Genomic DNA, 118554 nt, shown 5'->3' on the forward strand with positions numbered 1-118554 from the left:
TGTGTGTGTGTGTGTGTGTGTGTGTGTGTGTGTGAAGAGCCCAAGGGGTGTGATTATGTGAAATACAAGTCTGTATATTATACCACAGAAGACAAGCTGACTGCTGACAAAAGAGGGCCCAGGCATCCCGGGAGCGGAAAAGGCCAGCCGAGCTCAGTCTGTCAGACAGGGAACAATTAATGCCACACCATCAACTTCACCTCATTGTTTTAATGATGCCACTTTTAGCTGCTGTCAGCATCTGTAAATCAGTAGGCCTGATTATCACAGACTGGATTCTGGTTTTGTTTCTTAGTTTTGTTTCTTAACTTAGTTTGCATGTTTGCACCAGAAATGAACACTCAAGATATGTACATATGTACAGTGAAATTGCATGGGAGGAAAGGTCTGTCCTTGCTGAAATCTGTGATGAAATGTGACTAGTGTGATTTACAACCACATTAAAGGAGACAGGCAGCACTGTCAGGACCCCAGCAGCACAACAGTCACTGCTCATATGAACTTGGTTACTATATGAAAAGGAAAATATGATCCAATGCTCTGGGTATGGAGCGCTGCCGAGGCGTTATGAGGATGTATTTTCTCTTCTGTGTAGGCTTCCTACAGATGCAAGGAGCATGCTGTGTTTTAGGGGCCCCGTGGGTTCCCCAAGTCATGCTTTAGTCCTCCTCCGCCCCGCATTTCAACAGATGTTTGGCTCTCCGATGTAAATCACGCTGAATTTCATCTCCGGGATTGTACCATTTTATGTCATAAGTGCTGCTGCTCATGACTTAAAAGACCCAAATGAGGCATGAGATAGTGACCGGCGCACATTCTTCTTATAAAAGTCGCTGTGAAGCTCGGGCAACGAGCAATAAGGTACAAGAAATGTCAGAGAACCAGATGACGGTGCTGTTAGATGTGGTCGTCAGATGTGTGAAGACACGTGTTTGTGTTTATTCAAAAGTGCGCATAAGAGAAAGAGGCAGCGGCGGCATGTAACCTCTTGCATTTTTACCCAACTATAAAAATGATTCCAAGCGAATCAGTCAAATGAAACAAACATAAAATATGATTTGTAGTGTTTGTGATTTCAGCTGCATGTTTAAAGTAAGTTAATTAGATTGTTAAATATCATGTGATGACAAGCGGTGTCTATTAGGAATTCACTGTGAACAGACACGATGATTTGTGTTGTTGCCCAATAAATTTCATGCCAGAAAGCAATTTCCTAAGCTAAGTAAAACAAAATAAGAATGACTATGTCATTAAAGAGAACAGATATTCCTTTGCAGTGGTACACGGTGCCACTGCTTTGTATTCCAAATTTATTTTGCAAATGAGTTTTCACGTTCATAAGTTTAATAGGTTTTTCTTGGAGATTTCTTTATAGACAAAAGACACTGCAGAAAGACTGAAATGTTATTAACCTCGGAGCTATGAGTAAGTGAAGTTTTGGAGAAGTTTCCCCCTCTTGCTGTGCACCATTTCCACCCTGGCTTGCTGTTTAAAGATTAACAGCAGGGCCTTCCACAAGACCTCCTCCCTACTCACCCCATTCCCATTATCCCTTTCCTCTTATCCTCAATCATCAACTCCCAACCTCCTCATCCTCCACAGGTTCTGTAAGCTCTGTAAGACAGTAACATTTGTCATAATAAATTGGAACATTAAAATTTCTGTAATTAAGTTCGTAACCCAGTAGGTAAATGCCAAAAGTAGCACACAAGAGGTGGTCAAGTCCAAAGTCAACCAGAGTGAGAGCAAGATTTTCACAATTTAATCGCATGGTAAAAAATTCTTCAGCTGCTTTGAGATGATGGCAAAAAATATATTAATGAGCTCAAAGTCAAAATATTTACTGAGCAGAAATGTGTCCAGGAAAAAAAGTACCAAGCCACGCAGCAGTGATTCCCATCAGAACATGACGGTGATTCCCTCGACAGAGACCGACGATGAGGGCAGTCGTCCCTTAAGTGATTTCGAAGCGCCATCCAAACGCTGGTTTTCGGTCCAAGCTCAACTAAGTTTCATGGAGGGACTGCTTTCTCGTGACACATGCTCTGGCATCAGCGCAACCGGGCCTTCTGCCAAAATACCACCCCTGTGAAACCAGAATGAATTACCACCGAGTCTGAATAAGACCGAACGGCTTCAAGGGAACCATTCAAGACGGACAAATCCAGAGAAGTTTTGTTGTCTCTTGTTCTGTGTGTGTGTGTTTCTGTGTGTGTGTGTGTTTTTCCATGCTTCTGTCCCAGTCTGCATGTCAGCACCAAACAATTAGAAGCCTGACCTTGCAGGCCTCACAGGTCTCCTGCCTATGAAAGCATGGGAACCCTCAGAGGAGAAAAAACTGGCAGTTGCTCTACAAGAACATGGCTCAGCTACCTCCAACACACACATAGGCAGACACACACATGCATACACTCACTGGTGGTTAGGGGGTTCACCTCCCCATGACCCAAGCAGCGAAGCATGTTAAACTTTGACCCATCTCATTATCTGGCCAGACGCTGAGGTTTGGGCTGAGGTGATAACCTCTGAACCCTGACTTTTAACCCAGGGCCTGCACAGTGCAAGGAGAGGCGTGTCGTTTTGCATAGGTGTGTTTCTGGAAAGTGGGAGACACAGAAGGAAAGAGAAAGCACAGGGAACTCAGGGAGTGGGGGAATAACATATTTTGGATCTTGCAATGAGGGAATGTCAGAAAAACTAAACTCTCCTATAAGCAGTTATCTCGAGAAAAAAAAGGCTGCCAACTCAGCAAAAGTTCTGCACTGTTTTCCCTTCATGTTGTCAAATTTATCCCCTAGGTGTATAGGTATGTTGTCAGGGCAATGCTTCTATACCACATCCTTCTCTCTGTGGCCCTTTCTAATATTATATATATTTTTTTGCTCTCTTGGCTTGCGGCTCTGTTTGGTGGATGAGTGGCCTGATATTAGATGTGTAGAGCTGGAAATACTCTGAAAATACATGGAATCGAAGCAGTAATTGTTTTGATGATGTTTCATATCGAGGGGAAAATTACAAGGTGGTGCGTTTTCGTGTATGCGTGTGTCAGAGAAGTCTCTGACGTTTTATAAATCCTATTAATTGAATAGCAAGGCCTTATTTGTCCATTTCAGCTATATAAATATAAAAGTATGGGAACATGCAAAAAATACATAAAAAGGATTTTATGCAGGGCTTGTATTTCTTCCCTCATGTGCTCTGTCTCAACTGTGTGGGCAGACAACAACAACAACAATCACAAAGTCCCATATCAAAGTTAGACAGGCCAAACATGCTCTTGAGTAAAGCATGCATGACCGTAAATTTTGAGTTAAAAATAAACTGAACTTGTTGCTTTGGTTTCCCCCTCGCTCTTTCACAATGTGCGGTTGCTGTGTGGCCTAAGTGATGGCTGCGTCTGTGTACTGAATCACTTTTCACCATGTTCAGCAGCTCCCGCCGCACCGTTTACCTTTCTGAACAGCCGAGACCACGCCTGCGCCACCAAAATATACAACGGGCCAGAATAAAAACATTTTCTCCAGTGTAATTGCAGGGCAAACATCAGTCAGCCTACTGGACTCTGCGTTCACTCAGCAGCAAATAGCCTCTGACAAGGGGGGGGGCAGCGGCAAATAAGTGCCTCAGAAGTGCTCAGGGCTTAACGATTTCATACTGACACAACTTTGGTTTTGCTCACTGCACTTGACCTCAACACTGCCGTTAGATATGAGCTAATCTGGTTTTAAAAGCACCAAATGAAACGAGATTGAATACAGGTGACGACAAATTCTTCTTCCTTCTTTTTTTCCCCTCAGTGTCAAAGGTGTGCCCACCGTGTGACAATGAGCTGAAGAAAGACAACATCATGGAGCATTACTGTGCAAGTGACTTTGGTAAGTAGTAAAAAACTGAAAAACATAGTACCTGACTATGGATACAAACGGTCACTAGCATACAGCAGGGTTATGGAAACTTTCTTACCTATCTGCAGTCTGGTAAACTGGAGTTTGCGAGAGACTGACAACACAGCAGAAAAGTGCAATTGCTTTGTGTATAACAGTCAGCCAAGTACAAGAGTGCAAGCAAAACATTTCACCACGGTGTTGATTTGGATTTACAAGTCTGTTTCATGACGTAATAATAAAATCTGTGTTTTAATATTGTGTTGAAAAGTTGTAATAACAAACTAAAAAGTCAAAGCACTGTGTCCTTAAAAACTCCCATCAACATAAATGGAATGGACATAAAGTTATAGCAAAATAGCAAAATCACCTAAAACGAAAGCTTAACTTTGAGCTGTCAGTGGTTACATAATATGAAGATTAACTGGTATTTACGCTATTTTCCTTTGATTATGAATTAAAAAGCACGTGCAACCACACAGAGAATCTCACCTGCACATCCCTGTTTCTCACTTCTGATCCTCCCTTCGATTAAATCTTTATTGCAGCCATTACGCGTTAATTTCGCTGCTAGAATCGGCTTTTTCTTCACATGAGCTGATAAATGACTTCATTTCTTAGCCCCAATTTCAAACTTTCCACTTTCCAACCTTCGTGTTTCACAATAGTAATGACCTTAAGATGATGCCAGAGTATAATTATATAAATATTCTGTTATTTGAGTTCATCACAGCAGCTGAATTGTTTACAGTGTTTACAGTTAATGATAAACTGCTGTCTATTTGCTCTGTTCCAAACACGTTAAGCAGCAAATGAGGAAGGGTGACAAAAAGTTGTGAAATTACAAAAGCATGTGTTTCCAGGATCACTTTTTTCTCTGCATATTTCATGTTTCCCGCAGAGGAGATGCCTGCAGTATAAAACAGTTTTACAAAATAACCACATGTACAAAAGAGCCAGAATATACAGAGCATGACCCATAATAAATGATAAAATCACATCCAACAACAACAAAACGCGTCCGTGCGCACCTTCCTGACTCTCTGAGCCGCAACCAAAACGCAGACACGTCTCCTGTAATTCATCGTGACGTTACCAAATCAGGGATATTTATTTGTCTGATTAATTGCAGGATTATATATCTCAATCTTTTAACATGAGGTTGCTTCAGGGATCATAAAGGAAAACACAGATTCTTTCTGTTCATTAATATGAAACATGATTGCAGATAGCCGCAGAAAGACGTTTTATTGGCTCAGCCTTTATGTGGCTGGAGGACACAAGGGAATGCGTCGAAAAGATAAGTGTGACATATGGATTTGGAGATCAAGGAAGGAACAACTCTACAATGTTATTCTGTAGTGCGAGAGCTTGAGCTCATACCTCATGAATGCTGCTACCTATTCATCTTTGGACACTGTTTTTGCTACGGTCTGCTTTTCATGGACGATCTCATGACGTTTCTTACTGCACTATCCAGCTGCTGTACAAATGACAAGAGTCTTGTTTAGCCGACACCTTGTTGTTAAAGTAGATTGCTTGCTTCAGCTTGAAGAAAACCTGTTTCTCCTCAAAACGACGGCACACTCCTCACTCCCTCTCTTTCCAGCTGCTTCTACCTCTACGCCCTCCTCTGCTCACTTTAAAGAGAGCGACTTTGTATAAAGACGTGGGCACAGCTTGTCACAAAGATGCTGGCCAGGCAGCACAGAGGGCCCCACTGCATCACTTATGACTAAATATGACTGATTACGGGTGGGCATTTAAAGTGAAGCAGAGGGAGATGAATTATCCTCCGTACCTTTACTGAACACACGCCGTACATACACATGAATGCGGTCTTTCACAAAAACACACGCGGCTCAGGCATGTAGGCAGGCAAATACAGCGCATAAACATACTCGCGGCGAAGGAGCTGGATGTGAAACAGGATGTGAACAAGGGGCAACTCAATGCACGCATTCCTTTTTGAACACGCTATCACTTCACATGTACTGTATACCTATCTGAGCGTACCGAGGGATGTTTATGCAACCATAGACAAGCAGGCGAGAAGTGAAATGGCGATCTTCCAGCAGGCCGGGGTACATAGCGATGCTTCATACCAACCCCACACCTTTGCCCGACCCGTGATTAATTTCACCTGTCAAAATTCTCACCCAGAGAATTCCTCTTTTGAATGTTTGGCAGTTCAATTTTAATCTCTCGCATATAAAAATATGAACTTATAAACAGAAGGTGCAATGGGAGATTCAAGTCAGTACTTCATTAGGCTGATAAACTTTGAGTTTGCTGTAACCAGATCCTACATGTAATAAAACTGTGCACAGAGGTTCTCTGTTCTACATATGTTTTGCCTAAAAATACACAGCTGGTCGCAAAATACTGCACTGCAAGTGTGTAAACAATGACACAGGCAGGGCAGAATGACAACAGATGATAATGATTCCATGTAGCAATATTAATCTTATGCTGCAAGCAGTTTTTTTAGACTTATGGATGTTGCCCTGAACCTCGCTATAAATCTGACTTTGTCTGAGATTTGAAAGCAAAATCATTTAAGATGATTTTTGCTCAGGAATAGCCCAACAACAACAAAGAGAAGACTTGTGATTTATATTGCCAAAATATGTACACCAAATTCCAAAAAGATGTTGGACTGTGGAGTTTTTCCCGAGTCAGACATTCACAAGGATGCAGTTTTTGCACACTGCTCAGGAAAGTCTAAATGATGATACTCGGGGGAGGTGTAAAATAGCTACTGCTTTAGAACAGTACAGAGCTCAGTACTAGACTTCCAGAAGTTAAAAAAAAATACCACAGCTGCTTAAATAAGAGTGAAACACTGGGATCAGAGTGACACATTAAGACCTTTAGGGTTTTACTGAATAAAAATAAATTTAAATATCTTCTTCTCTTCTCCTTTAGTCCTAAAGATGAAAATCAAGGAGGTGAAAAAGGAAAAGGGTGACCGGAAGCTGATTGCAGCACAAAAGAAGAAGAAAGTTCTGAAGCAGGGCGTGCTGAGGAAGAAGGACCTGAAGAAGCTGACCTTGTACATTAAGAATGGTGCCAATTGTCCGTGCTCCCAGCTGGACAGCCTGGGCTCCAACTTCCTCATCATGGGCCGCAAAGTGGACCAACAACTGCTTCTCACGTCCATTCACAAGTGGGACAAGAAGAGCAAGGAGCTCAAGGTCGCCATCAAATACACGAAGTCCCATCAGTGCCCCACCTACCACACCGTCTTCCAGTGACCTGCTTCACTGCAGTGTTCGCTGAACTTTCCACAACTTTGCTTTTCAGATTCAACCTTTGTTTCACTTAGATTATAGCAGTTATTTCACTAATGCATCCCTGAGTCATGGATCCTATAAAATCTTTTACCAGCCCCGAAGCTAAACACGAATCAGGTAGTTGTCCTTTTCTCCTTTGATGTTAGAGATCATTATTATTATTATTGGAGAGAGGAAAACTGCTTTTTAAATAAGTCAAGTCCCTCCCTTCCATCAAAAAAAGACAATAAGAATGATTTCATATTGATTCACATCCTGGAATCTAATGTACTCTTCATTAATATGCTTGCCTATTCTGATATTATAGAATCACTTAAATCATATCCTAAAGCAATCTTCTTAGACATCAGCATTAAGAAATGGAAATTTAACTACTGGAAAGAAAACACGCTCGACGCTGTAATGAAATGAAAATTATGGGAAGGTTTGTTTCTGTGCAAAAAGTGCTGAGAGCAATGAGAGAGTGAACGTATGTGGGTTGTGTGATGTACCAGTGCACACGCTGGCACAGTGCTCCAAGGAACAACATCAAAGCACAGAAATATTGATGATCCACTTAACTGCATGTTGTAAAAAGTAGGTAATTCAGACCAATACTAAATGCTTAGAAAACTGGGATTTGTTTTTTTTTTCCTTATCCATGCTGGGAACGAAGACTGATGGAATGAGACAGACTGACTGATGCTTCCACTGACTTTGTACAGAACCATTTCTGTGGCCTGAAAGAGGGAAACTTGAATATTTTTTACTTTTTAATTTTGAAAGAGAATAAAGTTAGGGCAGTGAAGGCATCGTCTGGAAAACAAGTGGAGAATAAAAGAGAAAGAAAGAGAGAGAGACTCTGGACATAACCAACAATGTTGGATTCATAAGTCTCTTGTACTCGCTATTTTTCACTATCAGTCTTCAAATGTTTCTTTTCTTGTACTTTTTTTTTTAAATGCTTCAGTTAAACATCTATGGTATGAAAACAAAAAATCATACACACAGAGCACCTGAATACACTGTTGCTGTAACAATGAGAGATTTTTTTTTCTAACCTATTAACCTGTAAGTAGTTCTGTTACTGAAATAGATCTTTGTTTTACAGAAAAAGTTAATGAATAAAATATATTTTAAATTTTTATAAAGAACACCTGCTTGAAATGTCATGTTTCACATTTATTACCAATAAACCACAAAGTGTATATTCATGCCTAAAAAAATTATTTTCAGACTATCATCTGCATAAAATGTTCGACTGGTTTAAAAAAAAAAAACACGTAAGTAACTAACACACTTGAATGAGGATGCTCAGTATTTTACGACTTCATTTATTTTTTAACATTTTTCATATTAAACACATACTTTTCTCACTGGCCAATTAGATGCAATAAAATGGGACGAATAGAAAAGGAAACTACTCTGATTTACACTTTTTAAATTTTTGAATCTACCACAACAACTGTCAAAGCATAAAATAAAGTTGACAAGTTGAAAATGTCTTGGTCTGATGTTTCTCAATGTTCACTGTAGGCTGTAAATCAAAAACAGGGATTTTTGTTTGTTGGTTTGGCCATCCTATTCTCTTATGATGTGTTTGACATAAAGCACACTGTCTATTTATCATTTAAATTCACATTCCAGCCAGAACCTCCTAGATTTAAAACAGAAGAAGATTTCTCCACAAACAGTGACGTAGCTACTGCAGGATTGTGATTTAACTGCAACATAGCTGTAAAAACACTGCAAATATTCAACAATGTGCCTGAGATTGATTGCAGTCAGTCCCAGATCCAACCACAATTATTTGGAGACAGGTTTCCTTCCACCAGGCGACTCGTAATTACTGTGTGACTGAAAGTGGTCATCCAGAGTTTGTGTTAGGTTTTGGAATTGCTCTCTGAAAGTGAAAACAAAAAACAAAACAGGGCAACCACCAATAGGTTCTCATCCTATTTTTACTATAGTGTGACTTAGTACAACTGATTCACAATCTCAGTTTTACATCATTTAAAGCAAGTGAGTCAAAAATAAGCAAATCTGTTTCGTTTTTGTGAATGGGGGTATTAGCCACTGAGACCCAAACAGTCTCGGTAACAAACTGACAGTTTGTTTAATTGTTTGTTTCCGCTGGTAAGGTGGACATTTAAACATGGAAGCTGATGTGTACTGGCTTGCTTGTGGGGCGAGTGGTCATTTGAGGAACAGGTTGGAGATAATTTTAGGTTACCAAAGGCAGTGTTACACACACCCAATATAAGCTGCAGCTTTTCCAAAAACATCAGGGGATAAGGATTGTGAAAGTGCGCATGGGCTGCCACACACCTTCATTTCTATTTGCAAAAGGAAACAAAGAAGTAAAATCTCATTTTTGCTCTGCTCTATTCCAAAACCTTTCAGATCCACACTGGGCCCTCAGCTCTAAGCAAAGCCTGGGCAACAAAGCCACCAGTATTTATTGACAGAGTGAAGGGGTGATTCAGATAGACAGCAGGCTGCGATGAAACTGACCAACTTTATCAAAACCATACATAGCTTGAACACTCCAGACACATACACTACTAATTTACTACAAAAAAAAAGATTTGGAATCTTTGTTCTCCAAAATGCAAAACGGATCAACTGTGACACTTTACAGAGTTTATTGTCTTCCACCCATATTTCCCGGAATGTGGAGAGTTTTGGAGGCTGTTTCAAGCGTAAATGCCAGTAGAGTGGCGACCTATTTCCAAGTGATTGTTGAGATAGAGCACAGTCTCTAGGCTGTGGAATGACAGAAACAGGAGGGGACAGGCATATTGGGTAGAAATATGCTGGACAAGAGTTCCTTTACTGGAAACTTAATCAAAACCGATTAAAGACTGAGATAAAAGTTTAAATGCCATGAAGCTGAAGTGAGGAAGCCTTTGTTGGAAAGTGTTGACCTCTCCTTTAGAAGTGAATCAGCACACGTGCAGTAGATAAAATGTACCTTCAAAGAAAATGATGAGCAGCTTTCATTAATCAAGACGTAAGTTAAAGCAGGGGAAGGCGCAGAGGGAAGGTGGAAAAAGAGACAAGGGATAGCTTGGCTGAGTCCCAAAGACATCCATCAGCAGCTCCTCAAAGGTCACTTGTGTAGTTAATGAGGGCCTGATGAGGGAGCGACCAGTGACACACGTGGAAAATGCGCACATCCATTCAAAAGACACATATGTTGGGAATATGCAATAAGATGACAAACTTACATTGAAATCCCTTATTCTAATGAGGCCTCCATTCAAATACACTTGATTGGGTCCAGAAAAAAAATTTGTGGAAAAAAATGGATTACCACACACGTGCGTGCCCACACATATACACACCATAGAAGAATGGCCACATTGTGTATTTTTATTGCAGAGTCCTGATAAGCACGACCATTTTTTTCAGTTAAATAGTGGCAGTCTGTTAGGCTGTCAATTGTAGGCACACACGTGCAAGCATATCTTAGATCACGGCCCCTCACACCCTGTCATACAGTGTGCATTGCAAACTGATTTTCCTTTAAAAAAAAAAACAACATGTATATTTTTTAACATTTTCCAGCATCCACCCACTTGTTTTCTTTAGGCTGTTGATTTCCCAAGTTTTCACTAATTTCTTTTGACAAAACCCAGAGAGCTGGGTGTGATTGACTTACAACCACTTTTTCTTTCAACATTTGAAAAAATATTTTGCATATGTGATAACGTTCATTTGGGAAATGAGCTTACGAAGCATGAATGTATGTGAAGTCGGTGGCTGTTAAGCACTGACTCTTTTTTTTTTAAAGTAATCCTAAAACTGTTTATTACTTAAACTTCATCTGATTTCCTTTTGAGTTATGGGCAATTGGGCCATTGATCCAATACTCAGGGTGGGAGAGAGCTACAGGAAAGTTCGGATGGAAATCATCACTCTTCAATTTAACTGACAACAAAAAGACTCACATTAAATGCTCCTGGAGAACTGGGAACTGGCAACAAGAAACATTTTTTCTTAATAAAACAAAAATACCATCAATTTTCTTAACCATTTATTCAATTTAGGGTTACAGGGGGGCTGGAGCCTGTCCCAGTTGTCATTGGGAAAAAGGTGGGTTACACCCACCCTCACATTCATACCTATGGCCAATTTAGAATCACAAATTACCCTAATATAATGTCTTTGGACTGTGAGAAAGCCAGACAGAGAGAACATGCAAGTTCAAACCAGGACCCTTCTTGCTGTAAAGCGAAAGTACTGAAAAATATCATTCACACCTGAAATTGTGTATTTACAAGAATAAGTCTCATACGCTCATATTTATCAGGACAATTATGAATAATCTCAATATTTGTTCAGGTTTTTAAAATTCTTTAAACACAAACATGACGCAGACTCAAATATCCACTCTCAGACCAGTCAGCATATGAATGAACACGCACACGCTCACAGGTTAATCAAATTTGACTAGTCTGCCTGCAAAGAATGAGACCATTATATAACATCCTGGAGAGTCAGAATAATTTCTCTTAGGTGCTGCATGCCTCCCTCTAACCACCACACAAGGTACCATTAAAACAGCATTAGACAGTAAGCCAACATCCTTCTGGTCTGAAGCACTAGACCACCTTTCTGCAGGAAGGGTGGACACACAGACTTGTTCTTTTATTTAGAAGAAGAGAGTGAGAGAGGGAGAGAATGGAAACAGCAGCGCTCTGACAGAAGCACTGCACTGTCTCAGAGCTCCGGCCTGCCTTGTTCAGTAAAATGCAATAAAGACGTAGCATGTTTTTGTTGTGTGCTTGTGCATGTGCATAAATTTACTAAGAACACTTGTTTAAAAAGGCCTAGAGCAAGCCAATGAATCATTTTCTCCCTTTAATAAAGTCAAAGAAACTTTTTACATGTGGTCCTCCCAGTGAGAAGTCTGTTTTCCACAGCATTGTTCTTATTTACATGCATACTCGCTCATGCTAACACACCAGTTCCGTTTGCTGCACGCTTCATCATATATGCGTCATTATTTAAAGGTGTTCACGTGTGTTTACATGTACCGGGTCCCATTTTTCATAAAAAGATAAAACGTGTATTATAACCTTAGATAACTCATCTGACTGCATCTGTTTTGTTTTCCCTGTACGTGTTGCAACTCTTGAAGGTGTGACTGCTAAAAACAATCTGTCAGAAACTTTCTGATCATTTAGTAGTTTCTTTCTTCTTTCGTCCTCCTTAATAGAAATGCCATCTGATGACAATGTATAGGGCTAATGCACATAGAAAATCCATAAAATAAAAGCACGTTCACATATTTTAAACTGGTTAGAATACAAGAAGCCAGCTACTTCTTAGCCATTCAACAGCAGTTCCTCTAAAGTGCTGACTGAATTTACACTTTAAAAAAAAACCTAACCAAAAATGTAGAATGTGAACAAGTGTGAGCTGCTTCTCCTACACTGACTCACCAACACAAAAATACTAATAAAATCACATTCACAACCTATCAGCTAGCCTGCAGCACAGGGACTACATCCACAGATCACACACATACACAACACTGACGTAGGAAAAAGAAAACAGGGGACAGGGACTTGGGAAAAGAATGAGGGGGAAGACATGACTGGATAAGAAAACAACCAAGGTACTCTCAAGGGACTTTGGCAATCGGAAACAATCACATTGGCCTCAATGCCTCCTCTGCAGTGGAAAATGAATAAATTAATAGGTGGAGTAGAAGGCCTCCCATGGGCAGGGCCTTGACGCCATCTGTGAAGGCCATCAGTGTGTCCCAAACCTGCTGTTTCACTACTGAACCAACATGTCAGTCTGGAGATTTACTGCCACATGGAAAGCGCGCACATAAACACACGCCCACACACCGACACCCTCACACATACAAACATCAAAGAGGATCCACCCACAGGTGCAGCCAAACACACATCCATGCGTATTTATACAAACTCTTGCCAGGATGCAATGGCTCAGACAAAACAAATATTGGCATAAACACATCAGCAGAAACTAATGCTCATGCTCTTCGCACGCCCACGTGCGTGCACAAACACTTGGCTGGAGTGGAGATTTACACCCGTTTGGAAAGACAAGCATCGGCTAATAAATAAATCTGTTTCCCTGGCGACCTGTTGACCCTCTGTGGCTCTCTTTTTTTTTCACACGCACAACAGCAGAGGTCAAGGTCAGTCAGAAGGTCGGAGGGAGGTGAAAGTGTGTTGTTGAGTGTGTTTGTGTGTGGGTGGGTTGGAGGCTGACAAAACTGTGTGCAGAGTCAAAGCCCTCATTTGCAGCTGGGGGTTAGGAGCCCCCATGTTTTGGCAGCGAGGTCATGAACTCTGACCCCATCAGACCCTGAGAGACAAGGCAGTTTGGTCAGGTGGGACTGTGGCCACTAAATGACATAATCTCCCATCTCCCACTCGCCAGTCTCTTTTCAAACAGACCAGTGTGTCTCGGGGAGAGTGTCTTTGGGTGGCATACCACTATTGTGCAGTGAAAATAGTCCCTGGGTTATTGTTCACTCTGCTGTCAGGAGCTTTCCTTCTCTTCCTTAACGGACCTGAATCTGAGCAGACTTTTTACTGAATCGCTTGGTTAGAAAAAATCAATATAATCAGAACCAATCGTGAAAATAAATTGCCTAGTAAGATTTGGTTTCCTTAATAACTCTGGAAATGTTGCCGACATGTGTTGTCAGGCCAACTATGGGGAGGCTTGTGCGGTGTGTTGTGGTCCAAGATTTAAAAACTAATTAAAGGGTTTCAAATTGGAAGGCAGAAAATGAGCCATAACAGATGTCACTTTTAAAATGCAAAGAAATGAAAAGAGAAAGAACATGTACAGTGTAGTTTCATTATGATTTATAGGCAGACAAAGATCTTGGCAAATGGATTCCTTCACGTTTGTCTTTCTGTAATCTTATGGAAACAATTGTGCAGTATGCACCATTCTAACAGAAAAGCTGGATTTACTTGCACAAGTGTTCTCATGGTAATCAGCTTTGTTGAGCATTGTTTCTGCTGTTTTAAACCCTACCTAACCCTGTTTTTGCATCTTGTTAGGCTTTCAGTCCTTTGCTATATTTTCACTTCTTCTTATTTTCTTTTGCTTCTCTTTGCCCCAATGACAAGCCATATAATTAATGTTTTACTCACAGTCTTTTTTGTATCACTTTTCTTTCAGTACTCTGAACTTCATAATATATCACAAAGACCTGGAAATCTTTGCCAGAAAATTTACAATAAAGTGTAAAGCGGTAAATATTCACACAAATCTGTTTTAACTGAGGTTCTTAAATGTTTCCCACTGCTATTTGTCCTTGGTGTGAATACAGACTGCAAAGCTTTAATCATCAAAATCTTTAAACTTCTGAATCCTTTCCATGAGCAGATCACTTGCCCAAAGAAAAAAATAGAAATCTGTACTTTCCCCTGCTGCCTAAAACAATAACCCCAGCAAATGTAGCTCGGTTTCAGAGAAATTGCTCTTCAGTGTTTGAAGTGTTTATGGACATTAACGGTCCAACATTTCAAAAGACCAGCACATGTTTGGCATAGTGGAGCACTTGGGTAAGCAGACAGAGCGTGCATCAATGGGAAAATGTTTCATCAGAAGAGCTGTGTTGTTTTATGGTGTGGGATATGAGGGCTGTGTGGTCTAGGTTGTGTGAGTACCCCAGGGATGTCAAAACATCAAGTGTCCAACCACAGAGACATCTAAGACGACCAATGAAAAACAGGTGTTTAAGTAGACGTCAGAGCTTCTTGGACACAAGTACAGGTTTCAGATTTACAGATGTCATGCTCCCCTCTTGTCAGATCTGCTCCTTCATTTGATATATGCTGCTGGGATACAACTCTTCTCTCCTCTGTCATTATCAATCAGTCTGTTAAGCATTTTCTTGACTGATCAGTGGCCTCATAAGTATTTCCCAAAAGCCAAACATGACATCTTCAAACTGCTTTTTTTTTGGTCCATTTTATGTTTTGTCGATTGAAATTATGACATAAAAAACCAACTAATTTTAAATTTATAGCAAAACATTGAGCACCACTGCAAGACAGAATTATCCTGTTTTAATTAGTTAGTTACATGCGTGTCGATTTGACACTTTGGAGAGGCAAAGCGTGAATTTTGCTATTACAAGTTTTTAATGGGATACTGTGTTGGTAAAGTAGCATTTAGCTGACTCAAAACAATCATGATTTTTATTCTGTTGATAGAAAGACTATCAAAAGGAACTTTTTATATTATATTTTATTTTTGCTTCCTTTTCTGTGTCGTCATGAATTTATCAGGGAAAGAAGCCATTATAAGGTCTCACATTAAGTTAGTAGGTTTAGTATCAGCAGCACCCCTACTAACTTGTTTGAAGAGGTAAGACTTTATTTTCTAGTGGACTGTATGCATAGATAATGAAATAGTTAACCCGAAACCTTTTTATATGTTAAAAAACACACATACAGAAAGTATGCAGCCATGAGATTCAAACAGTACAGGCACGCCATTCGGCTCTACCATGGAGGTTTTGTGGTCGTCTAGAGCAGTGGTTCCCAGATGGGGTGTGGCAAGTCCATTTGTACCATGGGAGTTCATTACAATTATTGTATTACTATTGCAATATACAACTGCACAAAAACCCATAAATTGTTAATTTATTTCATAACTTAAAGTATTTATCAGTACTTTGTACACACACCTTTCCCCTGTAAGACCCATTTTTGGAAATGGAAACAAAATATCCTTTATAAGATGCTTGGGATACTTCAAACAGCACTGGATCTGTAACCAAAGCTGACAAGTCAGTAGAGGTAATGTAGTTGTGGCATGCTCGCAAAAAAAAAAAAAAAAAATGTAGGTGTCAAGGTGCTAGGACCTTATACCTAGCATGACAAATCGGCTGTCAAAAATGCATTAGTCTGAAAAGAAAAAGGGATACGATGTCAGATAACGCAGGCTATTTTGCATAGATATGAATAGAGGTGTGCCATGAAATCTTGGCCCATCACTTGTGCAACTTGGTAACACAAAGTTTAAAATCCCTGGTCTAAAAGGACAGATCAAGTGCCACATTCTTTACAAAAATGTTTTACATATAATCATTCATAAATCGCATAAAACCTGCTTTCTCTGCATGACCTACTGGCGACCCCGCTCACATGTGGTAAAAATATGAAACAGCGGAACAGACTGTAAAAATGTCTACACGTTTTATGTGTAGGTACAGTAAAGGCAAGTGCAGCTGAAAGCATTTATGTCAATCATATATAGCCATGAATTCATTCCTCATGGGATTTTTTCAGTAACTTAAATGAGTTGCAAAAACACTGAACTCAACACATGGCATGTTACAATGTTCTTTATAGCAAGTTTAAAAAAAAGAGCCATCAATCTCCTACAAGAAGCAGTGGAACACTTGAATCACCTTGAAGCACTTTAAATAAAGCCATCATATATAGACTGTATATGAAAGATGACTCTGAAAAGTTAGGCTAATGTTGAGCCCGCATTGTTCCTAATGGCTAGCAGGGGGCAACTCCTCTGATTGTCTTTTTACTATAAACACAGGGTAATAATTGCACTGCTGCTGGCATGATCTATGACCTCAGTAACACTTTCCCATATTTATGGTCTCAATCACTAGTTTCAAGTCTTATTTATTAAATGATGAAGTAAATTGCAGGCCTGTAAAATAAGTAGTGTAAAATAGATCATAAAGCACTTTGTGGTTTTCCTGTGATTGTTACTCATTACCAGTGTTACTCAGACCCATGTTTGTCATACATGGGTCCAAGAAACCAAGATGATTGTGTTTGAGGCTTCAGAATGAGACTACACAAACCAATGGGGTATCCTCATTGGTGTTATGTCCATCTTTTAAATACAGTCTAAAGATTTCTCCTGTCGCATTCGCTGAGAGGGAACTACATTAAGGCACGCTGCACCACAAAATGTACAAGATGCTCCTGTTACCTTGGTTACATGTGCTGCAACTGCAGGCGTTGGGCAGAACAAGAATATGTTTATTATTCCTGTTAGTTCCTAGATCCTACATGTACAATGGCTCATCTGCATGATCTACATGCTTATGGCTGCCTCACAGTGAAAACAGTTCAACCGCTACGAGTTTAAAGAAGCAGATACACGGTTATAATCTTGAGGTTGAAATCCTAGTTTATGACTTTCTAAATATTTTAACTTGTCTTGTTCTTGTCTTGTCTAAGTCTTGTTCTTTTTTCCTCCATGTTAAAAGCAACATGTCCTTTTAGAAAGCATTAATAAAAAGCATAGAGATGATTTTGTAGTTGTATTTTCTTATAAGTACTGTAAGGAAGAGCACATTGGTCTGTGTAGTTGATGTGAAACCCTAGAAGGTGGTTTTGACCTTCAGCTATCTGAAAGAGCTTCCCTGGTTCTTTAATCATACTCTAAACAACCTCTGTCTCTGTCTGTCAACACCAGCTTATAAAGATGAAAAGTCATCACAGGACGACAGCACACACAAACATACACTCATTTTTGATTGTCTGCCCCGCCATCATTGGTTTCACTAGCATCTTGTTTTGCAATTAGTATATTTATAGTCTTGTCTCGTCCTGCTTTAGTTGTCAGCTTGTTTGTGTTCCCTGGCTGCCTCTGGTCGTTGCCTGTGTTTTTTGAGTGACTCAAGTTGGTGCCTTTTTTTAGATGTTGTACATTTCGTTATGTTTAGTACCCTGCCTCTGTTCATTCTCTGTGCTTCTCGTTGGCTTTTATTTATTTTTTATTATTGGATTCTGCACCGGCTTGTTTTTATTTCAGAGTGATTTATTTATTTATTTATTTCAGTAAAATTCATCTTCTGAAGCCTGTTTGTGTCCTGCATTGGTATCCTGCCTTTTCTCTCTCAGATATAACAGACTGGCACAATCAAAAGGGAGATTCCTATCCTATGAATGTGTGCTGCCAGTAAAAGAGGGTTATCTGCTTTGGGTGCAGAACAAACACTGCCACCCCACTGCCTTACCCCTTCTTGTTCTGTATTATCCCTTAGACCCCTTTCCTGGAAACACAGCCCTCCACTAATATACATTCATCAAATATTCCCATCCATCCTTACATTCTGACTCTGACCAGCTCTGACAAGCAACTTTCCTTTTATTCACCACTCAAAGGCTTGGATGAGCTGTACTCGCTGGATGTGTCACTGGTGCAACCCAGGGGACCGACCCTTTGCCTGGAAGGCACGGCGTCAGGTTTTATTCCAAGCCAAGACTCACCACTCAAAAATTCATGTGTAGTGACCCTATTCGTGTAAGTTTCACTCACATGAGCAGCTTCTGTCATATGCTTTGTTCTCTGCGTGCTAAGAGTTTGAATAGAATTATAAGGATCAGTTAAATCAACATATACCCAAATGCAATTAACATGTGTTTAATCTCTGTCAAAGTTGTTTAAAATAGATGATGACACATGGATAATGTGTAATGTTATTGCAGTATACTGTTAGCGGTGAAAGCTCTTGTGATAAAAGTGGTGAAAGCATTGTTATACACATACAAGTGTGATCTAAACCACATGAGCTGTTACAATGCCAAAACGTTTGATTAAGTGACGGAAAATGAATTAATTAGAGTCGGATGACTGATGAACTACACGGTGGGTGACATTTGCTGGCACCAGACTGCAATGCGAAGATGTTCACATTGAAACGGGTTTGCACTCTTAGAAACTGCAGCCCTAAATGAATGATTAATGCATACGTTGACTGCTGTCTGGTGTGTGCGTGTATCCTCAGGACACAGTTTACAGGAGACTATGATCCGTTTGATGCCAGTCCCGCACTGTGGTCCAGCCCAGTCTCTGCGTCCCTCAACTTCTCTTCCTCTCTTTCTGCCATTTCACTAGCTGTAGATCAACTGCTGGCAGCTGTGTTGGTGTAGAGGGACAAGTCAACAAACGAGCAGCTTCCTGTGCTGAACTCATCATACAACACTCAAACTGTGCTCCACTGGCTCATCCACACATGGACAGGAGTTTGCACACATACGTATACATACTAGCAGCACAAATAAATACAAATGCCTGTAATTAGTCTCACGGTTACACTTGAAACACACAGAATTGTCATTGATATGTTTTTATCTATATTTACCCTGCACAAACATGACACAGTACCTCACTTCACAGCCAGCAGCTTGGCAGCTGCCTGATTTAATTTTTCAATGGCTTAGAATAGACCTTTACAAGTTTGCCCTATGCCAAAGCAAACACCAACACATTTTCACAACAACAACAAGAGCTCTGAGAGTCATTCACATCAGCCAGAGATTCCAGTAAAAGCCAGAGCTACTGTAACTAAGTCAGCTCCTAGCATGGGGATTCTCAAACACAAAAAACACAGCCATAGCTATGCTTATCATCTGTTCCTCTACTTTCTTTGGTTTCTAAAATGTAGTACAGCCAAAGGAACAGCATATAATATGGCATGTAAATATCTGGTGGATTTAACCAGCAGGCGGTGCGTATACTACCACTGTTCATATTTTATTAGCTAAGCCAAATGTTTGAGAGTTTCAAAGACTTTTTTTCAAGGATTAAAAACACTCACATAAGAAAAGGAACAGCATGCTTGAAGGGATGTGGATGTACCAATAAAAAGCAAGTAATGATAAAGGCTGGTTGCAGGCTTCAAGAATGCAAAGTGGGTCACGTCTTTGTCAAAGGAACTACAGGGGAAGAAGAATGTGTGTATTTAGAAAGAGACGGGGACAGAATGGTTACAATAATTCATCCTGTCGCCCCAGAAAATGATGGCTTTACTGGCCACCTGTCAACAAGAAATGCCTTTGGAGAAGATACCGTATCAGAGCAGGGCAGTTATGCGTCTGTGTGTTGGTGTGTTATGACCGGTCATGGTCAATGGCAAATAGCAATCAATTACGGTGTGTGCTGAGGTTTCTAGGTAAAGGTTCTTCCTCCTAGACAAGGTCAAAAACATCAGATGAAAATTGTCACAAAGTTTCATTTAATAATGTCATTTCCAACAAATAAATGGCTAAATGATGAAAATGTCTTTTATTCACTGAGACATGTGACTCAACTATTATTAAAGACTCCCATGTGGTGAGGCATTAAGACCTAACCTTGAAGAACAGCTCGCAGTGTGTCACCTGTGCATGTGTGTGTGAATGTGTGTGTGTGAGTAACAGCATGGGCCTCTCAGAGCACTAATGGCAGCTGATGATAGGCTGAGAAGAACAGCTCTTTGACTGATGAAAGCTGCTGCGACGCAGAAGCAGAGGAAGGGGTCAGATTGTGGTAGGGTGCACCGCAGCATACGCAAGATAACACTAATGACAGAGCTATTTCACTATTTACTGCTTGGCCAACACACTGACAAAGAAAAATAAAAGCCGCACCAATGACCAAATTAGATTATGGACTTGGAAACCTATTTTCCAAATGTGATAGATAGTGTCCTAAAATTAGAAAAGTTTTGACTAAACAAAAAGTGGCTATCCTAGTATGTTTGTGTTTTTGTCTAAAATATTTTGTGTGCGTTAAATAATTATGTAACATATATATAAACGTAAATGCATTAAGAGTCAGTAATAGACAGGTCTTAACCATAACATTTCAAATTTAAGACGCAAATACCCCCTGGAATCCTTTGGTCACCAAAGAAATGTACTTGGTTGCTGGAGCTTGCTAGTTATCAAATATTCTTGTATGAATGTGTGTGTGAATGGGTGAAGTTATATGAAGCACTTTGAGTGCAAGCACAAAAGCACTATGCAGAGACAAGTCCAATAACCAAAAAGCAAAACATTTGCTTTAAAGTCAAATGGTCTCTGTTTATGGTTTCTGTCACATATTTCACAGTTCGACCACACTTGATAAATTGTTTACAAGTGTTTGCAGACAAGTCAACATCTTTAATGCAACCAGTCGATCTGCAAGAAGATTTTCAGTGCAAGTCCATATACCTCTTTGCAACCTGCATCACTTACTGACCGGTTTTTGCCAAGAGTTGGGTCACTCACTGGTCTCTAGGCCTGAGTGACTGACTCTTAACACACTGTTTATGTCTGTGTTTTATCACAATGTGTGACCAGCAGTTTTGTGGTTGTTTTGTTAGTTTTTTAATAGACGAGTTTATTTAGAATCTGGTCTTTTCGGGTGTCAGTAGTCTTGAGGAAGATTCATGCCACTCTCTCATCATGTGTTTTAGATCCATGCCACCAGGGAGTGATGGCAAGCAGGATGAAACTGGTCAGACCATCAGGTCTTGCTGATCTCAAAAATATGTTAGGAGAATGGAAATAACATGAGGTATGCCATGGTGCACAGGCAAATTTAACCAACTGTTAACAGCAATGAATAAAAAACATTCTTAACTCTTATGGAAAAAATATTGTCATATCCAGATCTAGCATGACAAGAAGATTTGAATCATTTACCTTTGTAACCAGTATTACAATATTACATGATAACCATTGTATCGTGATGGTATGATTCTGCGATAATTGATAAATTGCAAGAAAAGATTATCTATGATACAACAGGATATAATTGAGAAGAAAAAAGAGCCACAATTTTTATTTGCTTGTTGCATTGTCTTTTTGCTGTATTGTATTGTATTGAATTATTTCAATACAGTATTTTTCATTCTTTCAATTAAGTTAATTAGCTCTTTGATGTGGTTTCTCGAATCTTCTATCATTTTTCCCAATGATTTTTTTTTAATTTCTTATTTTAAATGCCAGTTATTAACTCCTGTTCACTTTATCTACACTTGTGATATTTAATGAATGAGAATATGGGGGGGAGCTCATTCATGTTTACTAAAAATATCAATATTTACTAAAAATATCAATATTGCCTATCAAAATTGTTTTCATTTTAGTGTAGCTTTTAAAAATTCTTTTTTGAGAACCTGATTCCAGAAAATACTTAACTTCTTGAAGCATGATGAGGGCGGCTGGAACAACGCTGTGACAAATGATGACTGACCTCATCAGCATCAAAGGCCAGCCAAGTCTCTACTGTATAGCCTAAGGCAGACTACTCAACAGTCTGGAGACAGCACTGAGGTGGTGCTATACATTCAGTCGATAGCATCATACATCAAACAAACCCTGGAAATACAACCCTGCTCTTTGGCTGCAGTAGAAAGTGATCTGGTTTAAGCCCACACAAGGCTTTCCATGGAAAGCATGCATGTGGAATGTTTCAATATACTTCAACAGTTTCTATAACTGTGAACATCCAGCTTCAGCATGCGCTTCACAATCTCGCAGCACAATCAGCACCCTGAGCCTACGTATTGATTTTAAACTCATGCTACAAGGGTACACAGTAAAACAGGATCTGACAGCTGTTTCTTCTTTAAAATCAAAGGTCTAATGTACAACTGCTGCATGCCTGCTAGGAGTATTTTGAACATTCAATACTCCTTCACTCATTCCTTTGGTAAATAGTTGGAGGGTGTGTCAAAAGGGAGTAGGAGTTACACCCAAAATGAGGGAGAACGGGATGGTGGTCATCCCCTTGCTCAATCACACTTGATAAGGGCAAATTTGGATTTTATCTGATGTAAGAAAAATCAGCAACATAAACCTTGATGGTCTGTGGTACTGAAGACATGTACCACACACCACAGACAAACGTGCACACGATAAGTTGTAGATGCAAGAGGCACGGAGATGTTTAGAAATATAGAGCTGTGCACTCTAACCTCACTAATCTCACTTCAAACTCATTAAAAGTGATATACCGACCATCTATTATTGTCCACACAGAGAGAACTGTATACACTAGATGACAGCATACAGACGCTCACTTGAGTACAGTCTACATAGACAGCAGACAAAACTTGTAAGTATTATACAGGACATGGCACCGGGGAGCCCACACAGAGTCTTCTGCCCTCAGGCTGAGAGCAAAAGTAGCTTCCATGGTGAAAAGCTGTAATTGCAGCCTAAGTATGCAACACAAACACAAACAATTTGGTCATATCCTGCACAGATAAAAACAAAGACAGGGGGAGGAAAGACACAAGAACATCTGATGCTGACAAGTCCACATGCTTTTACAGACATTAACGGAAATGTGTTAACATTTTCAGACTGAAGACAAATAGATATCTGATTGGTGACAAGACTGTTAGCAGAGTTATAAAAAGGGCAAGACAGAAGTAACAAGCAGAATGAAAGCAGGCATAAAGTTTGGAGAAGTGAGGGAGAAAGGGGTGCTTGGGGGTGAAAGAGAAATGGGAGGGAGAAGGGCAATGTCTGAGTTTAGGAGACCTAGGAATGTTAATCCTCTTTGTATGTCTCCCAGCAATGATTAAACTTTTCTAATATCAAGCATGACAAGAAAAAACGGGTCAGAAATGGGTCAGCTGTGGGAGAAGAGGAAAAAACAATGGCAAAGCTGGTGGTTATGCTTCGCAGCATTAGAGCTTTTAAAAAAAAAATCACACAATACAAAGCCGCAAGCAAGCTGGACTTATTGCCTCTAGGCGTTTGTGCAGAGCATCAGAACCAAAGCCTGTTGGTAGCATGTTTCAGTTCCACTCGACTGGCTGTAGATCTGTCGTAGAGTGGGCATGCATATTTGCACCATAAGTGAAACCAAGCTACCTTAATTAGTAAGCCATACCAGTTTATCACAATACCTGGGACAACATGACTTTAGAAATAGATCATGCTTGCTGCTACTGTGTGGAAAATGCTTTAGATCTGGCAGGCTTAGCAGAGGAGTCACAGAGAACCACTTAGCAGCTACGCAAGGCTAATCAGAGGTGGGAGGTCACTAAAAAACTGTGTGTGCATAACCCCTGTGCTTCCTGGAAACTGTGCTCTCTGGAGAAGGATGAAGAGACGACGAGCACACATTTTCCACAGTTTGAGAATTCCCTGAGGCTCTGGGGACTGGACGTATTCCTCTCTTTCTTTTCACTTTTTTTCCACTCACAGTCTTTCTTCCCCTCCTCTCACCACTTTCAATGAGCTGCATCATTACCAGCAGATTTAAAGGCAGGGCAGATGAAGAGCAGCACAGGAAAGTGAAAGGCAAGGGGTGGGTTAAGGGGGCATGTATGCGTCTGTTACGCACCGGTGTCAGCAGGGAGACAGATTGAAGAAGTATTTCCTTGCCTTTCAGAGGAAAGGCCCTCTCACAGCAGGGCTCAGACACCGTAAATCCTCCCTGATTTTTTTCCATGCCCTTCTCTCTCTATCTCTCTCCTTCTCTCTGAGCCCAAATTCTAGTTGTAGTGTCAAAAGGAACTGAATCATAATCCCCCCCCTGTGTAGCACAGCATAGCAGGCCTCACTTTCACACGGGCTATTCATCAGTGTCTGTGGTCACACACTTAACCGGCTTTAACTTACAGTACAAGCCTGCCCAGTACCCAGAGCAGCCACACTGGACTCTTTCCTCTGATACGTCATTAAACTCTAACAGTGCTGTTTATCTCTGTGATTCTGCTGTGCATCATGTTAAGTATTACAAGCACTTTATTGCCTTTATTGTGAAATACCATAGACACCCACTTAGTCCCGTTCACACGCTTTCACTTGACTCTATATATATATTCTTCCATCAAAAGCAGAGCAGCCCTGATCATTAACATTCTTACATTCAAGGGGAGTTTTATCACTCCAACCACACAAAGCAGCCCCTTCTTTGAAGTTGAGTTATGGACAGCGTCAGATGAGCAAAAACAGTTGAATCTGGCTATTTGAGAAGGAAAAGGGCCACTGTGTATCTGCTGAGTATGTGACAGAAGGATTTACACCCTCACCACTGGACCGGTTCACTCATCAGGTCATACACGTTCCTCAGATTCTTTGCTCTGCAGGGGAAACCCACTGCATGAACCCCTCCACCCCCACAACAGATAAAATCACACATACGGACACAGAAGACATTTTAGCACGCAAAAAAAAAGCTTTATCTGTAAACATAGCCGGTATTTATTTATCCTGCACATGACTGCCCTCTTCTGGCCTTTTAACCTTGAATTGAATGACTTAAAGTGTTTTCCTTTATTAAATTAAGGGAAGTTTGGAATTATTGATGTCGTTTTTTGCAATAAATTACTATTCATTTCTGTGATTTTTGCACTAAAAATCAAAAGATTTTTAAAATTGTGACAGGTAACTCCATATTTTGTCAGTTCAGTTCATTTCAGTTTTATTTACATGACACCAATTCACAGCTGTTGCCATCCCTTACATTGTACGCTATAGACCCTAAAATATTAAGCAAAAAAAAAATCAAAGTTAAGAAACAATAGTGATTTATCACATACTGGGCCTTGGTGCAGCCCCTCAGTTCCTCTTCCTTCCTTCTCATTAGCTCTTCCTTGCAAACAAAAGACTTGAACATCATGTGAGTTGGGACTGTTATGTTAAGAGCCAAAGCGGTGTGCCTGAGATATTTAAGAATAGCTTCTGTCTTTGACTTCTATCCCTAGCATCCTCTGTAGCGCCAACATTCTGCATGTCCTCCTTCACCACATCCATGAATCTTCTCAGTGGACTTCCTCTTTTCCCTTCCACCTGGCAGCTCGGTCTTCAACATCCGTCTGTACTCTATTCCCTATACTCCTCCATAATTTCAGCCTTGCCTCTCTAACACTGGCTCCAAATCATTCAACCTAGGCTCTCCCTCTGATGTACTCATTTCTAATCCAGTCCATCCTGGTTACTCCAAATGAAAATCTGAGTATCTTTGCCACCTCGAGCTCAACCTCCAAGTTTGTTTGTTTTTTGCGAGGGCCACCATCTTCGAACCACACTTCATAGCAAGTTTCAGTACTGTCTTGTAAACTCTCTCACTCTTTGACAGGAGTTGAAAAACTGAGCAAGTAAAGCAGTCTACAGCCTGAGTTTTTGGCTCCCATGGATTTCTTGCACCTACTCTGACCTCATTATTCGAATCTCTGGCAATATTTAATATGGCCATCCATCACTGTAACAGTATATATATGACAGAATGTAGGAAGTGTATAATAGGTCCACTTAAAGCTCAAGTGGACCTATTATTAAAGCTCAGATAATGTAATAGAAATGTGTGCATTGCAGAAAACTTATTTTTCCCTGTTGCTTGCGAGAGACCCCGTGTGCTCTGCCAAACGGGGCCTTTTCTCCATTTCTAACAAGAAAGGTTTGATTTTAAAAATTTTCCTCTCCTGTCTGCCATCAAGAGGCACGGAGCTAATGTCGTAATAACTCACAAAATATGTTTTATTTCAATAACGCAACTGTGCTCCAGGCTAGGGTGCTTTTGAAAACTCACCTAATATAATTTTCTTCCAGAACCAGTTGTCTTAGTGTGCTTTTTGTCTCGTGCTATGATTTACTCACGAAAATGGAACCTTTTCATACAACATGTCTACTTGATGTTCCTTTTCTTTCTTTAAATGTATTTATCACTTGGGACTACGCAGAGCATGTATGCTTTTGAATGACATGTTCAGTAATGTGTAAAATACCATTCAAGGTGTACATAAAAGGTCATTTACTAAGTCTTCTGTTTGCCTTTTTGTCTTTCTTTTAACTTCCCTCCCCCTCTCAGGAACCCGAAGAAGCAGAGAGGGTCCCATGTATTCTTTCATCTATCCCCAGACTCACATTCCCTGAATAAGCACTCTCCAAAACACTGCTAGTTGCCATGGCAGTGCTAACAGCATAAGTAAATAACAGAGAGGGGAATAATATCCTTAGAGCCCGAGAGTGTTAAATGTGGTGGTGGACATTAAAGTATGTGCATGTGTCTGTTTTTGCCACTGTAGTGCCCCTTGGGAGAGCTGCCTGTTAGCATCACTGTAGTCTGTGCAAACACACACTGACATCCCAACTTGCCACACACAAACCCATGCATGTCTCATCCTTGACTCCACCACAAATGGTCATTTACTTGGTGTCAATGTTAAGCAGATGTGCACCACTGAACCACATGCGCTCATTACTGCAATTGCGTGTTTCCGGATGTCTGTTTACAGAATGGCTACTTGTTATTCTGATATAAACCACATCTACTGTCTCTGACTCTTAATCCTGTTTAGTCTCACACACGCGCATGCAAACAGGCAGGTAAAGCCTGTTTAGTCTGGTTATGGTATTTCCCCTCTAATTTCCTCTAAATGCGACGTCACGTTAAATGAAAGCAGCTCAGATGGTCCAGTTGCACAAAGCACGTTAAGAGTATGAGTCAGGTAGATACTAATTACAAATCACATAAACAACTGCACACACAAGCACGCTTGAAGATTGACGATGATTGTTATCTGACTGACCCCTATTGAAATTTCATCAGATGACACGTTTGTAATAAAATGGTGAAGAAGTGACGTGGTGGATGTTCAGATATGTATTCATACACACAAACACATGCATTTGTTGCTTGTCGGGTCCCTCATTAAAAACGCTGTACTGTAATTCTGGCTGGGATTGGTCTAAAACATCAACACCAACAGACATAAAAAAAAAAAAATCCCACACCCATGTTCTCTGTCTCTCGCTCGCCTTCTTTCTCTTTACCTCTCTATCTGACCCAGCTCCACTGAAGCAGCTAAATGCCAATTAGACACTGATGAAAGACATGAACAGAGGAATTTGCTTACTGAAAGTTTAATCCTTACTTGTCCAATGTTCATTGTGGGTTCCCTGTTGAATGGTCAGTTTCTGATCATGTACACATAGTGCATGCATGCACTTATATCAGTGTATGGTATTTGTGCATGGTACAGTGTTTGCCTCATCACAGGTGCAGACTGTATGTGCACTGGCTTTCTTATATAAAGTGACTGACTAACTGCAGCACTGCAGAGGAAAACAAAAATCGCTCTGGTCTTTTAGGGATTTAACTCATTTGTGATGCAGCGGTGTCAAATACCAGGTTTCATCTGAAATAGTCTCTGATTCAGTTTGGCCTACTTACCATACTTTTTATTTTAGATCCCTTAATCTCGTCAGTTTTCTGAAGTCTCAGTTCTTATGCCAGCCACTCTTAAGTGTACATTAATATAATATATTGTGAGAATGCCAGCTTCATCAAAGCACTGAAAAGACGATACAGAGCACCTTCAAAAGATTTGGGGCTTTTGCTGTGAGACAAATTCCTGAAGAAAAGCTTATGGATCAAAAAGTTTTCTTTATATACAAGAAGTGAATTATCAACTGAAGCTAAATACTGTGCAAACCTTTTCATATTGGGTGTTTTGGACGGCACCTATTTTTTTTTCTTCTGAGCTGCCATGCATGTTTTTCTTTCCATGTTGGATATGAAATGCAACAGAGAGAAAAGGCTTGAAATGAAGTTAACTAGCTCCTTGGTTACTACTTGGTAGCTTAAACACAACCCATAAAACACACCTCAGTGCACTTTACAGACACATAAAGCATGTTTTGTATACAAACTGGACCACATCAATGACAAAACTACCCACTTCCTCCTGAAAAAGAAGTGGCACCGTGGTCTACCTTGATTATACACATACTGTATGTATGATATATAACCCTGCGCAGCACTCACTTCTGACCCTGTAAGAACCCTCGGGCAGGTAAAACTGGCCCTCCATTATGTGCCTAATTATCCGGAATCCACATCTGGAGCTAACTGAGCCCTCCGGGCCTGAGGTGAGCCAAAGTGTAGCCCGTCATGGTCAACACATGCTTCAGGAGAACAGCTAAAGCACCTGGGTTCAGGATACGCGGGCTCAAAGCCTCCAGACAAATGATACAGCACAGAGTGAAGCTTCAGTCTGCACCTTAAATGCTCTTCTCGGATTGGTAACATTTTAATGATCCATCTGCACCTTATAAATCACGTGTAAAATCCATGTCAAACCCTCCCTCTCCCTGTCTGTTCATTTAGAATGTGTTACTGTTTGACAGACAGAAGAATGGCAAGGACATTTTCTCCAAGCGTTTCTGTGTGTGTGGTCGTATGTGACTGTATGCACTGGCCTGCCCTACATATTGAATATGTATGTGTACCTTGGGAACTTCTTGGCTATAAGTGTTTATGATTATTCGTTATCTAAAAAACTGACTGAGCATTACCAACGTGAGTAAGGCTTGTGTCCGCCTCAGCACCTCATAAATCTCCTTCCCCACCCTGTCCCTGCCTGATGACACATTTCTGTGTCTCACTAAGTATCTTGCTCCAAAAGGATACTTGTTCCAAATGCCACGTCATTAAGGGACACATTTATATATACAGCATCCCCACACAGAGACACACACACAGGACATGCCAAGTCATTAGTGCAGAGAGGTGCACAATACAAAAAAAAGTTGTCCCACAGTTACAGGAAAGAGTGAACAGACAAATGGGTCTTTCTGCTACGCTAGTGAGGAAACAAGGAGAACAGCTTCAGAGGAGCAGATGTGAAGCAACAGGATGCAGAGGTGCAACCACAGAGACACGGTGCTGTGATGTGATGGCGTGGCCAGCAGTCTTCTGCGTGATGGATCTCCAGGTGTGATTAAACAAACAGCCTGTTATCAGAAGCTGTAACGGCTGTAAAGTGCAGTCTCAAAGTCTTTTCCCCTGTTTACTTTACATTCACACTCTCCTAAGAGACATCACTGGGGCATTAAAACAGAGAAAAACAACACTACCGATGTCTGCACCATCTGATATTTCCCCCAGAAACTGTGTGTCCATCTGAGAGACATAAATCACTGCCACTAGACCTAGTGAGTGAGCGCCAAACACAAGAGAGCCACCTTGGCACAGCAGTCAATCATGTTTTGGCAAAACACACCAGAAGTGGAGAAGAAAAATGTAGGAAATGATGGATATCGAATTAGTGGAATAACAGTCTTCACACTCACAGACACATACACCACAAAATACACAAATGGTATAGGCCTCACAGGTAATTCTCCTTGATGACTTCGACAAGTCACCACTTCCATTTTTCTTGGACTGTCTGTTTAAACACTTGCAGTGTAATATTAAAGTTTATGTTTGTTCAGGCCAAACTGGAACAAGGTAAGAAGTGTGCACAGCAGATTCCAGTGTGCGCAGCAGACTGGAGTACCCTCGCAGAGTGATATTGTCACATTTATTAATGCGCGAGGAGTGACGGGAGGAAAAAAGACTGAGTATTTTGACTTAAAATCATTTTTAAATACACCTGCCCAGAACAGATTTGGGTTTGCACTCACATCGGTCCAGGGTTCACTTCACAAATTGTTCTGCATGTCTAAGACATTTCTCCATATCAGATTTTCTTCATTTCCCCCCACTTCCTTGGGACAAAAATACTTGACAAGCAAGTTGATCCTGTCATTAACATAGAATAACTGCTTCTGCTTAAAGCTTTAAGCAAATTTTAACCTAAGGTCAATTTGTCTGAGACTGCATTTTCTGTAGAGACAGATGCAAGATTGGCTTGATAATAATATCAGTAAATAAAAGTCTATTATAGACATCTATCATAACTGGCGATGTATGAAATTTTACAGATCATACAAAAAAACAAGTGTGTAATAATTTAGAACTGGTCCCGTCAGACTTCCACTGACTCTCAACGCTGTCTGCAGCACATGAAGCCGACGAGGCATGAGATGGTGGTGCACGGCTGCACGGTGAATTATCAAGTTTGTGCCATATATTGCTCATAAATAAATGCACTTAAAGTTAATCCATTTCCTCTGCTTTCTTTGTCTTTTGTCCTTTTGAAGTCTGATGTAACTCTAAAAAGTATTTGTTCCAGCTGTGCATTGCTTCAAGACGCACAAAGAACCATATTTCACTGAAATAAACATTGCATACTATCCCACATAAACCAGTGTCCAAGCCTTGGAACATTGCCATGTGAAGGTTTAAATCTCTTCTGACTCAGTTAATCTTGAAGCTTTTCAGAAAATACCACATTTGTCCCGAGTTCCTTTGGTCGAAACGTGTCTAACATTTTGAGGTTTGTGAAAAACATGTTTGTTTTGTTTCTTTTTTTTCCCCCTCTCTCTTATATAATTAATCAAATCAAGTCCAGATGCGAAAGGAAGCATCATGTGCGTTCAGCTTATTGACACAGTTTTGAGACTTTAAACTGTTTGGCTGTAATGTCCAAATGAATTTGGCAGCAAACACAAAAACAGGAAACAAGCCCTTATTCTGCAGGGATGAGTGTCCAACAGCTATAATCCGCCTGTGAATAAACTGTATTTGTTGGTATGTTCTTATTGTTGGTTTTAAGTGCAACTGAGGAGAAGGGTCACAGTGTAAAGTTTCACTTTCACCCAGGCTGCTCTGCTCTAAGTCTCCAGTAGACTGTAATCCTATCATCTGCTAGAACGACGAACTGCCTGAGACGAATTGTCAAGGTACAGTTCAAAACCCCAACAAATATGCAGTAACACCGCACACACATGCACACAGTCACCAGCACAAATACATGGATGCGACTACACAGAGACCCCGCGGCATACTTTCTCTGTTAATGTTTTTGTTCAGTTACAACCACGAAACCATGAGTTCAGTCTTGTTAGCTGGAAAGCTGAGTCCCTTTTGTTCAGAAGAAAGAGAATAATGGCTTGTTGGAAAGGGTTACCATGCTTTACTGTCATGCCAGTGGTTGTTACAGATTTCTGGGGATTTAGAATAAAGCCATTTGAGGATCATGTCATTGTTCAGAGTGGCATGGATACACGGGGAATGGAAATTCACAGAGATTAGGTACAACTTGTGGTTAGGCATGTTTGGAAAAGATGATGGTAAGATTAATCTACAAATACATCTGTAGGTGTGTCTATTTACATTCTGAGCCATGCAAACACATGGATTTCAGTGCATGTGAATAAATTGTGCATTGTACAACCTCAGTACAGCTTAAATATCCCAGAGAGATCTAGATAAGACCTGGATGTGCAAAGGGAAACGTTTGGATTGGGAAGTCCAAAGGTAGAAAGTGGGGGCAAAAGGGATTAAAATGTCCCCACTTCCTCAGCAAGAGGGGAACCAGATCATGAGTCACACAGATTGTTGGCAAGGAGCAAAGTACTTTACATGGCTGGGAACGTCAGTGATGCATTGCAAAAACATGCTCTTCAACCGGTATGGCAAAGAAGACACACCACAGTGCACACAGAATGTAAATACCTACATGTACTGTAAGATAATTAAAAATGATCTGGGTATAGACACACAGACGAGCACACACACACACAAACCCAGGCAGAGGGAGATGCACAGCGACTGAACGCAACCGTCTAAATTCCAAGGAGACATGTGTAATGAGGGCTGAGTCATTTGGATGTAATTATAGGCAACCAAGTGGAAAAGATGAAGTAAATCAACTCAAAGTGATTTCAGTATAGAAAAACTCAATTCCGCTGTGTAAACTCAGTTCGCCATAAATTTAATTAATGTTGGTTTAAATGGAAGCGCTCGGCCTATTGTGTGTCATAAAACATTGCTGAGGTTTTGACTTGACTCCCTCTGTCTCTCTTACTCGTGTACTCTAATTTGTCTTTCCTCTAATCTCAGCTCAGCCAGCATGGAGTGAAACTGCAGCTCTCTAACGCCACCTTGTGTTCTCTAATTACCCCTACAACAGTTGAGACTTTTCCTCTGCACTTGTTTTGAATGATTACATTTTTGGGGTTGGGGCACAAGTATAAAAAACTGAATGCAGTTCAATACAACATCTGTGCTACGAATGATAAACTTTCATTTTCTTTTGGTAATCTTAAAATGTGACAATGCTGGTTTACTGTTCCTTACATTTTTTTTATATTTACATGTAATTTTTCTTTAGCTTATTTTTGAAAGTTAATTCAAAAACTTGTCTTCATATTTATCTGTCTCGCTCATGTCTCCGGTAGGCTCACTTAGAATGGGCGGTTAGGACCCTTTCTGGATACAGACACCCCAGGCGGGAATCGAACTTGCGCTCCAAAGGCGTATGGTTTTACCTTACCAGGGAATTTTAAATTTATATATATATATATATATATATATGTATAAATGAACTTGATGTTTTAATTTCTGTGACAAAAGCATCTACAGACGCTTTCACACTTGTCACATGTACTTAGCATGAACGTGCTCCTGGACAAATGCCAATCAAGATCCGTGTTTGCTGGGCTGTGAGCACAGATCCCACTAAAGGATGGTGGGCCCTCGTGGAATCTGATTAAGACAGTTTGAGCAGAAGCATGCACATGAGTAGCCTGCTGGAGGTCATTTTGCAGGACTTTGGGAATGTTCCTCCCAACACGGAGAAGCAGATACCTCTCCTTCTGAGATTAGTGGGACACAAAGCAAGCCTTCTTGCAACAGCATTTATGCATCTGCAGTTTTGGGCAACCTGAATGAGCTGAATAAGTATGACCTCAAGGTACCAGCTGTGACAAACACACGCACAAAGTAAAACTAGAGAAAAATGAGTCTGGAACGATAAGGAGACAGCAATGATCTCTCCCGTTGCTTCTCCAGTGCACTTGTTGTCACCTTCATTTGCACCAAAGTGGGTCGAATTGATTCACGATGGTTTATGCTTCCTAAATCGACAGATTGAGGTCACTGAAGTTTGACTTTGCGTTATACTGTGATGACTGAGTTTTCCCTTAATGTTTTTGAGCATTGCAATTTATATGTATATGTATTTGTATAAGCATTTCCCCCCACAGACACTGGTATAAAAAATAAATCTTACACGCATTTCATACATTTTTACAACAAGTTGAGCCCGAGAGAGTGAAACAAAGAAAGGCAAATGATAAAAAAGAACAAATAACAAAACAATCCGTTTGTCCTTTGTTTTTAAGCAACTCTGCCCACATTATTATGAAGAATTTTCCTCTTGTAAATCATGTGTAATTTGGGATTATGTGTGTACTAAATCTTTACAGAATGTTCCTGTTATTGTTGTTATCGATAACTGTGGTTCTATAAATACTAACCATCTGCTTTACTTGCACGAACTGATATTTGTTTGTTTTATTTTGTCTCTTAGTTATAGTCCAGCTCTTTTCTTTATGATTGAACAAGGAAGTGAATCAAAGACATGTTTCTTTTTCACTTTTCTCTTCTTAGTGTGCGTTTTTGATATTTGGTCAATTTTGTCTTCTTTACAGCTGTCCTACTTGCAATTTGTAGTAACTTGTGAAACAAACAGTGATTTTACATACAATTGAAGATTGAAGATTATATGCAATTCAATTCATAAAAGAGGGTCGCGAATTACCTAAAAATCTTGCAAAAACATTGCACATGTACATTTAGATTTCGGAGTGAATCTACACAGAGTTTTATGGCACATGGAGATTAACCCCTCGAGGGGACAAGTCATACGATAAATGTCAGAAAATTAACAGGATTGTAGGAAAAAAATACACTAAAAATGAAATATATCACATATATGTTCACATATTCATCATAACATTGGGAAGTGAGTGATTATTTTCAGGTGAAAACCACTAATGCAGTGTGAGAGCTTTTAATGTAAGGCATGTGAACCCTCACTGTACTCATTTTTCCTCTAGATGGAGACAGCTACCAACTACACACTAGACTGATAGAAGGACACAGCATTTGCAGCACCACAGGACTTATTAAAAATGTGTGAAGGTCAACAAAAGCCATTGTTCTCTAACTGCAGCACACCAGTCATTATATACTAATCAGCATTCCAGAAGCTGTAACTCCAGATTTGTGCTTGTTATTTCATCAAAGAGCACAAAAACAAGGAAGAAAATGAGGAAATTCACTTAGAGAGCTGTGGGAGGCTATAAAATGAGCAGCGTTGATATTTTATAAAAACAAATATGACAGAAATTGATTCGCAAGAGTCCAGCTAATTTGTTTTTCACACATCAGGTTCATGACAGAATCTCATGCATATTCTAGACCATTAAAAATACAGCTCTTGGCATCTGATGACAAGTATCGGGTCTGTACACTGGGGCTGACATAGATCTGTCTGTCACCTCACAGTAAATCATTTTCACACACTCGGAGGTCACACGTGTTCGGTGATGGGTTTCGAGGAGAAAAGCCGAATATTAAGTGGAGTAAATAAACGGGTAGAGCTGACGGTGAAAACACTTGTAATATTTGCCTTAGAGGCAAAAATGGGGCTTCATCTTTGAATCGCTTTTAACAGGTTTGTTGGTAAAAGGAATAAGACACCAATCACAAAGATAAATCTGTAGTGGAGCCGACTTTGTAGAAATCAATTACTTTTCTGTTCTCACTCCATCTTCCCATCCCAGTGTTCAGGGTGGTGACAAGATCATGTTAATTTTGATTTAGCTTCCTCTGTACGCCCTCAGTGTCAGCTGTCCTCTATATATGGCTTTTTGTAAGCGATCCAAGCTGTAAGTGTACGAGCTGCTGATGCTCCTGAAATTAAATATCTCTCTCTCCCTGGATTTGCTCTCACCTGTTGCCAATAAACACCTTATTGGAGAGAACATCGGACCTTTATTTGCCGGTATCTTCTTAGTTTTACATTCACTTAACTCCTTACACACACAGGCACGCTGCACATTCAAGCTTCTATTGATGCATTTCTGCATCTCTGACCTGTGGTGTACAAACAGCCATATCACTTTTTCAAATTCTTTGGGGACCACAATTCTTGGAGCTGGCCTCACTCCTTTTTTCTTTTTCCAGATATAATGGGCAATCCACCCTGCTCGGCTTGCCACCAACTGGCAGCGCCAGCAGGCTGCCCCCAGACCTTGGAACGGTATCAAGCAGACCGGGCCAGTATCCTAGCAGCCAAAACCCAACAGATGCACCACACGGAAGACAACATCACAAAATCAGGGGACTTACATTTATAATGTTCTCCCTCACACATAAACACACTCATATTCTGAGCTAAATATAAACACTGCCTCAGCAAGGGAGTTAGCAGATGAGTGGAAATAAAATCTGGTGTCTCAGAGTTTAATCTCTGCTGTTTTCTGTTTGTCCTTGCAGGTGCTTCGCTGTTTTATAAAGAAAAAAGAAAAAAAAGCTTCATTTGTTTAGATGAGGGTCTTACTGTACGGTTGAAAAGATCAGAGTTAATAATGATAGTATCACAACTTCGTCTCAGATATTTAATGAAAAAGAAGATACTTGCTTTAAAAGGGCATTGCAGTACACCTGTATTAATCCATGGTACCCTCAGGAACTTCCTCAGGACTGATTTACATGTGTGTGTTATATTTAATTCTCCTCAAGTCACAATGATCCACATCCACCACACCTGTTCTATATGATCAACGATCTGCACAAAATCATTGAAATAAGTGAATTAAGAGTGCAGTTACATCATGCTTGATTTGTGATTGAATTACTTTGTATTTATGTCTCTCTTGTTTCACCTGAAAAGCAAAAACAGAAAGACATTTTCAGAATTCACTTCATCTCAGAGCTGACCAGTGCCACTTAGCAAGCACATCCTTGCACGGCAATATGCCGTGAAATCCCCTTTTGCTTGTCACTTCAACACAAACTCTTCCCAAGCACTGCTTACTGTGTCTGCTTTGCGGCAGTCTAATAGTGGATTCATTTGGGCTTATAAATGCTGTAAAACTCTGACAACAAACATCGATCTTGCAGTTTAATGAGAAATAACATGGGACAGACCCCTCTATCATCGCTCCCTCCCCCTCTTTAGCACCCCGGCTCTTTCTAACAAATTCATGTGCACACTTTCTTTTCTTGGCATTAAAGCACCTGGCAATCAAAAGAACGACAAATTCCCCGCTTCGTGCAGCCGTGTCAGCAGGCATCAGCCGCTGATGCATTTTACCTGAGAAAATTAGCCCAAGGCAAAAATGCACATTATGTTAGGAAAATGATTTTACTGTCAAGGAAAGTCACAGAAAGTTGCACACAAACACAGAAAGAGAGGCACATCCTGTCCTCTTTCTACAGACCAGTGCTGACACTATACGTCCTCGGGCCTGCCTTAGCTGGTGGTTTGATAAATTGGCCCTTTCATCTCGTCGATGTGCATTGTGTCAGTGGGTTTGTGTGTATTTGAAACTGTGAGTGCATGCATTCGTATGTGTGTGTGTGTGTATGCACGTCTGCCTGGGTACATTGTCTGAGCTGTGAAGTGTTTGGCTTCCTCACTGAGGGCTGCTGTCACAGCCTCTGAAAGCGTGTAATAGGCGCCCATTCTGCCGGAATGAATACACATCCATACACTAGTGAGAAAATGTGGCATTTCAAAAAGACTCGGGATAATCGAACAGAAAAATTATAAAAAAGAAAGGATAGGGGGGGCATGGCAATGTCATTCTTTTCAGCTAAGCTCTAAATTTGGTGCATGATTGCTTTGGGAACTGTTTGCAGGCCACAGTGAATTAATGCCATTTCTAATAGATCAAGAGCCGGGGGAGTTTTCTGTTGTTGGCTGTGGTAAACATTCTGGCTTCAGATACTGGGTTCCTGTGAGTTTCACTGGGATTCACGACTGTGTTAAATTGCCTCGGTTTGATTGGGATTCAAAGGCCACGGTTTGTTTATTCAGATTACACTTCAAAATAATTCCTCTTGAAACATTGAGTTCATTTGCAGCAATTTGTTTTTCTTTTTCTTATTTTTTCTGAGATAATCATTTTATGGACTCTGTGGCTGAGGGAAAAAAAAACAAAACAAAAACCTGTTCACAGAAGAAAAGTCACACTGGTTCTATGTTTTGCAGGTCTGCGGGATGTCAACCCACCTAAACAGTTGCATCAGTGGACGGTGAGCAATATAACAAAAGACTGACATCCCTGTTATTTATTTTATTTTATTTTTTTACCTCACGGCATTTAGATTCAGAGGACCATTCTGGGTTGAAGAGAACAAACTTTTTAACATAGAGCGTGCTGCTTCATCTCAAACTCTATTGGTAGATGAGTAGATGCACGTCTCAAAATCTCACCATTGTCGCTGCAAATGTGGCAAACATGCATATAGAAGCCCGGCTGCACAGGTGGTCAGAAGAAAAGTAAAGGTGGAGGAAAGAGATTATTATGCTATGAGTTGTGTGTTTTCTGATTCTTCGCAGGTGTAAGTGTTTGCAGCACACAGTTGCCCTAACAAACCTTTAAAAGTTATCATTCAGATGCATTTCTTGGTAAGTAGTACATTTTGTATACTTTTTTCCTCTTGAAAATGAAAAAAAATCTGGATAACTTTTCTCTCAAACGAGCACAGTGGACATATTCATGACTAGTCTTGTAAGTGTTACATCAACACATTGATTTAGCCTACAAATGGAATTTGCAGTCTGGTGGTTTGTTTGACAGAGAGGCCTGGGATGAAGTCAAATTCCCAGCCTTGATTACGGTTTCGGGGCACCTCTGCACATGAACCCTGTGGTTCTTCTGAGTGCTTGATGAAGACCACACAGCTGGAAACTACACTACATCTTCTCAACAAGACAGTAACAGTGCATGATATGCCTTATAATGAAATGATGGGGATTAAAAAGTGAGTGTGAGCAAAGACGCCTTACTTTGTAAAGGGGGGTCATGGAAACAGAGCATCGATATTACAGTGACTGGAATGACAGGGAATCTGGGTGCTCTCTCGGGTTATGCTCGTGTAATATGACATGCGTGTGGGTGCGAAGACCTACTCACTCGACCAGTGCTCCCACTCACTCACTCTACAAATCGAGCGTTCCGTGTATCACTCACACGCTGCGTGAGCCGAGAGCGCTTTCTGTCTCTCATTCATCCCAGTGAAGGCTGCTCACACTTTTTTCTTCTTCTCTGTCCCCCTCTCGCTTACTTCAAGCTGGGATAGCTCGCTTTGTGTGTGTGTGTGTTTTCTCTCCCTCTATTTGTTTCCTCTCCGCGGTGCCATTCGCGCGGAGTAGTGGTGGATGATATCAACAGAGCTTCGTTCCTTCTTACCTCCGCGATACCGAGGATTGGAGAGGAGTCGCTAGGGGACAAGCGCATCACGACAGACGGCGGCGCGAGGGAGTTTTTCTTGGAGGGGGACATCGCAGCTTAAGACGAGGAACAAATCAAACAGCTACACTGGGAGGACTGGCGCTAAGTTTTGACGGATTTCGCGGTGCAGGTGCGCAGGTGCATCGGGTTCGCGGAGAGGAGTCAGTGCCTCTGCGGAAGGTGAGCGATGGACTCTAAACTCCACCGTCGCTATGTCCCCCCATCAGTTTGTTCATTGGATGACTTGTTGTATTGATTGGCCTTGTTTGATTTTTTGTTGTAGAATACCTAAGTTTTTACACCACTCAGAGCATCACGTGGAATTGCTGGGATACTCATCGTCGGTTTGGGGAAAACCTTTGCAAACTTTGTTTTTGTTCTCTAACTGTAGGCAAACCAGAAACGTGGTATCAGTGTATGTTGACGTACAGCCATGCTGCTGCATGGTGTCACAGGTTTTCATCTAATGCTCATAACATCTTTCTTAGCTGCTTTATTATTTAAAAAAGCAGCACTTTGAGTTATTTATTATTCATTCATCCACTGGGGCCATCTCTGAGTGTGTTGAACATGATAAGTTAAACTGATGTGGAGAAATCTGATTTGGGTCTGCAGCTAAAAATTGTTTTCATTGCCGGTTAATCTAGGTTGTTAATTTATTTGTCTGATCTACAAAATATCAGAAAAGCCGTCAATCACAGCATGCCAGAGTCTAAACATTTGCAATCTAAAGAGTGGAGTGACACAAAGAGAGCAGATGCAACACTAGAAAACATGAAACCAGAGAACAGATGGACTGCTGGTTAAATGACTTTAATGAACAGTGCATTGCTGAAATAGTATTAGATTAATTTTCTTATTGGAATGATTTAAACATCCCTGGTCGAGTTCACTTTTCAGTTAAGTTACAGAAAGTTGAGCTTGAGTTTAAATTGTGTGCAGGAAATTTTCTCATTCTGAAACTGTTCAAAGCATCTGGTCCACATTCAGTGACTTCCTGTGAAACATGAAAATGAGACGCGTCGGATGTAATATGGATTAGTTTTGATGCTGCTTCACTGCTCCATATCCATTCTCATTTAGAGCACTCTTGTTGCTAGCATCTGTCACTTTGGGCGGAATGTCCAGTCAGCTTGATACCGGGTGTCTGTAGCAGAGTGATAAGAGCTTATGGTCTTTTCAGGCATTCACCTACCCGTCAACAGGACAGACACACACATACAGACACACATAAACAGCACAGGCTTTCCTTAAAAATCCCTCACTTAAGCACGATGTGATGAAATATGAATTTGGACAATTACACTTACTAATATCACATGCGGCCATCGTCTCAGTGTCCTTTTCAGTCTTTTGTTTTGTCCCTAAAATGAGCATATATGACTTCCACTGAGTGGCACTGGTTCAGTTTTTCCCACATTTGCCTCAACTGTCCGAACAGCACTGAACCTTCATGCTCTGTTTACATAGAGTTACACTATCGATCACAAGTCATCGCAAGTGATCTTCAGTCCTACACTGTGATCGATTCAGCCAGCACTGACTTTTACTGTACTTTAGGTCAGTGCAGCAGGAAGGCAGGCAGGCGGGCTGGGTCTCTGAGCACTGGAACGGAAAAGAAAAACACCCTCTGAAGGCAACAACTAACTAATCATTCATATCACTGTGAAATTTGTTAAATAATTACAGTAAAAGGTTCCCAGTTCAAAAATATGAGAGCTAAAGCAAATGAATTATTGCAAAGTGCCAGTTTATGGACATAGATTTAAAAAAAAAAAAAGTGTCTGAGAGGATTTAAAGTACATAGAGTGCTAAATCATCTACCACTGCTTTACAACATATTCATTTATTTACAATGGTAAATATGTTTTATGCTTTACATTCTATTGTATTCTTCTCTTTCGGGTTCATGAAGAGTATAATGGCTCATTTAACGTATTGTTATTGACGCGAATAGAATTGTTCCAGCTATTTGTGCCAGTTCCCTCTATGATGAACAACAGAGTTCATAGTCTAATTAAAGTTTTTAAATCACCCTTCAAAAATAAAGCAAATTAACAGGCATGCTCATTATGCCACACATTATGCCGTGCCGTTGTTCTTCCCAATTCTGAGGCGTCTAGAAGTATGGTTGCCTATTTCATTCTCCCCCTTGCTGTGCCTCTGTCTGAGCCTCTCTGGTGAAGAATCTGATTAACCAACTGGCATAATTCACCCTGTCCTAAAGGAACAAATGGAAGAGCAATGTTGTTCTTGAAGAATGGCCCCTTTTTCTTTTCTAAGAATAATAAATAAAACATATGACGGAAAAGACACAAACGCTGACACACACACACACACACACACACAGAGTCCGAGGGCAATAACTGAAGCTGTGATGCTCTTGAAAGACGCTGCAGCTTCATTACTTTCTGTAATAGGACAATGATTGATTGAGCGTGTGCGTATATACATGCATGTATATGTGTGTTTATCTTCCCGGGTGTGCGATTGGTCCATTTTCTTTAGGATTGATAGAGCATCATGTGTAGGTGTGCGTCTTTGTGTGTATGTTTTCCTCTCAGATTGCTCCATAGCAACAGGCAGCATATCTTCTTCAAATATCTTTTTCTCAGTCACTGTGAGCCCTGACCCTACTGCTCACTGTGTGCTGCCTTTGCACGGGTGCATCTGCTTCTGTGTTAATAAGTGTACGTGCAAGAGAGACCATGTACAGTACATCAGTGTGTGGGCCATTTGGCCTCTCATTAATAGCAGCATAGTAAGTAATATGGACCCGCTCGCTCTGACTGTCTACACAATCAAGATACTGAGTCCGTCTCATAGCAGCATCAAATCATTGCCAACTAGAGCTTTTTGTTCTCCTTTTTCTCTCAAACAAAGTAGATATCATCAAAACTATGCAATACTGACATTGATTTGTAATGCTTTGAACAAGTGGCAGTTTATCATTTTTAGCCTTTTTTATGTATCTCTCAAAGGAAACAAGAGCGACATCTCAAATATACATCTTGACACGGTTGTCGTGTTGTGTTAATATCGGGGTTAGACTAATAACTGGTTACGTATTTCATATCCGGGCATAGCAGCTCTTTAGAAATCAATTTTCTTTTGCTCCATCACCGTGTTAGGAAACTGGCCTGCTGCCAGATAGGGAGGGAACATGGGGAGGAGAGGGGAATATTGTGGGTGCATTAGTGAATGAGCAAAGAAAAAAAAATGCTTATCAGATGTAGAATTCATGCTTTTGCTTTTTATTTCTTTTTCAGACTCAGTTCTCAAAAACACACTCACACCAAAAGGAACAGATGCAAGTCGAAGAAGCAAAGACACTTTATACAGGCTATTTATATAGGCTAGGTGCTGCAAGGTCATACCCTATTAACTTCGTGCCAGTGTGTGTCTCTGTGTCTATACATCTGTTTGTGTGATGCACAGCATGTTTTTTACATTCAGTCATATCAGTATCACGTTGCTTTGTGAGGACGTGTGTGTGGCCATCCATGCACACACAGCGTGAACACAGTGCTGCGAGTGTGCTAACTTTGTCGATAGCAGTACAATGTTCATGTGGAGGCTGTACAAACTCATATACCTATAACCTTGCTGCTCTATAAAAGAATCGGTGCTGTACTGTATTGAAAATATTTCTCAAACGCGAAATAAAAACCAGCTTTTCATTTTTAATTGGATTCCCAAACTCACACGAGGTGCAACTGCAAAGTTCCATAACTCTGCTTGATTTAAAGTTATGACCATTCAAGGTCATCTCTTATTGCAGGGCTGCACCGCTCCCAGCTGTTATTCTTTGATCACTGCCTGCAGCCCTGTTCTGATCTGATCACATCTATAAATTTACCATCAAAGTGACACAGAGAGAAAACGACTTCTCTGGTCAAACTTACCTAGCTTTTATATGAAGGATCACCACTGATGTTTAAGCTAGGTCTCTGGCTTTGACCCAAAACCAAAACACTCACTCCAAAAATGCCATGGAAGTGAGTGTTTATTAACGTTTAATGCTTTACCTCCTGAAAACTTGCTCGACCACTGAAGCTCTTTTTTCAACTGAGCTGAGCGGGTTACACTCTGGGCAGGTTGCAACTCTGTTGCAGGGCTAACACAGAGATATACATATGGGCAATTTAGAATCACCAACTCAGCCTAACCTAACCCCACTAACTGCATCCAAGCCAGAATACCTAGATGAAACACATGCAGACACAGGGAGAACAGAAAGCAACAAAGACCTTGTTGTGAGGCAACAGTCCTAACCACTGTGTCATCATGCAGACTTGTGGAGGAAAGCATTATTTTAAAAGTTACAGAATGTTTAAGTTTTAGCTCAACTTAAAATGGCTTAAAGTTTTAGTTGCTTTCTTGTCTGGTTAATTTCAACATGGAGTTTATTCCCTTTGTTTCAGGAGTTGAGCTAGTTGCAGTAATCAATCTCATTAATTGCTTCCCTGATCTTGGAGCCGCAGCTGATGGAAGTACAATTCTCAAACAAACACCCAAGGGCCAAGCAAGCTCTAAAAGTCAAGCCTCTATTTGTACTGAAATTTAAAAAAAAAAAAAATTTTTAAAAAGCACACTGAAAAAAAATCTCTACAGTGCAAAATTTATACAAAATTAATTGTCAAATTTGAAGTTGCAGGCAGCATCCTTTATCACAACTGCAGTTACCAGGCTTGGCTCTGTGCAGCTGAACAGCTCTCTGCGCATACACCAGCAATTAGTGGTGTACAGTATTTGTACGCTTTAATGTTGCATCAGATAATATTGCCTGCTGACATGCAAGAGTAAAATTGTCACGCAAAAGTAACATCAATGGGTTTGTCACTTCAGCTTGCATTCACACACTTTACACAGGCACACATTACACACATATGTAAAACAGAAGCCCTGTGACTGACAGATGATCGTACCATGATGTCTTCGTAACGTCCTCTGAGGATGTAAATAGAAAATCAACTCTCAGCTGTATTGTACTGTATCTACTCACACACCTGCTTCATAGTCAGACATGCGATAGGAAGACATGCAGTTATTTAACTGAATGATGCTGTGGGATAATCTGTATGTATTGATGCCTCTGTGAATTTTGAAGCTAAACAAGCTTGTTTTGGTAATTAAGAAGAGCGATTGGCAATTAGCTTTATGAAATCATGTCAGAGTTATGTGGCTTGTGTCGTTTTAGTTGTTCCACTAAATTTTATGCCCGATTAATTTTTTACTTCTGTGTCTTTCCAGTATGTTCTCGTATTGTGTGCATCTCCCTCCTGCTTGGTCTCAAATGTATATCTTTCGCATTGAGGTGCATGTTGCCTCTTGGGAAATCTGTCTGCTTGCTCACTTCTGCTCTAATCTGCTTGTATGATATGGTTTCTATGTGGAAAAAAGGAACAATATTATTCCTGTATGACTTTTTGTTTGGACTTGGGAAAATATATTCATGAAAATACTGACTTATCTTTAGTGCCTTGATCCCACTTCCATTCACTGCCTGTCAGAACGGGTCTCTGTGTGTATAGCTGCTGCCATAATGTACACTGAGACAACCATTAAAAGCCAAAATCCTTGCAGCATGTTCTTTTGTACAAAGTTCCTCTCCACTTTCGTGCTTATATTGGATCTTCAGACTGTTCTTTGATGTCACATAGTTTTTTTTGGGGGGGGGGGGGTGCCATCCAAATACCAAGTCTGCATTTTGTCAAAAGTTGTTTTACCTTTTTCAAATAGAGATTTTAAAATGAAAACATGTCCAGAAAGTCCCATAACATAGAAAAAGAACATCTGGCCAAAAGGGGGCAAACTATATAAGCATATAAAAGGAAAATCCAATCAGTTGCTAATGAAACTGATAAACCCCAACAGTTTTGTTGCTTTCTAACATGGCATTTCCCATATGTTAAAGTAACTTAACAGCCCCCATTCAAATTTCAGGCTGCCTTCGGTCTCCCACCATTAACTCAGTTTGCCTAGAAGTCTGTTACTGAATACACACACACAGGCAGAGAGACACTACGCGGAAATGTGAGCTGTTAAACTGCAAACCTAACTTTGCCCAGGATAATGGTCTTCTTTCTCCCTCTAATGAGCCCATATTATGGCCTAAAGGGTTAGATCTGTTATTAATACCATTAACAACTAATGGTCCACTGAGAGAGATTTTCAGAGATAAAACTAACAGAGTACCCTCATGAATACAAGGGTCTCATCAAGCCAGAGATGTTATAAAATATAAATGCATTGATAAATAGAGATGACTAATAGACACTTTCACTTATGGAAAATCAGACACACACAAAACACAAAAGCACCACTGAAGCATTTGATCTATTCAATCCACACCAGTACCGATCTGCCTTCAGAACCAGTCTGTCTCTCAGAAGTACAGAGGAGCTGAAAGGAGAGCGTTCAGATAAACTGTCTTCACCAAGCTGACTGACAGCATAATTATTCTTAATGGAAACACTAAAATGAAGCAATAAACAGTGTTGATAGATTTAGTCGTTTCATTGATCGCTTTGTATTGACAGCAAAGCCAGAAAACAGGTGCATAATCAGAGTCTAAACTCTAGTAGTCTGTGTGGATTGGTGCATTTAATAGAAGTAAATATCTATGTACTAGTGTACCTTAAAAAACTGAATATCGTCAGATGCATCTTACCTGTGCTAACTGTGCTTTCGTCTGAAAATGCCTCTTTTCAGATTTAAAAGAATTTTGTATTTCATTTGGAAATCGGGGTCCCAGAAACTGGAGGAAGGATTGAGAGGCACAGAATCCAAAGTGTTTGATGTCCAATGTGAAGTTTCCACAGTCTATGATGATTTGGGCTGCCATGGCATCTGCTGGCGTTGGTGGTGGTTGGCTCACTGTGTTTTTGTCATAGACAGCAGCCCATATTGTGTATTCTGCTAAAAAGACATAACACCAAAACCATAAACATTGTTAAAAGGCTCAGTGATTCTAATGAGCTCAAATCAGCTACAGCTACCTGAGCTGCCAGCCATCTGTCAAAGCTGCCAAACCCCTAATAAGTTACACTGAAAAATTCTTGTGCGTTGCACAATAGACGTAATTGGGTCTGTATGCTAAAGGCTGACTAATCAGGAAAATGTGTTTTTACAATTTTGTTTTGTTTCTGTTAAGCTTATTTTGTTAAGTCACTATTACTGTTATTATTACTATTATAATGATCATCTCCTTGGCTGGGATAAGCTCAGAATTCACATATACATCCATCTCAAATATTACATAAAATACCAGTATATGCCTCTTGGACGAATGTGAGTCTCCAACTTTAAGTTTCACTAAAATTCATTCCAGTAGTAAGGTGCATAATACTGCAGCTTATCTCCTCTTCTCTCCCAAGAGTGGATAAGTCGAGCCTACACCATCTTTCATGAATAATCCCTGCCCTAAAGGGCATATTTCCACCACTGGGAGAGAAAAGAGGCAAATGAGATGAAGATAAGAGACAGTGAGATAAAAAAGCATACTGTGACTGTCTTTGACTAACAGTATCAGAATTAGGGATGAGATTGGTTGTACCATGTGAGTGATTACACACTCGTTGTTTTCCAAAATAAGTGGCCAAAAATGGTGCTGCGATCCGTATTTATGTCATTTAAACTTTTTTAAACAGTTGATGTTATGAAATTTCTTACTTTAACATTGCAGTGGCAGTTGTCAAGCAGTCACGATTGTTGTGCGTTTATATTGTGTGCTCTTTGGTCATGGCTGACAGAGAAGATTGTTTTAAAAGTCTGGTATTTTCTTTAATTAATGAACAAACAATTTAAATGAATTAAAAAAAAGGAAAGAAAAAAATTCAAAGATTATGTGCATGCAAACAGTGTAATACCTACAGGGTCAACATTCAATTCAATTCAAATCAATTTATATATTGCTCATTTACAACAACAGTTGCCTCAGGTAAGATAAAGATAAAGACTTTATATAACACAGAGAAAAACAGAGAAAACCCCAACAATTAGATGACACTTTACGAGCAAGCGAAAACTCCCTTTTATCAGGAAGAAACCTCCAGCAGAACCAGGCTCAGAGGAAGCAGCCGTCTGCCATGACTGGCTGGGGTTGAGGGTAGGAGGATAGGACCTGGAAGACAGCCAGAGATTAATAATAAGTAATGATTAAAATCCTGACATTTTATAAATCTAGAGCAGTCCAGCTTTTTTGACTTATATAGAAAACTGGCTGAAGTACTGACCTCGGTTCAAGGTAACATTCACTCCTCAGTCATTATAGAAGGAAACTCGGACAAGAAGTATAGCATCTCAGAGCTGTCACCAAGGTTATTGTGAGAAGATTTCAGGACTTGACGGTGCAACTGTCACTCAGATTCGCAACGCAAATTGATGTGAACTGTAAAATGTATTAAAAAGCACAAATGCACAGAAAAAATGCAGACATAAATTTAGAAGATCACACAGCCAATTTTGGAATAAAGCATTGTTGATTTTCTTTCTGCATCGCAATCACACACTCTCTTCTTTTACTTCTTGATTGAACTTGTTGAATTTAACTCTGGGGGAACAGACGGGACCTCTGTTTCCATATCTTAAGCTTTTGGCTTTATTTTTTTTTATTTGACAGCAAATCCATTTGCTTGTACCCACGCTGTATTTGAGGTTGTGTACGTATGCAGTTTGCAGTATTTAACAAGAATAGTACAAAGTAAGCTCCTGCAGTGCAAACAGAATGAATGTGTATTTGGATTCAGACTCTGGCTTCAGCTCCTTTGAAGACTTTGTTCCCTCAGTCTATTACCTTTGATTGCTACTGTACAAAGCGGAGGGTTATGAATCTTGGAGCGTGTGTGCATGTGTTTGTGTGTGTTTGTGTGTGTGTAGGGGTTTGACAAAGGGGAGACAGTGTTGGGAAAGATTACATTACCAGGCGTGAAACAAGAAAAAAAACTGTAATGTGGAACATCAATGTGACGCCACAGTGCCTTTGCGATATAGGGTTCCATATTATTAACCTCCAACCCTTGCTCTTGTCATTGCGGCTTGTGACTCATTCGACAGGCCATTGGCTCACAGGCTGATGTCAATATTTCAACGTCCGTATGCATAATTTGACAGTTAAATGAGGGGAGCACTTTATTTTGAATGAGATAGAAGCTGTATGAAAATGTGAGCACAGAAAATGGAAGAGGAGGAGAGACAGTCCAGCTCACAGCAGCTACCCCCTGATGGAGCATAAATGAATAAACTGAGAAATGGGGGAAGGGAAGATAGGATCTTGTAAAAAATGTCTCAGTTTTTTTCTTTTTCACCCTCTAAGTTCATCTTAAGGACACATTTTATGTATCTGTGATAGGAGTAGTGTCTCTAAAGTTCCCCACTGGGCAAATACTTGATGCTATATGTTTGTCTACAGTAGGGTAGGGCTTTATTACACTATCTAGTTGCAAGTACTATTACAACCTAATTAATATTCTAAGCTTATGTGACAAAAACAGCCCCACTAGCTGCATTTATTAGAAAGAACAAAAAGTTCCTTCTATTCCAAGGCCAGCTATTTAATGAAGAGTGGGCCAGAGGCTGAGATTCTAAGGAAGTTTCAAAGTTCACATCGATGTTAAATACTTGATGTGGTCTTAAAAGAGCGTTCCCTTTTGTCTTTATATTCCTTCCGATGAAGACAGAAGGTTTGTGCATGTGCCGGCTAAGACTCATTTACTTTTTATAGTTCTGTCCAATTGAGTTTGGAGGTTTTTTCATTTTTAATTGGAGATGCTGTTTTTGTTTTCTGTCTTCACTTTAACTCTTAAAGACTTTTAACTTTCTTTCACATTTTAATTCTAAGCCTTGTTTTTGCTTTCATACACTATATTGCCAAAAGTATTGCATAGTCTGCCTTCACACACATATGAACTTCAGTGACATCCAATTCTCAACCTATAGTGTTTAATGTGACGGCAGACCATGCTTTGCGCTATAACAGCTTCAACTCTTCCAAGAAGGCTTTCCACAAGGTTTAGGAGTGTGTTTATGGGATATTTTTTTTACCATTCTTAAGAAGCTTATTATTGCGGTCAGGCAATGATGTTGGATGAAAAGGCCTGGCTCACAGTCTCCACTCTAATTCTTCTCAAGGGTGTTCTATATGGTTGAGGTCAGGACCCTGTGCAGGCCAGTCAAGTTCTTCCACTCCAAACTTGCTCATCCATGTCTTTATAGACCTTGCAACAACCCCACACCATAATCCCTATTCACCAAACTTTACACTTGGCACAATGCAGTCAGACAAATACTGTTTCAAACCCAGACTCGTCGATCTGAAGGCCACACTAAGTCTGGAGGTTTGTACTGATTGTTTATATGAGATGTTCATAGAAGCAGTCTACCTAGGTGCTTGATTTTATACATCTGTGGCCATGGAAGTGATTATAACACCTGAATTCAATGATTTGGATGGAGGAGTGAATACTTTTGGCAATATAGTGTACTTTTCTCAAACCTTGTGTGCTACCCCATCAGGTTCCAAGCTCTTCATATCTATTGCCCTACCAGACCCTTCAAACCCCTGTCCACATCTGCATGGGTATTCTGAAACACATCTTTTCTATGTATTTTGGCCTTTGGTCCACACATTCATTGCATTTTAGGTGACTAAAAGCATCCCGTCTGTGCAGATGCTGTGTCAATCAGCAATATTCTTCACTCTCATTGGTAGTTGATACAGTGGCTCGCTTGTTGAGAATGTCACAGAATGTCATTCCCTTTCATGGTTACAGCAAATCACTTCCAGTGTGTATCCAGCTTCATTAGATCATCTGACATCTTCACATCAGAACCTTTTCTCTAGAATGTCACAATGAGATTTCCATTGTGTAGGAGGACCAAGCCTCAAGGGCTGGTGTCCTGCAGTATTTAGATGTGTCCTTGATCCAACAGCTGATTTAAATGGCTAAATCGCCTCCTCAACATGTCTTGACGTTTTCCAGACTGGTAATGAACTAATCATTTGATTCAGGTGTGTTGACCCCGGGTGATATCTAAAACCTGCAGGACACCAGCCCTTGAGACCTGGAGTTCCCCACCCCTGTCTTACACCAAAGCAATAAAAGAGAAATAATACATTTCAAATACATTTCCTGTGTAGTAGCATGACTTTATACTTGGAGGACAGAACAGGTAGATTGTGAATAGGTAGACTTCTAAAAGGACAGTTATTGGTGTTATCAAATGTACAGCCTTATGTTGCTCCCATCCCAATTTTTTTTTAAATGTGTTGCAGCCATTGAATTAAAATTACTTTATCTTTTTCTTATTTCTATATTTTTCAGGGTTCTATTGTAAATACAAACTAGAGTAACCATTGTCATTCTGAAATCATTTTATTTTGTTTTTATTTATATTTTGCAGTCTCCAAACTTTTTTGGAATTAGGGTTATATATTGAATTTTGGTTTAATAAGTAAAATGACTGTGAAACAGGACTGTTGCAGAATTCTCAACACTTTATTTATTTATTTATTGGACAAAGTCACTGCAAGTCTATGAAAAGCCACTAAATGAGTTAAGTTTGCAACAATGAGGTGAACTGAAGCATAATGATTAGTACAACGAGTCCTTTATGAGCCCTAATATACCATTTTGCTGATATGGTGGCATTTAGCTGATGTGATTCTGTCACTAATAACACTTTTTCAGGAGCAAGTCTAAAAAATGACATGTTTCATTTAAGTTATCACTGAAACTGTATGCACTATCAACAACCTTTTGGTGCAAGTGTAAGCCAAATAATTACTTTCTAAATTGCATTTCTGTCTGTTCATGTCAATTCATGGAGAGAAAACTCTAAAATGCAAGCTCTATATGGAAAGTTTTGGCAGTACAACAGTTGCTATCCTTCAGCTACAGCATGCTGGGAATTGTGAGCTGGGCAGACTGTGTGTGCCATTTTTATTAAACATGCACAATTTGTTAACTCTCACCAGAAGTTAAGTCTAGTTCTTAATCAGTCTTCCTATATCAACAGAACACATTACCTCTCTGCTGACTCTGTACAGTGCAGTGCATCAGCCACTTCTCTTTTTACAAAATCTGTCAGAAGAAAATCACAGTGGATGAAATCTTTGAGCTGCCTCTTCTAATCCTTGTCCAGTTTCTTGTGGTAGCCCTTCTGATAGCTACCGATCAGTAGTTCAAGCTTTGGCCCAGGAATTTTGTTTTGCTGTGCTGGTGCTGCCAGAAATTACCATCGCACTTTCCCCTTTGATGCAGAGTTAGTGGCCAATCTAGAATCACCTCCACCCACTCTAGATTGGGCACCAGCACCATATTAGTGTTTGATGGAGCTCTTTTAAACAATATTGATTAAAAACGACAAAATTATAATGTTACTGTGCATTTTTAAGTCAAAATTGAAATAGTTAAAAGTGAATTACGAATTATATTGCAATTGTTATTGCTTTTGTAAGTGTTATTGGCTCATGCACATACAAGTTGAGAACAATTAAGTCCTTAATGACTGTATGAATTAATTGGGTTGCAGCAGTAATTCATACCATTCGTCACACACCAAACTATATGTCATGGATCAGTTCTTTGACGTAAGAGTCTATTAATGAACTTCCCCAAGTTTGCAAGTTTGGCAGGAAATCCATGTGTTCACACTATTTTAGTTACCAAACAGTTTTATTACTAAGAAGTAGCTCATTAAGAAAATAGCTTTTCTGGGCTTGACTATACAACAGCTTCACTCCCACTCCCCTTCTATTTAAAAACTCTCTTTATTTTGTCACAAGTGATCATGTCGTCTGCAATGACTTCTGCATGCATCCAAGTGAAAAAAAAGGTTCTAAATTAAACTAACAAGACAAAATCAAAAGATGAGCTGAAGGTAAACTTTCCACTGATACTAAATATAACACATATATAATACATGCCCTGTGGTTCAAATTGATACTAAAGCAGGAAGAGCGCATCTATTTAACCCTCCTGCTGCCTCCCCAACCTTTTTTTCCCTCTTTCCTTCCATCTTCAATTAGGTATCCCACTATCTGTCTCTCCATCTTTTCGCTTCATTGGGTCTGCCATTCTATTAATCTTGCTAACAGATTGCCTCTATTAATTAGTCTACATCCCCCATCTTGCATGTAATATTCAGAGGTAATTGAGATATTAGGAAGATAAGGATATTTCTGCAGTCACAATCATTTTTAATTAGCCTAAAGATTAAAAGATAGACTCGTTTCCGCCTGGCTGACGTCCAGGCTGGCAGTGCAAGGTCTTTTCCTGTAAATTCTGCTGCAAATTTAATGTGTCAGTTTCCAAGATATATCTGTTCCATCATGCCTCATACTTCACGTTGTGGAGGTAATAATGCATCTAGGCCTCCAGACAAAACAAGTTTACAGCTTGTCATCTGTGGCATATGAGATTGAATATTGTGCCTCTCAAGCATGTATAACTTACTGAACACAAGTAAAGACGATAGTAAATTCTGTTACTGTAAATCAAATGCAGTGCCTTTTCATTTTAACGTGCATTATGTGGGTCTCACTGCAGCTTCAATTAGATAATGAAAGAAATGTCCATACAGCGTGTCTGCGGTTAATTGGAAGGTCCAGGGTGCACTAAACAGACAAGATTAACAGACAGGAGTAATTACTCTGTGTGTGTGTGTGTGTGTGTGTGTGTGTGTGTGTGTGTGTGTGTGTGTGTGTGTGTGTGTGTGTGTGTGTGGAGCGTTGTGCAAACATATTGGCTAAATGGAATTAAACACTAGGTGTGAAACAAAGAAAATTCATTTTCCCTGCTGACACGTGGAGTACATTTTGTCTGATCTCATCACAAATGTTGTAATTCTCAAGATACACAAAAGGCCCTATTCTTTCAAAATTACCAGAGCTGACCTCGACAGGATCCTTGTACTTCGTAGCTGTGAATAACTTTGCCTCTACAAGCCCTCCGACCTGCCACTTCCTTTGCGAAAAGACCTCAGACGGTTTTAATGGCTTTGGTTTGTTCACTATTCCCTACAGACCAGTTACTCACTCTTAACATGTCAGAGCAGTGCCTATAGGGCGCACATAATGAAGAGAATAGAAAATTGAACATAAGACCCCAGAGCAGATCATTAAGCTGTTTCTATTATTGTACTCTGTATATAAGCAAAGCACTGTACTAGGCTTCGAGCCATCACTCCCAGTAGGATGCTCATGTTTCTATGGTTTAAGTGGTTCCCAGCGCTCACCAGGTACAAACACACCTTTTCTCACAGGGAAATGTTACTGGAAACAGGTTCACAGAGATGTTAAACCCTCTCTCTGCCTTACAACATTATTACTTTCCTTCCAATGTTCAAAACTTCCTGGGAGTTTCAGTTGCTTACAGCATTTCCATTACATACACTACTGCTTATTATGGTTGGCACAGCTGAAATTTTTTACCTGGTTCATTTTTACAAGAACACCTCCACAAGTTGCACTTTCTAAATGGCACAAAGCAGACTAAGATGAATATAGTAAAATCTAAGTTTAGCAGTCTAAGATAGCGCGTTAATTTAGTTCATGTCTGTGGCAAAGGCAGTAAAAACACAAGCACGAGAATAAAAAGAAAGCATGGTTCCAAATATCTATCGTAAACCAGTCATTAGAAGCCAAGCTTAATGATTATTACCCTATTATTAAGTACCATAAGTGTTATGTACTTAGGTTGGGTGTCTAATTAAAAGGTAGAAAAACTGTGTACTGTAAGGAATTTTACTGAACCATGCAAACTCTCATTGAGGTTGGTTCACAATATGATCGGGATATTAATAAAAAAAAAAACTTCACCCAGAGTAAAAATTCTGCCCAAATGATTTGGGGTAAATTAATGCGCACATTTTAAGAATACATCTATGATGTCACAAGCTCATTAATGTCTAAAATAAAGTCGTGACTCATTTGTACTTTCCCTGTTCACATTTGTGCAAAGAAGCAGACATTTGTGCTTCATTATTTCTGAAGTCATCACATTCTCATTTGTCTGGCCTGTAATGCTAATAAAAATAAAAGCAGAAGGTAGTCAAAAAGGTTTTTTCTTGTTTTTTTTGGTGGGTTTTTTTTTTTTTTTTTGCATAAATGTCCACTAACTATATGCAAACAAATCCGTACTATGGTGTTTAATTTCTAAAGAAAACAGTGCAGAGTTATAGTTATTGTAATAAAACTAATAACAACACATATGATATCAGAAAATGAACAACAACGCTGTATTTTTATGGTCTGGTATATATGGTTATATTTTGTCTCTAAAATACTGTAAGTAATTTTAAGAGTCCTTTAAAATGCTCACAGTAAATTCTGACATTACATGGAAAACATGTATGAGATTATCGACCTTAAACACTGAGATAACTGTGATAGCTGAGCCAGCATGGTGAGGCTTGGATTTAAAAATTTAAATCTTCTGATCCAGATTTGAAAGAAAAACTTACATTACTGGTTTTATTACCAGGTTTGATTTAGTCAATTAAAATAAAAATATACCTCAAATTAGGAATTTGTTAAGATTAGGGCGAAAATAAATCACTTTTGTAAATCAGATTCTTGTTTTTGAGTATTTGCACTTTTGATATTTAAAAAAGTCAGGAACCAATTCTGTTTTTTCTGCTGTGTCTGTCATCAATAAAACCATATCTAAGTAAGCTTTTGCTCTCAACATCATGTTAGAGCTTACTGAATATTTTTTAAAAAAGTTTATTACTAAGTAAAATGCAGAAAACTCGCGCAAGAGCCTCAGGCCATTGTTTCCAAGTCTAGAGCCAAAATCCATGAGAAGATGTTCTGACAGAGAGGATCAACATATTTTAGGCTGCACTGTCATAATGAATCTGTCATTCTGAAGGAAAAACGATTTCTAAATTGAGATATTTGCATGCTCATGCATCTCAAACACACACAGTAAGGTTCACTGACATTTTATTCCGTCCTGCATTTTAATCATATTCATATTTGCATATGTTTGGGTGTGTATGTGTGTGTGTGTTTTTGTAGTCTCAGATGAAGATGAAGTCTGCGGGCGTTGTGGATGGAGGCTTGTTCACAGAGAGCTATTGTAACATCTGCAATGCCCAGCTCATCTCCGAGTCCCAGCGCACCGCTCACTATGAGGTGAGTCCATCTCCTCTGCTCAGTTTCTGAGGTATTTTCTCATATTATTCCAGAATAAACATGTGTTCAACAACTGAAGAAGACACAAAGGTTCTTATGCATAAAGCAAGCCAAAATGTTGCAACGTTTACTGCATTTTTAGGCAGATTCCTGCGTGGTACATTTTGCAAATGCCTTATTTGTACCAATTTCTGCTTGTGGCGTTCAAAATAGTGCTCATCCATTAAACATAGTATTAATGCAGCACTGTAATGCTAGTTACTTGCACAACAACAAATGTGCACACACAGTTTTTATTTTAATGTAGTATAGCTTTCAGCAGACTCTCTCAGAGTAATTTATTGGATGGCCATTCAGCCCTTGCATTATTTAACTAGAATCTAAATGTGTGTGTTTGTGCATGTGAATGTGTGCTTGCGTGAGTGTACTGCATTAAAGTCATACTTAATTACAAGATACAATTGGGATTAACAAGCAGACTAATGAGGGTGAGGCCCTTATCTAGGCAGACTAAAGCAAGGGCGATGATGGTGTGTACGGTAGGTTCTGCATAGATGTGCACCTACAGTACGTCATTCACTTGTCAGTAATCTATTTCTGTCCCTCCCGAGCCTGACAAAAACACACAGCCTTGAGTAGAGCAGATGAATAGGCAAGCTGAGTCATTGCATTTCATCAGTTCCAAAAGGTCTCTGTAGAGGTTAGCAGATCAAGGAGACAAGGAAACAAATCATTTGCAAGCAGGAATATTTTGAATGTTATATTCTAATCAGATTGAGGGCAAAGATGGGCAAATTTACTAGGAGCACATTTCAAAAACAAAAATAATTTCTCATTTCAGACCAAAGAAAAAAAAATGTCAGAAGTCCCACAGTTGTTCTTCAAACATCCCTAAATGTCTCACTTAAATAATTCATGCATCCTCTTTTGAGTTGAGATAATTTATATGTATTAAATTGTTGAACTTCAGGTAGTTGCTTCAGCTTGGACTAATGAAAATGGACTTAACTAATAAACAAAATCCAGGTCAATATCAGGCTGTCTTTAGCCAATTAGGGGTGTTGCTGTTGGTCAATAGGACCATCAAATGCATTATGTTCCAGCGCTTTATCGAAGGTTAAAACCAAAGGCTGAACAAACCCAGGTGTGTGACCTGTCTGTCAACTATAAGCCCAGCATGTGCCCCTTTGTTTCAGTCACAGTCAGTGGTTCTGTCTGCTGCATCAATAAGTGAATTCCTCACCTTCTTGAGCGTCTATCCTGAGATGCTCATTTCCTTCAGCCCTTCCTTTAATTTATAGCAACTCTATCTTGACACACGTAACACGTCTGTTCTCAGTCTTCACCCTCTGCTGCAATGCCAAAATATCAAACTGCCCTCCACTCTTGTACAGGTACTTCTACTTTATCTTCCCAGGGCCTGTCAGTTCAACAACATAAACATAGCGATTAACACATGACCAGATGACCAGGTCTGGTCTCAGACTAGTAATGTCAGTTTCACTTGGTAAGAATCTGGCACATCAATCAGTATTGACCTGCCTTTACTTAAGTTGCCAGTGTTTGAGTGCTTTAGGTTTTAGCACCTTATATGAAAGGTTTTAACTTTGCTTTGTGTGTTAGGGCATTGAGGGCCATTGCACTAGCTCTTCTTTTATCTTCAGTTTCATTTGTCACACACTTAAGCATTTGATTGTAAAGGTTATAAGAAAGATATATTTAAGCACTTCATTAAGTCCCTTTAAGTAAGCCTCCTTTTCTCAGTTCCCCTTCCACTTTTTTTCACATTGCAGTGTCTTTTGCATGTCTGCCTACTTTTTTTTGACCACATGCTCCTCCATCACCAGCACCAGCCATCATGGTCTTTTTCTTGGTTTCATTCTTTTTCATAGCCTTTTCCCCTCCGCTTTGTGTGTGGCAGAGGGGAAATTTCCATCAGCTGCCACTGACACTGACAAGTATGTCCTTTTTATTGGATTTGAATAGAGACAACTCTAGCATTATCTTGGCACATTTTTATTCTTCCGTAGCATAAGACAGTGTATGTGTGATGGCTTTATTCACTGTTTGATGAGACACTTCTCTAATTGTGAGCCAATCAATACTGCTTTCCATTTTGAGATGTCCTACATGTGATTCAAAACACTTTTCAAAGATTCACAGATTCAAGATTCTTTTGCTTACACAGATACAGTGTTGGGCAATTTACTTTGAAAAAGTAATTAATTATAGTTACTAGTTACTTCTTCAAAAAAGTAACTGAGTTAGTAACTGAGTTACAAGCTTCTAAAAGTAATTAATTACTTGAAAAGTAATTATTGCTTTACTTTAAAAAAAAATGTTTAACCCTCCTGGCTCCAGGGTATAATTGGCCATTTTTAACCATTTTTGATTTTCCCTCCACATTTTACCTCTAAAAACTATTTACTTTACCTTGTTTGGTATCATTCTTTTCAGCACAACCTCACGTTTCTGAATTTACAGTTATGTTTTCATTTTGACATACTGCCTTAACACAATTGATCTGAAATCAGACAAAAAACATAAAATCCGAGTAGTAAAAGTTATAGTTTTTTAACAATCACAAACATGTTTATTGAATCGTATTTCATAACTTTAAATGCAAATGTAAATTTTACAATTTTAAAATCATATGCACAAGTTTTGCAAACAACAAAGTTATTTGCAGCTATTTACCTTTTACCCTCTTTTTTTATAACCATTTCAAACTATTTATTTAACAATCAGGTGTTCTGCATTCAATGTGTACGTACTCACTCTCTCTCTTTTTCTGCTGTCGTTCTCTTTCTCTCTCTCTTTCTCTCTCCCTCTCTCTCGCCATCACTCATAAAACTTCCCCCTCTTCCTAAACAACCAAATGTCATGTTGCCATATCATTTTTTGATTGGTCGACATGGTGCATTTTTCCACCAACACGAAACTAAGTTTTTTTGTTTTGTTTTTTTATTTTTTGCTCATAAGCAGAGAGCGCTTGCTAGCGCTGTCCTTAGATGTTAGACCAGACGAAACTGTTGAGGAAAAACGCTGCATATATACTGTTTATCATCTACACCATGGTTTTACGTGGCCTATCAACACAATTTAAAAAACTGGTATATTTCACCTTGTTGCCTTGTCATCTTGAAGTGGTCATGTGATTGGCTTACCGCGACTACTTTAATCGTCCTCAGTCAAACAGCAGCACTCATGCGATTGTTTTGCCCCCTGAGCTCCAGGTGTTGTGCCAAAAAGTGATCGTGATTACCGTCCGTGGGAGCGCGCACAGCTGCTTAAAGCTGTAGCGCCCAGATTACTTACGTAGACAGCAACTGATATAAGATGCGGTAAGCTGAAGACAGCTTCAACCTTCTGTTTGTTGAAAAAAAGTAACGCGACCGCATTTTCGGCGTTGTAACGCTAGGAATCGTAATTAGTTAGATTACTTGTTACTGAAAAAAGTAACGCCGTTAGTAACGCCGCTACTTGTAACGCCGTAAATTCCATCACTACACATATATAACTGTGCCATGCCTAACATTGCAAGTTCAACCATGGAATGGCCAAAGCATCTCTGACATATCAGGACATGAATATAAGACCTGGGAATGTCCTTTGCTGTCTGGCACTGGCACAGTTAGTTGCAGAATGGGCCTCCATCGATTAGGCTTGTTCAGGCACATCACAAGTGTTCTCAGCCCAGATTAGGATCTGTAGAGTTTGGAAGCTGGATCAACATCTGGGGCTTATCATCTTCCATAAACCATTCCAATTAGTTTTTCCAGAGTGGTAGGAAGGTTTTTAAGTGTTCTGGTGGCACAGTGCTTCTCTGCAACTATGTTTACTTTAGTGGTTTCAACCTTGGGGCTGATTTCTGCCCATGTCACTCCTGGCCATAACACAGCTCTAAATGCCTTTGTGGGAGACATTTTTATGTAGCTGTCTCCAGCCCTGTCTATCTCCTCCAACTTGATTTTACACTCAGAGAAACAGGGGAAGACAACACAGAGAGACATGGATAGTCCATTAGAGAAGGGCGAGCACGGAGGGTCAGTGCAGGGTAACCATGGTGACATGAGGTCCTGCTTTTAGCCCATATCCCAAAGCCATCAACTACATGACCATTTATACACCTATGAACACAAGACACACACACAGGCACTGACAAAATGCATCAACAGTAGCCTGACAAGTGAAGAGACGTGAGTTCGTGGTCGGGTTCTTTTCCTCAGGGCCAAGAATCCAATCAAAGCACTGGAGCATCAACTACAATGCCTTGTCATTTACTTTCATATCATATGGATATGATGTCATATAGAAAGGTTTGGCAGATAAAAGCATTTGACAAATATTTTTTGCTTTGATCTAATCACATTAATCTCTCATTAATCCAAAAATTCCCCATTTTTTGTTCTTGATGCATTTCATTATCACCATCTTTACTTGTGTGCCTGCACTTGGTTGAACAATCTGTGTTTGCTGCATATGGAGTAGTAAAGGTGTAATCTTTCTGATCGTGTCAACACTGAAAAAATAATGGCAGCCCTAGAATTTATAGATAATGATATACGTTATATAGTAGGAAGGAATGAAAGCCAGAGTATGGCAGTAAAATTATGTGTATGGAGGAAGATAGCAGTGTCAACCAAGATAGCATTGTCAAAACACATACACACTCTGTAATCTTTACCCTGCAGTGTTTCGGGGGATTTTCATTGTCCCGCATTAAAGTGACAGTTAGCAGCTTCAAGGACGGCTCGCTGTCCTTTCATGTAAACACCACTCTGGCTTATTATAGCTTATATTGGTTATACCCTTAAGTACAGTAATAAATGCAGACAAAGAAACACAAGCTTAGGTGTAGCGAGAATAACATATTAGTAACCAGAACAAAATAGTCAAGCGCAGCAGTAAAATCTACAGTCAATTAAGAGGTGAGTCTCAGATAATGATGGGGAGCGTGTGTGCTGCATATTCCTGCAAATTTCCACAGCAAAAGCCTTGAAATGAAAGGTTTCTTTCAACTGAAATGGCTTTTACTGTCATTTGAAATGGTTACATGACAAGCATATTTTGAATTATAACCTCCTCGTGGCTGAACATTGGCTAAAATGTCGTACGTATCATGTAATAATTTGTTTTTCTAGGGTTGTTAAATACCTGTTTACAGTTTCTTTGCTCTTGTTGTGTTTATTCGTGTTTATGCTAGTGAAGCTTTGACAGCAGGAGTGCAGTACGTAGCTTGATTGATTACTGTCCTTGTGTTAGCACAGTTGGATTTGTGTAAACTAATTCACTGCTTATTGAAAAAAATACAAGTAAATGAAATAAAAAAGTAAAAGAACCTTCGATGAATAGTGTTTTAGGAGAGAATGATTGCCTCCTACAGTATTTTATATTCAGGTTAACACAATAAAGTAAGAAGAGCAAATTGAATTGTTTTGGAGTGCGCCTTGTTTAGAGCAGAACAGAAGGAAATACAAGAAAATGAACGCTGCAAGCAGCAGTGATCATGTCCTTGCACCATGGTGCATGTTGGGGTTATAGACAATACAGGTGGACATAGGCATTTCAAGATGGTATGTTTGAAGCAGGGATTTCGGAGTGCCCCTTGTGTAGCGCTGGAACCCAGTCACGATGTGTTTCATCCATTTCATAGGCTGGTTTGCCTGCAATAATGCCAAATAATTAGCAACTCTATAAATAGAACGTAGTTCTGCAAAATCACTCATTAGGATGCTTGTTCTAATTTGCTATGACCTCAGAGTGCATCGAAAATAAAACTAATAGGCTATAAAGAGTGATATGAACTTGTTTAGAACTTACCTGAATGAAAACGTCTGGAGCACCAACAGATATTTGGAAATGGAAGAGAACTGGATATCAGCTCGTCTCACAGCTGCTATCCAGACTAGACGCCTTCTTTTGGTAACATCCGATACATGAGCTGCCTCATGTTGCTTCCAGGTGGGGAAAGAATGAAAAGATAAAGCATTTTCAAGCTTATTCCCTCACCAGTCGTGCGATCTAACATTGCAACCGACCGCACAGCAAGTGCGAACACGGGATGTCAACAAACGTCTAGAAACTAACTCCTCACAGCGCTTCGTTACTACGTTATTACCCTGACGTTGCTCGCTGCACTACATAGATAAATGGAAAATGTTTTGCCCGTTTTGTGGCGTTAGCTTCGGCCTCTTCACTCCTTTTTGTGCATCCCGCGTTTAGCTGCTGCTTCTTCAACAAATTTTGGGGGGTGGCCAGTACCCACCACCCACTTAGTAATGCCCCTGGTTGGTCTGTTGGTCAACATGGCCACAACCCTAACTCCATAGGTCAGGTGGATGACATATAAATAAAATTTGCACCACTTAGAGTTTTTAGGATGTTGAATCATGTAGGATCATGTTGCTGTATATCATGTGTTGAATAAACAATGCAAATCTTTACTACATGGTGTCTGTTGCACAAGATTGATTTACCTTTGCCCTGAGAGACTATGACAGTGACTCAGTATCAACATTTAGATATCTCCACACCAGGTCTCTAGACACTGTTAATTTCCTTGTGCTTATGCTTGATATTAACCGTGTCCACAAAACAGAAAAGCTTAGTATCGCCAAGAAGTTTTTAATTACATCTGAGGCTACCAGGTTTCATTTTCCCACCCACTGTGACCCACTTTTCTTTTCTTTTTTTATATCCATCATTAGGGTCTGAAAGTTCTTCTGAACACATTTGTCATGCAAATCGTGTAATGGACATGTCGGCCTACAGTGTCCATTTCATGCGTTGCCTCTCCAAAACATGAAATGTACACACATGCAGAAGTTGCAGTAAGATGTGGTAACAGCAGAGAGAGAGATTTTATTTCAAGCCAAGATGAAAATAATCACGGAAAAGCATTTAAACAGACATTATTAACACATTTACATGTAAATATATATTAGCTGTCTAGCTTAACCGTGTCTGGTGATTAAGGAATGTACTTCATACGTATTTTCCCTCACTATCGCCCTCTGCTGGTCATGCAACTTCTGCATGTGTCAATTTTATGTTTTCAAGAGGCAAAGCGTGAAATGGCCACAGTGGACTGGCTTGTCTAGTATACACGATACTGGGTTGCAATTGAGGTGGATATGGATAGCCTGTCAAAAGGAGTATATCAAAGTATAAAGCTTGTCATTTCATGTTGCCACACGGTGGAGTTGTACCTATCGCTGAATATTAGCATGTGATTTCTCCTCTCCGATATAAAAGTCTTTCCTCACTTCCAACATTTAGCACTTTACAGTGTTCAATGTGTGCAGATCAAGCAAAGAGTCTTCAGTCCTCTACCACTAACACACTTCTCCACATCTTAGTCAGGGATCCACAAAGCTAAGGCAGGCCCAGTCCATTAGTCACCTGGCCAGGAGCAAAATGTTTACTAGCATCATCAGCTGCAAGAAAGCTAAAAGCTTGCAGGGAGTTGCTAAGATAGAGTGACAGTCATTGATTTTTTTCCACTTGGCACAGTTGATTAAAAAAAAAAACTCACTTCCTAGTTGACCCTCTGTTTCTCTCTTTCTCTCTCTGCCAGAGCAAGAAACATGCCAACAAGGTACGTCTGTTCTACATGCTTCATCCTGAAGATGGAGGACCACCTTCCAAAAGACTGAGGCCAGATAATCCAGTATGCTTCCACTCACTGTTTGCATGTGTCTGTGTGTGTGTGTCTACCTCTGTGCAAATATATAAAATATAAACCTAAAATGTATATTATCACTCCAAACTTTTTACATGTATGTAAAAATGTATTAAATATTTACTGATGAACTAAATAAATCGAAATAATTTTCTGCATTGCAGTTAAATGGAAACTCTAGTATGAATAAAGGCATTTATTTTGAATGTCCTTTATCACATGTGTATGACAAGAGCCTAAGTTTTTGATTAGCTTTAGTCTAATCCTTTGCAAGGCTCGTCCACTTTCATCCTTAACCATTGTGTCCAAGCGCTCATGGGAATGTTTGATCTCTTGTATGCAGTTGTGGGCTATAATTCTCCCAAGAGAGGTTATGCCTGCTTCTGGTCACATTTAGTGAAGGCAGACAGCGCCAAGCAGCTCTGTATCTGACTATTGCAGACCATAGCAAAGGAGGTCAGTGCATTACCAATGTTTGTGTGTCTGTCCGTGTGCATGTGCAGTCGGAAAGCCATTGTGTCCCTGTTTCTAGAGCCCCATTCTGTAACTGTGGCAAATGCTGAGATGGCATTTGTACCCTACATTGAATTGTTGGGCTTCAAACATTAAGTATAACTGCTATTTTGGTAATGATTAATTTGTGTGTGTGTGCGTGTGTGTGTGTAATTGACTATTGTGTAAAGGAAGATTTACAATATTACATTGTGTGTCCCAATTATCTGGCTCGTCCCATGTGGCATAAAATATACACTCGAACACTAAAATCACATACCGTGCACACTGTGAGGACACAGCTGGTGGAAAAATAAAGGTTTTAAAACTAACTGACAAATCTAGCAATTCCAGAGAGAGAGAGAGAGAGGGAGAGGTGAAGAGGGTGAAAGTCTCTAAAGTTTTCAGAAAATAAATCCAGCGAGACTAAAACATAAAAACAGACCTGGATTAACAGTTTCAAGCCCTAGAGCTTGAGCAACCAAGTGGTGGTGTTTAAACTATGCTTCTCGACAGACTTACGTTATTTGGTCCATGGACTGGTTTGTTCCCCCACTGTTTACCTTCACATGAGCCATGATCATTTTTCCTTTATCCTTCTATGCAGAGTCTTTCTTTTCCCAATGATTGCATACGTTTAAATTTTAAGAAGCATTCTTTTAGATCAAATGTAGATCAGTAGATCAACAAAAATAAAGGCCAGCTCCTGTTTATTTTTTTTATAAATATTGCCTACTTTCTACACACGTGTCAGAAATAGCTGTATGACAATATTTTGAAAAGGAAAGTGAAATTAAGAAAAACTAACTATGATTTGGTTTGTAATGAAGGATGAAAGACCGAGCAGCGACAGTGACTGAGCAGCGACTCCATGGCAACCACCGGTCTCTAGGGAATGGCAAGTGGTTGCTGGAGATTGCTGACTGTTGTTTAGTAAAATCGGTTTCACAAAGCTTGCTGCACACGCAAAAAAAACCTCCCTGTGATTGCTTTTGTTACTTGTCGATTTGCATTAGTAGACTCCAGCTTGTCTGCAAATACTTGCCAAATACTGGTGCACTAGTGAAACGGAAAAGTAGAAAGCAAACTGGAACCACAAGGAGGTTTTGGGTGCAGCTCCAAATACTTCTTTGTGATCAATTTTACCTAGAGACTGTCAATTTGACTCACAAACCAGTCAGGGATAGTACATTTTCCCCTAGTGGCCTGTGGTTTTAAGAGGGTCATTAGTTAGTCTCTAGGACTGTGTGACCTCGGCCTCGCTCAACCAATGGAACCATAGTTCACAACAAAAGTTGTAAAAGGGTAACGCATAACACTGCAGACACGCATAATATAATATGTCAAAGGCTTATGGGTACACACACACACACAAACACACACACATACTGTGGATGTATTCACACCTGCGTCTCCATCTGTCTCTCTAAAAACCAAATAAGACATGACTCAGCCCACTGTGGATTTCACCTCATATTGGACACTAAACACACATAAATAGGCTGTGTGCACAAAGACACACACATCCCACATCTGCTATACTGTAACCTACTGTGAGTGCCACAGCTAGCACTTTGTTCATAACCTTTCACGCAGAGATGTGACATTGATTATTTGACAAGGCGGGAAAACTGATGTAAGATGAGCAGAGATTAATTTCATTTCCCGAGGTGAAACTGTCAGCATTCAATTCGGAATAAACTTTTCTTCTTTCATCTCTTTCATCTTTCTTTCTCCCAGGGGAAGCGTTGCACGTCTTTTCTCTAGACTTCATCCCAATGTTTTTTCCCTCCTTTTTTGTGCTGATTGACATGGTGCAGTCCAATGGGAACTGCAGAAAATGCTTTCCCCCCCCCTTTTTTTTTTTGCAGAGTGATTGAAATGTCAGTGTAAAATGCCATGCTTTAAGGTTTTTGTGCTTGTGTGTACAGGTGAAAGTTTTTGTCACAGAACAAACAGAGAAAGTAGGTCGTCAAGGTGCTCTCAGATGAAAGAGGAGACATGATCCATTTTTCTGCCCTATTCTCCACCCTGTTCTCTCTCTCCATCTGTGCAGTTTTTCACTTGCGCAAAGGGCAAGACAGACCTTTTATTCTCCTCTACTGCTGTATTTTCACTGTGACTACTTCTAATTTACACTTTCAGAGCATCCTCGAGCTCTAAATGAGAGCTCTGTTTCCCTGAGCTGCTGAGAGTATATTTAGCAATGTTTCCCACAGCGCCCCAACACAGAACAGTGGGGAGAAATGAGGAGGAGCAGAAAAAAGAAAAACAGAAGGAGAGGAAGATAAACACAGCTAATTAGGAATCTATTGTTAGGTGCGTGAGCAGATTGAAGCCACCCAAACAAAAATGAAAAAGAAAAAACAAAATCTGCGATACAGACGTCACTGTCAAGCAGCGGACAAACAGGCATACGTGCGGCATGTGCAAACAAAAAACACACACAACAATTAGGTCGCATCCAAATCGGTCTCAACAGATGCGCGAGGTGCGACAGGTAGAGACAGTGAGGTGTGGAAAACAGAGAGAAACACAGTAATGAGCGATGGCAGAGAGTTAGAAATCAAAAACGAAGAAAGCGAAAAGGTGACGACTTTCTGCACGATGGAGGAAAACAGTGAGTCAGAGATGCTATTTAGTGTTTGAAGTGGTTTGGTAGAGTGGCAGCTGTAATGAGCTGACAATTATTCATATGTCAGTCACCCACACATGCTTCAGATTGTTTAAAACATTCCCCGCACTGTCACTAAATCCCTGGTGTAACATCTTTGATTTTTTCGAGTAGATGCTTCTTTGTGTTTCAGTTCCATCTCTGTCGACTGCTTCACTTACTTTTTAGTGTTTGTTGTGACGGGTTAGACTGCTGCAGACTGCCACAGAGAAACAGCTCAGGCTTTTTGTCCTGAGTCAAAAACTGGAAAAACAAAAGAAAAACCACAAAACACACAAGGATGGGACATTAGCCTATTGCAGTTTATCTTCCTCCTTCTGGTACAACAAGATCTTAGTAGAACAAGAGCTCAACACCACTGCCCAAGGAAGGAAAAGGAAAAGGGAGTATGTGAGGGGGAAGTGGAAAAGCAGAACAATGGGACAAATAGCGAAGGAGATGAGAGGAGGCACAAAAACTGAGAGGCAGTGGGGAAGATATGGTAATGAGGAAGGAGGGGAAATGTAGGCAAGAAGGAAAGATGGAGTAAGAGAAAAAAGTTTCCTAGAGAAGAGAAGAAAAGAGGAGACTTGTCCTTACAGAGTCTCTGTCGCCCCATGCTGCAATCATGAATAAAAAACACTAGATAAATATAGATAAGCTGTTTTTTACTTTACATACAACAAAATCAAAATGACAAATACACATTAGACAGTGCTGCATGTGCTAGTAAAGAAACCAAGATACTAATAAAAATTCCATATCAGTTTCTAGAAAGCTTAAAATTCCATTATTGAAATATCAGCTGTTATTCTTTGCTAACAGTGCTTTCCAATAAGATTTTTAGAGCTTATTTAGCAACTTACTGTTGTCAAATAGTCCACAAGCTTCTTCTGCTCAGCTGCAATGCTTAGTCTGCTCCATGTGGTGCAGATAATGGTTTGAGTCTTAGTCTAACCTGATTTGTTGGAAAAACTGTGTGATGACACTGTTTCTAAAATATGCTCCATTAATTTAAAAAATAAAAAATAAAAAATTGTATAACTAATACCGTTAGTGTGTTCAATACCGTAAATTATACAGAGTTCAATATTGGCGGATGATATTGGCAGAGCAAGATAACAGTGTATCTCTAATGCTAATGGTGATGGAGGGGGGAGGTCTGGGACAGTTCATAGCAAGCCTTTAACATGATCACAGCAGGGAGAGTCAGTGAAGAGGAGAGGAGGCGAGGCGGGAGGAGGGAAGAGGAAGGAGGAGAGGCGGTTGCGCGGGCCTGCCAATACAGATAAATATTTCATCCCACAACACACAGAGTCACTGAGACTGGAGCCCAGAGGGGGAGAGAGGATGGAGGGAGGCAAAGAGATATAGAAAAAAGCTAAGAGTGAAGGCAAGGCAGAGAGACAAAAAAGTAAGAAGAAGGAGCGAGAGAGAGATAGGACAGCTGAGAGACAAAGCTAAGCCTGCAAGGTAAAGGTGTCCTTAACTCTCACATCCAGTGTCCCTGATGCTAACCAGAGCTGACATAAGGCACACATGCAGACACACAAACACACGCACCGCGTGCACCCACATACTCAGATGTGGTGTCTCAGACACATTTCTATTATTGTACTCTCACTGAAAGTGAGGTCTCTCTCTCCTCCAACCCGAATTAACACCTGGACTAAAATGTGCGCTGGTGTGAAAAGAAAAAGAAAGAAAGCCCGAATGAACAGACAGAAGGTGGAGGTTCAATGCGAAGAGTTCAAGGAAGACATAGAAACGTTGCTATAACAGCCTCCAGTCGTGTGGCAAGGGCTATCCGCAAATTCTGGTACCTGGATTTGACTCGTTTGAGATGCTAAAGCATTAGCAGAACTAGAGACTAATGCGTAGACACTGTCTACAGCTGTTTCTTTAAAGTGTCCTTTGTAAAAGTGGACAGCGCTGAATACAAGGGTAAGATAAGACTATGAAGGCACATTAAAAACAGATCACTCAAACCACTTACCGGGGTTGCCTGGGGGGCATCTTTCTAAGTGCATGGGTCCTGATGCTTCCCAGCAAACATGTAACAGAAAGAAATCGATATACAATTCTTGTCTTGTCTTAAAATGTTTTGCTTTCTTTGCACTAACGAATTCTTTGCTCTTGACTGGCAAATAATGAAAGTAGTAATAGTGTGTAGGGACCCTTTGACCTAGTCTAGTTAAAGCTGAATGAAAATGGTTAGTTGGACAGCTTGGATATGAGAGATAAAGAGGTCTCCTCTGCTGCTGCTGACTTGTAATTCAGTCGTGCGAGCTCCATTTTTAGGTTGATTTAAGGCACGGAGCTGATTTTAACAAGTCATTGACATAGTGAAACAAGAAGGTACCTTCTCAGTATTATATTATATATAAAAACACCCAGCACGCCCCTGCGGGCGGTTTATCCTTCAAGCTCGGGTCCTCTACCAGAGGCCTGGGAGCTTGAGGGTCCTGCGCAGTATCTTAGCTGTTCCCAGGACTGCGCTCTTCTGGACAGAGATCTCCGATGTTATTCCCGGGATCTGCTGGAGCCACTCGCCTAGCTTGGGAGTCACCGCACCTAGTGCTCCGATTACCACGGGGACCACCGTTACCTTCACCCTCCACATCCTCTCGAGCTCTTCTCTGAGCCCTTGGTATTTCTCCAGCTTCTCGTGTTCCTTCTTCCTGATATTGCTGTCATTCGGAACCGCTACATCGATCACTACGGCCGTCTTCTTCTGTTTGTCTACCACCACTATGTCCGGTTGGTTAGCCACCACCATTTTGTCCGTCTGTATCTGGAAGTCCCACAGGATCTTAGCTCGGTCATTCTCCACCACCCTTGGGGGCATCTCCCATTTTGACCTCGGGACTTCCAGGTTATACTCGGCACAGATGTTCCTGTACACTATGCCGGCCACTTGGTTATGGCGTTCCATGTATGCCTTGCCTGCTAGCATCTTGCACCCTGCTGTTATGTGCTGGATTGTCTCTGGGGCATCTTTACACAGCCTGCACCTGGGGTCTTGCCTGGTGTGATAGACCCCAGCCTCTATGGATCTTGTACTCAGAGCTTGTTCTTGTGCTGCCATGATTAGTGCCTCTGTGCTGTCTTTCAGTCCAGCTTTGTCCAGCCACTGGTAGGATTTCTGGATATCAGCCACCTCCTCTATCTGCCGGTGGTACATACCGTGCAGGGGCCTGTCCTTCCATGATGGTTCCTCGTCTCCCTCCTCTTTCTTGGGTTTCTGCTGCCTGAGGTATTCACTGAGCACTCGGTCAGTTGGGGCCATACTTCCAATATATATATATATATATATATATATTATATATATAAGATATATATATATATATTATATATATATATATATATAGATATATATATATATATATATATATATAATATTATATAATAAACCATAAAGACTTCTAATGACAGTGTCTCTGTTTCTGGAATATCAGATATTACTCTGACCTGTCCCTGTCCTATGTCCCTGTTAAAATATGTATCGATAGATAGAGATAGATAGTAGAAAGATCAGATAGATAGATAGAAAGAGAGAGAGAGAGAGAGAGTACCACAAAGACTGACATTGACAGTTATTTGCAGCATATGTCATATGTGTGATATGTTGCACATTCTAGTAGGCTTTAAAGTGTTTCTGAGTGTTCAGGACAAGGCTCAAAGTAAAGTACATGCGTGCATGTATTACTCATCCTGTGAGTACATAAATGTATCGTCACAGTCCCTCTGTGTGGATTGGTTTAAGGTTGAGGCTAGGTTAGATTTAGGGCAAGACTGGGGTTAGGCAAATGTTTATTGCCTAACCGCAAATCAGTATACTTCATGATGGATGAAAGAAGAGTTGGTGGTTTGATTGTGTTGGTGGTTGTTGGTGTGTTTTGTGGTTGGTGTGTGAATCAGGTTGTGAATGTGTGTGTGTGTGTGTGTGTGTGTGTTAATGTGTGTGTAGTCTGTGTGTTGTCGATGCTGGTTTGTGTCAATCCAGGGGTGCTATGTGTGTGTTTTGTTTGTTGTGTATGTGGTGTGTGTTGGTGTTGGTGCGTGGTTTGTTTCAGTTTGTGTGTGTGTGTTGTGGTGTGTGTCTGTGTTGTGTGTAGGGTGTGTGTGTCAGTGTGGTTGCATTTTGTGTCAATCAGGCGAGTTGGTTGTCTTTTGTTTGTATTCTCTGTCGTTCCGTAGGGAGAATCTCCCTCATCATTAGTAATGAACCAGCTGCGGTGAAAGCCAAGCCACAATCTCACCCAGAGAGACAGAATGAATATTTGATTAGTCCTCTCTTTGCCTTCATTTGTGCGTGTGTGGTGTTGTGTGTTTCATGTGGTTTGTGGTTGACATGATGTGATGTGTGTGTGGTCATGTGTGGATGAGATTGTTGAATGAATAGTGCCAGTGAGAAGAAAGTGAGAGAGAAAAAGCCCAGTGAGGTCAGTGTAAAGTCTACATCTTTCCATTCCCCCCCGTCTCTCTTCTTTTTCTCACTTTTACCTCTCCCTGCCTTTTTTCACACCATTCCCTTCGTCATCAGCCTACACCTCTCCACTCGCTATACTCTCTTGTACTTTGATTTATTTTTCTCTCTCAACACCTCTCTTCACCCTTCTGACACTTTCTTTTACCATTTCTCTTCCTCTGTTTCTGCTATAGGACTGTGCAGAGACAGAAGTGGACAGGAACAAGTGCTGCACCCTGTGTAACATGTTCTTCACCTCTGCAATTGTGGCACAGTCCCACTACCAGGGCAAAACCCATGCCAAGAGAGTCCGCCTGGTGCTGGGGGAGCCACCCAGTGTACCCACAGCCATAGCCAACCCCACAAACACAGGTATCGCGCACACAATCTAGTTGTTATATTGACCTGTGTTAGACTTTTACATAAAGATTAAACTCAGATATTTAACTTAACGTACTAAAGCTGTGCAGCAGTTTGCAAATGGTGTAGTAAGGCACGCTAGTGTGCCTTTGAGCCAAATCCTGGTGTGTTGTGAGATTTTATGACAGCCATAGTTATAAATGAAGGGAACTCCAGTCTCATTTTGCAGTTGCTGGATGGTGGGATTTATCCGTGTGTGATACATCAAAGGCCCTGAATGACACCAAGGAAGTTAATAAGGGGGAAAAAAACACATCATTTTCTTGTGTTGAGTAACTACCTCACTGCAGAAGACACACAACTTTTAGAAATGAAAAAAGAAAAACTGTCAGCAGATCACAAAAGCTGCATGTCTCTTGGCTACAGAGGTGTCAACACTATTCAAATGCATCACCTGTGAGAAGTTTGCTAATGCTAAGAAAGTGCCAAGCAAGATAAAGAGGCTCTTGGAAACCAAACAACCATTCTGACAGAAACGCAGCCAATTTCAAAAGCTTGCTGGATTTGAACCACACGCAGCAGGGACTTTTGTTGTCTGATAGTTGGAAAGGGGCAAGGCATATGGTAGTGGACAGGCAAGTCTTGCAAAAAAAGAAAATTACATGTCAGAGGTCCAGATGCAGCAAATAGATTGTCAAAAGTGAAATTACTGAGAATAAAATCGAAAAAAGATGTGCCCGACAACAGAAGCTGTTTTGCGTTGAAATATTGGCTTGCCTCAAAAAGTTAAAAAAAACCAGTCACAGTGCTTTGTTTCTGTTACAGCAGTCACAGCAGCAGAAGAAGTCAAGGCAGTGTCCAAATATTCTTTGAGCTTCGGACAGCAAAGTAAAAAGAGCATTAAACTGTTCCTTTAAGGAACAAACAGCAGACACAGCTCTGCTCTTGGTCACAAGTTGTTTTTGGTGGATCTCTGCTCTCTATGCCTCATCCTCCATCTTTCTTTTCTGTTGTTGATGAGAGACAAAGCCCCTTCCAGCAGTCAACAGACTACCAGCTAACAAGCTAGCTAGCTAACATGTCCTAGCTAACATGCTTCTGTCATGTGCTCATTGTTGCTATATTACTGTGCAAAACCCTTGAGCCAGTCCTTATTTCTTTCAAAGTTTTTCTGTGAAACATTGGCTGATTTTTCACTCATTTTCATAATGTTTTTGTTGTTTTCTGTTTTATTTTGTTATTTGATTGTTTAAGCTGACTCATTCAAGCATTAAAAAACTGCTGTGTGCTTAGTAAAAATGAAAGGAAAATAGTCTCTTTAGTCACTGTGGTATTAGCACTCTTTTTCAAAAACCACCAGCAAGATGCTTCCCAAATAGCTATTTTCTGAAAGGTTGGCATATTTTGGCAAAAAAAATCAAAGGAAACTAGACAAGTTGAATAACAAAAGAAGAAGTCTATGAAACCATCTAATGCAGATGAACCATATCTCAAGTCATGTCCATAAGAAACAGGAAAAAATCAAGCAAAAATCTGACAGAGGAACTGAGAGATGTGTTTGGCACTTCAGTTAAACCATCTAATATTCACTGTCAACAAGCATTTATTAGGAAGGAAAACAAGGATAAAATGCTGTGGTATTAAAGTAGGTAGAACTGGACTGAAAATCAGTGTTAAGTTGTCTTTTGTAGTCATAAATCCAAATTTTAAATGGATTAAAATCATGCTGGAGGCTCTGTCATTGTTTGGTGCTGCATTTCACCAGTGGGGTTGGGGTTCTTGTCAAAACTTGGTGGCATTATTAATATAGAAAAAATCTGCCAGGATCTGATCTACTATTACCATCATGAAAATTACAACAATTTTTGAGCTTAGCAATGATCCCAAACCCATCACACAACATTGTTGAAACACTGAGGGATCGTCTTGACAGCAAATAGAATAAAACGCAGCCAAGATCCGAAGAAGATCTTTGGATGTCCTTCAACAATCCTCAAGAACTATTCATGAAGACTACTTAAAGAAATTACAACAAAGTGTGCCTTTAGGCTGTGTTTTAAAATAAAGGTCATCATACCAAATGTTGACTTACAAGCTTGTTAGAATAGTCCAAACTCAGTTTTTGCCTTATTTGCATTTATGTTTGCACATATTTCAATAATACACTGCACCTCTTCCCCATTTTCCTAGGAAAATATAAAGAAGTAAGGGATAGCTCAAGGCTTTTGCACACTGCTGTTGGTTACAAAATCCCTCTTTAAAATATACAATGCTGATATTGATTGATTTGGTAAGAGAAGTGATCCTGATGAGTGCAGAGGTGTTCCAAAAACCCAGCTCTGTGAGCACAGTGCAAAAACATATTCTGTCCTGATGGTGTTTTTTGTGGCAACAACTTTAAATGCTGTCAATGGTGAGCTTCACAGGATGCTGTCTCTCCACGTGGGCTCTTATACATGTCTATGTTTCAAAATCTGACAGTTTGAATCATTAACTTTTGGCTTATATTCTTTTTTACATCATATGATTAGATCCAGGTGATTAGGGCAGCACGGTGGCACGGTGGTTAGCACAGTTGCCACACAGCAAGAAGGTCCTGAGTTCAATTCCACCATCAGGCCGGGCTTATTCTGTGTGGATTTTGCATGTTCTCCCCATGTTTGCGTGGGTTCTTTCCGGGTACTCCGGCTTCCTCCCACTGTCCAAAGACATGCAACTTGTGGGGATAGGTTAATTGGATTATCCAAATTGCCACTAGGTGTGAAAGTGAGTGCGAATGGTTGTCTGTCTCTGTGTGTTGGCCTGGCGACCTGTCCAGGGTGTACCCCACCTCTCGCCCTATGACAGCTGGGATAGGCTCCAGCGCCCCCCGCGACCCTGAAAAGGATAAGCGGATGGATGGATGATTAGAACCTTGAATCAGAAGTGTTAACTTTATATAACACATTTAAAGCTCTTAGACCGCTACACTAGGCATTTTGTCTCTTTAGCATTTAAAAGGTATGTTAAAAATTCCTTTCAATCATGAAATCTCAACCAGACTATTTGATGCACCAGTATAGCATTCATTCTTTCAATCATTCAGCAATACATAACAGACAGAACACAATCTATTATTCTTCCATGCTAAGCTATGCATCTATAAGTTCTCATTCCTGATCTTAACACAAAAAGCCTGTCGTCACTAGAGACCATATCTCAGTTGTCAAATAGACTCTCACCTCTGCTCGTATACATCCCCTCTTTGTGACATGTTTTACTGAACTGAGAACTATTTTTACTTCAAAGGCTTTATTTTTTTTATCTAAAGTGGATTTGGACAGCTTTAGTGATGGTTCAGTCAAAACTACTAGCCTGGGATTCAGGGGGAAATGTGTTTGAAAATGGCAACATGCCAGAGGCCCAAGAAGTAAAACTTAGCAGATGAGGCACACAGAGAGACATTAATTTATAAAAGTCTCCTGATTAATAAAATGTGTTTTTTATCAAATCAAGACATCTGCTGATTGATATTTTTTTTGTTGAAGCACAAGATTGTTCAAGATTAGTGTGTTTTTAAGTGTCTGTGCTGCTAAGTTGACTCCAGGGGAGCTTTACATAATGTGATTCAAATTGGATTCAAAGGGGAAACTCTCACAGCTATAAAGGCACAATCGCTACAAAATGGAGTGTTATAATCAAGCCCCTGAGTGACTTTTGCTAAACTCTGGCCTACTTTTGGGAAAAGTGTCACTTCTGTACAGGCACTGTCGTGCAGTTTGCTTCGTTTTGTGACAGTAGGACCTGAAGGAAAAGAAACAAGAGAACAAGAAGAGAGAAAGAGTGACCTGGGAGAGAAGAAGAGGATTTCAGGAGAGATTAGAGTCAAAAAGCACCCTTCATGATCATTCCGAGATGAGCGCGCCACAGAAGATGCACAGCCAAGCTGACAGGCTTGAGCACACATGGACATAGAAACACACACATGCACGCACAATCATTATTAGAAAAACACAGAGGCAGGATGACTGGCGCAGGCACTCATGGCATTCACTTGCATCTCAGGACACTTGGACACTAACAAACACACTAACGCATATTCCCACAAACATAAAACACAGTGAGGTTAGAAATAGTAGAGTCCGTGTGTGTTGGAGAAGCCTTTGAGCGGTGGAGAGCAGAGATCGTACCTGCGCTCCCTCCCCGATGCGCATCACATCCCCATACACTTCAACCCAACACCTCTTCCTCCAGAACACACACTATCGTGCACACTGCCTATGCCCCACTCTGTGAAAAACACTTATTTCTGCTCCACTGTGCAGAGATCACAGTCAGGAGAGGAGAAGTGGTGGTGCAACAAGGGAAAGAGAGGAGAAAAAACATCACAGGGTCTCTCCCTGTTGCTGCTCATCACATGCAGTTCCGTAGAGCTGTCAGAACCAAGGAGTGTCATTTACGCACTGGCACACGCAAGCACACATGAATGCTACACCGGAGATTTGATGATGGACTTGCCTTTGAGCTTTGAGCAATAAAATAAAATGACAGTAAGAGAGTTGCAGGGTTGAGTTTTGAAAGTGAGACGATGGCAAACACAAGCAAAGGGAATGTGAGTGGGTGTGGTTGGTGAGATGAACAGAGACACAGCCATAGATACAGTAACTATGTGAACAGAGCCTGAAGACACATCAAGGTATGAGGAGCCAATCAGCTCAAAGGGCTGGAGTCAATCCGGCGCAGGCCCCCCACACTAAAAAAGACACATAAATGAACCCACCTCACACCCGTGGTCACTGGTCAAGGATTCATGCGGGCATTTGTTAGCAGTGAGACGACGGTTGTTGTGAAAGAAGTGATATGACTCATCTGAGCTTCAAAGCATGTGTGAGTGGGCTTTTGTTTGTGATATAAAATGTGAACTAAACGTGCAGCATCGGGGCTGTGTACTCACAGTCAGTATAACTCGAGAGTCATTGACACATTGTGGATGGCAAATCGGCACATTTGGACATGCCATCTGGCACTGTAAGCTTTCTCACGCAATTTGGCTGTGGACATAACCCCCTCCCTACCATCCCTTCTCAGGATGATTTGTTTGGTACACATACTGTACCTTACACATGCAAACAGCTTATTCTGGAGCTTCTTTCACACACACACACACACACACATGCACGCGCACACATATACAAGACATCACACGTTTTCTTAAGCGTGGCTGTAAGCGTGTCTGCCACCCAAACACCCACATTCACACACACAGACACACGAGTAGCCACACGCATGTACGCAGTTTTCGCTGTGAGAGCTACAACCCCGTCCTGTGGACATGTCCGTGCCTGTTGGCTATTAATGGGCAATCACCATGGTAACCAGTGCCATGTCATGAGTAGCAGGTCACCTGGAAATCTGCCGTTTCATTTTTTTTTTTTTTTTACTCCCTTGCAGAAGAGAGGAGAGGAAAGATGGTACAGGTTGAAAAAAAAGATAAAACAGGAAGGTTCAGAAGCCAGTCTCTAACACTTGCAGACTGGACCCCGGAGTGCAGATGGCCTCCTTCCAGCCCTCATCTATGCTCCACATATGTGGCTCACAGCAATCCATTTGCTCTTTGCTCTCAGCCTTGATGAGTACAATCTGATTACGGAGTTTTTAAATGTAAATTTGGTTTTTCAAGCATGTATTTGAGAATTCATGTGTCTGCGAAGAGTATGTGCGTGAGAATCTGTGCAAATGCATCAAATTTTCATGTTAACGAGTTTCATGAAAATATTTTCATTTCATGTAATTTTCACATTAGAGCTTGATTTGCATTTGAATTCATGTTAATATCCTCCCTCCCTCACTCTCCCTTTCCTTCTCCTGTTCTCATTTCCTTCTACAGTATCTTACCCTTGACTTGCCTCTAACTCCTATCTTTTCACTTCCGCTTCCAGATTCCTCCCCTTCCACCCCACTGCCCACAGACCCCGCGTCGTGTCCCCCTCCTCCACCTGTCCTACCCTGGCCCATGGCGGTGGTCAGTGGAAATGGTGGGAGAGAGGCTGGGAAATATTGCTGTCTGTGTGGAGCCTGGTTCAACAACCCTCTGATGGCCCAGCAGCATTACGAGGGCAAGAAACACCGCAGGAATGCAGCCAGGGCACGCCTCCTGGAGCAGCTAGCAGGCAGTCTGGATGCCACAGAGAGCACAGGTCAGCCTCTTGGACCCAATCCCAGCAAAAGTGGCAAATGAAAGGCAGCAGGGGTGTTACGACTTTGTCAGAGGAAAGACGATAAGTGGGAGTGCAAGATGCTGCAAGATGTGCAGCAGTGAATGAGGATTCATGAAATGCTGATATGCCTTTCAGTGTGGGGGTACATATCATATGTTAAACTGAGGTAAGGCAAACCAGTTATTCATTGATAAATTTAGCACCATCAGCAGTGTTGAGATCTCAGCTTACATGCATTTGGATAAAAACATGGCTGTGTTTTTGCAAGGATTAGCCAAAGCTTCTTCTTTAAGTCAACTACCTCTACATTCCTACTGCTGGTATCTGTCTCACTGAGGGTCACAACACAACAGTATATGTCAAAAGCTGTATGCGAAGTCTCCTGGCACATTGCGAAAAACATACTTAAGAGATAATGCAGTGCAGAGCAGAGAAGGCTCAACAGGTGAAATCCACCACATTACATGCATGCATATTTATGTGTGTGATGATTCACACAAAATGGCACATGAAATGGTCAAACATTAGTAAATTAAACAAGTAAATGTGGAGATAATGGGGCAATGATTCCAACACTCACACAAATATTTCTAACAGATGGGTACTTTAATTGAATTATGAATAGCATTTGGCACAGAAACCACTTTCCCTTCTCGGGTTCTTAGGAGTGATATCATCCAATATCACCAAACATTATCCTACTTCAGCTGAGTCCAACATGCATTCATGAGTGCCACACGACACCTCTACCGCACACATACAAGTTTGACGCATGCTCGTACCACACAGCACACAGCCTGTGACAAACATAAATCCACTTGTGAAGCCGTAGCAGTGCTATTTGCTGCATGCTCCAGGTGCCATGACACAAATCATCATCTCAAGAAGCCAATCATATTAAAAGCATGAGTCATGTTGCCGCCTACACTGGCTCAGAGGCTTTAAGTGGTGTCATGTTAGATATCATCCCCCATTCACATACTGTGACCCAGATCCCACAGACTCCAAATTTCATAATGTAACCACGGAAAACATTTTTTTAATTTAATTAGGATTTTGTTTATTTTTAAGACAGTCGTCCTCATTGAAGAGCAAGGCTGCACTGCAAAATCTTTTAACTGCCCTTGAACAGGAGACGTTTAACGGGTCGAAGTTTTCTAAGTGAGCTTGCTGTTGCCGTGATTTATTATACGGGCCGTCATTCATGTGTTTGTTCCAAGGCCTTTAGTCTGGAACGCTTTGTTCACTACAGCGCGGCTCCATTGTTTGTACTCGTTTGTTCTTGAGTTAGACGAATTTCCATTGGTCCGAGATTCTCACGTCAGATTGGCTTTTTATCACCACTTAAGGTGTGAAGTCACAGGTGTATCAAGTGTAATCACAGTGGGAGGGTCGAACAGGAGGTGGCAGCTGAACTAAGCAAAATACGCACAGGAGGGGGAGGAGAAAGGAGGAATTTGGCTTCTGCCAAGCACAGATTCATCTATGTCCTTTCGTCCTCATTTTCCCTTTGTGGAATAGTTTTCTCTTTACGTTCGATTTATCTCTTTCCCACCCCCTTCCTTCTGCCATACTCAGTCTTTGTTTTGGTTAGGTTGTGTCTAAATGTGTGTGTTTGTGTAAACCACTGTGGCGTCCAATCTGGCATCATGTCTCATCTGTCATCCTTATTATCTCCCCCACAAGGCACAGGTGAATTATTTGCACGCCAATATGCTCTTACTCTCCAAACTATGGCTACAGAGTCTGCCTACTGTGTTTTCTTGTTGTGTCCTATTGATGATATTGACCTTTACTTGTGTTGTCTCATCCCCCTGTGGCCATGAACGAAACTTATCATAAGACCTCTTGACATTTAAACACATGCAGGTTCTTATTTTTTATATGTATTTCTCTGGTTTAATTGCACAGACGGGACACAAGCAAGAATGTCGTGACTTTCCACAGCTAGGTGCCAGGCGAAATCCTTGGAGATGGATTACAGTGGTGGACAAGGGAGTAGCTACTGACGAGGGATGGGGCCCAGCTGACTCGGCTGTGTCTTTACATAAATCATGACGGGGGAGAAACCCCTTAAGACAGAGCCAGCGCATTGTCTCTGCTCTCTGGAGACTCCGAAGAGAATTAGAAGCAGTGAGATAAGCGTCTAGGAATGGAGAGTGTGTCTGCGTATGTGTGTGTGCAGGACCCAAGAGAGGGTGAAGCACTAAAGCCGAGAGAAAATTGTGTGTAATTGATGACTGTGCCAGAGTTGTGAGACGGAGCTGACCTCCTCTCCCACTTACTGTGACACAGTCACACATCAGAATTACATGCAGAAACACATAACTAAGATGTAGTGTAAGCACCGTAGGTCCGAATACCAGCTCGCTCTGGGAATTAAAAACAGTTTATCTAACAAAGCAATAAATTTACCGAAAACCAATATATACTTTTAGGCTTTTTTAAGTATTCTTTGAGGATATATTTCCTCAGTTATGTTAAAAGTACCCAAAAGGTCTTATTTAGCCCAATAAAATGGGCTCAAATAATAGTGTTATGTGGAAAAGTGACTCATAGTGAAGAACATGGAAAATTATCACTCAGCTCGATTCGGCAGCGTGCAGCATTTTAACATTTTTTCAGCTCCTTGTTGTTGTTTAACAGTGCAACTGGCACATCTTTCTTTAGACTCATCACGCTCGACGGTGTCATTTCTAGCAGCAGCAAGCAGCTGTTCTCACCAGTGATAAACCAACTACCTGTCCAGCAACACATCATGTGAAGTAAGCAGCTCCCTAGTGAATGTAGTGGAGCATTTAGCAGCTAAAGACCTGTGTATTTCCCTCTGGAGTTATTATCGACCAAAAGCTCAGTTAAAGACAGGGAAATAAAGTGAAATGTTGGACTATGAAACACTAGAGATAAGAGAAAGATGCCACTAAATGCATTCCTGTTTCCATTTCGTTTGCCCATTTCTATTGGTAAATCAATTATACCAATAATAATTATTATTGTGTCTTTCAAAAGTTTTACTGAACGACTCTGGCAATAATCCCCAAATCCATGAACTCCATCTTAATAAGCTACCTTTAAGAATTATTAGTTGCTTACAGTGAAGAAACTAGAAAACTAGAAAAATCTAAGAGAATCTGGAAATCCTTTTTTAAAAGCAATAGTTCACAAAGATAGTTTCCTGCGCCTGGTAATTTTTTCTTTGTCTGAAACAGATGGTCTCTCCAATTACTGTCACACTGGCTGCAAAAAAATAATTAGTCTCTCTCTAAGTCCTTCAAAGTTTGCTGGTAAAATTCCACTTGGATTTAATCTGACTCTCACCCAAATCTCAACCCCTCTCTTCTATGGTATTTGCGATATATTCCTTTGAGAGGCTCTGTCAAGTATTTGCTGCAGACTGTTAGTTTTGATTGCATCTCAATGGGCTCTTCTTGGATTCAGTTCATTTTTAATCTTGCAAAGCGCATGGTAAACTAAAGCACAAAGGCTCTGGGGTAGTAATTGCTCCATAAACTAATATCCTACAAGAAGCATGAATAACATTACACATGAATACCCTACAGTGAGTGCAAATTAGAGGAAACTCTACCTTGAATTTATCCATAGGAAACTTGATGTTCAATAGTTGTACAAGACCCATTTCCCTCCCTCTTTGTCTTCAAACAATCCCACCGTTCACCAAAAGTGTGTGCAAAACACTAGATTTCACAACTGCTAGTGCTAACCGCTACCTGAAATTCCTCTGAGCCTCTCACATAAAAAGGAGCTGCAGTCAGAGCTTGGCAAGGCGTGGTATTGGAACGAGCCACAAATATCGTGCTCCAAATGGGTCATTAATGTTGCTTGAGTTGGGACATAGTGAAAAAGCTGAAAGCTAAAATTCATCACACACTGAAACTGCAGCAGGATGTTGAATTTCGCTGCAACAAGACTCTTGAAACAAACATAATTTTCCCAATTTTCTAAGCACAAAATGTAGCTCATTACTTTTTTGACAACCGTTTAGGCATCTCCACACCGGGGGTGCCAGCAATGCCAGAAGGCTCTGTACGTTAAACGACAGCCACAAACAGCTCCACACCCACTGCCTTAGCGCTTCTCACCCCCTCTTTTCTCTCTTCTTGGCATATCTTCTTGTGTAATTAACAAGGCTTAGAACTCCCTCACAAATACTGCTCATGCTCGCAAAAAAACCCTACATTCACAACCCTGAGCCACGTGCTGTCACTACCGTTGCACACACACTTTCCCTGCATGTAATTAACATGGATTAGGGCACAGTGTGGTCTTGTGCCAGAACTGCTTTATTAACCAAAACACGTTATCTGTGCATATGTATATGTTCATGCGTGTTTTTACAAAAGGCTGGTGCTGACACAAACTGCAGCGTATTGTATATCTCTGCTACTCGGGCAGTCAGTGTGGAGGTGACATCAATCAGGCTAAAAGCAGGAAAGCTGCCTTTGTCTGCGAACGTGTACACATGCACATGTAACACACTTCATAATCACACATAAAAGAATAGACCTCTTTATGTAATCCTTGCAGCAGTATAGAATTACGGGGAGGAGAGAGGAAAGAAGAAAGAGAGACTTATCTTTCCTTTCTTTCTAAATTATCGCTTCTCCAATTAATAGCCTTCTCATTTAGAGAGAACAGAAGTAATGACATTTTGGCAGTGGAAGATGTGCCGGCTCTCTTTTTTCCCACTCTCTCTGTCTCTCTTTCACACACACATACACACAGAATTAGTTATTAGCTCCTAATAGTTGCAAAAAATATCAACATTTAAGCCAAGACAGCAGTTACTTCAGGCAACTAATTCAGTCCTGGCTTTCTTGTAAATGACTGCTTATCCTTAATCACCCCTGAAAGAGACTAAGGGACTCTTGAGGCAACAGGGAGTAGATATGCCACATTATGCAGCTCTAGCCCAAGCCTAAACGACCTCCCACCACTCCTAACTATATTACAACTTCATCTCCCAGTGTACTTCACCAATTACTGCTACGAAAGGTCAAAAGGAATACTAAGACAAGTCATAAATCTCAAGGACGATAATGACAGCAGCGAAAAGGGCATGTACACACAAGCAGGCACACCCCAATTTTTAGTTGCACAGCATAACTAAAATTTCACACCCACTGTCAGAAAATAAAGTAAAGTTCTGCAGTGATGGCTCTGCAGTGTGCAAAAAGTGAGAAAACAAAAATAGCTCTTCATTGTATCTCTAACAGGGGAAACACGGGCAATTATAGCGTGTTGCTGATTACCCAGAGAGATCATTTCCTCTGCTTCCTTTTATGAAAAAGAAAGACGATTTTAAAATCGGTGCTCTAGTTACCACGGGACGTTATTTTGGGGCTTGGATACACATTTTTTTGTGGTCATTAAACCCCAGCGTGAATGCTACATCAATGCTGCAGTGTAATAAATCATTATCCATTCCCTCCTCTGTTTAAACCATCGTATTATTCTCTGGATATTTCCTCTCTTTCACTCGCTTCTTCTACCTAATCCCCATCTCCGCACCACCAACTCTCCCTTCTCCCCACTCCATGAGTATCTCCAAATTCATCTATCTATTTTTGGGTGTTCATCGCGACCACCTGCAAACCCTCTAATTAGTTAACATCTGTGTCTGAGCTGCACCAACTCAAGCTTGCATTCACCAACACAATACAACTGTGCATGCACACAAAGCAGACATGCACACATCCCACTGTGCTCTTCGTTTCTGATTCCTAGAGTCCAAATTCTTCTGCGGTACCCGCCTTTCTAGTGCAAGTTTTAAAAAGGAACCCCTCACACACACACGCAGGCACTAAAAAGAAGGGGGCACTGATCCAAGGATCTAAAAATGTAACTGGTTTTCTGCTAATGATCAGTCTAATCAAATCTCTTTCCAGATGCACTCTAATTAGGAAAATTACCCAGCACTACTGAGGGTAAAAATTAGACTGTTACTTAGTGTCAGTACAGATTTTTATTGTTGCTCATGTTGGGCTCACTACTACTAGCTGGTGATCCAAATGATGATGATGATGATGATGACAGCTTTTAGGGATTGTTATAAATCATACTTACAGAAAGTGACTTACAGTAACTATAATATGTTTATGTCTCTCTAGGGCTGCGAAGTAGTTACTCTTGCAGTGTCTGCAGTGTGGTCCTCAACTCCATTGAGCAGTATCATGCACACCTCCAGGGCTCCAAGCACCAGAACAAGTGAGTACAACAACATACAGCAGATTTATACTTCTGTGTTAACTCTACACCTTAATGACATGGCATGCACTTCCTTGGATAAGCAACTACACTTTGCCATCAATGCAGCCTGCACGGGTATAAAGATCTATAAAGATTCACTGTGCAAGTATATTTCAGGCATTTTTTTAAAATGTAATTGTCATTTTGGGCTTTTAATGATTTCTTTGAATGGTTCGTTTTCCAGCTCAAAGTCCAGTGCTAATACTTTCAAGCAGGAAATACGCATTTTTACAATTGTTTGGTGTCTGATTTTCCCATTTGTAAAAGTTGTTATATGAAACTATATTACAGTTTGTAGTTATACATCATCAAGAGCATGGCAACTCTGACTCACATGTGAGTGCTGTTCAGTTAATACATTTTGTTTAAAGTTTGTATTTCACTTTCCAAAGTTAGCATTCCAGTTATAAATATATTTCAAGCTAAATGTTGCTTCCTTATTCAGAAACAGGTCACTACAGTGGATTGTTATACTTCCTGATACAGCCCAAAGGTTGTGGCTTGCTAACCAAGAGCTAACTAGCCAGCATAGGCTGACACTTTACCCTACCGCCTACTGGTGTTGGCTAGAGGGGCCAATAGCGCGATATGGCAGCCTGGCTTCTGTCAGTCTGCCCCAGGGCAGCTGTGGCTACAACCGTAGCTGCCTCCACCAGTGTGTGAATAGTGGCATTGTAAAGCGCTTTGGGTGCCTTGAAAAGCGCTATCCAATCCATTATTATTATTATTATTATTATTATTATTACAACTCTCAATTTCTACCCTCTTATCCAAATATGGTTACATTTGATTTGTAAAAGCAAGACAAATGCAATGCAAATACAATTAGATTCAGAACAGAAACCAACTAATGGGTGGCATCATACACTTTCATGTCTTTACTTGAAACAAAAATAGAAAACAACGTAGATTTAATGACAAGAGCTGACTTGTGTTGTAAATGCCTAAAAACTGACGTTCACTTATTTACATTACTTTTACTTTACCATGCTGTGTGAGGAAAACCATTTGGGGCTGTATTTATCACTGTCACAAAATATACTATAAAAAAGTTCCAACATTAGAAGCGGTATGTTGTTTCAAAGAGTAAGGACTGATGGTTCCATTAGTTTCTGTTTTATCAGATGTATATGTGAGTAAAATGAAATATAATGAAAGTTCCAGCAGATTTGAGAATTACAAAAATAACAATGTGGAATTTATTATAATGAGTCTTTCACAATTAGGCTTGGGTCATTACTGATTTTAGAAAATCCCAAGGAATCACAGCCGGTGTCTGAGAAGTTATATCCACCCGCAGGATGAGACTGTGATATGGAACCGTTACATTTCATGCGTTTGCCATGAGATAGCTGTCAGCATGGTTAATGGTGCTCGTCTGTGTGCGTGCATGCATCTGTCTGTATTTAAAGGAATACAGTGTAAATTAAGTCTTTTATGAATGTATTTGTCAGATAAAAGGGCGCTTGAGGATATTATATTGTTAGTGCAGCTTTCTGCTGTTTTGTTTTTCTTTTTTTAGAAATTTGAAGCTTTTTTTATTTTTTGGTATTTAACTACCCTAGAGCATATAGCTGTCTGGGCTGCACAGACTAAACTTCTGTAAGCAAGTTAACTCTTAGAGACTGGTGGGTGTAGTGAGAAAAGCAGCAGCAGCTATAACAAGGATGAGAAAGGCAGCGAGAGAAAGAAGTGAGAAAAACAGAAAGCAAAGATTTTCTTTAATCCATTAAAAAATATGTATTTGGTTGTAAGCATAAAGAGCAGATGATGCTCTGTATGTTTATCATGAGACACATCAGGCCTGTTCTGCCAGCTTTAAAGATCATACAGTGTGAGGACACTTTAAAATAATTGACATATGTTTTCCCATTGCCTGCACAGTTACTTTGCTTAACTAAGTCACACTATGGAAAACAGTGGTGAAAAAGTTGGTGCAAGTCTGTGCAATGAGCTTGCAATCTCGTTGCCTTTGAAATAGTTGCGTTAAAAATGGGTCCAGGTCTGTGACAACTGGCAGTCGGTTGCCATCTTCAAAGCAACTTGCAGCGATGAAACTCCAATAAGATGGTATCAGTCTGCTACCATCGGTTTGAGATTAAATGGGGTCAAGTTGGCAAATGCATGTAATCGGTTTGTGATAATAAGGCGATTAACTATGATAAATTGGCAAAAATTGTAAATCTGTTGCCTTCTGCATGCACAAAAATTCACATTAACTACTTACTGCAACAACCAGTTTTTCCTTTGTTGTAGTGACACAAAAAAGGCGCATTTTCAGACGGTGTTACATTTCAAATAAAGTCTTCATGCAATTTCTGATTTTTCATTTGGATGATTCATGCAAAAATGTTATAAAAACCAGTGGATGTTAACCAGAACCCACCCATAACCCTAGAAATCTCACTAATCATCTGATGGCTGTTTAAAAAAAGGAGAACGTGTGTCTACAAGTCAGGCACAGAGATAGAGGCAAAGTTTAACCACATTTTTTTCCTACCCACAGTGCTGTCTGGCCCTACTGTGATTTACTGAGATGCAAAGAAGCTTCTCACAGCGGTACAAATAGTATATGATGTACTAATCAGAGGCTTGTGTGATTTGAAAATGAGAATTAGCAGGTTTTTGTAGTTGTTGAACTTTCATGACAAGTTCGGGTAATAACCTTGAGTAACTCCATGATTACATTTCAGAAGAGATGCTACTCACTCGGAGGAAAAAGTATTTTTTAATACTTGGTAGTAAGACTGAAGGTCACAGAAGTGATTTCAGAAGTCACTCTTCATTTACTTCCACATACCAGTAAGCAAGGTAACTCAATCTAGTCAACCTTGATAAGTGCATAAGCTAAACTCCTGACATGTGCAATTGTTGAGTTGTATAATGTCTCTGTCCAGAGACGGTAAATCATGGGGAACCAGTGGCTCATAACTCTCTCCTTCTGTCAGTTTTACTGTCGCAAAGCAGAGAAGCGGGCAGACACACTGGAAGAGTCATACTTAGGAGAGAGAATGAGAGAGTAAGCAAGACAGATAGGTACTAGAGAGACAGCACGCACCACAGACACCAAGAGACAGATGGGACGAGAGATGCAAACAGACACGTTACGTTTGGGACAGAGGAAAAAATAAATAAAACGGGTATACAGGACACGACAAAAGGCTGAGGAAAAAAACTGATAAGGAGGGACAGACAGACATACAGCAATGAAGTAATACAGACAGAAAGATGCAGAATAAAACAAAATCACAACAGAGTAAATCTCCTTAAACTGAACTGAAAGGTGGGACCAGAGATATGTGGAGCAAATATATAGTGGACAGTGAGATGAACCCATTGTTGCAGACAGCTGTGAGGTTTTACTGCTTAAGATGGAGGTGATGGATTTACAGGGCATGATAGATGAGCCACTGAGGGAGAGGTACCAGGACGATTTACAGGGACACCACTGAAAGGTCACTGAACAGAAACAGAGGAAGTCCCTCACACATTTTATCTGACAGGCTTCCAGGAAGGTTGTTTGCTGGATATGTCTGCAGAGTTCGTCTTTAGTCATTTCTTTTAGAACAAAGGCATTTACTCAGGTTTGTTCAAAACATTAGGGCATAAAGTTTATAATGCAATAAGTGCTTTAATCCTATAGGCATGAAATAAATCTCTCATAAGACACCGTGTAGTCCTGTGAAAAAACCCACGATTTATTAGCAGCAGTAACTTGAAATAATAATTTTCTGTATGATTTTATCCACGTCTCACATCGTTGTGGAGGAATTTTGTCCCACTCTTCTTTACAGCTTTGATTTGTTTAATTGAAGTTTGTGGACATTCATTAGTACACAGTTCTCTTAAGTTTCCACCACAGTATTATACATTGGCTGTTTGCTTGGGAGCACTGTCCTGTTGTATGCACCCAATTTTGGCCAAGCTTTATCTGTCAGAGGGATTGCCTCACATTTGACTCTAAATTACTTTGTTATTCAGGGGAATTCATGGTCTACACAGAGACTGCAAATTGTCCAGGTCCTCTGTCTAAAAAAATAAACCCCAATCATCACTGCTTCACCACTGCGTTTCACAGTTGGCATGAGGTAGTCGTGCTAATATGCTGTGTTTGATTTTCACCAGGCTTCTTCACTTTGGTCTTGTCTGTTCAAAAGACATTGTTCCAGAAGTTCTGTGCTTTGCTCTGTACTTTGCTTACCTAAGGCACGCTGCCATGTCCTTTTTGGACAGAACAGGCTTTAAACTGACAGCCCTACCAAACAAGCCATACTTATTCAGTCTTCTTGTAATGTACTGTCATAAGGTTTAACATTTATCATGTTAACTGATGCCTGAACAGTCTGAGATGCCACTCTTGGGTTTTCTTTAAGTATTGCTGTGAATTTGCTGGAACGTCCACTCCTGGAGAAATTGTAGCACTGTGCTACAAACACACACCTAAATGCTCCAGAGCAGCAAAGTACCCCTGACTTTATAGAGGTGCTCACACTTGCTGATAATCACTCAATCATATGATTGGCAGGATCAGGCTCCAGTGTGTGTATGTGTGTGTGCGCGTGTGTGTAGTTCAACAGAAGAAGTGTAGCGGCTTGACCATTTATAATGCAAAAATATTCGAAATTACCATCTTCTGTTTTTTGATTGCTACCGTTTAAAGTATGCAAAAGTCCACGAGAGGGCCTTTATAGCACAAGCAATTTAAAAGTGTGACAGCTGTGAGCCTTTGTGGCGTTATTGCGTGCACATGCTAAATTCTGGAGTCTATGAAAGCAAAAACTGGTACTGTAAAAAGAGTCCTGCCAGCTCTGTTGCACTGCTGTTATCGATCCTCTGGGAAACAGAGAACAAGACCGAAGGTTCCACCTCATCAGTCTCACTTCCTCTGCCTTCACCCAGTCACTCAGATGAAACAGAAAACAGCCGCCTGAATGTATGTGTGTGTGTGTGTGTGTGTGTGTGTGTGTGTGTGTGTGTGTGTGTGTGTGTGTGTGTGTGTGTGTGTGTGTGTGTGAACTGTGTATCTGTTACGCACATATTCTAACTGTTTCTACATCAGCACGCTTACCATTTTAGCCTTCGCAATAAAAGTGTAGCATCAGGTTTGCGTATGATAGAAAATATTCCACTTTCAGGTTTTATTGTGCTAAAACGTTTGAAAAGTATTTTCCTGCTGACATAAAAGTGCAAACGCAGTTCTATGCACACACCAAGGCTGCAGCACGAATAAAGGACCAGACAACTTCTAAGGAATTGCTAGTTTAGGTATGAATGAGGGCAGTGCGTTTTTTTCCTTTGTTTTAGTTGGTTTTGTTGGCTGGCTGGCACATGGCTTGAGTACAAATGTTTTTACCAAGTCTGTTTCCTTAAAAAAAGAAGCTGTCAAGATGAAATGTCTTATATTTTTGTGCATCCCCTCGACCCCAAAAAGGATGAGCAGAGGAGAATGAATAGATGGATGGATGTTGAAATATGAAAAAAAACCCGTGCAAAGGAATCTTCTATGATTGTTCCTTTCACAGGACTGGATGGACAAGACTTTGGCAAACTTATGTGCAATCTTACACCCTAAGTTTAAATCTGTGTGTGTGTGTGTGTGTGTGTGTGTGTGTGTGTGTGTGTGTGTGTGTGTGTGTGTGTGTGTGTGTTATTTCACACTCAGGATGAGCTTTGGCTTGTGTAAGGAGCTTTCCAAAAAGCACGGCTGACAGCGGCAGGGGATTAGCTCTCACCGAAGAAACATCCATGAAAAATGCGTGTGTGCGTCTGCGTCTGTTTCTGGGGAGTTTGTGTACGAGCGTGTGCTGCTTGGCATTAGGAATGTGTCACCGTAAAACAACAAGAGATTTCTGTATTCTTTAAACAGCTGGATGCATCAACCTGCCAGCTCTGCTTATCAGTACTGCCTGTTTCATACACAGTCAGCTGCAGGTCAGTTGAAATGCTGCAGAGTCCAAGCAGTTGCTTCAGACTGGCTGTTGTAATTGGACCTGTACAGGATGATAACAGCAGAGACATAACTTGATAAACTGGATGGAAGGCTTCCACACTTTACAGTATGTTGCAATTAAATTGATGCACCAAGCTGGCCAGGAGATAGAGACACAAGTAGGCAGCAGACAGAACCGAAACAGACAGATGAGCATTAGATCCCCGTGTTGGTTTCTAACTCGACTACTGCGTGCTAATGGCTAAGTAGAAAAAAGTGAAAATTAAAGAAGGAACATAAGGCCATCAGCCGACAAAAGCTGAGCTGGGATTTTTTGCAGCCCTACTGCTGTGCAAAAATCTGGGAAGTCTTCGCATGATGGGAAGCAGCTCCCAGCAGAGACTGCAAGCCTGCACTCATAGCATGGGTAATATGAGATCAACTTTTAAAACTTCTATGCAACTTTTTGCCCCACAAAAAAAAAAAATCATTTTGATGGCTGACATACAACACAAGTTAATCTAATGCAGATGTAGCCTGTATATGCTACAAATACAAAGCCGAAGATTATAAATGACTGAATTAATAACTAGGATGTAAAAATAAAGAAATAGTTTGTTGTGAAGTGTGCAGGAGGAACTGAGTAGTCTCCCATCCTGAGCAGGTCTGGTTGTACGGCTTCTTTGTATTTCTGCCAGTTAGCAGCAGGGTGAACGGACTTTGGACGGTTTTCCATGACGAAGCAGGAGTCAGCTACTTTTGAATCTTGGTCCAGATGTGCCGGTACACAGACACACTATAGTATTTATCAGTTATTTACTCCACGGGTATAACTTCCTGTTTACTGTGAACTGTTTGTCAAGGATTTGCACTAGAAACACTAATTTTTCAGAAAGTTGTCAATTGCAAGAAACAGCCGAATACACAAACACTAATGTGTCATATTTACCCTTTTATAGTTGGAATTGCATTACCTCCATACAAATATTGCATTATTTACAGTTTCCACAAAAGAGATTTTATATTACGCAGTAAGTAAACATAAATAAAATTCACTATGATGGGTTTCAGGGCTGTCAAAATTGGCAACAAAATCATATTTTTAATCTTTAATTCTTTTATTTTACATCCATTAAGTTAGCTCATGTATTTAATTGCTTTACTCTTAGTATTAACTATTATTTATTTATAAAAAACTTCCAGGAAAGGTTAGAGCCAGATAACTGTTTTGAGTTTACACCTTTTACCTTCAGTTCGTCAGCTTATGTTCTCTAATTAAAGCCAGCTAAATTATTCACTGCTCTCTCTCTCTCTGTGTCTTTACTCCTGCTGAGATGTGTCTGAAGACTGGAGCAGTGAGAGCTGCATTAAGTGTGCACCACACAGTTGTTCAAAGTTGACCAACACAGTATGTGCTGTTGCAGGATAGCACTCAGTTAACAAGCCAGAAACTTTGCCTCTATCTCATTTTTTAATATTTTTATTATATATTTTAACGTGTTTTTCACAATTAAATGTCTGTCTTTTTAAATATTAATTAGTTCCTATAATCAAATCTAGAATATTAATCAACAGTACTACTTTGAGTGGTTTGGGCTTTCAAAACTTCTATTAAAGAACTCATAACTGACATAAAGACTACCTTAAAGGATTTTTTAAGGCTATTTTCCAGTAAATATAAAGCATACTGACAGATCCAGATAAGATTCTATGTGTGTAAAGATACACTGAAAGTAAAAAGTAAACAAAGAAACGTCACTAATTACCTACTTGGAACCCACAAGTGAAAACCAAGTGCAGTAGAGTGTATTTCACTTGATGTGAGCTGTCAGTATGGTTATAATATATACTTATTCTCTGACCAATGACACTGCCTGAACTTTAACTGCCCATTTAATATTGTTTCCATTCACATCACCCACTAGGTTTGCATGGCCTTTGCTTTCTGGGTGCTTTGTTTTGATACATTTCGACCTCTGGCTTGCTTTAATGTGTGTTTATGCTGATGTTGCCGTAGGCCCCAGAGGTATGATGGTGAGGTCTGGGACAATCCATTTAGCCTACTCACCCTGGTAATTATTTAGCGTCAGAGAACACAGACACAAAATAGACTAATGCACATTTAAAAGGGAAAGGCTCAGAGAGAGGGTGGCAACGACAGTTGGAGATTACAGTGCTTATTGTAAGATAAATCCCATGCAAATAGTTGACTTGTCGACCTGCTAATAGGCCAGGCTTGCTATATGCATGCATGTGTAATAGCCCCAGCAATGTGTGTGTGCATCCTCTCACCGCTTGAGGCGAGGAAAAGGTTAATTCAGGATTCATCGGTTGGCTCTCGTCTCACATGCCCCCTCTGTCACACTTGAACACACACACACACTCAGAGGTAGGCTCATGCCTTGGGCTCTTTTCATCTCCCCCAAAGGTATTTGTCCTTGTCTTCCCTTACACCTTTCACCCGAAAATCAGACAAACAGGCAGACTTTGTATGCAGACACACACACACACACGTACACACAAGCTTACGCATACACCGCCCTGGGTGTTGCTGTCCGTTAACTTAATAAGGTAAGGGTGAGTTTTATTTATTTGATTTTTATTTTTTTAGGGTGGTGGTTTGTGTTGGGGGATGGGGTTAGCCGGATCATGCGTGAACCATGACTCACATCGCTGCTCCCTTTGCAACTGCCACTGCTGAACTGTATACCTGACATGCAAAAACACACACACGCATCCAAAGCGTGCCAAGGTGACCTTCACATCCTCACCAACACCTCCCTCGGACACCCAGGCTCGTGCACTGCTTCTGCCCTCTTTCGCACACACATTCTCATCCCCATATATCTTACATCCCACATGTGTGGCCCTGGGAGAGATTATTGGATTAGTCTATTTATTAACGACCCCATCCACTCACAGACCGTGACCTTTATTTGTACCCCTTCCCCAGCTTCACCTTCTAGTGTCCTGCTGCTTTTCTTGGCTCTGTCATCTTTCCAGCCTTCATCGTTCTATTCCTCACCGTGTAACACCTTGCTCATACACTGGACTAATAAAAGTATGGCAGGGCTTTTTTCAAGGATAGTCATCACCACTAAAATGTTTTCTTGACTGGATAAAATTGATTCAATCATAATAAATATTTTTTTGTTAGGTAAACGTTAAAAAGAAACAGAAAAGCGCTTACAAATTTACTATGTCAAAAGCACTCAATGTAAAAGTTGAAGGCATTATGCAAAAGGGAGGAACATGTTGGGTGTTTGTGTATTCACTACACACTCAGCAGATCCCTCGACCATGTTGCTCTATAGAAACAATATGATAAATAACCTGGTAATTAATGGAAGCTGAGACCTGCAAGTTCAAACATATTATTGAGCAAACATAACATACAGACCTGAATTTAAACACAATTACAATTCCCTCACATTTACCCAGGGAAAATTTCAAACCATAATATAAATCCTAGAAACCATTCACAGCCTTTACTTTACTTAATTATTTTATGGAAAATAAAGCTCCCTGAATCGGTTATTACACTGCCCTTTATGAAATTGCTTTATACTTACAAGAAATAAATAAATAAAGTATGCCACTGGCTTTCAAGCATCAGGGGAAAAAGCTCCTTGAGTAAAAAATATATATGTACCTCTCTCACCATAAGATGTGATAGAATTGCTCAAACATGCTATAGTGTGTATTAATTATTTTTTGTACAGGCATGACTTCCCTTTGAAGTGATTGTGAAACGTTTGGCACGGCTTTGCGCACTGCATGCACACATTTTTTAAATTTCTTTTTTTTTTTTTTAAAGGCTGCACTCCATATTGCATTATTAAACAACTGGAGACATGCCCTTCACATGGCAACCACAAGAAAACTGTGAAATAGGATGTTTTGACCTTGTGCATCACTGAACATGGTGCTAGCAATATTATTGTGCGTTCATATGAAAACCAACTGTAAAAGCTGAAGGACATGGGGTGGAAATTTATTGTGGATTTGCTGTAGTACATATTTGTGCCACCAGGTGGAGCCTGTCACTGTTGATGGAGTTAAAAGGTGTACCTGCTGACAGGTTGTAAATTGTAAAACACCTGAGTCTTCCTGCTAGTGAAGAAAAAAAACATCGTCCGCTTAACTGTACCAGTCTAATGATTTATTTAACACAAAGATTTAAAAAAAAATCTGGTAGCTTTGTCGTTTAGCCAACTACCTGAGGCTGAAGCTAACAACCAATGAACTTATGCGATAGCAAGGTGAGTTTGTTCGTCCCTCCACAGAATGATTGGTCAGATGTTAGCAAAATGGCATTTGTACTGGATTTGACTTTTTAATGAATTGTGATTCTCATTAGTTTGTGCAATGCAGCCAACCAACAATAAAACGTATCACTGTCTTTCTGTACTTGACACATTAAAATAACCTGTAACCTGTGATGTATCATCAGCCAGATAAACATTGTCATCATTAACGGTAATAATGCTCTGGATCAAGAAAGAATGTCAAACATATGCTGATGGAACCTCCTAAAATATGAAGATTGCTTGGATAAATATCAGTCCACATCTGAGTGGTCGCAAGAATCAATAAATGTAAACTAATTAGAATCAACCGTAAACTGTAAACCTGATGTTAAATGAAGAAGGGATGCTACACAGCGGTGAGCATGGTCCTTTGAGACGTGTTCCTGCCATCAAATTCAAAATGGGTATTATTTATTTATTCAGAATAAATTGTTTATGCTGTATTTAAACGGCTGCATTTTGTTTTGTTCAGTGTCCCAAGTGCTTGTATTGGGATTTGTAGAATGGTCAAAACAAAAATCTCTGGATAAAATTATTTGTTTAGATAATTACTTTGTGTATCAATAACACCTTTTGTGTATGATGTTTACATATTTATGTAGAATGTACAAAGAATTTGGATTCAGGCCCTTTTTTTCTATCAGCTTACATCATTCTGTTGACTTTCTTTGACCCCTTCTTCTACCCCACAGTGTTTTCGCTCTGCCCCTCCCACCTTGTTGCCCTCCCGCCCCTCCTTGCTGCTACCTGTCCCCTCAGAGAGAACAATACAAGCTACCAGAGTCGTGCCCTCCACTCTTCAGAGAATCTAACGTGCTAGATGAGTCCTGACAGACCAGACAGGGTGTAGAGGCCACTGTTTTAACAGCCATTACCGGAATAGGTGCTGACAGCTATGGTGCCCATGAATCCTCTCTCTTTCTCTCACTCCATTTCAGCTGGCAACGTGTGTGTGTGTGTTTCTGTGTGAGCGGAGGAGATGCTGGGTGGGTGGGGACAACAGCCCAATTAGGACAGGAATGACAGTTTAACAAGGACTGAGCTGAAAGTGGTGGAATTTGTTGTGGTTTTCGGGGGACACGTTGTCAGACTCAGACTGATACAGACGTATGAAGCCAAACATCTCATTTTCACTTGACTTTTATCTCAGTTTGTGGAAGTTTAGCTCATACTGGAGAGAAAATCTCTCAAAACAGCATCATGAAAGTTAAAAGGCACCTCAAACTGACGTGAGAAACAATTACACAACAGCGTTGCCGAGATGAAGGAAGTGTTGCGCATTATTGTTGAGATTTCTGCTATGACATTTAGAAAAGTGAAATACCAAGCACTCATTTCATTTTCTCAATATCAGCTGTGGGATTTCTCAAGAATCGAGTCCTTTGAACACCCTGCCCTAAAAATGCCTACTCAGTTAGGTGTGTGTTGCGTGGCGTGATCTTCAATCCGATTTATCTCCTTGTTTTAATTAAATGCGGCATGTTTGCCGCCACACTTGCTTTGTTTCGTGGCGATAAAGCCGCAGAATGCAGCCGCAGCAGCCGTCATCGTGAAAAACAATCAGCGGTTCAAGATAAAGGCTAAATCCACAGTAATTACCGCACCTTAAACATGAGGGTTTATGCTCGTATCTTTCCTCTTTGTTTCAATTTGGAGTATAGCCAGATAGAAGGCTGCTGTAATTATGAGAAGATTGTGAAACCGGATTATTGGTTAATGCTTTACATAAAGTCGAGCTGTCACTCCCGGTAAAAGGGAATTCTTTTCAGTGCAGCAGATAATACGATATAATAACAGCAATGCAAGGTTACAATGTCTCGTTATATTACAAATGACGACTGCGCTATATGAAAAACGGCATGAGACGCGGATTTACAGGTAAATTAAATTGCTTCCACGGGACCAAACATATCAGACACTAAAATATCTTTCGCCCCATGGGCTTGATATTCCCTGTGGTTAAAGAGCCCTGTCTTGTCGGATCTGCCTATGTCAGAGACAGAACACGACTAACAAATTCTTTTCTGTGTTTTGTTTTCAGCCTGAAGCAACACCAGCAGTAAGTCAGAGAGACAGGCCACTCTGGAAAGAAGAAGTGATGAAGACAGAGATTATTGGAATAAACAACTTCCGAAAAGAGGACTTGTCTTAGTATGCGAGAGTATGCGAAAGTCGTGCAGTGCAACTTCAGTATGCGTGTGTTTGTGTATATAGCCTATATGTGTGTCATAGGCACTTATGCACACATCTGCAGTACGAGTGCGTGGGTCATTGTGAGTGTGTTAATTTCTATCTTTGATCAAAAAATAATATATCTTTGAGATCTATTCAGCACCTTCAACGAGCTCTAAACACCGGCGGCCGTCAGAAGACCTGCGGCTGCGTATTGCCATGTAATTCCAGTGTGAACCACAATCCTGAAATTGAAATGATGTCAGCGCATTGCTCGGAGTGGTGAAAACCATGACAATGATCGTCACAGAACAGCAGTTACAGTAACCATGTAACTAGCAGTCCCCCGCCCCCAAGTGCTCTGACCGTGAACCAAGTCTGACCAGAATCTTGTGTTTCAACGTGTATTTAATATGCAGTGATGCTGACGGTGCCGTGAGCGCGGCTCACTTTCAGACCACTTGAGACCTACTCAGGCCCAGACTTTCAAGGACAAGAAACTTCCCAATGACCTCAGCCATTGCAGATTGCATGAATTTCCATAACTTCAAAAAGCTGTTGGTTTGAATCTAGTGTTGTCTACCAATTGCGGATGTGCCACTTTGAAACCCATTTTCACATATGCCAAAATAATCAAAACCTGAAGATTAAAAGGGAGAGAAAAGTAGCAAAGAAACTATTGAACTTCTGCTCTGAAGAGGGTCTGTGCAACTCTGTGAATCATTTACTGCTCAAAACATTCCCATAGCACTAAATACTGATGTCAGATGCAGTCTGGAGGTGATAAAAAAAATCTTTCTGAGAAGGGCAACATGTACAGTGGGGCAAAAAAGTATTTAGTCAGCCACCGATTGTGCAAGTTCCCCCACTTAAAATGATGACAGAGGTCAGTAATTTGCACCAGAGGTACACTTCAACTGTGAGAGACAGAATGTGAAAAAAAAATCCATGAATCACATGGTAGGATTTGTAAAGAATTTATTCGTAAATTAGGGTGGAAAATAAGTATTTGGTCACCTCAAACAAGGAAAATCTCTGGCTCTCACAGACCTGTAACGTCTTCTGTAAGAAGCTTTTCTGTCCCCCACTCGTTACCTGTATGAATGGCACCTGTTTGAACTCATCATCTGTATAAAAGACACCTGTCCACAGCCTCAAACAGTCAGACTCCAAACTCCGCCATGGCCAAGACCAAAGAGCTTTCGAAGGACACCAGGAAAAGTATTGTAGACCTGCACCAGACTGGGAAGAGTGAATCTACAATAGGCAAGCAGCTTGGTGTGAAAAAATCAACTGTGGGAGCAATCATCAGAAAATGGAAGACATACAAGACCACTGATAATCTCCCTCGATCTGGGGCTCCACGCAAGATCTCATCCCGTGGGGTCAAAATGATCATGAGAACGGTGAGCAAAGATCCCAGAACCACACGGGGGGACCTGGTGAATGACCTGCAGAGAGCTGGGACCAAAGTAACAAAGGTCACCATCAGTAACACACTACAACGGCAGGGAATCAAATCCCGCAGTGCCAGACGTGTTCCGCTGCTGAAGCCAGTGCATGTCCAGGCCCGTCTGAAGTTTGCCAGAGAGCACATGGATGATACAGCAGAGGATTGGGAGAATGTCATGTGGTCAGATGAAACCAAAGTAGAACTTTTTGGTATAAACTCAACTCGTCGTGTTTGGAGGAAGAAGAATACTGAGTTGCATCCCAAGAACACCATACCTACTGTGAAGCATGGGGGTGGAAACATCATGCTATGGGGCTGTTTTTCTGCCAAGGGGACAGGACAACTGATCCGTGTTAAGGACAGAATGAATGGGGCCATGTATCGTGAGATTTTGAGCCAAAACCTCCTTCCATCAGTGAGAACTTTGAAGATGAAACGAGGCTGGGTCTTCCAACATGACAATGATCCAAAACACACCGCCCGGGCAACAAAGGAGTGGCTCCGTAAGAAGCATTTGAAAGTCCTGGAGTGGCCTAGCCAGTCTCCAGACCTCAACCCCATAGAAAATCTGTGGCGGGAGTTGAAAGTCCGTGTTGCTCGGCGACAGCCCCAAAACATCACTGCTCTCGAGAAGATCTGCATGGAGGAATGGGCCAAAATACCAGCTACTGTGTGTGCAAACCTGGTAAAGACCTATAGTAAACGTTTGACCTCTGTTATTGCCAACAAAGGTTATGTTACAAAGTATTGAGTTGTATTTTTGTTATTGACCAAATACTTATTTTCCACCCTGATTTACGAATAAATTCTTTACAAATCCTACCATGTGGATTCATGGATTTTTTTTTTTCACATTCTGTCTCTCACAGTTGAAGTGTACCTCTGGTGCAAATTACTGACCTCTGTCATCATTTTAGGTGGGGGAACTTGCACAATCGGTGGCTGACTAAATACTTTTTTGCCCCACTGTAGATATGTTTTTTATTTTTCTGTTACTGCCAGAATAAAGAAACTTCACACTTATGTAGCAGCCACTGTACAATACAACTGGGGTGTAATTCAATGCATGCAAAGTGTAGAACATTGCATTCACTTGCCTTCTTGAAACCTACTTCTCGCGCATTTTGGTAATAGCGCTGCTTTGTAGTGATAGCTAGGTAATGAATTAATGCACATGCTTGTACCTGAACAAAGAAATCACCTTTTAGTGCTGAACTGCCTTCATCTCAACATCTTACCAATTCATCAAAAAAATAAAGAGGAGAGCCTTTTTAGATATTAGTCCAGTAACCACTGCACAACAACCTCATTCGTAAGTGTCTTCAGGCTGAAAAGTGTATTTCAACAATGGTCTGTAGCACCACAAGAAGACGTGCTCCACTTTCCCATGCTGGCACATCACATTGGCTATGAGCAGGGGAAAAGACTGAGAAATACAGCAGTCAATGCAAAGCTACCCTCTGTTTGTTCTTGTTGGTCATCTGTAAACGCATTAAAAGGTTGTTGCTTTTCTATTTTGCTTATTTCGCGGTGAAGAGAGTGAACTACATATTACTTGATTAGAAACTATTTTTCTTCTGCAGATATATGGTTGAGATATATGGTTTTTATGCAATCGTGCTAATAGTAACAACCATACAATGTGGGTTTGAAGTGAAATAGTTCAACAAAGCAAAAAAAGCGGTTTGTGTAAATAAAGCAGTAGCGACAGGTGAAGTTCGTGTTTTTAGTAGTACAGGATTTTTGTATTCATAGTGTTTATCTCCACTGAGCCACAGATGATAAGCGAAATGTTTCTTATATTATTGAAAAATACAAATATGTTGGCACTGGGATGAGAGTCTTTTGTTGGGTCATGTTTTTCATAGATAAACATAAGTGAAAATAAAGTAATGGTGACTCAAAGAGTCGGCGATGATGGACCAAAACTCTGTGTTTGGAAGCCAGTGAGTCATCACATTCATTTAGAGGGATTCTGATAGCCGTCATTTTCGTGAGGAAAACTGCAGTCGCTATAAAGACAGTCCCTGCAGAGAAACATCTGAAATGCCAGTGGATTCCTAAAGCTGCCAAAACAACAAAGTGGGACTACAAACCGCTGGATATTTTTATACCATAACAAAACCACAAAAACAAGAAGTCTGTTTCTTGCTTGTCGATGTGCATCATGACTGTTCTGATGACTATTTACACTGACTTCATTCTTTCAAACACTAGTGTATTCACAATAGGAGTGATGTCTGTGTGTGACGATATCACAGTCTGTGCAGATGATGACTGCGCCATGAGTCACATATTTTAGCAGATGTTACATAATATATGACAGAGATGTATCTATGGGTAGGAACTGTGTGATATGATGCTTGCGGGTGGGTGTCTGTGAATCTATCAACTGTGGAAGCCTTGCTGTGAGCTATGCAGCCTGAGCACATTTGTAAACACACGATGATGAATACAATGGTACCTACAGTACATCTATTTTCTCTTGCAAAAACCACAAGTGTGTATTCCTTTTTCTGACTGTGTGTGCCACCATGAATACGTCTGAAATGTCCTCTTACTTAAGCATTCATCTGTTATCACACTGCTCAACTTCACAATTTGCAGTAACAAATAAGACCTCAGTCAGACAGCCCTGGAAACTGGTTGGCAACCCAGTTGCCAGGGAAAACTGTATTCCCCAACCAGCTGGGGAGTGGTTGCCTGCTGTAACTAGCTGAAATCTGTTGCAAAACGCACACATCACTGAAAAAACCTCCTTGTGATTGCTTTGGTTGCTGGCACATTGCTCCGGTCAACCATGGAGACTTGTGTTGTCTGCAAACACTCTTTGAAATTTGAAAGCATGACACAAACTGTTAATAGACCTTTCACCTTCAAAGTGAAAGTTGTACCGTAGCCTTGCAATCAACACCTTTCAAAATCTGCAGCTTTTTCAAAGAGCGTCACACTTTCACTGGGAGAGCAGTTAGTGCTTGGTTGTAGACCAACAGGCAATATTTCCACACTACAGCCTACTGCTGATCAAACCAATTGCAAGGACCACCTACCATTGCAAGTAAGTTTTCGATGCAGCACTATATAAGTCTTCATAACCAGTTTTGCCTAGTGACTTCCAGGAGCAACCTGAGATCCGGTCAGGGAATTCACATTTTTCCATAGGATTCAAAGCTTGCTAGGCTAACTGGTCACTAACCAGTCTCCAGGGCTGTTGATTGGGGCTTTAGCAATCGATTTCACAGACAGCCAGCAACCACTCACCAACAAATTGGGGAATACACACTTTTCCTTAGCGACAGATAGTTGCCTGTGGTCTATAGGGCCTGAGTGACAGATCTAAATGATTTAGTTTATCGACAAATCTCATCACTTTCTTTGCCACTTCCTTCTCCAAACTGACTTTTTTATATGCTCCTTAGACAAATTATAATACAGCACATGAGACAAAGACAAAGGTGCTCTGTCGTTTTATACACAGAAATAATTGTAGTTGAAATTGTGGGTCAAAGGCATTATTCCTTATACTGCAAAATCTGACTCTGAAAAGAATTTCTATATTAATAGTCACATTGATAATGATTCTACTAAATTCATAGAGGTTTAGAAAAGTAGAAAAATTCAAGAACTAATTAAAGATTTTATTCATTCCTAGTGGGATAGTTTACTATCATTAGTGTTTCTTTATTATTTATTTATTTGTTTTTCAGGAATTAAACCATGTTCTTGCAAAATGGTATCTGCTGAAATATCAGCTTTTACTTCATGGCGATAAATTCCACCAACCATAACCAATCTACAGATCAACATATCATGCAGATTTAGCTGATGTCCTTATTCCTGCCAGACTGCTGGAGGCTCTTATAAATACACAAGCTGTTATACCTGTATGTTCACCATGGTGACGGCTCATTATTAAAGTAGGAAGCATGTGAAAAGGGAAAAAATTCATGGCTGGGGACTGAACACTGTGTGTTTGTCATTTGTGTGTGTGTTTGGAATAAAAGCAGAAAATGCTGGAAGGTTTTGTATGAAAACGAGTCGAAGGGAAACAAACAGCCTTAAAGTTTGGTTCCCAAAATAGTTTATGTAGATTCGGAGTAACAGAGGAGGAAAGTTTGGGTGGGGTGTGCCAAGAGCAACCTCACAAGCACACACAGATGCTTTCTTTAAACTTTTATTTAAATAAATGAGCATAATAACGTGCTGAGTGGAGTGAGGCTGAGCTGCAGGAAATCTTTATCATATATTGTTGTAATTTTCTTCCTAGAAACCAAATTGTTATTCCAAGCAAAAAGGAAAGAAAAAGAAGAAGAAAACAGAACACTAATTGCATAAAAACAAGTGCAAGAGAAAGGGAGAAGAGGAAGCAGCAGGTGGGAGAGAGTATCAGTGTAAACAGCAGCCGCTGAGCACTATGGTGCGATGTAGTCAACAGGAGATGAGCTAAATAAAATATTAATTCTGGTATTATGTCATTTGCACTGCACCACCCAACCTCTGTGTACTAGTCAGTGGGTATGAGAATACTAGGCCATCGCTCCACTTGGGCAGCAGTAGGGTACGCTATCTGAGCTCATCCATATTCATGACCCTATCACTGTAACCCCATGTTCTACTGGGATGGGTTTTTGAAAAGGAAATCTTTTCACTGTAGGTGCAGTTCACAGCTCGCTTTCTTCTAGTCCTGCCATGACCCGGCATCACCGTGGAGTTTACGCTGAATTAAATGCAGTAATCAACTTAAAAGACATCAAGGGATATCAGTGAGTCACACTGATGGTACCCAACGATTTTACAGTTATCTCTCTGCGACAGCGTGCAACCACCCCATTATGAGAAGCATGTGTTGAAAATGTCACAATAAAGATTTGGTACGTCTCCAGCTGACATTTTAAAGGACATGTGTGGCACAGGGTGTGAACAAAGCTAAATCCCACACTGAGTCCATGAGTGTGTACCGACACCACGTCTTAAATTTGCAAAGGAGCTGAATCGAAAAAGGCAGACTTTCAGGGGAGATTGTTAAAAACTTTTCTTTGATTTGACAATATTTTATTTTGTTGAAGAATAACAATGCCTGCCTTGTGGAAAAGGTTATGCTGACTGAAACCGGAATGAATTCAATTATTAAAACCTCTTAGCAAGGACAGACAATAAAACATTTAATAAATAATATAAGAGTTTTTGCTTTCTCTTGTTACACAAATACATCAGTACAAAATTAGACATCTAACCTATATATTTCACCAAATCAAAGGCAGACTTGGACTTTCTCCCATTTTATCATGTTACATGCTGTGCCTATGCACACTAGCTGTCAGCTGTGATGATGTGAACCCCAGACAGCCCAGGAGCAACAGATTTCCACTCTGGTGCTCTGGTCCATGCATCAGGCTGTTGTACTTATAGCCTGTCAGAGACTCCCTGTCTAAAAATCATCCTAGCTATTACAATATTGAGCCCACAGCCTCTGCTGGTTCCTGAGACAGCACCTCATAGGCTGATGGGTAACAACCAGACACATATGAAGCAGGCTAAACTGAAAGCATCTGCATTAAAACCAGACAACTAATGATAATGTGATAATTCTTAAAGGCAGAAATGAGTGTTATCTTGCAGCAATGACCAATCTGTCCAGGCTGACTTATTCTAAATGGGCAACAGGCAGCCCTTAGACCATGTCCACATTAACTGTCCCTTTAAAGGTCAGAGCAGTTGGGATACACGACAAGGATAATCATGCATACATAAACGGAAGAACATTTAATAAAATGTACAGTTCTGGATGAGTCACAGTTGCAAACCTTCCAATCCATTTTCTATCCACGCTGCAGGGGCAGCAGTGTAAGGACAGACGCCCACACTGCCCTCCTCCAGCTGTTTTGGAGGACCACTGAGGTGTTCCACATCATTTCTCCAGCATATCCTGGCTCTCCTCTCAGTTGAACAACCCCCCAAAAAACCACTTCACCTTGGAGCCTTCCAGGAAACTTCCTTGCCTGATAATCAAACCACCTTCTTTTGATGTGGAGGAATATAGTGGCTGTTACTCTCCCAAATAATCAAGGTCCTCAATCTAAGGGAGAGACCAGACACCCTTCAGAGGAAGCTCATTTCCACCATCTGCACTCTCATTCCATCGGTCACTACCCACAGCTCGTTGCTATAGATAAGGTTGGGAATGTAAATTGACCTGTAAATCAGCAGCTTCACTTTGATGCTCTCTCTTCACCACCTTCTGCTCTCACTCATAAACAAGAAACGGAAAGGTTTGAAGCACTCCACCTCCGGCAGTGACTCACTCCAAAACCAGAGTGGGCACCCATTTCCCACTGAGAACCCTAGCTCCATATTTGTAGGTGCTAATTCTCAGTCACAGATTAAGGCTTTTAATACAAAAACAATCAGAGGGCACAGCTCCCTAAAGAGCGAGGGCTTTACTAAAACTTTGATGTTTATGTTTTTGCTACAATGTGATGACATCAGCTTGTTATGGCATCATCGTGCCACTATAGGGCTTCATATTTAAAACGTGTGTTGTACAGCTCTCTCCATGCCCTTTCATATGATATTTTACAATATCGTTTATTGATATTTTTTTTTCTCACTTTAACCTTGGGTGCTAACAATGAAGGTCAAGGTATATTGGTTAGCCAAACTAGAAACTAATTTATTCTAAGGAACAATATATTTTTGTGACATTTGAAGACGATCCATAAAAAATTGTGAATAACGTGGCGTGACCTTGACCTGATTTTCACCTAAATTAAATCAGCGTGACCTCTTATTAATATGTACACACAAAAAATCTGAAAATGATACCTTGAAGACCTCGGACCCTAGACTGCTAACATTTAGACATACAAATGGCACACATGCCATTGTTTACAACATTACTTGGCTATTTAAGGATGTGACTAAGAATTTCAAATTAATTGAGTTGTGCTCAATTCTAACACTTCAAGAGATTTTTGTTCTTCTTTTATCATTTATTATTATTAATATTCTGTTAGTTAGTGTCTTTTTCAGACAAAGACACTGTTACTCATTGTAACACTGGGACAGTGGCATTTGACAACATGACGGGTTTCTTAATTAAAAGGCTGCTGAAAAATTAAACATCTGGACACCATTTGTGGTCCGGGATGAAATCAAAAATCAAGATTACTACTAAAATGTCAAGTGCCAGATATCACAAAACCTCAAAAAGTGTGGGAAATGAGCCAGAAGGACTGTGGTTAATGATAATATTCTCTTAAGTGCATGAGTCATCGCTCAGTAATCCACCTCAACCCCACTTCCCTTGTTGATAAGGCGAAATGAACTTTGAGTACAACCCAAGTGTTTACATCAATGCACCTGTTGCGAATTTGTGTCCCATCTGCCTTTGCGAGTGAGGCCAATTGCTACATAATAATGAAATTATATCAGGGGTAATGCTGACAGATTGCCTCAGTGCTTTTAACCTTGTTTTAAGCCAAGACAAAAGGCTGTGGCTCCAGTCAAGCAGAGATATTGTTTTGGCTTCTGTTATAATCCAAATCTGTCTCTTGCTGTTTTTCAAATGGGGAAGCTTCGCCAAGCGCCAAACAATTCTTCGGTAAAAGCTTTTTGTTGTTCCTGCTCTGTGGCCGGCCAGAGCATCTCCAATTAAAACTGATCTGACACGTTCACTCTTTTAGCCCTGAAACACGTACACTTTGGGAGTTGTGCTTCTGTATGTAAAATAAGTGTGCACCAGTGTTCCCAGCAAATTAATATGCATGTGTGCACAGATAACGTTTATTTACTTCCCCTTTTTGCATATTTCTTTGCTTATTTTTGTCTCCCTGAGTATCTGCGCGACAGATTTATGTGAATGTTTTTGGCAAATAGTATATGCTATGTGCACGGGCCCTAAAAATTCATTAAAAGCTGCTCACTCAATCTAAAAGCTGTTTTACCATCAGGGAGACTTTTATGACAAATCAATCTTGTTCCTAGTAAGTCGTCCAATTTAAATAAAACAGGCACAGAATGCAGACGAGCCGACATCTGGTTCAAATAAATACTGAAACTTACCACCTACCAAAGCTAATTTACCTGACACACTTGGTCTTTTTTTCTCTTTTAGTTACATTAAATCAAAGGAACTAAGTTTAGAAATGTTACAGGGATGGCCCACAATACCTTCCAGACACTTCCAAACTAGGCTGTATATAAACTGGGCCAGTAAGGCAGCATTTGGCCTAATACAGTATGTATCTGGGCCTCGACTCAGGAGGGGGACAGACAGTGCAATAAGTCTGTCAGCTGACGGCTACATCTGATAACCCCCTCCTGTGACTGCTGTCATCTCAACATCCTGTTCCCAGCCTGCAGAGCGTACTCCAAACCAGGGATCTCAATCTGTAACCAGCATGCAGACATAAACACACATACATCCACAGGCAGCCTGTCTGCAGCTGAAATTATGGGTTGTCAAAGCCTAGTCAGAAGCCCCTTTCCCAACTAAACATCCTTTTATGTTCCTTTTGTAATAAATGGAGAATCAGTAACCAAGAATAGGCTTTAAACACAGCTATGTTGGATTTTTTTTTTTTCATTTGACTGACAAAAAGAAGTTGAAAAATAGAAAAATAAAATTCTTCTTAACATATTTGCATCTTCTGGAGCTGCTTCAGCATCGTGGTGAGGCAGTTCCAGAAGATGCCGTTTTATTTTATCATCAGTTATCAGTAAGTTATCAGTAAGCAGGGTGGCTAGAAAGGTTTGAAAGAAAACCAAACAATCTGCTGATTTTAGTTCATATGCTCAGAGGAGGAGATAATGACATTACTTTTATTTACATAGCATAAAAGGACAAGAAAAAGTTCAAACTGCCTACGTGGAAAAAAGGATTATACTGAGAGCAGGACTTCAGCTCTTTGTATTAGCATTAGCAATTAGCCCAGTGCTAAATATATTTCACATCTCTGTACTTATCTTTCCACAGTTGGCACAAATTATGCCCAAGGTATCAGCGTATACCTTTCTGTTTGTGGTTACTATGCAACAAAATGAGTAAAATGTCAGACGAATCAGAGAAAAAAAGATCCTTGAGCAAAAACACAAAAGAAATCCTCAGTTTCAATTAACAGTTTCAGTTAAGCAGAAAATTACCTTACAATCCTGAACACAGATCAAATAAAAGGTGTGCATGGAAATAGAACAGGGCACCAGCTTTATCAGCAATTTGCAAATGTGTGAGAGACACCGTAGAAGGAGAAGGAGCCTTGAAACAAAAGCCACACTTTTCAAACATGGGGAATTATACAACTTTTAATTTTACAGTTTTTCCCCTAATTTGAACAGTGATCTTGAAAATGTGAAACCAAAGCAGAACTGTGAAATATTCATGACAGCCTACGTGTTCACTTTGCTAACAAGACCCTGGTAAATGCAAATTTACTGAGAAGGATTTGCAAAGAACTTGCAATATCTATATAGTATATATATAGATATATAGTATATATCTATATCTATATAGTTTAGTGCACAAATCAAAGTAAAAAAAAATAAGGTCATTGTTTTATGATGCGGAGTCCAAAAACCTAAAACAAGGACAGGGACAGAGGACCCTAACCAACAGGAGACAACAGGCAGTGTGAGGACTAGGGTTATATATAAACAGTGTTGGGACTAACGCGTTATTAAGTAACGCGTTACAGTAACTACGTTATTATTGTGGTAACGAGCACGGTAACTAGTTATTATGCCAAAATCAGGAACGCGTTAGTCGTTACTGGGATTTAGATAGGCTCGTTACTCGTTACTTCGTGTGGTGGCTATCGCGGAGCTTCCACAGATTCAGTAACATTAGCAAGTGGTGGAGGCCAGCAGGTGGATGAAGGAAAGGGAGCAGAGGAAAAGAGACCCGAGGCGGCCGCCGGTCCAAGTGTGAACTGAACTTCAGGTAAGAAGTTATGACCTGCAGTCTCTCTGGGTCAGATATGAACCAAGTTTAGGTGGAGTTTATTTTCGTTATTCTGACTTTTTCCGTACTGCGTGCTAGCTAGCATGACGGAGTTTCTATACAGCTGGGTGGTGCTATGAAGTTAATGATGTTGAACTTTATTTTGTTCATAAGTTATTAGAGTTGCCAACCGTCCCGTCTGGTATTCAGAGAAAATATTACGCGTTTCTTATTGAGGTGAAAAGGAACAGTTTGTCCCGTAATTCAGCTACAATGAAAAAGACACAAAGCTGGAGTTATTCTGTGTCTTTGCTGCACAGCTGCCTCTTCTTCTCTCATTCTCCCCCCTCCCTCTCCCGTTTCTACTTCAATCATGAAACTGATCAATGATCAGCTGATCGGCTCTCTTGTTTGTTTATCGCCCACTTTGCGCCGAAAGAGGAAACCAGCGGATGTCGCGCTAAACAACAGCAGCACGTTTAAGCTTGATCAGCTGTTGTTAGAATTTATTTAATATTAATTTCTAGTATCAGCTGATGTTTGCTGGAGCCACAGCTGTAAAGCTGCTGGTCATGATATGGTTTGGTTATCTGGTGAGAGGGAAACATGAAGATGAAACCAGGAGATGTCCTTACTGAATCATCAGAGCTGAACAGGTGATGGAGAAACAGGTTTACCTTTTAGGTGACATGAATGAGTTGAAGGGAAGTTATGAACTGTTTCTGAGAGACAAATAACACCAGGATCCTTTTCTAAGTAGCTGACAGCTGGTAACTGTGCAGGGGCGGTCTAGCAAAGTGTTTGCCAGGGGGCCAGGTAGGGCATTAACAGGGAAAGGGGGGCACAAAGAAATACTTTTCTTTCTTATTCTCATTTAAAATGTCTAGCTTTTAAAAAATAATTATCTGAATCTTACAACAAACGATTGATAGATTGATGCATATATACCATCAAAACAGTGTACATCACTGTCACAACAGTGTTTATTTTCATTCAAAGGCTTTATGATTTTTCCTATAATGGTGGGCCGGTCTCTAGTCAAAATGCCCGGGACGATTTTTTGTCCCAGTCCAGCCCTGTATGCAGCTCATCTGCAGTCTGGTGTTACCTACATCTTCCTATTCAGAAGGCAGAATTTCCGAGTTCTGAGTACAATCAAAGCACCACGACTGCAGTTTTTGTGTTGGATGTAAAAGGCGCACATGACGCTGTGACGTAGGCTAGAATCATGGCAGCAGTCAATGACGGTCCAGGCGTGGGATTTCTCTCGTGGAAATATGCACATTATCTTTTCCTTTCTATTGGTAGGTGGCACAGTGCACTTGTGGCAAGTAAGCAAGCTAGAAGACTGGCAAAGTTATGGAAGCAACACATTAACAAGAGAATTCTGAGTAAAACCAAAGTTACTTTCCCTAGTAACTAGTTACTTTGAAAGTAACAAGTAACTTGAAGTAATGGAGTTACTTTTGAGAGAAGTAACTAGTAATGTAACTAAGTTAGTATTTTAAAGTAACTTACCCAACACTGTATATAAACACACTAAGAATAGATTGAATAACAAGACACAGGTGGGAGCAGGACAAAGTTGAACACACCCAGCAGGTAAAAAGAAAGAGGCTGAAAGACACTCACAAAGGAAGTAAAAAGAGCAGGAAGTAAAACTAGAACAAAGACAGTTGTTACTAAAACATGAGGACACAGCAACATGAAAACAAACACTTAAAAACAGAGACAGGGAAACACAGGAGGCACAGGAAGACAACTAAACACAAAGTGGCACAACAAAAATCAACAAAGAAATGGGAATATGACATTATCATGTTTTGAATTCGATATTTATATAATATTTATTTATTTAAATTTAAACGCTACACTTCCTACTCTATTTATCAAATTTAGTTACCCCAACATAAAAGCTTAACGTCTGCACAAGCCGAGTGTCTCATCGACCTTACTGCTGGTACCTTATGTTATGACTGCAACAACAATGAGCATCAGTTATGAAACTGCATATTCATATTGTCACTATTAGAGAGACTGTCGCACAATCCCAACCACTGAAATGCAAATGAGGACAGCAGGAGACAGTGAAGAACAGAAACCTTCCTTGTCATCACTCATCAATTTAACATACGAGTACAGAAGATTTCACAGCACAGCTGTTAGTATTAACTTGACTAACTTTGGTTGGTTTAATCTGAACAAAGGCACACATTAAAACAATAGAAGGCCTAAATGCAGGGAGAGCAGCAAGACACACACACACACACACACACACACACACACACCAGAGAAGAGATAAATGACAACGGTCATGACAGTGATTAAGTAAGAAATAGCATGCACTGACTAAAATCTGCTTCAATAACACATATTTGACTTGACAAGAGCATGCAAATAAGGGAATGAGTTAAAACATCAGCTGATTTGGCCCGGCACGGATATTGGCTGATCTGTGGAGGCTGTTGGCTGACCTTGCCTCTGTAGGAATCCTAATGTAACATTATGATCTATATTTTGAATTTCACAAATATAACTGTATAGCACCGATACAACTGAGGGGGACTGTTTGACGTAAAGGATTTGCCAAGGAGACTTTATTTGTCCTCACTCTCTCAGGCGGTTTGTCTCTTGCTAGTAAAGCGACGCAAACACATGCAGTGTAAGTATAGAAGTGTTAAGGATTATATCACACTGAGGAAATGCGTAGCTGAAAAATTATTTTAAGTTCAGGCTTCCGAGAGGCAAGTCAGTCTGGAAAAGACAAAAACATACCAGAGCTCGCACAATGCAACACAACCGATGCTATAAGCATTAGAGCAAAGCTTTAGTGGGCAGGAAAAGGGACAGGTGGGAGTTTGGAAGATGGGAAAGGGATGTTAAATAGTTTGCATTGAATTTCACAACAGAGTTAAATAAATATGTTTATTAAAAAACATTAATAGTCATTCAGAAACTCGAAGCACTGGATCAGCAAGCATGTCTGTCAAAAGCCTACCTAAACCCATTATGTGGAATATGCTATTGTAAAAATATATTCACATAAGTTATTACAGTTTCTCGTGGAAGCCTTTTACTATATACAGTTTATGTATTTAAGGCCTTGAGAGTTGCACAAGATGAATAATTGAACACTGAAATGACTGAACTCCAGTAAACCTCTAACAATGAATAACCCATCTCCCTGTTTAAATAAGAATATTTATGAGTCTTGGCCTTAATCAGGCACTGTTGTGTAAGAGAACCGGATCAGATGGGGCTTAATGCAAAGCCATTAGAACACTAAAACGCACTTAGCCTTCATTAGAGGAGGAACAAGTAGGAAGTGGCTGCACCGTAAGCAGATTCATCTTTTGTGCTGGGAAATGTAAAAGGCCGGGGAGTTAACTGTTAACTGTACACGAGCAATATGTAATCTTTTAGGTCACAAAGCAGAGGGCGATCACTGTGGGATATTAAAAGAAAAAAAAAATACCACCACAAGGTTTTGAAGAGGCTGATATATATCTCAGATCCCTTGGGTGGATGACGTCAAACCTAGTAAAAACTGCGTCTGTTTTGACGCTTATACGAAGGCAGTTGACAGCGTGCACATGTGAGTCAGAGGCTTTACTTCTTCATAACAACTCACGACAAGGAAACTGATTCTCTTAATCCAAACAAACATGCAGAGAATAAGCCAAACTGACTGTTTAAAAAGATTTAAAAAATGTGAACTGATACAAATGCTCTGGCAGTGACGGCATGTCACACAACCCTATACGCGCTCCATTACAGCTGTCACCTTTCTAAGTGAAAACATCGTCTAGATTTAGAGTAGACTAAAGCCTGCACACATCGTTGTGCGGGTGTTACGACTACCTCACTGTGCAAAGCTGTAACAAGGTCACGCCGACCTTGAACAACAGCTGCATTAACATCAAAGTTGAAATGACTGATCACCTGCGACTGACTTTTAAATCCTCATCTAATACAACAGAGCTGTTGCGGCTCGCCAAGGGCGACATGTTTATCTAATTACAGCCTCTTTTCAGTTCATAAAGGACTAATTGCAGACATCTTTTGCCAATTAGACATTTTCATTTAAAGGTAACTGTTTGCCAACAAGCAGTAAACGGATGCATTCATTTGAAAATGAAACCAGAGGCTCGTTATCCAGACTTTAGAAACGCATCGCCATCTGAAAATCAGCATTAAATAGCGAACTCCAATCAGCGTCTGAGTCATGGCTTAGTTAAGATTCAGATCACACAGTTGTGGGAAATTGCATCATAGCTGCATGTGTGACAGGTGACAGAGCAGCGCTGAGAGAAAACACAGGGGCAAACGGGGACAGCAGAGGAACTGTCAGCAATTGGACCGGTTACCCTGTGGGTACAAATAGCAGCGAGCGTGAGAAGGGAAAGGAAAGTGTGGTGTGTTTTTTTCACCGTTTCAGCCACACACAGGTTTTCTATTAGATGATAGATGACACGCTTCACACCCTGCACATTGCAGATATCACTCAGCATAGCCCTTGCTTCCTCCTCCCTCCCTTCTCCCTCACCTCTCCATCTGGCAATTGCCTCATCCCAATTTTACCCCTTCCCTCCACCACCAGCACCGCCACCGCCTCACCCCCACATACCGCCATACATTGTCTATTTGTCTGTCAGCGTGACTTCCTTTCCAGAACTGAAGTTCTAGCCAGGTATGTTAATGAAGTTAATCGGATTTTCCCCTCAAGGAAAGCAGCACAACTTTCACAAAGTTTCCAGTTAATTTTACCTTAATTCAATCTGCAGTTTCCCATCTTCCTCTGCTCTGTGTATGTGTGCGTGCACGCGTAAGACCAAGGGTGTGTGAGTGTTTGTGTCTATGCATTTGGAGGCATTTGTCTTCCCAAGCCACATTTACCAGCCATTTGGCAGAAATTACCTATAACAATATTAGCCAATGTCCCTCCGCGTCTGCTGCGAGGAAAAATGTGGGACAGAATTAGCAGCAAGTTTGCCTCCTGTTTATCTCCTGGTTGTGATCCAACTCTCCTGACAAATACAGCAGCTTAAGTGTAGACAAAGACCACTCCAAAAGACTGCATAAGTGCTGACAAAGATACTGGATGGGAAACTTGAATTTAATGCCACAGAAGTACTACTCAAGGCATCAGAAATCCTAAATACGAGGCACTTGTCTTATCATTCAGTAACAACGTGGATCAGGTGTCACAGGTTTGCGGTGACACAGTGGTGTTCCTTGCTAAGAGTGGACACTCCTGAGGATCATGTGGCCCCGAAAACAAAACAAAAAACTTTGATGTACCATGGTCCTTCATCCTTGGCACCTGCTGTGTGGAAGTGTGAATATGACTGAGGCAGTACTCTAGTTACCACAGAGTTTATAAGCACTAAGAGGCCTCTCCATTTTTATTCTCCCCAGACAGTGGCCGTGCCGTGCTGTTTCCGCACTGTCTCCTCCTTAGTCTGAATGCCACTGCTGTCAATCAACCTCCTCACCTCCCCCCGGGCTACCTTAGGGACTCTTCTAATGAGGTGTGTGTTGGCATTATGGCACAAAAAGCTGCCTGTGAAACTGTTTCATACAAGGGCATCCATTACCCCATCCACGTGTGTGCCAAGAGAAAACAGAGACCAGTAGAAACATTATTTAAGCAATTCACAAGCTATAAACAATGTTTTTCTGCTGCTGCTGCAAAACAACAAGAAAAGGCATTACTGTGTACAAGTAGTGAGCCCTTTTGTCACTTATAAATCCCTCAATGCCCTCACCCCTCAGTACCTGTCTGACTTTATTCCCCCATACAAACAGTTTTGGGTGCTACAGTCCTAAGCTGTGGGTCTGCTTTCAGTCCCTTGTAGCCAACCTCCATACCTCTATGGTATTCCTACCCTTTGGAACTCTCTCCCATCTGAGATTCGCAGTACCCCATCACTGGCCTCTTTTAAGAAACTCACCTTTCTAACAAAGCATTAAACTTTTAGTCTTTGTGCTCATTTATATATATTTTTTATTTATACTCCTTTGTAAAGCATCTTTGGGTTTCTTGAAAGGTGGTATACAAATCTAAGTCATGATTGAGCCACCACTCATGTCTTTATATGTTGCAAGAAAATATGTGCAGAAGTTTATTGATACATTTGCAGAGTTTCTTCAGTCCCGATTAGCTTGAACGTCAGTATTTGGTATACCTCAACATTACTGAAGCAGTGTGGGATCATCTTGGCAGACAATAGAAGAAAAGGAAGCCAACATCCAAAGAAGAAACTGGATGTCCTTCAAGAAGACTGGAGAAGACATGAAAAAAACTTATCTAAGAGAGCTCAGGCTGTTTCTCTGGGGAGTCCAATCTATGACTGATAGTTTTCCATTGTGTGTTTTTGTACCCAGTTGTACTTTTACTGCACTGGCAGTTTGTTTGGGATCACTGCTTAGCTAAAAAAAATAAAGCTGTTGCCAATCGGACGTTTTCCAGATGGTATTGAAGGCTGGATCAAGCTCTGACTGTATTTTTCTGTCATAATTACATCAATTTTGACAAGATGCCTGACACCACTGACTGAAATGTAGAATGAAACCATAACACTCACTGTCTTAGGTCTTTCTTGATGAGCCGTAGTAAATGAAACATTTTTGAAAACTGAGTTTTTATTGAACCTTAAAAAGAACCTTAAAATAATAAATGAATTCAATATTAATTTGAATATAGTGTTTTCATTTGTATCATATTTGCTATTTCCAGTAGGGCTGCACGATTTTGCATAAAATGAGAATCACGATTTTTTGGCTTAGAATTGAGATCACGATTCTCTCACGATTTTCTTTTCCAATATAAATATTTATTGCACTTATTAACTGCACATCAACTTCGTAACAGTTGAGACTGAACATAAAAACAATAAATAAACATAAAAACAACAAATGTCTCACATTTTGTCGTTGCCACAAAATGTTGTACTGCTTGAAATTCCGTCTCCACCGTTGCTCGACGCTGCGTGTATAGAGCAGGTAGTGCAACAATAGAAAAATAGTTGCGGGACGGCACTGTGTAGCGTTTGTCTAGGGTGTTGATCATTTTCCTAAATCCCTCGTTTTGCACAGTGTTGATTGGAGCCATATCTTTGGTCAGGTGATAAGTGATAGCCTCCGTAATTTCTTTGTGCCTGCGGGAGTTCGACGGGTATAGGGAAGCGCTGTATAAGGTTCCCGTTATTGATGTTTGGGTGGTTGACCGGGACGGATTTTCTCCTGTCACTTTCTCGTCATCCCTGACGTGCTCTCCGTTGTTTTTTCCCTGCTAATTTTAGCATCACACGGCACAGCTTCTGTATCACGTGGTATAAGGCTCCGCCCTTGTCATTTGTTGAGCAGGAAGAGTGAGCGTTTGTTTTCATGCAGATTATGTCCCGGATCAAAATGCGGTACAATCGTCGTCGTCTTTTTTTTTTTTTAATCGTTGTCATTTGGAAATGACAGCGCACAAAAATAAAAATCGAGATCGCGATTTTCTAACGATTAATCCTGCAGCCCTAATTTCCACTATTCTTATTTTTGTTATTTATTGCTCTTTTCCTGGGGGGGGGCAGCTGCCTATTCTCAAAAACTCACGTATCAAATATGATACTTTTGGCTTTCATTCTGCTGAATTCTTTCCTATTTCTTAAGGTCATGACATTCAGATACTGTTCATCTGCTCGTTTTTCGGGGGCAGCTACTTCCTCTTTTGTACTTCACTTGTCCAGCTTCCTCAAGTTTTTAGGGCACGCTGGACGCCAGGCTGATTTCTGGCTCTCTGGGAGTCAGCTTGATGGTGCAAAATTACAATGTTGAGCATGTCAAACTTCATTTTTCTTGGGCATGTTTCAAAAAGCCTGCTACTTTTAAAAAAATGACAAGTCCAGCTACTTGTCAAGACTTGCAATACCCGAACTTCAGAACAGTTTTCCAAAGTTCATATTTTTTCAACAAATATCTTCTTTAGAGACATATTTAACTTTTTACAGGATAAACCCTCGTCGTTAAACGAAATGCCACTTCAGTGAGATGGGTCTTTTTAGGACTTTATTTTGTCTTAGGAAACTTTGTATGCCAGATCTTGATGGCAAACAGATGAACTGGAAATTTCATGGACAGATTTTAGATACTAAAAAAGGCTTGAAACCTGGTATCCAGCTCTGCACACTGTTGGTAAATTTTCACCCAAATGTTAATTTGGGGTGAAAAGTTACTGTTGACAAAATTTTGAGAGACTTGACTTGGAGTTTGTATGATTTTCTACAGCAACAAATAGTAGGACAATAGTGCCAGCTGTCTGCGTCCAGAAATACCCAAAAGCAAGGCTCCCAAGAAATAATAGTCACTCTGGTTTCCTCAAATACACACAAACAATGAGTTTTACAGTCAAAGAGCATTTGCTGACACAATGTTAACCTGGTTCCCTTTTTTTCCCCCTTACACATTCAAACACGTACTGCTATGCAGCTTCCATGCATGCTTTCTCTCACACACTAAACTGCATCTGAAGGTGGTCGATCAGACATTTAATTGTCCTCCAGTGCTGACAAAGGCCTCTCACTAGTGGAGACAGACAAGTTGCTTTTATCGACTGGTTTCCAGAGGGTCCTGGCAGCTATTATAGCAGCAATGAGTGTCTGGCCCAGTCAATAGACTTTCTATTAGTGGACTGCTCCCTCAGCTCCACACCAGAACACACATGGAGCTTGAGAGAGAGAAGGGACGAGAGACTTGGAAGCTCTGTGGAGGTTTGAAAGGAGCAGTGAACCCCCCCTGTGGAAAATGTCTTTGGTTGGAGCAAGTAGACCAGAAGTAGATCAATAAGGAAAATAAGCAGAAGCACCAGGCTCAGACATTAGAGACATGATGCTATAAGTTGCCTGTGGAAACACTGATTCTTCTGTTATTGACACATTTCTAAAAGATACGTTTTATTTACACACAGAGCAGTGAAAGGTAGTGATGACTAACCTTAGCTCTTATACTGTATATAGCACACAGTATGTGAACGTGATGGGAAAGCTTCAATGACCTTGGCCCTGCTTGCCTGAGGCAGATTTAGACTGATCTAGATGAGCTGCAAGGTAGTCATGCTGTTTCGCTCTAACAGAGCGAGTAATAGCCAAAGCAAACACCTTCATCCATCTCTGAGCTTTTCATGTAATACCACCTATTATAAATGATGCTACACTGCTTAAACAGACCAAGATTAAGCACAGAGAAGAGCAAATCAAAAAGAAGAAAGGCAACGGGTTGTGTTGGCTACTGGCTTTTAAATAAAGACATATGTTTTCACTGAAATACTGGCACTCTGCCTCTTACCCAATTTGATTTTAGTCTTTGAACTCACAGATTATCAGATAAATCATTTAGTGTAATACACAGCTGTGAACAGCAGCCATTGTCTCTGTTGATACCGTTACAGGCATAGTTGAAAAAGTAAAGAATACAGGAATATTTGTGATATTATACCTTACCTGCTCTGCTATATTGGCTTAAAACACACGATGAATGAGATCAAACATATCTAGACAACACAAAAACATATATGTAGTCAGTAAGGAAGAAATAGTATTATTTATTCTTTTTTAAGTCACTTGGCTTAAAGTTGCCCTTTTTTAGTCTTCAGTTTCAGTATTTATTTACCCTCAACTGACATTTTGGGCAGGTTTTTATTTCAGACCCTGTTATTTCAGCCATAATTCTTTTTCAATCCATGGGGCTACAATTTAATTAGTTAGGTTTTACCATCAAAAGGTCAGTCCCCACAGCAGACATTTTTATCTAGTTGCAGCGGTGGAGGGAGGAACCAAGTGGAAAACACAGGGGCTGATTAAATAAATAGAAAATAAGCCTGTATAGGCAGAAAAAAAATCCATAGTCCAAAAATGAAACAAAAACAGAAGCCTGTAATACAAAGCAGGATTTGGACTTCCATCCAAGGTTAAGTCTGGGTCTTCAGTATTGGAAATGCTGTTTATTGCTTAACAGGGTACACTGCCATGGCAACTGATGTTGCACCTAACCTGCAATGGAGCAGGTTATGTTCAAGATTAGAGATCAACAGGCATAAAAAACCCAATACTGACCATTAAGGTCTCCAGAAAATGTCACTAATCATGGAGTATCCCTCTGACCGCTATACTTGGATAGTATAAAAGGTGTTTTTAAATAGGATCCAAAGTCTTTGTCATATTTGAGCCCTGGATTCAGACTCGAGACGCCAAAGGGAGCCTTAAAAGATTTATTGAAAGGCAACCAGTTCTTAAATATTGAGCAAGTGTGAAACTTGAGACTTTGGTTTTACAGCAGCAGTGACATAGCTTGGAGCACTGTGGAGTAGGAGAAGTCAGAGTAGCTAATGCCAAGGTGGGTATAAATTTTATAGTAAAAGGCAGAGTTCAAGTTTAACAGTCTTACTCGGAGGTGTGACTGAGACTCAGGAGGGGTCTTCAGAAGACAGAAAAGTTTCTGGAAAAGGTGAGTGGTGCAGAGTTTCAGGTAATGTCCTTCTCATTAAAGCTAGATTCCAGAGCTAGGTGGCTTTTGGTGTATGCAGATTTCCTCGGAGCTGCAGAAACAGAGCACGGCAAGAAACACCAGAGGCACCTGATTACCACCATGATAGCAAAGACAATCAGCAAGTGAACACGAAGTGAAGAACCGATCCATCACGGTTCACAGGTTATTCTAATGTGTGATGTACAAAAAGAAAGTGATGAGTTTTCTTGTCATTGGATATTTTCATTTCACAAACTAATGAGCTAAATTCCACTGAGAACACCAAATGTGACCTTGACCTTGAGCACAGTTTAGCTGAAGATCCATTAGTGGATCACGGTGTGCTAGTTTGATTCAATTCTAAACAGTATTGCAACAACTGGATCAGACAGAAGGCTAAATATTGTTCAAGGTGACAGCACAGACCTTTTTCCTACAAATAACATCCAAAAGAATATGTATGAAAGTATGACCTACTTTATCTATCATGTTCAACATCTCTTTGTGACTCTGCAACTCTCAAACAGGACCTGCCAGTGGGGTTACTCTGCCACTGTTTTATACTTCAGTGATGTCGGCTCGTGTGGGCTGATCATGTTGGAGTTGGATCTCTTTGATCCTGAAGAGACTTCAGAACTGGTTGTCTATACAAGGATTGGTAGACCATAACATTGGTTGGCAGTTTGCCTAGGCTGATCTGAGACTGATCAGTCTGTCACCAATTATGATTGAAAAACTGAAAACCAATCATTCAATCTTACTGTAACATGTAAAAATATCTTCTGTGAACAAGTCATTTCTATATTAGTAAGCAGCCTTAGTTTGCAGCAGATTTATGGTTCATTTGGTCCTTTGTGTGTGTGTGTGTGTGTGTGTGTGTGTGTGTGTGTGTGTGTGTGTGTGTGTGTGTGTGTGT

The 118554-nt window shown here is 40.4% G+C and overlaps 2 protein-coding genes across 5 annotated transcripts in view; both read left to right on the top strand.

The window, feature by feature from the left end:
* The window catches only part of sfrp5 (secreted frizzled-related protein 5), a 12161-nt gene extending 4189 nt beyond the window's left edge, over positions 1-7972 (top strand). Inside the window, exons 2-3 of the mRNA XM_014336487.2 lie at positions 3798-3875; positions 6813-7972. Coding sequence (XP_014191973.1) covers positions 3798-3875; positions 6813-7141 — 407 coding nt within the window. The 3' untranslated portion in view covers positions 7142-7972. The remainder of the gene's footprint in view (positions 1-3797; positions 3876-6812) is intronic.
* Positions 7973-38570: 30598 nt separating this feature from the next.
* zgc:171482 (zinc finger protein) lies at positions 38571-96591 on the top strand. 4 transcript variants are annotated; one of them, XM_005913906.3, is made up of 7 exons: positions 38581-39243; positions 55088-55204; positions 62784-62876; positions 70699-70876; positions 76783-77040; positions 83190-83286; positions 95609-96591. In XM_005913906.3, exons 2-7 carry the CDS (start codon positions 55094-55096, stop codon positions 95628-95630), a joined length of 759 nt encoding a protein of 252 aa, XP_005913968.1. In that variant the 5' UTR covers positions 38581-39243; positions 55088-55093; the 3' UTR covers positions 95631-96591. The 4 variants fall into 4 exon arrangements, 2 of the variants coding, with proteins under 2 accessions (XP_042080584.1, XP_005913968.1); XM_042224650.1 differs by lacking the exon at positions 55088-55204 and having other exon boundaries at positions 38571-39243; XR_006054842.1 differs by lacking the exon at positions 95609-96591 and having other exon boundaries at positions 38573-39243; positions 76783-77227.
* The last annotated feature ends 21963 nt before the right edge of the window (positions 96592-118554 follow it).

The sequence above is a fragment of the Haplochromis burtoni genome, unplaced genomic scaffold, assembly GCF_018398535.1.
Source record: "Haplochromis burtoni strain Fernald_Lab_line unplaced genomic scaffold, NCSU_Asbu1 Contig_7, whole genome shotgun sequence".
In the NCBI taxonomy this organism is placed as follows: Eukaryota; Metazoa; Chordata; class Actinopteri; order Cichliformes; family Cichlidae; genus Haplochromis; species Haplochromis burtoni.

What these genes read in the sequence shown, in the direction of transcription:
- zgc:171482 (XM_005913906.3), top strand. Translation starts at nt 55,094, where the DNA reads ATGAAGATGAAGTCTGCGGGCGTTGTGGATGGAGGCTTGTTCACAGAG. An exon ending in AGCCAACCCCACAAACACAG is followed by an intron (nt 70,877 to 76,782) that starts GTATCGCGCACA and finishes TTCCGCTTCCAG; the next exon opens with ATTCCTCCCCTTCCACCCCA. An exon ending in GGCTCCAAGCACCAGAACAA is followed by an intron (nt 83,287 to 95,608) that starts GTGAGTACAACA and finishes TTTTGTTTTCAG; the next exon opens with CCTGAAGCAACACCAGCAGT.